A 144,179-nucleotide genomic window follows, 5' to 3' on the forward strand; every position below is an offset into this window, starting at 1 on the left:
GCCAGGAAAGAGTAAAAAACATTAAATGCAGCCAGCTCCCCAGTTTAACTCAGCACACTGGGTTGGGAAATTGCATATGGTTAGATTATCTGATAAACTGAAAACTTTTGATTTCACTAAAGTAGAAAAGATAATTCAAAATAAAATTATTTGTTTCATTTTCAGGATTTTCTTAAATCAGCATCAGGTTCGTATTTATAGGAAAGCAGATACCTTTCACAAACCCACAAATAGGAGGAGGCTGTTTCTGTGATTCTCCTCTTATATCTGGAGGAAAACCTTAAATCCAAACCATGTCTGCTTCAAAGCAGGGACTGGACCCTGGGGGTCCTTCCTGCTGTGAGAGTACTTTCATGTCACAGGTATTTTAGATATTTGGGGGTGTGTAGGTGTGTGATAACTCCTCAGTGAAGTACCCCAACCTATATAAACACATTTAAATTAGAACAGGCAGCAAGAGGTTTGTTGTAAGGCTGCACAGAAAGGGCAGGCACTGAGGCCCTGATTCCCTTGGGGAACAGAAGTATAGAATCATGAAATGGCATGGTTGGAAAGGACCTTAAAAATCATCCAGTTCTAAACCCCCTGCCATGGGCAGGGACACCTTCCACTAGACCAGGTTGCTCAGAGCTTCATCCAGCCTGACCTTGAACCCTGCTATCCACAACCTCCCTGGGCCTCAGCACCCCTACAGTAAAGATTTTTTTCCTAACATCTAATCTAAACCTATTCTCTTTCAGTTTGACATCATTCCCCATTGTCCTGTCACTAAATGTTCTTATAAATAATCTCTCCAGAGAGAGAGAGAAACCTAATGAGAGTGATATATGATTGCTAAAACAATCTCTTCTGTAGTCTTCTGTCAAACCCCCTCTCAAAGTGTCTAAAGGATTTTTAATACTTCCTTAAGGTTGGGGGCAGGGGGTTAATGAATTAAAACAAATTAATGTAAACTTTAAATAATAATTATAAAAATAGTAAATACAGAAAAACTTATTTTAAATCAATTTTTAAAATTACTTATTCAGAAACTTTTGCCACTTTTGACCTATGGTCATGGGACATTTCTGTTTGATTGAAAATCCACTGCTACATCCCTTCAAAAGTCCAATCCTTATACTGAAAATTGAGTGTATGATTTATCTGGATAATTAGGGAGGGAAAATGGCATCTTACTAAGCATATTTCTTATTTTATGTGCTGTAAATTTGGTCCAATGCAAAATTCACCATCTGTGAAGTCCGGGATGTGGGTCACAACTCTATTGGTTTTCCTGCCAACCCCAGCCTACACAAAACAATCATGAAGGTGCTCCAGGAGAGCTTGGCACTTGCATCCATCTTGTCTGGTTTCACTTCTAGGAGCAGAGCATTCATGGCATGTGCTGGAGAAGCTGTTTAAATGCTACTAACATTTTAATAAACCAGAGAATGTTTCCATTGCTGTCAGCTCTCAAAAATGTATGTGCCCATTTTGAAATACTTCACTGATATTTGCTGCAGCAATAGAAACTGCATTTGGAAGATTTGCTTTCTTGCCTTGCCTACACTTGTGGCAGCATTTGCTGGATGACTCCCCATTCCAGTGACACTGAGTCTGATCCCTTTGTGCCACCCAGCTCCTCTCTTGACTTACCCTCTGCTTCCTCCACCCACACAAACCATGAGTCTTTCTGACCATCTCAGATGCTCAGCACATCCTCCCAGCCATCATTCTTGCTCTGCTTCTTTAAGCCACTTCTCTCGAACCTGAATCCAGTATCATGGTAACCATAGGGTGCCTGGTTTTGTGCCTGAACATTATCCTGTAATCCATAAACAAACTAGAAAATAAAGCTTGTTCTTGTTATGGTCTTGGTTTTCAGTGCACACAGCAAGGGAAGAGTTAAAAAAAGCTCTGAGGGACGGATGGAGACATATTAAGAACTTTAAAATTTTATGCAACTATGTGAAAATGTGATGTAGAGCCCAAACTATAAATGTGTACTAAAAATATTGTTTGTTATTAACCCATACAAAAGAAAAAATTGACTCTGTTCTTTTTGTCTCTCTTTTTGTTTAGATATTAAGAAGAGCAGACAAGAATGGTAAGATTTCTTTCATGTCTTGCCCCTTTCCTTTGGAAAAAAGGAATCAATCATTAGTTCAGCATTTTAAGTCATGTTTTAAACATCCTAACAGAAAAAGCAGACATCCCTCATGTCATTTTATGTTTCCTGCAGATTCAGTGCCATGTATTATGTTGTGATCTGATCTTCCCTTCTTTAAGGACATATCTTATGCTTTCACAATTTGACATTTGTGTTTGATTTGCACATTGGGTGCATGCAGGTGTTTTCTAGTGACACTGACTCAAGAGGGTTTGAAATACTTGTTAGAAGCTCCATCTTATCTTTTTAAAAGCACCATAGGCTACATCCAGAAATCAACTTGTTTTTGTATTTGTTTAGTGTGTCAGTAGGAAGAATAAACCCTTGAATCCAACTCACATATAGTACAGAAGTCATAAGGTTTTTATTAACAAGAGAAGCATTGAACAGTGTCAAGCCCACAGATCAGACAGGTTTAACCCTGACAAGTAATTCCCGGTCCGGTCAATCCTCAGAAAACAGATACTGGATGCATTCAGTAAAGAGAAGGCAAATAGATGCTATTGACAAAATCAGTGATAACTTACAAGGAAGAACTCTTCGACAGCAAGAGGCTGCTGTACAGTTTGGTGGTATAACTGAGCATGTTGAATAACTGTGTACTGTGTACTGTTGCTGAGAGAGAAATCTCACCTCCACAGCCCACTTCTCTTTGCTACTCCTGCCCCAGCTCATGTGCAGCCACTGGCACTTCCCACAAGACCATGGTAGGCTCCTTCAGAGTGCTCAGGAGCCACAGAATCCATCACTGTGAGAGTTATTTGGTAGTGTTTTCTTTGTTGTCTCCTTCAGTCAGCTAGCTTGCCAGTGGTTTGCATGGGCAGTGATGGTGCGAGGTGAATTTCACGGTGAGGGCTGGCATGGGGAGGAGGAGGACTCCATGACCTGCAGTGGTGCATGTCTAGCTTCATTACCTGCCTTTACCACAGCAAAGCTCTGCTGGCACCCCCTCAGACCTGCTTGTGGTGTTTGGAATAATGAGTGTGCATCTGCCCTGAAGATTGATGAGGGTCAGAGCACATGGTACAGAGCAGAACTCTCACCCCACGCGGAGTCTAAAAAAGACCCTAGAGCTTTGTGTCCCTGCCCTGGACTTTGGGCTCGTGCTGTCCCAGCCATGGTGGATCAGCAGCACTTTGGTGGTTAGGAGCACTTCAGTCCTCATTTGGGTTTCCCCACAGCTCATTACTATACATTCCTATAAAAACAGGGGGAACAACTCCCAGTATTGGGGACAAACCTGCTTGTTCCAGAACAATACAAAACCATATCAGCCCCAGAGTCACTGGTATTCCTAGCTGTGTAGGTTTCTTTACAACATATTATTGGCAGAAAAGTGGCTAAGTTCAGTTACTTCAGTTCTATTAATGTCCATGAACTTAAAATTATTTCAGCTTTTGGGCTTTAATTGTGTTTGCTCAACCATCAATTGCCCATGGGACTTCTGCTTTGCTAATCTAGCAATGCACGGGTTTGTGCCACATTGATAGGGAGATTTGTTTCCAGGCTGTGAAGTAAAGTATATTTTCAGAAAGGTTATTGGATATGTGACCGCTTACTGAAAATGCTTACACTGTCGTCATCATAAATTATTAGTTTTGGTTAATGACCGGTCTACTTAACACTTTCAGTGTCACCTTTCTGTGCTAGAGGAAATCAGCTATTGGCTTTCAGTAACAAGTACTACATTACTGTCCATGACACAGATCTGTTAAATTCTCCCATATACTTTTAATAGAACCTCCTCTGCTGTATTCATTCACTTTGTGAGATTAAAATACCTTCAGAGAAAATGTCATCAAAAACTTTACTGGATTCTTGCTAGACAGCAAGGAAAAAAATACATCCAAAAAAGTAGATGGAGCTGATAAATAAGAGTATTGTATAAGCATTTTTACTATGAATTTGTGGACTGTGGGACTGCAGGTAAGCCTTCCACAGCAAGGAAAGACAAATATTCTTGCAAAGGCAGTATAAAATGAGAGATTGAGAGATCAAAAGAACCAAGAAATTCCACTGAACTGCTGGTACTCAAAAATGCTACAATAATTTATGGCATCTATGTTCAATTAAGAAAGTCCTTTACCAAAAAGCTGTATGAATGAAGTCATACAAATGGCTTCTTTCTTTGCCAGCCCAGGTACATACATCATTCTGTTACTCTCCTATTTCTGGAAATATCAGCTATGCAGAGATTCCACGAGAGGATCAGCTTCATAAACAATCTGTAGTTCTTATTTCATGGCTGTGCAGCTCTGCTTTTTGTGGAGCAGATCCATACATCTACAATAAATGAAAAGGTCATATGACTTTTTTAAAGGGAGAACAAGGCACAGGGAAGGATTTTTAAGAACTATATGGTTCATAATATTGACAAAAACAACAGAAAATCCTGAGGGGAAAAAAAGCAATTTCATAAAGGTGAGATGCTGCACGTTGACCTTTTTGGAAAGAAGAAGTTTCAGGTCTATATGTCAAAATGAAATTTTGGTGAGGTTTACTTTATTGTAAAATCTTGTCCCTAGCCTGCAACAGAGGGAGTGAAGAAGAATGGGAAACTGGAACTGCCACATGCAATCTTTTCTACCAAAAAAAAAAAAAATTCGCTTCCCTCATCTCACAGGAAACAGTGGTTGCCTCACACACGTGTGAATGCAGCACCTGCAAGTGTCTCTCTGCATAAGGTGTCTCTCTTATCCCCTGATAGGCCAGGAGGGATGTGGAGCACCCCATTAGCCTTGCAGTGACCTGCAGTCAAGTGAAATGATATCAGTTGTTGGTGAATGTCACCCAGGGGCCTCTTCTTACCATGCAGCTGTGACATGTGCCCAATTAGACTTGCCTCCTGCCAGAATTCCCTCCTCTTAGTACAGGAATGGAATTTCAATTACAGACTACATTACAGAAGTCCAATCACAAACAGTCTGACTGTCAAAATAGATGGGAAAAAATATTATTACTGAGAATGCAACCTTTGATCTTGCAAGAGTAACAAGGGGAAGGTGCCTTGACACTGATGGTTCAACACAGACCAAAGGCAACGAGCACCACAAAATAACTAGAGAAAAGTGCCCTGCCTTTGCTGGCATCGTGATGGGGGGTCATTTCTCTTCCCATCCCTCTGGGAAAGAAGAGGACTATTGCCTTTGCCTTTTACCAGAGTGTGTCTATCATCTCCAGCTCTGGATCTCCTCTGCTGCTCTGGGAACATGGCATGCTCTGGCATTTGAGACTCCCCTTGGCACTTTTCAGTGCCCATCCAGTGAAACCTGGAGGGAGTGACTCCTAGCCCTGTCCCCCAGGAGGAGTAGCTCTCAGCTGTCTCTCTCCTCCACAAAATTTAAACTGGTATTTGATTATGGCCTTGTTCCAAACTTAATAACTCCTGCCCCCAAGCTCTTGGATGCCTCTAAGCCCTAAGGAGGGCAACTCTAATACAACAGGTTTGGAAAAGCTGGTTTGTATATGGATGCTTTCATTGATTTGCAGAAGTCAACTGTTAAGAAAAAGCACTGAGTAAAACTGTACCTCAAACATTCTTAAAGCTCCTAAGAGGAAGATATTTGAAAACATCACTGGTAATACCTGCTACAGAAGCAGACGTTTTTGTAAAAACCCAAAAAGCCTGAACCATAAGGAACACTGTAAACAGAATGCTTCAGGCAGTCAGGAATGACTGCAAACAAATGAGGGAAAATTTTAAAAACTGACTAAACAAAAGAAGACTAAATCTCCATAGATTGACAAACCTGAATATCAAACAACCAGCAGACTTGCAACAGAATTTTATTAATGTCAGAATCACTGCATTTGTCTGGTTTAGTTTTTTTTTCTGAAATTTCAAACAAGCACTCACTGAAAACTTTTTCCCCCCTAAAATATATATATCTTTTTTAATGTATTTGAACTAGGATCCATAAAATGAAAAATAGTCAGATGAGATAATCTTTGAATTCTGTCATATTCAGTACCCCTGATGTTCATGATACAGAGCAGGCACGCCAGGCTTTTAAATGTAGAATTCTGAAACTGTATAAAATACTGTGATTATATATGCAGCATATTGCTTCCAATAATCTGGGGATTTCAGCCCAGCTCTAAAACCATGCTAACATTGGCCTAACAAAAAACTGTGAGTCATAAATGAAGGATTCCTTAAAATAAGGCAAGTGCATCAGCCTTATTGCTGTCTGCAATAAGCACTCTGTCCCTTTCACTGGTGTCAGTGACCAAAGGGATTGATTCACAGATCATTTTGAGTGACCAACAAGATTTCCAGAAAATAACCAAAACACCTCTGAAGTGCACCTGTATGATCATCAGGAGGAGATCTTGCAATGCCTACTCCAGAGTCAGCTTTGCAGAGATCAGAATAGGTGTTTTCCTATTCATTATTTAGTGACGGTGCCATTTTAGAATAAACACTGACTTTTCAGGTGAGTCTTCTACCATCTGTGTTGGCTCATGTGTCTGTAGGTGAGCTCTGGCAGGTTGAAAGCTGCCTCACTGCAGCAGTTCTCTGACAGGGACTTCTTAGTGGCTCTAGCTTGTTTACCAGAGTGCTAGTTTATGCCGTGCCTGAGGATTAAGGGAATATGCCTCTGAGAGGCAGAGAAAGCACCTTGGGAAAGGGATCTCTGGAATCTTCCCTGAAGTGAACTGTCAGAGTTGGCCTGCAGGCTCTCAAGATTGCCACTTAGTGGGTTAAATTTTTTTTTCCAAGAAAAATTTTAGACTTATACCAAAGCAAAGAATGCCAAGTCCTTGATTTCAGCATTTTTCATCCAGGCCAGTATCTCCTAACCTGTGGCTATAACATCCTTCATCTCATGAGGTCTTCAGCTAGCCCAGAGACTGCCCCAGCAGCTGCTCAGTGGCAGCTGCATCAGTGCATGGGATCTTCCCTCCATATGGTCTGGCCAGAGAGGTCACAGCATGACAGGGTGGCCCATCTCTTGTGTGACCTCCCTGGAGAAAAACAGCAATGTGCAGGAATTCCTTGGGGAAGCTTGATGCACCGTGAAACCCAGAAGAGCCAGGTCTGAGTGGGACAAAGTGGCCATGTTTGAGCTACAGATTTACTGAATGACTTTGCAGAGCGCATTTTCTAAACAGAAGCCAGAGGACAGAAATTCTCTGAACTGTAGCATCCCTGATTAAGCTCCCAAGTTACTCAGTGAATGGATTAGTAAGACAAAACCCTTGCAGTACATCCCATGAACTCTCGCTGCATTGCTGTTTGCTTCCTGACCATCTGGATCCACTGCAGACATCACCCTGCATCCTGTTCCAGAGCCCAGGCTCAGCCTGGGGTGGGATTCCCCATCCCACCCCTCTGAGTCCTTCAAGTGCTGCATGGCTGGACTCTGTGCTACAGATCCCCAAAAACACTTCTGTAGAAATAACCTAACCCCTCGCCCTGTTAGCCTTGGAATCACTTGGTTACCCGAGTGAAGCTTTTCCAGAATAACAGATGGAATCAAAATCCTTATTTCTGATTTTATCAACATACAGTACAGATCAGAGTCAATAAAAGCTTAGTCCATTTGCCCAGACTCTTTAAATCTTCATCTATGTCTGTGCTTTTTCTGATGCAGCTCCTTTATGACTGGGACCTAGTGGATATTATTAGCATGCTCGCCTTGGCACACTGAAATTTGTTATTTTGGCAGATCTTTCTTGGCCTGATTCCAGCCTGTGTGCCATATATCAATAAATCACACGGGTTTCATCTTTTTGCATCTTCAGTCCATCTATGTCTGTTGTGATGTGCCCCCCCACACTACCTTGTTTTCTCTGTGTATGGGGCAATATCTTGTAGCACTCAAGTAATCTGATCCACACCTTTTACAGCAGGTGTGGAGTGTCAGTGCCTTCCTAAGGACTGGAGCCACAGCAGGTCCCCAGGAGCAGGTGAGCTGTTTTGGCCCTTGGCTTTCCCATGGCAGAAGTGACTTTGAGCAATGTCATTTCCTAGTTCCTGTTGTATCTTCCTGGTGAATAAATACTTTCTGCCACAGGGAGTTTTTCCATTTATTAATATCACTTGTTGTTATCTCTTCTTCCTTTGCTAATTGTTGGCCTACAGGGGCAGAGATCTGATTCTTATTGATCTGTGCTTATTAACAACTTCACTGCCCTGGAAGTGTGTGTGCTACCAGCCTGGAGGCAGGTTTGGCACTGTCTGATTGGGCCAAGACAGCTCTGAGGGCTCAACTATCCAAATCACATCCTTCTAAGGTGAACCCCAGGATGAACTTTAGCCAAGAGTGGTTTTCCCCTCTGATTGCCAGTGTGGCTCTTCAAGTGCCATAGGCCCTAGGGATGCTGTTCAGCCATATGAGCTCCATCTGATGTAGCTCCTGCTGTGAAAAGACTTTTTTAAACTGCTTAGAAAGGCTCAGAATGTAACAGGATGCCCAAAATAGGGGACTGTGCAAGTGGTTTACTTGTCCTCTAGCATTTGCTGGCATCTCTGTGAAACATCCTTTTTCTCTCCATCACTGTAACTTCGTTCACTCACTGTAGTCTCACCATTTGCCATTATCTTTGTGCATACAGGCTCCAAATACATCTGTGCCCTGGTCCATTATTTGCTCAATACCTTTTAGTTTGCTGAAGTCCCTTTCAACTTGGAGACTGTGTGTGATTTTCCTCTGTCAGATATGCTGTTCTCTACTGAAGATATCAGCTATCTAAAGACTATTCTGGAGATTATATTAGCATTTCTGCAGCAGACTGGCTGGAGGATATCCCTTGAGCATATTTTACACAGAAAAACATCTACTCAATAGGCAGGTGAATTTTACTGAAATAAATGTGAGAATGAAATTGTAACCTGGAGGGAGGGTCTTGTAAACCACTGTGTGAATCTATTTCTAAATTTGCAAATCCAATGTGGGGAGATTCATTTTGTTGTTTGTATTTTCATTTCATTTATTTGTCTGCCAGTTGGGAGAATAGGCGACTGTGCCTGTTTATGAAGAAGCCTTTCTTTTGAAAGATGTCAGAGAAGACAGACAAAAGCAAGCAGGTCTTGCAAAACAGCTTCTTAAATAACATTGCCAAGGCAAATACAGCTGAAGGTTGATTTCCCTGATGGATGCATAGCTTTAGAGAAGTTTATTTCATTACTCATCCTTCCCCTGTCACTTTGCCAGTGGCAAGGATTGAAGAATCTCTAATAGAGGTTTCTGCTCAGCACTTAAACCAGATAGCGTTTATCTGGGCACTCCAAGGGCACTGAGGTGTGCCCAGGGCAGTGGTGCTGAGGACACATGACACAGCCTTTAAAATAAAAGCTATTCTTGACACTTGGGGGAAAGAAAAACCCCAAACTGTCTAGGCAAATGCATCTTCAGTTTAACAGCACAGGGAGCACTTGTTCAGCATTGGGTCTGAGCTTCATCTGAGCACTGAGGAAGCACAAGGATGGCCACTGGCAGTGAAGCCCTCCCCAGCTGCTCTGGCAAAACAGTTACACAAAATCAGATAAATACCCTGGATAATCAGAGCCTTTTTTTAGTAAAAGTAACTCTATGAAGTCTGTAAGTACCAAACAGGCTCAAAAGTCCTTGTATTTTGCCAGAAACAATCTCAGTGATTTGTCACTCAATGTCAATAACATTCAGAATGTTATTAAGAATAAACAGCAGTGAACTAAAAGGCAATGTCTGCTTTTGGATGACAAAAAATTAAAGAAAATAGCTGAAGTACCCAGTCTGTTGGTGGATCAGTGATTTTCTGGATTGAGATAAAGCCAATGATCCTGAAGGACTGAAACAGACTTGTTTATTATTTTGTGTCATACCCCAGGCTGTTCTAAGGGTAAACTCATATGTTTATCTCAGGAAAGTTGCCAGAAGTCACTGAGTATTCTCAGTCACAAGTATTCTTGAGTATGTGTATTTCTTGCATGCAAATCAGCCTTCCCAGCAAAGCATAAAGCTGCAGAGGTGTATGATTAAGCAATTGATTGTATCTGTAAGAGCCAAAGGAAGCATATCTGTGAGAACACTCAGCTCAATACACTCAATATTTGATATTCCTTCCCTGTAACCAGAGTCAAATGGCAAATGTATTTAGATTCTCAGCTAGGTAATCATTGCAGTTTTGTGCCATCTTGGTTTCTGGCTGCTGAAGATCTTGACATTTTATTTTGATTTTAATGATGATCATCTCCAGCTACAATCTGTCTTTTCATATTAAACATTTCAAAATGGTTTTGTTGAAGCAGATGTTTAATTTGTACAATTTTGAAACCTCTTCATGATACCTGAAGCCCTGTATTCCAGACAAATTATGAAATAATGGCAAGTAAAAGAAGAAGGAAAATTCTCAGCTCTACTATACAAATCTACCTGCTGTAGTACAGCATGTAGTCACAGGAATTAGATACTGCCTTTATAATAGATTCTTCACCACTAAAATTAAGTCACAATACACTGTAGATTAGTCTGATGCTACAAAATCTTAGTCTTATCCTCTACAGTTTTTTGGTTTTTTAGTGCCTATGAGGGATTCAGTATGTTACTGAGGGAAAGAAACATGTGAACTTACATTTAGTGCTACCCAAAAAAAGTTCTGAAGTGTTAGGCTGTAAAATATTCTTTTTGCTTCATGCACAGGCTCAATCAATTTAGATAAATTATTACTGAAGTACAATTTAATCTTTCAGATTTCTTCTAAATAACAGAAAAAGGTGAATCTTTATTTGACTTTTGTTTGCTGATTATCACCCTTGCATTTAAAATGTAAAGTATCTACATTTAAACTAAAGATCTAGAGGCTTTTAATACTTTCCTCTTCTACTGCATGAAGTAAACAAGAAAAAACAGGAAAGAAATTAAGTCAATTTCCTTTTCTTCTTTGTTTCAGATGATAGAAAACTGTCCTTTGATGAATTCAAAGCTAACTTTGTTGATGGAGTTCTGAGTGGAGAAGAACTGCATGAGCTTTTTTGCACCATGGATACACACAATACTGAGTAAGTGCCCCCTTCTTACAATTCCAGAGCCACTTTCTGTACCTGCAAATGGAAAACAGACCTCAGGCTGATTTTAGGAAACAAGTTTAAGTAGAAAGCTGCTTGAAGGAAGCCAGGCTGTGTCATATGGCTATAAACTGTATAAGTGAAGAGTTTTGAAAATTTGTTGAAATATTTGCATATTTCAACAGATGTGATTTCAGTACTGAGAACACAGAGTGGAAATTGGATGCTTTCTGCATTCCCTCACCATGGAAAGAAAAGGAGCTGGGGCCTCCTTAATGTGAATTCCTAATTCTCAATTCCACTGAGTCATACTGAGATGAATACTTGGAGCAGATGTTGAGAAGGAAATAAAATAAATGAAGCAATTATATGTAGTAAAGAGTTGAAAAAGCCATCTTGTCTGGTGGCATGCTACTTGTGCTGGTGTGGTCCCTTGGAACATTCCCATTATGGTGGGGTTTAACAAGGCAACAGGGAAATAAGCTGACAGGAACTTCATGAAGTTCAGCAAGAAGTGCAGAGTCATGCTTCTAGGGAGAAACAAGCCCCAGCTTTTGTGGGAAATGGAATCAAATTAAATGTAGTAGAATTCACAAAATTTTAGAATTTGTGCCAAAATAATGTCCTGAAGTAAGCAGAAGAAATGGTACTCAATCTGTTGGACTTGTGGAGAATAAAAACTACTACAGGACTTATAAGGTGATTCTATGCTCCAATATATGCTGGGGCCCACTCAGCTGCAAAACAGCTTGGCAGAAAAGGATATTGGGCGGACACCAAGTTGAACATGAGCTAACAATGTGCCCTTAAGGCCAAGAAGGTCAATGAATGGTATGGATGACTGAGACTAAAAAACTCATTTCAGAGCCAGACTCATTCATACAGCTTTGGACTTCCTCATATGTACCACATTTCTGTATAAGTGGTTTTATTTTACCATAATTCCATTTGTCTGCAAGCATCCCAATAAGGGCAGAAATTCTTGATACTAAGCAAGATTTGTAAGAAAAAATATAGATGTTCTACATCTAGTTTTTCCTTCCTTTTTATTTGTAAAGCTTTTTTAATTCATTTATTATTATTATTATTATTATTATTATTATTATTATTATTATACCATTTTCTCCTTAACAGAGAATAGGTAAATCTGAAAAATATGTAGAAAAGTGAGGAAAAAAATATGTTTTTCCTCCTGGTAGATAGGCACACCTGAAGAATTGGTGCAGTTGTTGAATGCTGCTGCTGTTAACTGAAAATAGGTAATTAAACTGCCATAGCAGCCATCTGAGAGAGAGATCATTCTCACTGTCCAGAAAAAGCCTGGCAAGAATCTGGGCACAAAAGTCTCAGAGTACATGCTGTGAAGAGGTCAGTTTTCATGTATTTCAGGGAATGGAGCAGATGGAAGATTAAGACAAGCTACTAAATTACCTTTCTGAACCAGGTAAAGGATGCTCTGTATTGATGGAGGAGGAGAACCTAGATATGGGTAAGAAAATGTACTTGAAACTTGGATTTAAAACAGCAACAAGAAGCTTTTTGGGTGTTTTTTCATGGAGTCTTTAACTGATAAAAGGCTTTAGGTTTACTTTGCAGCTGAAAAGTATTATACTGGCTTGATATATAACAGAGGCAAATACATTTTAAAATCTTTCCCCTACCCCTTTGTAAGCTTTTGAGAAACCTGTCAGCAAGATGTCACAGGCCAAATATCAGATGGATATAGCAAAGAGAGACAGCTTGGCCAGTATAATATAATTTCCTTGTTAACACAGCTTTCAAAAAAAAAATCACATGGAGCAGATATAATGAAGCAAAAACTTTACTCACTGGCATTTCCTGAAAAGGGCAAGTTATGGCAAAATGTCTCAAATTAACTAGCTAGCTAAGAAAAGTAGCAAAATGTTCATTGAACCTGGTGTTTTAATCTAAGCATTAGGAGAATCATGTGCATATCAAACAACCCCCAAACCATCTATTTTAAGCATTATCCAAGGGAATGAAATGAAAATTATGCAACTCAGAAGTATTTTATGGCTGGTTTTCAGGAGGGGAGGGCAAAGAAATCTGCTCAATATTGTAGCTAGTGGGAGGAGATTTGCACAGATTATTTTGTCTCTCTTATCCAGTTAAAATGCAGACACTGTCAAACTCTGGGCAAATCTTTTATCTTCTTTCTGCTTCACTTCACTATTTACAAATTGCAGGCTGTAGCTCCCTATCCCAGGAATATTTTGTAAGCGTTGTGATTATGCAGTGATTTACCCTACACCTAAATGCCTAGGACAGATATCTAGGGAAGCATGTCATGATCCCTTTGTTCATTTCTTGGAGTATCTCAAGATTTCGTAACCATCTTGTCACAAGAGCAGACTTTGGGTTGTTTCTGCCTGCATTAAATCCTCTAGCTTTGCCAGCATTCATAACCTCACTATCTGTGTGCACAAGTCTTTGTACTTTAAAGCCTGAAGATGAAAAAGGAGATGTGGCCTTGGGGTGGTAGCCATGGACCACAAACTCAGGCAATTTGAATTCCCTTCTCAGCTATGCTGCAGCAATTTTCCAATAAAAGATTCAAAGCATGAATGACTTCCACTGGCTTAACACTTCTAAGGGAACTAAATTAAGCAGGTATTAAACCCCACTATTGCACAGGCCCTAATGTCGGTCTGGTTGAAGTGAGATTTAGATTATTAACTTTTATAAAGACCAATCCAAGCTAATGCAACATTCTTGTCACAAAGCAGATAGGCTGTGGAAGACTGGTGAAATGAGTAATTACCATTTCCAATATGATAGCAGGGAAAATACAGAGGGTTTAACTTCCCAGTAATTCAGGTTGTGTCTGCCTGACTGACTAGGATCTCTGCACCTTGGTATTTGAAGCAGTCAGGTGTTCTCTTTTTACAGAGTAAAAGAGTCAATTACTGCCTGATCAGCAGGAAAAACACAGATGAGTAAGAATTAGTTGCTGCCGCACCAAGATTCCAAGACATAGGTTGAATAGAAGTTTATTATGACAGGATGAATTTAAATGTACATTTTTTTCTAGATCCTAAAGTACAGGTTATTCATTCAGAGCAGATAATTGCTGAAAATTTGCATTAGCTGAGGGTATTTCCTCAGTACATAATTTGGACATGTATTTTGCAGTTTATGAAGGTACTTCCATGTATACTAATTTTCTTTCTATTTAAAAATATCTTTTTATAACTTGAAATGTTATAACCTTTTTATAACATTTGAAATATTAAATGAATATCATTAAAGACGCAGTGTAGGAATTGATTGGCTAAGTTTTTTGGCTTCTTTTTTTCCTTTGGACGCAGCCAGAAACAAATGCATAAGACAACCAAATTAGGTGAAGTAGCGTATCCATGCAAAAAGGAATTTTTTTTTTTCCATCTTTTAGTACTGCTTTGATATTTTACCTTTCTTGAAGGTAATTAGTGATTAGTGATTTACCTTTCTTGAAGGTGATTAGGCATACAATGAGCATTCCTGACATGTAATTACAAGGTGACTGTTTTAGGGGGGTAGCAGTTAACCATTCTTCTGTAAGTGCAGTTTCCAGTGTTGTCATTACTTCAGAGTGAAGCTGAAAGCCAATTAGGCATTTGACTGCCCCTGAGAGTCACTTCTATTTGTGCTTTCCAGGATCTCATGAAACCTTTGGGCAATCACATATCATGAAATGGTATAAATCAGCAGCTGTGGAGGGTCCACACTCAGATGCCCTCACACTGCCAGTGGAAAGGAAGGCTTTGCATTGATGCAGAAGGGATCAGGTTGAGGCTGTTACAGCCACATCTCCAGGTTCTTGTTTCCTGCCATGAATTTTCTTCTACTGCAGTGTCTTGTATTTAAAGACCCGTAAAAAAAACCCAACCAAACAAATACAGGCAGGAAATCAAGAGCAGTGACTTAAGCTTCAGCCTGGAGTTTGTACAGTGATTCTCCTCCCCTTTTTCATAATTAAGTGTTTGGAAGGTAGCTCCAATATAAACACACTCTAAGTATCTGAGCAACATCTTAGTCTCTTTTTAAGTTATCAGGAGGCCAAGGTAGTTCCCCACAGTTTCTTGAGTAGGAGCCAGGTCCCCAGAGTAAGAGTTAGACCAACATGAGTGCATATCTGTGAGCAGGCAAGGGGCAAGAGGAAGAGTTTATCTTTCTGTCCTGATTTGACATATATTTGACATGACATCCATGTTATACATCTGTAATGTCAGTTTGGACCTTGGTCAGTGCTTGTCCTAGCACTTCAAAAAATCTCAGTGCACTCTATTTGAAATCTGAGTTAACCTTTTTGGAGGTTTATGAGGGTAAAGGAACCCGTGTGGTTCCTCATCCTCTCTCCTCCCCAGTCTGAGCTCCAAGCTCCACAGTGCTCAGTGAGGCTCTGCAGGGCTGATGGCGACAATGGGAAGGGTGTTGGAGTAAATGTGAGTGCTGCACAGGCACCAGAAGACTTCCTTTGTGCTGACAAGGAGGGTAATGAAGAACATGGTGTGCAGGTTGTAGTAATTTTGGAGCTGAATTTCAGAGCTGAAGACCCAGAGCTGAATACTCTGCTGTCTCAGAGCATTCTGGTTATTAACTGAATGCAAAACATCCTTTATGTAAAACAGTGTTGAAGCACAGTTGAGGAAGCTCTGCAGAAATACAGCTGTTTTGTTTATGTGTTATTGCATGAATAATTGTACTGAAAGTAGAGAAAGATGTCAGAAGCACAGGTCTTTTTATACATGGAGAGAGAAACATATAGGAAAAGTTTGAAATTAGTGGTGTAAGGGGTGAAGGCTGTTATAACTCATTTCTTTGGTAAATCATCTCCTACTTATTTGTAATGCCAAGACAAGATTGTGTTTCACCAGAGCAAGAATCCTTGACATGGTTAATGGTTTAGAGAATAAGTTTTTATGAAAGTCATTGCAAATCTAACCTCCCTTTTACCCATATCCTTTACCCTCCTCCCACTCATGACTTCCGTGGAAATTGTTTTAGCATAATGGCATCCTCTGGGAAAAGGTGTCAGAAGATAATGAGAATATTTGGCCAAGTTACAAACTAGGAGATATACAGAAGGTCTCAAGGGAGCTTAGTCTGCAGCACTGTCAGAGAGATAGTGCAATAAATGCTTCACTGATTACTGACTCACGGGAGTCTGTGGGGAATCAGACTTATTTTTTTCCCTTTATGCATTGATAAAATGAAGTCCTCAGTCATGCCCTAGTTACAAGGTAAGAGGGATGCTAGAACTATTGAGGGCCTGGGGCACAGGCAGCCTCCCAAAGGTAGGGAAGCCCCATTAAACCTTTGTGTGTGTGTAAGTTAAGCTGTGCACAAGCCACAGATGAGTTTGCTGAGGATCTGAGAACCTTGGCCACCTGAAGCACTGACATTTTGCTGGGCATTTGGGGAATGTGTCATGCTGCATGCACAGCAGATAGAGGGATGGGACATGGCACTATGGAGACATCTGCACTTGCGTGCCTATGTGTCAGCAGGGTGTCTAAGGCTCCCTCATGCTCAGGGAAGTCACTGGCACCTAAGATGTGGTACTGTTCACATGGGCTTCAGCTCAGTTGCCCAGGCATTAGGCATTTGAGATGCTCACACTTGAAAATCAGCCCAAGGTGGAAAGTGTAACACAGTAGAGGTAGTTGGGACATGGGTGGTGAGAGAAATGCTAGAGCATTTGAAGCAGCACTAGATGCCCGTGTTATATCAAATTATTTCTGAGTCTCCTCCTAGCTGGTCTGTTAAACCCTCTCACTCTCACTGGGGCTCCTTCACCTGGCAGGGAAGGTGGGACAGCTGGCACCCGTATGGACATCTACATTTGGGACTCATCCCCAAAGTGAATAAACCTTCCTCTCAACTGCTCAAGTCTCCATTAGCAGAGCCCTAGTTCCTCCCTTGCGTCAAAAGAGAAATGCTGAGATGTCTGCCCTAGCAGCAAGCTCCAAAAGGTGACAACTGGATGTTGAGAGGCTGGTTAGCAATCCTTGCAGCCATGGGAACCCATGAGCCTGGAGCCCAGTACTGTGCCCTGGAACTAAAACGAAGGGCACGTTTATATGGAACAGAATGCTTCCTTGAAGGTTCTGCTTGTAAACTCAATAATGACAGGTCCTCAGCAGTTTAAGGGTACTCTAAGTGTACTAATTATCTCTGCCTTGGATGGTTTCCTTTTGTTTTAGTTGGAAGTCATATTTCAGTCTCATGCCATTGCTGATCTTTCACAGTTCAATACAAGAAAAGAATAATTAAAAAATAGCTTCTAAGTAAAACAAGGAAAATAAAAACAATATTAAGAACAATACGACATATAGACAGGATCTTTAATTAGGAGAACTGCAGGTGAGTAATTTTTTTAAAAAGAATTTTTGAATGCAAATTTGCAAGAGGAAAACAATATATTGGAGTTTGACTTTTTTAAAAAAAAACTGGTTCTTTCAGATTAAATTAGAATTTTAGGCACATGGGGCAGCATTTGCATCAGAAGGGTGAGTTTGCTAGTGTTTAAGACATGTAATTGCAGTTTTTGGCTTTAACACAGATTTCTCATGACCATAGCTTTAGAAATCAGTTTGGAAGTGAAGCACATAGACAAAGGCAAGATAATGGTCAGAGTGAGCTGATTATATGTTTTAATATTTCACAACTGATCAAACAAATTCATCAAGAGTGATTTTTAAAATCCTGATGCTAACAGGTCCTCTGGTCAGACAGACAAGCTGCAAATAGAATTTTGCTTGGAAATTTTCCATATGAGTGGTTATTTTTAATGAGAAATTCAGCTTTCTGCAGAAACAACTGGCAATCCCTCTCAGTGAAAAAATCAAACAGTAATGACTATTTTCAGTTGCCTTTAACTAAATGGAGCTGACTTAAAGTGCTTCATTTCAGTTCTGCAGTAGATAACATTGGCTTCCCTGCAGTAAGCTGGTTGCCTAATGGTAGGTGTAGTTTGGAGGTCTGGTCCCTTCCATAATCTGGGATTCCCAGAGAACCACAAGAGTTTTAATACTGCTCAAAAATCACCTAGTGAGGTTTTGCAATGACATCAGAGATCTCTAAGGATTCTTATATGAGTCCCACCAGGCCCCATAGATTTGTAGGGATCCAGCTGAAGCGGCAGATTTCAGAGTCTACTGGGAGTCAAACATTCTCACAGCCGTGGTCCTCCAGCTCCGAGCACTGAGACCCCTTGGCCCATCATCTGTGTTGAAGACAGAGGCAAAGAATGCATTAAACACCTCTGCCTTGTCCACGTCCCTGTTTGTGAGGTGCCCATCCTCATCCTGTAACAAGCTGATGTTATTTCTGTGCTGCCTTTTGCCTTTAATATATTTAAAATAACTTTCTATTTTCTCAGACATTTCTGCGCAGCTTCAGCTCTGTTGATTTTCGGCTGTATGAATTTTCTCCCTGCACTGGCAAGCTGTGTCTCTGTATTCTTCCCATGTCACCTGACCTTGCTTACACTGGGCACACACCTTCCTTTTCCAAAAAAGATGCCTGTTCAGCAAAGCTGACCTTCTGCCTTGTTCGTTTGATTTCTGATATTTTGGAATTGCCTGCTCCTGTGTATTTCCAAGGAGTGTAAGAACCCAAAGTAAACTTTTTTTTTTTTTTTGTCTAAGAATAAATAATTTAGTTTCACTGTTTTTGAGGGGTTTTGGGTTTTTTTGGTTTTTTTTAAAATCATTTTGTGACAAAAGCAGAAATTGAAACATTATCCTCTCCCATAGGGTGAAAACTCTGATATTTGCTCTGTGGCAAAAGAGCCACCGTGATGCTGCATTTCATTTCCTTATTAAGGTTTGTGTCATTCAGACTCTGCAAAAAAATCATAGCTCTGCAGCTCTTGTACAGTGTTCTAAAAATTTTAGCATACACCACAAGTTTTAATAGCATTATTAAACCTCTTTTAGCAACACAAAGGCTGTAATAGCTGGGATGATTAAGGTGACTTGTCAGCTGTGCAGTCATCACATCCCTGTGAGTCACTGCTGAATGCAAAGGACTGGAGGATAGTTTTTTCTGATGCGTTCTTAGTCAGGGGAAAAAAAACACCTTTGTTCTCTCCTTCAGTCCTGCCACAGGCAGAGCAGTAAGTGATGATTCTGAAGTTATCACTTAGCTTGGAGCTAAGCAAACCAGGCAATTATTTAGTGAAGCAAAATGTGGGATAGTAAAAGAGCTGACCCCGCTGCCCATGTCAGAGCCCAGAGAGCCAAGCTGGCTGCTGCCTTTGGGAGCCCAGGGGGTGCACAGTCCAGATGGATCTGGGATTGAAGAGCAGCAGTGTCCTCAGGGCAGCAGGAAGTTTGTCTCCCCAGGGAGAGAAGCTTCAGAAGCTTTGTCCCACTTCTGCCCCCTCCTCCTGCTCTCCCTTTTCTGTGACGAGAGGCCAGTGCCTGAGCTTCCTGCAGCACTGCATCCTACTGGAAGCAGTTTTGTTTCCACTGGTAAGAAACCTTGAACAAACCTGAACAAAAGGTGTTGGTTGCTTTTGCAAAGGAACTGTGAGGTAGGAAATGCTTAAAATGGAAGTGCACACATAAGACTCCTTTGCAAAACACCCTCAGTAGTGTTGGAGCAGTTACCTCATTTTGCTGACTTAAAGTGAGATGGTACACAGGCTTTCTTGTTGCAAAGAACTTACAGCTTTTGGGCTAAGGTTGTCCATGGATTCCTGTTCAATAACCCTTGCAGTTAATTCCTTTCACTCACAAATTTTATGCTTCTACTTAACAATAGGCGATACTAGCTTCAAACTTTCATCCCTAAAACCAAATTTAGCAAAAAGGCATGCACATGGGACTGAAAAGATGGTTAGTTCAAGCTTTTGAGATAAATCTTTCTCATATCTGGGAATGAAGAGAGATCTGAAGAAGAAGGTGTTCTCCTTCTCCAGCTGCAATTCATGGCAATGATTTTCCTAAGTTAGTTCATAGAGTCTTTCATATAGTATTGGATTCTTCAACAAAATAGCTGCTTTATATTTCAGACTCCATGCTCTGTAAGATATTGCCTTTTCTTGTGGTCCAGGGAAAATACATAGATCTTCTGTTGGTTCCCCTGCCTAGAGGTGCCTTTTGTACCGTAGAGCTGCGTGCGTCAGGACAGTGGATGGATCCATGGACCCACAGTGGATGAGTGGAATAGCTTTAACCTTCCCTCTTCCCTGGCTGCCCCCAGTCCACGGCTAACTGTAGTGGGCAGAACAAAAGCACAGCTGCTTTGCAATTCTGCATTTTGGACCACTTCCAGAGGTACCACGAATAAGCCCTTTTGCCATGGCTCATTCGAGTTAATTTGCTTTTTTTTCTGTTGCTGACCAATAGATATGATCAACTTTTCAGTGATCAGAACTGCTCAGTGCATTAGTCCTTTAAAAATAGCTCATATTTTTTAGGTAGAGAACCTTTTAGACACAGACAGGTAGAAGGACTGCATCTAGTAGTCAGAAAGAAAATTGAGAACTGTCATTCTAATGTGATGTGATTGCATTTGCCTCACCCTATGCTTTGGTTGCTTATCATGAGTGGAGGGCTGGTGCCTGGATGTGAGTCATCCAGCAAATATTGTTAATAACATGTTCGGCATTGCCAGATTACGGGTCTAAGCAGAAGCATCCTTGGCATATGTACCCACTGAAATGAGGAACATGTGCTGCTGTAAACCTGAGTACTGTGTTACAGAAACAACCTCTGGAGTGCGCCTCACTCCTCTGCTATTAAATACTTGCCAAACTTCTTTAATTGTTTCTGTAGCATCTTGCAGAGAGCTTAAAATTGTTTGTATGCTGCAAAAGAATTTTGATGTTTATTCACAATTGTTTCTGAAGCGTCATGACATTATTTGAGAGAGAATGAAATAATGACTGACAAAATTATAGCTTCCCTTGAAACAGTATGCCAAGAACAATGAAGTCTCCAGGGGTATTTATAACAGAAGGAAATACTGAGTATACTAGACAGAAATCCATGTTCTTTATGTTTTTTCTGTGTTTTTTCACAGGCTTGCTGCACAAAATGCTTTGGATAATATTTTATGGTTATTCATGTGTCCAGTTCTAACTGAAAATGAATTCAGCACCTGAATACTTTTCCATTTTCACTGGCAGTCCATATGCAGCTGTGCCACTCCTGTCAATAGGACAAAAAGCATGTTGAAAACAGGGATGCTGAAAGCCTCTGAGCCACTCCCTATGTCACTAACAGGGGGCTGAGGATGTTGCAAAAGAACATGGACGAGGAGGGATTTAAATACAAAATTTGAAAAGAGAGCATGAATTTGACTAGTTAATAATGTGAAAGGCTGTTTTAAACACAGTTATCAAGCTGTGCATTAAGAAATGTAGAAATGTCTTTTACATTAAGTCATTAAGGCAGATGATGTGAAGGAGCAGAAAATGCAAGGACAATGAAAAAAGAGTAGGCATTATAACAGCAAACTCCTGTCCTTTGGCCTCATCATATCCTGTCAAGGCTCTTTGACTCAGGCAGTTTTCCAGGTTTCAGGGTTTCAGTTTGCATTTAAGAGGTGAACATCTGGACTGTTCCAAAATCAACTGTTGAACTGCAGAAGAGTTGGCCAGACACATTTGATCATAGATTCCGCAGTGATCTGTGGTTAACAGCCTTAAGGAGTTGCAGACACTTTCCCCCATCACATGGTTTGCTTACCTAAGAGTTGAGTTTCACAGCTTCAGCACCAGTTCTTACAGACTGTGAATTTATACCTACCACCAAGGTCATTGGAGAAATCAGGTGCAAGTCTCATTTGAAGCCATCTCACTTGGCCTGTTCGCATGCAGATAAGAATCACCTTCAATTAATAAATGTTGTGTGAAAATCTCATTTACATTATCAATTAAAAGTGTTCAGAAGTTTTTATAGCCCTGAGTATGCAAGTTTGTGATAACCCAAGATCCTGCAATTTCTATCAGCATCTCTCCCTTGTGAAATAAAAGCCAGATGTATGGAAGTTAGCAGTGGAGAAAGTGATTTTAAGATAGTACTGTGTCATCATTTTATTAAAAGGTCAATTAAAAATTCCATTAAAAAGATAAGTGAAAAAATACTAAGTGCAATCAGCCGTTCCATATTCACCTCTCAGCAAGAGTCAAAGAGGACATTCTTGCTTTTAAGTTTCTTTAATAATCTGTTTATTTTCCTTCTTGACAGAAAAGCAATGTGCTAACTTTCAGTAATGAGCTGTAGGCCAGATGTATTTTTCTTTTAACTAATAAGGCCTTGCTTATGAGAGAAAATATCACTTCAAACTTGATAAAAATGAAATCTGCTTCAAGCAAACAGGTTTGAATTGAATAGAATACTTCCCTGCATTTATGTATTTATATAATGATGGCATAGGAATAAAGCAGTACATCTATATTTTTCAAATTATTAATTTTGCCAAAGTTAGTAGTGGTGAAATGATCTGGCATGGCCAGAAAGTCTTAGGAATTATGTGTGCCCATGGGCTATGTCTGCTTTTATCTTCCTTCTGCAAGGCTGTCCCATAGAACACTATTGCACAGCAAGGATTGCAAACAGGAGAAAGTTTTTGGGTTTCTTCTTCTTTAGCATGGGAGGCCAAGATCTCTGAGCCTTGCTGTCCAGCATGACAGCCACAGAAGAGGAGTACAGGCAGAAAGGTGGAGGAAAAAGCCCTAAACCAATAACTTCTGGTGTTTAGATGGATTTCTGCAAGAACCGGGGCCAAATGTGCAAGGCCTGAGGAGCAGCCACTGCAGCATGATGCACAAAGGCTGAACTTGAGAGTGAGTGTGCAGTGAGTGGAAAAGTGCCAGTGGGAACTCAGGAGTGGAGGCTGAACCTGCAGCCTGCTTCAGAAAGGCTGCAGAAAGCTTTCTGCCCTAACAAAAAAAAAAAAAAAAATTACTAACCTCACTAACCTTCTATACTCTTATCTTTCCAGCAATCTTGAAACAGAAGAGCTCTGTGGTAGGTTCTTTTTTGGGCAAGAACATAATTTATGCCTGCAGCAGCCCTGTGTAAATAAACATGCCATGTGATTATTTTTTTCTGTTTAATCTTTGTAGCTCAAAGAGAAAATAATTTCCACTCAGAGAACTCCTGGGAAAATGCAGATGGCTTATAATCTTTTCAGACTCTGTCATCCCCTATGTGCAGAATTTGCTTTGAAAATATTTTTCCTAATCAGCATTTCACGCTCTCTGAGACTCAAGATCTGTTCTGACATAAAGATAGATAGATAGATAGATAGATAGATAGATAGATAGATAGATAGATAGATAGATGACTTGTATTTTATTTCCCCTTAGTGTGAGATATCTTATCTGGTTAGTTTCTTGCTTTAACACTTGTCATATACCCCCACTAAAAGAAATTCATTACTCTCCTCCTACTTGAGCCAGGGAGAACAGCAAGTTTGACAAGTTCTATCATCCTTTGTCACAATAAAGCTCCTGCAAGGCCTAGATTTTGGCCCAGTTACCCATTTCTGTACCTCATTCTGAGCTGTGAGTCATTTCCCCAACACCCTGGTTGCTCTCCAGCTTATCTAACAGCATCTGATTTAGGAGTGCTTCTTGCAGGAGAAAACAATTTACAAATGTTTTTGCAGGTCCTCCCACAAAATGTCAGAAAAAAAAAATCCTACTTATCAACACCAGACAATTTCTGAGGGAAACATGGCAGATAAGTTTTCCAGTGGTCAGCAATGTTGAAGACCTTTAAAAGATGGACATATTGCCAAGTTGAATACCAGCTCATTTATTCACCCACTGGGTGATATGGCCAAGAAGCCCCTAAAAACCACCTCACCCTGTGGTTTATAATTATGTGACAAGAGGCTCATCTAAAGTGAACTGGGCTGTGACAACTTCTGCTGGTTGAGCATCTGGCCAAAATTGTATAAACCTGGCTGAGGAAGAGAGGTGGCTTTGTTCCACATGGGATTACTGCAGCTGATGTTACACAGGCTTGCTGGCCTGGGGGGTGTCAGTCCAGCACTGACTCTGTTTATTGTCTGTTTTGATTAAATACAGGCTGCTTCAAATGCCTTTTAAATCCTTCAGATGTTGCCACTAGGGTGTTTCTCATCTGTGAATCTGGTCCTGAATTTACTCAATCCATATTTAAGCTTGTGATTATGCAGCTCTTTCTGAGTTATATGAGTTCATCTCAGAAATGAAGCTAAAATAATATCCAGGGCACTAATTCATAATACATTTTAATTCTAAATAATTTCATTCAAAGTCTCAGCAATACCAGGTCACATCACAGTGTTCCTGGTAACTTATGTTTTAATGATTCCCCTGAGAAGCTCATGCTGACCTCTTAAAAGCCCTGAAGGGCTGCTATTTATTATTTCAAAAAGCTCCTATCTAATCTTGTTCTTCCTGTCTGCCACTTAGATGTTGATTTTTGTGTTCTTCCAGGTGATCAAATGTCTAAATGCCTTGTCTAACACAGTCTCTAAGCTTTAACATAATTTTAATTATTTATTTTTCAAACTGCTTCCTTCCCTCTATTGTATTTCACCACATCAACCAAATGGGAACTCGGGTCATAATTTCCCAGGTTTGCTTCCTCCTCTTGCTGTAATCCCTCTGATTTTACATCAGCTCTTTCTGTTAAGAAGTCCTTTGCTTTGAGAAGCTACACAGGGACATCCCGCAACTTGTTATTTCCATGATTTTTCTTAAAATCAATTTTGCATGCATCTTACTTGTTGAAAATATCGCAGCCCCTGGGACTAGAAGCTTATCTGGCCAACTCACAGTCTCTTCATTTCTCAGAGAAAAAGCTGCTCTCAACCAGCCCCGCCTCACAAGAGCCCCCATTCATATTATCTCCTCTAAGGGCTCTACCAGAATTACTCATTTTCCTATCAATATAATCAAATTCACCACATACATATATGAAAACTTCATTTGCTGCTAGTAATTGTAGACTATATAGACTGAAAATTCAGCTTACAAAGAAGATGTAGATATTTTGAAAATAAATTTGCTTCATCTGTCATATTGATATTTACATTTTTTGTGAATTTGACAGCTCATTTATTGAAATAAAATGTTTTGAAATACTGATTTTGGCATTTTAAGTATGCCAAGAATTATTTTACAGAGAAAAAATACACGATTAAAAAATAAAATTATCCTTTTTATTGTAACTCCTTTTCATTCTATATTTAGATATTCAATAATGCTGTAACTTAATTCAGACTTGGTAAAGCTGATATTTAATGAAATACTCACTTTTCAGATTACTTGTTGGTAATGTTGGGTTTTGTCTTCTTTTAGATTATTTTTCAAAGCACTTAGGAGAGTATGAAAATGTCCTATCTGTCTTGGAAGACTTAAACATAACCATACTGAAGGCAATGGACAAAACAAAGAGAGTAAGTAAAAACTGTGAAATTTTCCTTACATTGTATATTGTGTTTGTTTGGAGTATTTCCAGTAGTTTTCTTACCTGAATTTACTAATTCATATTTAAGTTCTTCCAAATATACATGTTTGTCGCACAATCCCGTCAGAAAAGGCTTGTTAAAACGGTTGTATACGAAATCTTTAAAGTCCTGTCTGCAAACTATTAAAGTTTGGGTATAGCCAAAATCTTTGTGAATGGCCTGAAGAGTGTTCTTTGCATTGTTGTATGAAGAGGGTTCTGTGTCCTCTGCCAAACGTGGGGAAGTATCAACACCAACATTTGGAAATAGATCAAATTTGAAAAAATAACCTGGTGGGTTGAGCAAAACCTCCTGGCCAAGAACAAGGTTTCATATCCATTTGAGGCCTTTTAAACAAAAGCAGTGGTCACAGAGCCTGCCAAGAGCAGGTGTTTGGGCTGTTGCCCACCAGCGCAGCAAGGGGACCTTTACCCTGGAGGGAGGAGATGCTTCTCAGGGGGAGAAGGTTGGTTTATCCACCTGCACATCTGACCAGGGATGTGGCAGTGCTGCAGGACATGCCAGGCAGCCAATCCACCTGGCACTCAATTCATTGGGGCTGTACCTGCTCCTGTGTTCAGACCACATCCCAGCTGTGTGGCTGACCAAAAGTGCATCAGTACATTGGGTGAATTGCTCCTCTTCCGTGGCTGAACAGTTAAATGTCCTGTGCAAGGTGAAACAGCTTCAAAAGGTGAGGGAAGCGAACCCAGATCCCCCAAACCCAGCCACAGATCACACCAGACTAGTCATCAAAACCAGAAATTTCAGCCAGAATTATTCAGTGAGATCCCCTGGTGTCAAAAAAAACCTGGGTTTTTTGTTTTTTTTTTTTTTTAGTCAATCAGTGGAAAGATCAATGTGGAGAAAGCTGTGCTTCTTTAGTGAAGCTGTTATCTTTGGAATTCAGGTGTTTGCAGGAGTAAAGTACTCATACATTTCCCATAACCTGCCAAAATAAAAACCCAAAAGTGTAGCTTATTTATTTAGAGCTTGAGCCGGGAAGCTGAATGTCTGTTCATTCATGCTGTGCATCTTCCACTCATAATGAACAGGCACTGACTCACTGTCTAGTTGAGCTGGATATTAAAAAGCAACAGATTGGTTCATTTTAGCTATACATAATTTTTAAAAAATAGCCATGTGTATAAAATACGGCTGCTGAAGGGCAGGGCATCATCTCATAACAACTGGAAATAAATAAAAGACAGCATTTAAGAATTACTTCAGAAGTTAATTACAAGGAGAAGTCCCAGAAAAGTAATGAGATTATAAAAGATGTGCACTGGCCTGACTAGAAATATGGATAAGAAAATCTGGAATATTAATAAGTGTTTAATTTGTCTACTTGAAGAACCCATCTAAAATATAATCAAACCACAATTTCTTTGAATTTTATTTTCTTTACTTAGAATTCAAGCCTAATAGGTTTTCTGTCTGTCAGGAATACTTCAGCTAACTATTTGTTAGAGGTGGCAGAAATAGAGCAAGGCTAAAACTGGAAAAGCACTTTTAATTCCATTTAGTAGAAGCTCTGTGTGAACACAGTCAAACAAAAAGGGTGTCCTCAAATATTTTAAAATAGAACTTTCTGCCAAGGATAGTGCTCAGGCACTACATCTTTGTATGGAAATTAAATTTGCAATTCAAAGTTTGGATTGTTTTCAACAGGAACTCAGTTCTCAGGAAACAGATGGGTTTTGTGACCTCATTACCGATAAATCATTGGACAACAAATATTAAAATTTCTGTCTTAAATAGTTCAAGTTTTACTTAAGTTTATGATATAAAATCTGGACTTCAGACATCTAAAATCAGAGCTGGATGTGCAGCAAAAGTGAGTTAGCACATTGAGATAGCATAATAAATGATGTTCATCACCAGTGACACACAAGATGTGAGGCAGCTCACAAAGCTGATTCCCTGCTCATGCAAACAGGTGCTCAGAAATGGTTTGTATGGTTTTAAATGGCCGTTGACATGCATCCCAGGCAAGACTTGTGTTTCCTCTCCTAGTGCAGCGTAAAACTTTGTCACCACTCTGCCACTGCAGCCACTGGGTCCCTTAAACAGTCACTGAGTAGTAGCAGCATTTATTACTATCTTCTAAGTGATGCCCTAGTTGGAAAATTCATATATAGAAAAGAATTCTGGAATTGAAGACCTGCACTGTGGGACCCACCAGCACACAGTGTATCTACAGTGGCTGAGTCAGTTTCCAATGACCAGCATGATTTCTGTGTACTTTATTGCCCTCTGTAGTTTGAAAGAGCTGTCAGCACATCTTTTATGGACTGAGTTTTTTCTCCAGCCTTCCAGTCCTCTGCTATCTGAAACCATCATCTGTGGCAGAAAACATTCCAGTGTGTTAGCAGGTTCAAGAAGCTTTGAGTTCCCTTCACTGTTCTGGGGCCAGATCTCTCCTGCTGAACGAAACTAAACTGCACCTGGGAAGCTCTCAGGAGTGTAGGAAACATTCATCCTCCATTGCTTCATGGGAGGTGAGAAGCTAAAAATGCAGAGAGTTAGATTTCTCCAGGAACATCTTTCAGCAGGGAAAAGACTGAGTTGCATTTGGAAGCAATATACACCAATACAAACCCCATCTAACCAGAAGATCACTTTCTGTTTCAGTACTGTTTCTTGTGCTATATCCTTGCAGGAAGGAAAGTGATGACCTCTGAGTGCACACTACTCCTGTAAATACTGAGGTACAGCTCTTCTTTTGGAGACAAAAGCACAGCAGGGTGGCGTGGAAAGGAATGGCAGACAACAAGAAAAGAGGGATGGAACATTGCAAATTTTCCTTTTTTCACACTCTGCAAAAGTCTGATTCTTTTCTTTGGAGGGACTTTCTTCCCTCCTTTGCAGGTCTTTTATGAAAGACACCTAATGATCTATTTGTGATAGCAAGGGACCAGACTAGGTGAAGTAGCAAAATGCATTTGAGTAGTAGTGATCAAAACTGATTTATTTAAGACTGGTTTTCATGCAGTATTTACATACACAAAACATAAACATTAATTTTAGGATGAAAACAAGACAATTCTTCAGTGGAGCTAAAAAGTTCTCAACCTTCCAATTCTTTTGGGGGAAAAAAACATAACTGCTTTTAACATGTTGCTTGTAAAAACATAATAAGGGGGGGTGTGTGGTGTGCAACAGCAAGATGCTGGATTCAATGACAAACACAGCATGTCTAATTATCTACTTCAATGAAATCAATAATTTTTCTGCTTTGCTCAGAAAAACCCAAAGCTAAAAGTCAGTGCAGCCTTATCATTACTTGAAAATTTCTTGATTAGTCAAAAAATAGGAGCCAGTAAAGTAAAAGAGAAGATTATAGGAGCTGAGAGAGTAACACAGGGCTTGAAATTTAGTTACTGATAGTGCATTTATGGTAATTGTGTAAATCACTGCAATTTTGAGGGTTGATACCCATTATAAACCAGAATGCCTAGATATCTTTACTTGCATATTTGACTAATAGTAACAGCAGCATTTATGTAAATTTTATCTCAAAACCAATTATCTGGGAAGAAAGTTAGATAAGCATTTGTTGACAATGGTGTTCCACAACTAACATTATATTTGAGCAAAAATGAAGTTTTAAATTGCTTTTTTGTTTTCACAAAAACTGTTAAATTGGCTGGCACCCATTTTTCCATGAGGTTAGAATTTAACATTTTTCACGTAATATAGTCTTGTTCTCTTTGAAATCACACTTTTTACAAATGCACCTTTCTCAGAATTAATGCAATGACTAGCTGCTGCACAAGAAAAACAGGTATTGTTCTGTTTATCCTGAGTATTAAATTTCATGCACTGACTTGGAAAGCAGTTCATTTGTTCCTTTAGATTTATCATTTTTTATTTAATGTCAATAAAAAATCTTATCATCATTAAGGTTTAGAATCATTCAAGTTGGAAAAAATCCTTAAATTCAGCAAGCCCAACCATTAACCTCCTGACACTGCCAAATTCACCACTCAACCATGTCCCCAGGTGCCACATCTACACATCTTTTAAATACCTCCAAGGAGGAAGACTCCACCTCTTCCCTCAGACGCCTGTTCCAGCCAGTAAGTGAACTGACCATCTCTCAACTGAAGAGAGAAATGCTGGTGATAATGCTAAATACATCACCAGTTCCACCCTAGTTCTGCTAAAAGGCAGAGAGGACCAAACAGATAAATGCTATTTTTATCTGGGAACATTGTTAAATTATGTTTTGGATTTTTTATTTTGTTTATTTTTAAGATTGTGACTGTTAGTGCAAGTCAAATCAAACTAAGATAAATTCAAAAAGCTGCAAGCAATTAATTCTGAGGAGTCATGCAAGGAAATTCCAGACATTCACGCCTTTCCTCTTCTAGCTCCTTATCAGAGTAATGAAAACTCTTGGGAACTTCTTTGATCTTTTTTTGTGGAAGTTTTATACCTACTGGGTCAGAAAGATACAATGCTCAAATTTTTGCCAGCAGCAGAGAAGATGTGCTTAGTCAAAAATAAAGATAAAGCAAAACAAAAACTCCCTTAATTTAATATTCATACCTCTAAATAGAAATCATTTCACAGCAGAAAAATAAACATTTAACTAGCCATTCTCCTCTTGATAGCCATCAAAACCACCAGAGTCTTTGATGTTTTATGTGTAGCAGTGCAACCTTCTCCCTGGAGCAAGGGTGTTACACATTTCCCTGCTACCTGCTAATATCAAACACAGCCAAAACAGTTTCTTGTCTCTAAGCTATGTGATGCACTTAATAGCACTTAAATAGGAGTTACTTGTTTTTCATGCATGGATTTTGTACACCCTATTATTGCAACAACAGTGCATTACTCCTTCAGTAATCCCAGCACAGGGAGTGATAGACTCTTCTGAGACATGCTATTACAAATGTGTGACAATCTTTCTAATCAGCCATGGCTGCCTATTTTATTTCATTGCTGCTATGTCAGCACTGCAGATGGGTAGTAGAAATTGTCACTGTTCCAATTCTCTAGGTAGAATTTAAACACCTAATTTATGCTAAATATAATACTTGGATAAACTTGTAAAACTTGTGCCATATTCAAAGTTGAATCTAATAATTGGGCTCATCCTACCTTTGATCAGTTTTACAGTGAGGATTTGTACAAGCAATACATTAAGCATCTCTCATTATGGCTTCTAGTGAAATTGTGATTTTATTCTGATGCTGTTTTGATTTCTTCCTACAGTCTGAAGAATTAGATCTTAGTGATTTCATTTTAGTGAACTTATTATGACTAATTTTACATTCTCAATTTAAAGTTGTAACCCGGGGCATTGTCCCTCTATTATGGGATCTAAACATACAGGGCAGGAGACATTCCATGATAAAGGGAAATTTAAATAGATTATTTCTTACTGAGTTCTACTCAGTGATAACTGCTTTTCAGTTAACTTGAGGGTATTTTCTGTAAAGATGAGCATACATATTTTTGTGAAATTACATTTAATATGACATATAGATAGGAAACAGAAAATTGCTAAGTAATATATCAGTAAGAAATGTCCCTCTCCATCTTAAGGAGCTGCTCTTGTGATAAATGGAACAGCAGGGTCAAGGGGAGAGGACTGAGGCTGGCACCAGAGACTGAGAGGATCAAGAGCTGCTGAACCTTGGTAACCCTGAGATGAGGACTGCACTAGGAGATTCCTAAACCCTGCCTCCTCTGCCTTTGTAAAAGGAGAACCTCTTCTGCACTTTTCAAGATAGCCTTTAGACACTTTTAAAGACCACAGTCACCTTTTCCACAGTGAAATCACTAATTATATGCATTTTCAGTTTCATTAAACAAATCTTTGCTGCTTGCAAAGGTCACAGTTGCCTGTTGATGAGGAAAATGTGGAAAATTGCCCTCAGTCATTCACACTCAGTAAAACTAACAAGCAGAACACAGACTTACTTCATCTGGACTGCCCAGACTGTAGTGCAGTGTAATGTGTATGCTAATGAACAGTAACTTACAGCTAATGAAATTCAAGAAATGGGCCATTTTTCTGGTTTATGTACAGACACCATCCATGGGTCCTATTACTGAATGGTGGCACAATGCACTGCCAGTACAAATGCTGGGCATGCCAGTTGAGCTGGTTCTACCATAAGATAAACTTAATAAATTGATACAAAAATGTTGTGCCAGTGTGCCTCTACTATAACACAAAATAAGGTACTTTTCAAAGAAAATAGAGTGATGAAAAGATACCAAAGCTTGGCTACTAATACCTCAGTGCTGAGAGCTGGGCTTGAGGTTTAAATTGAATTATAATGGACAATCTTTTTCCCCCCATGACTTAAATTACAATTATTCACATCATTTATGTATCCTGAATACCTTCTTCTGTGATCTTTGAAGAACTTTAGAAAGACAGGTAGTAGCTATTTTTCACTGGGCAGGAGTTGAAGCTCCCAACATTGCTGTGACCTCAGAATTTCTTGACTCATAAATTCTTCAAAGAAAACAGTAAATAATTTGTAATTATTTGCTCAACTACATGCATTAAGAGAGTTAAGTAATTCCACATAGAATAGTGGTAAGCACTAATATTTGGGTAAAATATACATAAGGAAAGGATCTTTGATAATTCTAGGCTGCCAAAGATGATGCTAGCATCCTGCCTACCTTTCCCATCTTCAAAAATAGCGCTGTAAATCTGATAAGATAACTCTAAGACATATATAAAGATCACAAGGACCTTTTTCATAGGGAAACCTTAAATATAGAAGTTATGGGACAGGAATATAAAGAAAAAAAGACTAAATCCTGTAGTAGAAACAGGCGATCCCCCAGCCAGGGAATAATGTGCTCTGACTCCATGAATCAGAAGGCTGAACAATTATTTTATTAAGCTATACTATATTACACTAATACTACACTAAATTACATACTAAAGAGATACTATACTAAAAAGATAGTAAAGAAAAATCTGTGACTGTCTGGAGACAGGCAGGACACAGCTTTGACCCAGTTGGCCAAGGAAACAAAACAACCTTCACCAGTGTCCGATTAACAAATCACTTTGGGTAAACAATCTCCATAACACATTCCACATGTGCAAAACAACAGGAGCAGTGAATAGAGATAAGAATTGTTTTCTCTTCTTCTCTGAGCTTCTCACTGCCTTCCCCAGGAAAAATCCTTGGGAAACTTGTGCCTGCTGCTCTCTGTGAAGAGAGCTGCAGACACAAAATCCCAGTGCAATGCACAAACTTGGAGCAGTTCTAATGAAAAAAATCTTACTAATTTTAAGATGGAGGAAAGCTTTTCTAGGTATTTTTTTTCTGAAGTAGTGAAATAGTAGAAGCCCCAGACAGCAGCAAGTATTACACAGCTAGTGTTTGTATGATCCCCATATCTGTGAGAGCCCACCTGAATAGTTTTCAAAATGAAACAATACTGATATACATTTAGGTTGTAATTCAGCATGCCTGTATCAGACTTACCATGAGTATCATCAGGAAGCAATATGGAGATATTTGCAACATTTACTTTTTGGATGCCCAGAATTTATAAACACAATTCAAAAACTTACAAGAAATAGTCAGTTCTGGTATGATTTCTTCACTTATTTCCAAGAGCAATGGCAAAAGCTGAAAAACAAATGAAAGTATACCTTGGATTTCCGCTGAAAGGTTTCAGTTATCTGTCCATGCTGCACAGATTCACACTTGTTGTTCTAATAGGCCAGAAAATAAAAATTTTTTGAAATTAAATGGTCTGTCAGGTTCACTGAAGTTTTAAATCAATTACAATGGAGACAGTTTAGAAGAAGAATAAAATAACAGCTTTCCTATTGCACAAAAACATTAAGTAATCATAGAAAGGTTGCCATAAACATTATTATAGACTGGTGTGAGTCCCTCAGATAGACAATCTCATGAGTATTTATTTTAAAATTGTACCAATGAAAATATTTGTTGGAAAGTTACTCACAGCTGATTAGTCTGAAGACAGAATAATTAAATGTAGAAGACCGTGAAGCTTCTGGCTACATAAGTAACTTCTGATGATTCATGGGTGGTTTAACACCTGAGATTTCTGTAGCAGAAGTCTTCCAACAAGAACTAACTTAATAACAGACACTGTGAAAAGATTGCTCTCATTTGAGAGCAAAATGCTTTTAAAGCATTAAAGCATCTGACAATCTTTCATTTTACATTCAAATTTCCAAACATCTTCTACTTGTGTCCTCATTACAAACACATACATGGAAAAATTCTAACAGAAGTCTAAAAATCAGAAAGGCATTTCAGCTGTAATTCACTTTGGAAAGAATATGGAATACCTTAAAAATACCAAAAATACTCAAATGGGTTCTCAGATAGTGTAGGAGGCAACACCATTGAAGTGACAGGTCTTCTTTAAAGCTTGGAGGTGGGGGACCAGCATCTCTCTTCAGATGTGGTGACTAAAGAAATCTCTTATTGCAGGCACCTCATATTTTATGAAACTGTTTTAGATGGAATTGTGCCCAAAGGTTTTCAAGATCAGCTGAGTGAGGAGCCAACAAATTCATTCAGAGCTTAAGAGATATAAATCTGTTTTCTATCTCTGTTCCTGATGACACCTCAACACAGTAAGCAGAGGCTCTAGGGGTCTCTTCTATACTCTCTGTTACGCTTATCAATGAGAAAAAAAGAAAGAGGGTGTTTATGTTATTGTAAAGGTGCCCCCCCTCACAAGCATTAACCATATTGCTGCAGAACTGCCAAATCACAGAATCACATAATGGGCATGGTTGGAAGGGAACACAGTGGCTTTTTGCAGATATGGCTTTGCCAGAAACATCAAATTTGACCCCAGCCATGGAAATATGATTTATTGGGCCAGGGAGACAATAGACATAAAAATTGACTTCTGAAATTATCTGCACAAAAAAGCATAAATATTTCTGATACATACAATAAATTGGAAATGTCATTATTCAAAAAAACAAATTGCTAAGTATAGGTGCAGACTTTTATAATAACCAAACTCTAGTTAAATCACATTTAGATGCATTTAATGAAATTGTGAAATATACGGATATATGGTTTCAAAAATAATTAAACAATTAAAGGAACAGAAATCAGTCAGAGTGTTAAAATCAGAAGGCAACCTCTCTCACACAGCCCCCCTTCAGCCAGCTAGTAGTGGGATTTTTCAGGGGATTATCTTTAGCATGTGTCGTGCTCAAAGACTATTCCCATAATCAATGTCTGAGACAGGCCATTGGGCTTGAAAAACATCTTTTCACAAGAGTGAATCTGAATTAAAACTTTGAATTCAGTTAAGCAGCTGTCAATCTTATTTTGGCTTTTCCACATTTCAGAAGTAATGTGGTGCTGCCATCAACTGGAGTTAAGGATGTAAAGAAAAGGGTCTTTTTGAGTAGAAACTGTGTTGTGTCACTGTGTACTTGAGCCTCTCAGTTTGAGTGCTAGTTGTGCCTACACCTGGAAATTCAGAGAGCTTTTTGTCCATCAGCAAAGGTTGCTTGCGTGGTTTACATTTATACACATGGAAACATTCAACTTGCTTCCTTCCTGATTGAAGTCTGAACCTTTCCTCATGCATTTCTAACTTAATAAGCAAAGCCTGACCTCTTGGGGTTTTTTTCGTGTAATCCTTAGGACTATCAGGAAGCTTCCAATTCGGAGCAGTTTGTGACTCGCTTTCTTTTGAAGGAGACACTGAACCAGCTGCAGTCCCTCCAGAGCTCCCTGGAGTGTGCCATGGAAAGGACGGAGGAGCAGACCCGGCAGGAGAGGTGAGCAAAGCCCTTTTCAGCTGCAGGGAAGGGAGTGAGGAGTGAGGTCGTGGCAAACCTCCACAACTGCTTTACATTTCACCTGCAAGTCTGATATAGGGAATAACAGGAGAAACAGGGATACACATTTACTCCCTATAGGAACCCATAATAGGAGTTTTCCTGAAATTGAATGCATCTGATCTGCCACTGTTGGTGGGCTGCCTGTAGGACAACATCATTTGGGTACTGCTAGGTTCTGCTGACTTCTTTTTAAATCTTTGGACAGTTTAATATCAAATGTAGAAACCAAACCACTGCAATATAAAGAGCTCCAAAATTACTAAGATGACTGAGTGTTTTGTTTGTTTTTTTCTAGCTTTATGATTTTTTTTTCATGCATAATGATCTCCATGTTAAAAGAAGAAAATAGCCGGGCTTTTGCTTGTCACAGCTTTTTCATAGAATATATGGCCATATTCTTGGTTAACATCAGCTCTATAATCTCTCAATCACCTGGGTAGTCTTTATCCATCCAAGGGTTTTAGCTGAATGTAGTACAATGATCTCCATGATGAGGGTTTGTAGAGTCAAGGATCAAAATATTTCTGAAAATTTACTTGATTATATGGAATTTTTTCCTCAGTATGCTATTGTTAAAGACAATAGGGAAAGCAAAATACAAACTTGTATTTTATGGACAAAGAAGATCTTAAGACCTTTCTGTTAGAAATGTAATTTTCTTGTTTGTTTTGCTGTTGGGTTTGAGATCCCCTGAAGTACAGGAGTAATATCTGGGTTTGTGCCAGCATCTTGACTGTAGGAATCAATCAGGTTTTGAAAGTCTGAGGGTGCACCAAGCATGCACAGTGTCTGTGCACCTCTATTCATGCCAGTTCCTCTGCAGTGATGCTACAAAACTCCTGTGAATGAAAAAACTGTGAATGATTACTTAGGTCAGGTCAGAACCATATCATGCACAGATACTGACCTTGAGATTTGTCTCCCTCAAAGATTGTGGTTTATGCCAGCTTAACCCTCTTCTTTTTTTTTTTTTTTTTTTTTTTGCTTTTAACTTTAATGACCTAATCAAAACTAATGAGTAGTAGTGAAAATCCAGAAAATAATTCAGTGCTCTCAACAAGTATTTCTTTTTTATTTAATTCAGAAGGCACCATATAAGCACATTTTTTGAGAACAGAGAGAGAAGAACTCTCCCACATATTTTTTCTTAAGAAGTCTCCTGTGTTTCTGTGCAGAAAAGATCCAACAAAACCAGAAGTGCTCTCAGTTCAGTGGCCAGGAAAACTCTTATCTCAAAGGCTTCAGAGGAACAACAGCCTGTCATCAAATAACCTTTATTCTAGCCCAGGTAATGTATTTCACATTTTAAAGATATAAACACATATCTTCCTCTCAAGAATTTATTTTAGACATGTAACTAAGATATTTTACTGACAGAAGAGAATTTCCATTTAATATAGAAGATATTAACTGAAAACTGAGGAAAATTAATGCATATCCATAGATATGACATTATAAAAGATAAAAAACTAATTGTGGGCCAAACTGCATGTTTTGGATTGATTCAGCATTTTTTAGGTAATTTGTATTGCCTGCAGATATGAATGAAAAGGTGAAGGCTATGACTTACATGCAGCCAAGTTCTGTGCCATGACTCACATCTCAGCTGAGGGGAATAAATAATAAACAGAAAGGGAAAACACAAAACCAGAATATTTCATTTAAGATAATGCAAAAAAAGGAAAAGAAAAGTCTACAGCAGCATGTCTGGTTTGGAAAATGATGGAGTACTTTGGTAAATGGGATTCTTTGGAAGCAGTGACAATTAAGCATGAGGCTGCAGTGAAGACATTGTCATGCTTAGTGGCATGTCCCAGAATCAAGGCATGAAAAAGACTAAAACACCAGAATATGCAGTGGGTCTAGCTCACTTCTTGACCGGTCACTGCTTGCAGCCATGTGCTGACCTCTTCCTTTCAAACCCTCTGCTGAGGACCTTTCTGTCACTCACATTCATGACTCACTCCCTGCCACTCGCCAAATGATGCTGTTCTTTGAGAGCAGTGATGCAGGATGCTGTTTGGTCTCTTGTGAATTTGTGTTCCTAACAAGGAAGGTCACAGAGCCTTGTAGCTGCACTCCTAATTCAGAAGGAGCCCAAACAAATGCAAGCTCTACCAAATCCACTTACTGTATTGGTGTAATCTTAAAGAGCTAAAATTTTCCTCCACAGCTCTACTAATAGCTGACAGCTGTCTACTTTCCTACATGAGGTTTGTGTTTGTCTTGGCACTTGGTCTTCCTGCTTACTGCCAGCTGCCCACATGCACAGTAGCACTGTGGTGTGTGTATGCACCCGAGGCTCAGGCCAACATTTCTCCAGCCTACGTACCTGTTCAGGCAAAGCCACACCCTGCCTTCTCTACAGACCACAGCTGTGGTGTGTTCTCAGCATTAGGATTTCTTTCTTTGGTCAAAACATATGCAAGTGACACAAGAACTCTCAGCTGGGAAATGAGAAGGTTGATGAATGTGGATAACAAGAGCATTTATTGAAGAATCTTCAATTTCTGATAAGTAACTTTCCTCTCTCCTTAAAGTAATCATTTATGTACACATTTACATGGTGGGTGATGTCAGAAACTTCTTTAATAATGCAAATATATGTTTCCTTGAGTATTGTCCTTTTCATTTGGCAGACAGTTTTCATGAGACTTTAGCAAAGGAAAACTTTCCAGAGACATTAGAGGGACTCATAGAATCACAGAATATCCTGAGTTGGAAGTGACTTATAAGGATCATCAAAGTCCAACTCCAGGCCCTGTATACTGCCATCCCCAAGAATCACACCATGTGCCTGAGAGCATTGTCCAAATGCTTCTTGAACTCTTGGTACTGTGACCACTTTCCTGGGGAGCCTGTTCCAGTGCCCAGCCACCCTCTGGGTGAAGAACCTTTTCTTGATATCCAACTTAATTCTCCCCTGACACAGGTTGATGCCATTCCTTTGGGTCCTGTCACTTGTCACTCTCACCAGAGAGAAGAGATGGGTACCCATCTCTCCTCTTCCCCTCACAAGGAAGTTGCAGACTGCCATGAGGTCTCTCCTCAGTCTCCTCTTCTCCAAACTGAATGAGCTAAGTGACCTCAGCTGCTCCTTGTATGGCTTCCCCTCAAAACCCTTCACTACCTTCATAGCCCTGATGCTTGTGCCTGTCTAGAGCAGTATGGTCTAGCTCCAGCCTTGCTGTATGACATCAGATTGGGTTGGATGGGGCACTAAGCAATCTGATCTAGTGGAAAGTTCCCTGCCTGTGGCAGGGGAGTTAAAATTCATCAATCTTTGTAGTCCCTTCCAACACAAACCATGCTGATTATATGATCAGGTCACTGCACAGAGAGGGAAATACCTGCAGTGAAGATGGAGAACTTTCTTCTGTTACCAGCATGGTTTGAAAAGCACTGGCATTAATCTAGAATGTAGTTTTCTTTCTGTATTGGATTTCTATTGCATCTTAAACAGAAAGAAAATCATTCATAGAGTCAAATCATGCTTTCCTTTAGTTTCACCTCAATGAACATTGAACTAGTTGCAGCACAATCTTTGAAAAGCTAAAAAATTTGCAGGTTAATTTTTTTTTATAAAATACAGGAATACACTATCTACCAGCAACTTAGCAACATTTAATAAATGTTTATTTTTTATCTTTTTCAAAGGTTGGATTGAGGAAGACAGCCAGTGGGTGATCCAGATAAACAGACTCCAGAAGCTAATTGATAGACTAGAAAAGAAGGTGTGTGTGCTTTTTCACCTGTTTCTTCTTTCAATTTCAGTAAAGCAATCCTCAAACCAGAAATGTTTTCAATGCCCTAGTTACAAGATTACCTAAGAGAGCTAACACTCATTAAATGCCTTTATTTTTCTTCTACCTTCCTCTTTCCTATTCATGACATTGTTTTTCCATGCTTCTCTTTCTCCCTCCCATCACCACAGATTGAACTTTTCATAAAGATGTGAAAAATTGTATTATTCTATGATTGGAGGATGTTCATTTATTCAGTAGTGCTTTTTTGGGGGAGCATGCTACAACCTTCCTCTTTCAGGATCTGGTATTTTCCTCTTCCTCTCTAAACTTTCCCATGAAAGCTTGACAGAAAGTTTTGTTTTCTCTTTTCCCATCAGAGAATACTCATTTATAAAGATTAAACCACTTTCCTTGTCAGTACAGTTCAACCAAAGTCTGATGCAAATCTTTTTTGGAGCTGTCTGCAGCAGCCCCCAGAGCCCAGAAACCACCTGTGGTTCCCACACCAAAGCAGAGCCCTCCAGGAGTCTGACAAATCACCCATCTGATCAACTATGCCAGGGCTTCCCAGTGCTTGTAAAATCCTGAACCACATCTATCAGTACAGAAAATGTCTATTCTTCTTCATTATTATTCAGATTTGATTGCTACTCTGGTGTTCAAAAGTTGTCTTATAATCCACGTGTGATGAATTCTTTTCTCTTTTTTTTTTTTTTTTTTTTTTTTTTTTTTTTTTTTTTGTTGTTGTTGTTGTTGTTGTTTGAGAAGAAAGAACAGCAGAGGAAAAAGTAAGGTTATAAATTCCTGACTTGTTCTCTGCATTAAATTTCCCTATTTAAGGACAGACAATGTCAGACACACACTAGGGGAGTGGCTGAATTCAGTGGATTTTGAGACCCCAGGGTGTTTCTTCCTCCTTGTACGCTAGAGATTTTGGGTTGAAGTGCTCTCAGACCCAGAAGTAGGTCCAGTCCCAGTTCAGCTGATGCTGTTCCTCCCCATAGGTCAGTGTTCAGCAGCAGTGAGACTGTGCCTGCACTCCAAAGACATTGGCATGGGTCTCTTCAGCAGCCCACACACAGGCAGCACTCACAGGGACATGAAACAGTCTGATCCTGTTCTTTCTTTCTAGCTGATTGGGATATTCCCCTGTGAATATTGTCACCATAGTATTTGTGGCTGGACCCATACCCCTTACCCAGGCACTGGCTCAGACCTTGGGTCAAGGCAGAAAAATGTCTCCTGTTATTCAACCACTAATCCAGCTTAAGTTCAGTAGCAAGTTACACACACAGAACATAGTTAAGTAAGGGTTTTAACAAAAAAAAAAAAAAAAAATGGTGGTGACTTGGCACAGGCCTCAGCAAGAGAAGCATACTGACCTTTCTCTGCCATTCCTCCCAAATGAAAAACTGCCCCTAATTATCTTTCCCCTTTGGTCCCAGTTTGGTATTTCTGTTATCTCAGCCTAATTACTGATTAGCTGCATGTGGCCACCCCCAGCACTTCTGGCCTTGCTCCAAAAGGAGCCCGGTATTCCCTTTGGTTATCCCTGCAGTCTGACATTCTGTCTCGCATCACTTCTCCTTAACCAGCTGTGAAATGTGGCCATTCCTTGTGGCACTGTCCATGATTTCTGTCAGCTTCTCACTGTGCTCCTTGCCATGCTCTGCAGCTCCTCGTGGTCTGCTCAGTGCAGTCAGCTCTGGCCAGGGAATACCCGTGAGCCTCTGTCCAACCGCTTCCTCCCGGAGGTCATTTCTGCATCTTGGAAAGGCAATTACACAGCAGTTGCCACATTAATGACATTTTAGTAGCAACTTGATCTTTTTCTGAATAGATACAAATTGGATTTTGAAATATCGAAGTCCACCATGAAAGGTAAGTCTGGTTTTTCTCCCCACTCAGCTATGGAAACAGCAGGTCACTGCCCTGCCACAGTTGCCACCTGACATGGACTGATGCCAAAAGAAAACATTTTAAAGAATGTTGCTTAAAAAAAGAAATAAACCTGGCTTTCAGCAATAATGCAGTGCAAATGTTACAGAAAGCAGCCAAACATTTTGTGGTAAATAAAGTTATAACAAGGACATTATAAAATGATCAAATTTCCTACAGACAAATGACAGAGAACCTGAGTCTGGAAAGGAGATCTGTGCCAAAGGGAAGCAGTGGCAGGGCATAGACCTCCCATACTTATCTCCTTGTCAATATAAAACTTGATTAATAAAAGATAGCAATTACATAACTCTAATTTTTCCAGTACATAACCTGTCTATATTCACCTTTGCCTAACTTTGCATCTGCTTGAATTTGTGTCTCACAGCCATGTCTGATTGTGAGATGCATTAAATACCAGCTGCCTGTCAGACTAAAACCCCTCTTTTTGACTTTGCCCTGAAAAAGATAAGAAAGGATTGCACAATCATGTTAAAAGGCAATTTCAGAAGCCACCACTTCTCAGCTGAGGTGAGGTAGGATTGCAAAGGCATTTTAAAGCCTTTGAGCTGCATCCATTTTTATTTCCAGGCTGCGTGGTACTGGGCTGGCAGGACCTCTGTTCTGCACTGGGCTACTTCAATTAGGCTCAAGAGCCAAGCCACCCAGTGCACGAGCCCTCTGTCCACACAGATGGGGACAGTGTGCCACTGCTCACACGCTCAGGTCACCCAGGCTGGCCGTGCACACCCACCCCATCTGTGCAGCCACACTCTGCCTGCTGACGTAACGTTACTGAAAAACTACCAGAGATTATTTCTAATTCCTAGAGGGGGCTAGCACTTTATGAATCAATGTTCCTACTGTAAAGCTACCTGGTGAGGGGTAATTTAGTGTTGTCTAAGTAGTCTTCTGCTGTGTTCTGTCAAAGGGGAATTTGATGACAAATCACTCCTATAATTTGTGTATTTCCACTCAAGTTATAAATTTACACATACTGGCAAAGAAAACAATTATTTTCTTGCTATGTTTAGAGAAACTTTGCAGTACTTCCTTGAGTCATTCCTTTCCTCTCTTTTACCATATGTTTCCTGAGGAAAAAAAAAAAAAAAGGCAGTGAAAGTGAACTTTCACTTCAGGAATACACATTTTTCCCTCAGTTTTTTTTATCCAAAGTGTCTGCGCTGACAATAAAGCTGGCTGTCTTTCCCTTCCCACACACATTTCATGACTTCAACTACACAGCAGCTTCTGAATTCTTCACTCCTGCCTTGCTCTGCCACCTGCTGCTGGTGGAGCTCCTCTGCTCATTTGAATTCTACCTGCACATCTCTTGTTGGCTTTTCAGCGAGTACAGCCTCTGTGCTGGCAGAACAGCTGCTACCTGAGGTTAATCAATCCTCACCCACGCTGGGAGTGGAAGAAGATTTTTCTCTTTGTTGCACAAGAACTGTGTTCAGTGAGATGTGAAGCACCGCTAACAGAGCATGTTTTACTCCAGCTGCTTATTGCAAATCAATCTGCTTTTTTTTTTTTCATCAGGCACATGGATATTGTTCAGAACAACAAAATAACCCAGGCACTGGGTTAGGAGGTACTGCATGTGGTTGGCAAGTAAAGAATGATTTTGTGTGTGCTACTGGTTGGTGTTTGTGTGAATCACTGATTCCTGAAGGGCACATCCATTTTGGGTACCAGGTGTACTCACAGACACATCTCTTTGCTGCTGCCCAGCCCATTCTCACAGCAAGGGCTGAACATAGGTTCAGAGACTTGACTTGGACCATCATGCACATCTCTTTCAATGCTACCACAGATTCCCTGCAAGGAAGTTTCTTCTGTGCAAAGTTTCATGATTGCACAGTAGTAGCAGATAGTTCATTTCAAATCATCATTCTTGCTCATCTCCACAGTCCATGAGACAATTTGAGAGGATGTCTGTCTTTTCTCAATTAAATCCAACATACATTTGGGAACAAGCAGATTTTTTTAAAATGAAAAATCACCTGCCAAGCACCATAAATAAAACTTTACAAGACAGCCTGGGCTGGAATTAACCACTGAGGCATGCAAGATCTTGTAAAACTTGTGTTTGACTTAGAACTAATAAAGAAGGGATTTCACTTCTTGAGGTAGAATAGAATCTATTTATTGAATAGATTGTTAAAGAATGTAAGAGTGGAATACAGCTATAGTATTGACTCTTCTTACAATTTCTATTTTCTTTTTAATTGCCTCAAAGGACCTAAAGCTTGAGCCACTTGAAGAGGAAGTTTTGGAAGAAAATGCAAGATCTGTAAGTACTGTTCAAGATAAAGATTTTGACATTTTATTTTAAACAGCAGGCAGTGAGAACACACCTGGTCTCTTGTTGAAAAATAATTTAAAAAATCTTTATCCTCACTTTTTCCAGTGATAATAATCCATTTTAGTTAGCAGAATACATTGTGCAAAAAACAACAGAACAAAATTTAGAAGATGTGAGCAAAACTTTTATATGAACTTTATTCATTGTTTTTAAAGGATGGAGTGAGCCAAAACCTTAACACACATAAGGAGAGAAATTAATAAGATTTATCAAATTTGGCAGCATTGTTTATGGGGTGGTAGCTTCTCTGCTCCAAATGCTGCATTCATGCTTTAACCATTGTTGTATAGCCTCCCTCCCTCCCAAAACTGCTATAGGAAATCTTATGAGGTAAAATGGAAGAGTATCTTATGCTCATTGCAATCTACAAAACCAAAATTGTGACCAGAAATAAACTTACTGTTAAACAAGTTTATGAATTTAGCATTCCTAAATTCATGAACCTAACTATCATTCATTTGAACCTAGCAAAATGAAAATCAAATACACATAAAAATAATTTTATCACAGGAGTTACATTAATTTTTTTTAAATGAGATTATGCAGTATTGCTACACAGACTGCTTACAATCCATGATATAACAGTATTCATGATCAAGGCAGAAACAAGTCAAAAACCTGCATGAGAAATTACATTGTACTCCTTAAGAAGCACATAGTGCTGCTTTAAATGTTCCATTAGTAAACTTGACAAGCTTCAGTAGATTAATCAATAAATAAACTACTTGAAAGAGCTAAATTATAATTGTTTTAATTCGGGGGTAGATAGGTCTTCTGCACTGCTGACTGCTTCCATAGTCCTGTTTATAAAGACTGTTCATTTTCCTGCAGAGTTACTGAGGGAAGACCCCCTCTCTATTCATCACTTAATGTGGGCTATCTTAGGCATCTCAGTCACGTGAGGGGCAGGGCTCTAAAAGGTGAAAACTATAAAAGCACCTTAACAAAAGCAACAATGCATCCAGTGCAGGTTGTGGGGATATTCTCTTATCCCAAACCTCACACCTGCTGGCACACAGATTCATCCAAGGAAACACATTGACTTTATTACTGAATATCTCGAAGACCAACCTTTGCTATGCCCTCTTCTGAAAAGACTCTCTCCTCCAGAGTTAGAACAACAGTCTGAAGTGGACACTCATGCCTAGACAAAAAAGCCGTGCTTGAGCATTTCTACTTCTCCACTCCAGATCACTAAAACAGGGACTGCAAACTTCAAGGGAACTTTTGTTTGTTTTCTTCTATGATTGTGGTTTTATTGTTTCATGACAGACTTTTCTGAGTTCAAAGTACAAGGAATTCAGAGGAAGCTGTGGCAGTAATATTGTCATGGTTTTGTATCAGCACATAATGATGGTTCAGCACCAAATGGCTGTGAAAGAAGAAAAAGTGGAGGAATTCTGTCTTGCTCTGAAGCAGTACCTGGAATCTGCTTCTGCTCAAGGTGGCTGCTTGCAGTAAGTACAGGGTTTTTGTCCTTGGGCTGAAGGAAGAAGTGTAGGCTTTTTTCTTTAGTAACTCAGATTATTTATGAAGAGAGAATTTATGACACCTTTCTTGGTGGGTTATGTGTGTGTGTAAGACAAAGCTTCTTAAAGACACCTAGAAGGAGATGTGAGAATGTTCAGATTTTAGGTACTATCACAAAATGACTGTACATCATCCCAAAGATGCTAAACAATCTTTTCAGACTTGTTAGCTCTGCAGGTCATCAATTCATGATTTCTGGAAGCTCCTAGGCTGACATTCTTTATTGGAAAACTCATCTGCCATCCTTCATTTATGCTCACCTGGAAAAGGAGCAACTTATCAACTTGTTCACCAGTTCTCTGCTTGGAAGCTTTCAGAATCTTCCCTTTAGGCTGTCATTGTAAAATTTTAATTCGTAATAAAGAATTGGAAAAATTAAAAAGCAAAATGTTCAAAGAAACTGTGTTTTTGCTTTGCACATTTTAGAATTGATAAAACATTAGAGCTGGGTTAAGAATAAATTTTAGTGGCTTACCACTGTACTTAATTTCTGAATGTAACATAGTGGAAAGATGTACTATCATACATACTACAGACTATTATGAAAAAGATTGTTTTGTAATGTGTACACAGCACAGAATCTTCCCATCTAGTCAAGGGCTTCAAAGACTACCTATCACATCCCTAATTTATGAGTCTTGTTGCTATGAGATTATCACAATTAGGATTTTATCAGTAGTGTTCACATAGACCAGAAAAATTAAGCTGGAAGAAGAGTGATCTTTCTGCCATGGTTCACTTGTAAAGGCAGACTTTTTTATGAGGAAAATAAAATTCTCCTGTTGGCCAAGAGATGGAAAAAAACCCCAATAAGAAATCCTCCCTGCCTCCTCCCAGAAATGAACATCCAGCGAAACACTGCAGTGACTGCAGATTTGTCAGGGACGAGAGATGACATGACTTCAGAATGCAAGTTAGCAAATGGTAGCAGAAAGTTCCTTTCTTTCCCAAGTTTACAGGCATTTGTTAAGTCTGTAATGCCACGTAACGGATGGGTTTTGCTGTAGCTAGAATTAACAGTGACTTGTTTTTTCCAACACCTTTTGATATTTTGGCCATTTTACCATGCACTTTCACATGTAGCAGGAGAAAACCAATGAATCACAAAACATCGCTGACTACATTATGAAGCATAAGCTGAGATCAGTTTTCAAGCACATCATTAGGGAGGTCAGCAATCTCACACTTGGGCACATGGAAAAATCTGTGTATATATACTTTCTGTGCTATTTCTCTTAACACCAGTTTGAGTACCCAAATGAATAAGTACCCTACATACTATAAAGCTTTTATGCTCAGGATAATAAGCAGGATGATTCTGTGTAGAGATCAACAGATATCCTGTGGGTCATTTTTCACTCCTGAGAAACTGTTACTTGAATAACTTAAGAAGAAGTAACTAGCACGGAAAATATTATTTTGAAAGCATATCTGTAGCAGAGGTCAGCCTATATGGCTTTTTACTCCATATTATGTATATTTCATTTACTCCATTTGCTTTCAAAGCACCTACATTCTATGACACTTGGATGCATCTCTCATACAAAAGGATAACTTCTGCTTATTAGATGATCTTCCCTGAAGAGCTGTTTGATTAATTTTCTGTTTAGCATTTGTTTAGATAAATTACACTTATGGAGCAATATGAAAAATGAGTTTCATAAAACTATTACATAATAAAAATAAATATACAAGGGTTTTTCTTTTTAAAAGCTCAGATAATTTGAAGTGCATGATCGCTATGATCACTCATTTGTTAAGTTTATTAATTGGGTTGGTATTGGGTTTGGTTTTCTTGTTTTGTTCTGTGGGTTTTTTTTCAAAAATCACTGCATTTGTTCCTACTGATAAGAAATTAGGAATAGAATTTTTATGTCCAATAATTTTGTTTCATTAAATTAGTTCTATTGTGAAATTTTTAGTGTTTCCATACAGAAGCTTCCAAGTGACTTCCACTTCATTGTTTATGAGTTCTGGGAAAACAGCAATGCCTGGAATAGGTAAGTATCAGGACTTTGGTAGCTTTCTTTTTTTTTTTTTGTTTTGAAGGTTAGAAATCAATTGTGTGGAAAGACTGAATATAAATTACTTTAAATACTGCTAACTGATCTTTTGCTAAATACATCACAATTGATACTTCAGAACAATACTTTATTGCTAAAGACCTGAATATACTGAAACATTAATAAAAATTCCAGAAAGACAATGGTGATTATTCAAAGAAGAAAGAGTCTGAAAGTGAGTACATAAAGATATAGCATTAGCTGGATATTAGTTCATCAGAGACAGAAACTAGGAAGACAGCAATAGCACCAGTTTCACAATAAAGAAGAAGAAGAAACAAAAAGACACAATTATTGAAACAGATGATGTGCCAGCCCGCAGCACACATCAGTGGTTATGGGGAGCTCTCCCAAAACTTCCACATCACAGGAACCCATCCAACAGACCCCCAGAGTGTCTGTTTTGGGCCTAAAATAGAAATTATTAAACATCCTAGCAGCTGAATTCTAGCCTCTGGCAGGCAGATGACTAAGGAATTGAGTAGAGACAAAAGGATTGTCCTTATCTGCATTTAGTTACAACACTCAGACACACCAGCCCTATGATCCTAAATCTGTAGAGAGAGACTGTTCTTGGGGAGATGGAGAAGTCTCTTGCAGCTTTGTTGCTTTCCTTTCAAACAAAACCCCAGTTTTACTGGGTTTGCTATCACAAAGACTCGGGAACACTGGTAACACATGTCAACACTGTACTGGGTCACAATCTAGAGATGAGCATCAGACTGACAGCGAGCTGCACAGAAGAAAACCTGGGTTTAATATATCTGCAGGCACTTCATAGCTTATCTGGTCTCCTCTCCCACTATCGCTGTAAGTTTTTAAGCACAGAATCTCTGTACAGCATTAACTGTAAAATTTCTTATGCTCATTTAAAAAATTGAGCCCCTTTAAAAAAACCCGTTACATTTTTATTTTTTACAATTATTTAGCCACCTTCAAATGAATTACAGCAAGGCATTCCAGAGAAGTAATGTGGATTTCTCGGAAACGCCAGAGCTCATCACAACAATGCTAGTCCCTGGTAAATATCAACTCTTCACTTTTTTTTTTGTTTGTTTGTTGTGTGTGAGTGGTTCTATTAGTGTGTTCCATATGCAAGACCCACGCTTAATATCACCCTTTTTCAGATCTTCTTTGATAAAGTATAGAGAAGAAAAGGACTCCAAATGTTTCTGTTTTAACCACATAAATATAAAATGCATCAGCAAGGAGAAGACCCACAGTGCTTTATTTTACATAGTGCGAAGTAACACTGACATACACTATTTAGGAAATATTTAGAATAAACAATACTATTTGTGAATGGTAAAATAGATCCCATTTGAGATTTTCAAGGAAAAAAAATGCTTTGTGATTAAGACTTCAATTTATTCCTACTTACATTGACTGAAGGGAGCTTTATTTACCAATAATTGATATTCCCTAACCAACTTGTTGTACACAATTCCTGCTATGTTAAAAAAAAAAAGCAAGGTGGTAAAGATTGCAAATTATTATTCATAATACAAACCAATGAGCATGTAACATCTTTCTCCTAGAAATAAGAGTTAAAAGACACAGTGCAGGTGCAGGATGAAGCAAAGAAAGCATCAGTCCCATATTTAAAGGGAGAGAACAGTAATTTTTTTTTAATTTTAGGGAACCCAAATCTGTTACAATGAAGCCCTAATTTCCTATATGTCTGAGTACAGACTAAATTTAAAATAATAAAACCCCACTTAGTAGAAAAATAAATGTAGTCCTGTACCTGGGGTTTGTCCTTAAAAGAAACCAGCCAAGACATCTTCAGACCTCATGAGCCTGATGTGGACACAAAATTATATGCCAGGGATTCCTGCAGAATCAGGAAATTGAAATTAATGAACCAAGTATCTCTGTAAATCTTGTATCTTACTGGGATGTTGCTGAATTTAAGACAAACTTGATTGTAGGAAAAAAAGAAGCCTTTTTCCAAAATCCTTTGTGTCTAAGAGACAGCAGTGTTCCAGGGTAGTTTACTCATGGGTAAAGTACAATTAACATAAAACAAAATGTAAACATAATTTTTAAGTGCGTAAATATGGAAGTGTCTGAAATTGGATTCCAAGTACTCATTAAAGCATTTACTCTGCCTGCTAAGAAGGATTTCAGTCTGCAGCACTCTGTCCTGGCAGACAGTTACCATAGAAACAGCATTTCTCACTGTGCACTCCTTGCTGGGGTTGGGGGGTGGGGGGGGGGGGGCAATGGGAATTAATGCTTTCACAGTTCTTTGTACAATTTTAGACATTACCTGTGACTTAGAAATATGTGCAATGATTTGAATTCTGTTTCATGGAAAGAGCTTCCCACAAGTGATCTATACAAATCATGTTTGTGTTTGAAAGACAGCAAATGATCTTGAAGTAAAAAACGATGGCTGCAATCCCACCAGTACACTTTACTAAAGAATTTTAGACACCATAAAGTGATATCACTGCAAAATCAGAAGGAAAAAAACCCTAAACCTGTCTGCAATTAGAACACAGATAGGCTCTGTTCTAAAAACAAATTTACCCTAGCTGAGAAACTTCCAGACTTCTTTTACACATCTGGGTAGATAAGAACTGAATCAATCGCAAATTTTGACCTGAATCTGATTAATTCAAAGTTTACAACCTGTAAGTCTTTACCAATTAACTAAAATTAGTGAGGATGCACTTATGTGGCCAAGAATGATTCAGGGAAGACAAGTTTTCGAGACTGTTTGATCCAGTATTTTCCCGAAGAAAATTAATTTAAGAGGAACCACATGCTATTATAACCACTCATACACCTGTTAACTCACCCAGTTGCTTCAGCCAATCTACCAGGGTGGCATGAGGCACTCCGTTCACATTCAGTGAATGTCTCATTTCTATGCAAGATCTGGACTTGAGTACTCTAGAGACCCTTTGGGCAAAGAAAACAAGGGAAACCATTGAACATTTATAACACTATAACCCATGAAATAAATAGCTAAATTGGCATTTTTGGAGGCTGAAACATCCACTGATGTTTCAAAGACTACTAGATTCATAGCCTGAATTCAGGTAGGACTCTTGAGTATTTTCTCATCATTTTTCTTCATGAATAATAATTTTCATTAAAACAGCATTAATGGGACCATTTATGGATACATACATAAACACTAAGTTCTGCTAATGAATTTGGGTAGTGTGACACCTATGTAGCCTAGAACACCCCTTTATTAAGGGCACTTGGCATCTCAGATACAGTCCCTTTCCTTCCTTCCCATCTCTCTCCATAAATCCTGTGGTTCCTCTCTGCATAAGGTTCCATTTCAAAAGGGCAAAGGCTAGAGATTGTGGGAAAGAAATACAAATTGGTTTCAACCCAGCACTGCCTATAATCTGGTGATTACAGAACTTTTTATGGAAATGACATTTTGCAAGTCCATCAGTTCTCTTGAGGACAAAAAGTTATTAATTCCTAGAGTTGTATAAAAATCCCATCAGATTTGAATAATGCCACCAGGAAAGCAAGTCATTAAAGCTAACAAACACTCACACAGTGCTTGGCTTAAAAACTGACACACACAGCAGCACAGAACTGAGGATTTATTTGGTTTGCTGTCAAGGTGCTCAATTCTATGCAGCTGCACCTATGACACATTAATGTTTCTTTGGATGTTCTCAAAAAGGGATATAACTATTGCGATTAAGCCACCTTCCCACCACTTAAACTCAGCTCTCCCAGTATTCTGAGTATTTTTTCTCACCAGTATTAGCTGCCTATATAAATGAACATTTAATTATATACGTTATAGGTATTTTATTTAGATTTTTTTACCAGAGGTCAGAAGAGAAATGCAATTTATGCTAAAAAATAAATAAACTCTGCTCTCTTTCAGCATCATGGTGGGTCCTCAATAACAACTAGAAGCTGTGGTTCCAAGTAATGTTAATGTTGTATTGTCTTTCATTACACTAGCATTCATATTGCAGTGTACAGGTAAAATTATGATATGATAACATTTGTTATTATGGATGGGATCTTTTCCCATTTATCCATTCTAAAATCTGGAAAACTGTGCATTTATTTCCTTTTCTTCTTGTGACTAGTTCAGTGAAATTATGCATTCTAAAAACTGCAGTAAGACAACTATGATAAACTATTTATTTCTGTGACAGTCCAAACTGTCACAGAAAAGTATGTCTTGAATGTATGACTAAATATTTGTGAAAAGTTCTATTACAGCATTAATAAACAACCATTACTTACTGCTGCTGTGGTCTCCTTTTACAAAAACAAGAAGTATGAACCTGAACACACATTTTCATACATGTCTGCAGAGAAGCCGTAAGTCATTCATGAAAAGAATAAGCATAGGGAAAATGCTTTGTGCTAATACAGAACTTCCCCCAGGATATTTTCTGCTCACCACAAGACAAGGCAGCACTATCTTCTCTTAACAGACTCATAGCCCTTACCGTCCCAAGAGAAAACATATCTGCCTATCTCTTGTCACTACAGATCCCCAGACTGAACACTGCACAACCTCTACGTCCTGACAACTCAGAAAATATTTTCTTTAGATCTCTGGCAGGTCACTGCAAAATCATTAGAGAAACAGCAGTTACAGCATAAATAGCCATATAAACCTCAAGCTTGTTTGGAGGTTGGTTTCAGCAGGGGGCAGGGCTGCTGTATACCCTTGACCGATGCACAGCACCATCTCCATGGGGAAGATCAGCCTCTTCAACCAGAGTGCGGCTTTGGTAGGGATGCACATGGAGCAGTGAGGAGGAAGCGGACACCCACCAGGCCAGCTGGGTCAGCTCAATCAACCTGGTCATCAGTGGGGTGACAGAGGTGGCAGCCAGACTGCCCTCATATCCAGGGGTCTGGGGGTCCTGCTTGACTGAATATGAGCCAGCAGTGCCCTGGCAGCCAGGAGGGCCAACCCTGTCCTGGGGGGTACTAGGCACAGCATCGCCAGCTGGGCAAGGGAGGGGATTGTCCCACTTTGCACTGCGGCAGCCTCTCCTCAAGTGCTGGGAGCAGTTTTGGGCACAACAATATAAAAGAGACATAAAGCTATTTAAGAGTGTTTGAAGGAGGGCCATGAGGATCATAAAGGGCCTACAGGCGTAGCCATACAAGGAATGGCTGAGGTCACTTGGTTGGTTCAGCCTGGAGGAGACTGAGGGGAGACCTCATTGCAGTCTGCAATTTCCTCATGAGGAGAAGAAAAGAAGCAGGCACTGGTCCCTTCTCTCTGGTGACCAGTGACAGGACCCAAGGAAATGCCGTCAAGTTGTATGAGGGGTGACTGAGGTAAGGCATTAAGAAAAGGCTCTTTACCCAGAGGGTGGAGGAACACTGGCAGTGGTCACAGCACCAAGCCTGACAGAGTTCAAGGAGCATTTGAACAATGCTCTCAGGCACATGGTATGAGTCTAAGTGTATCCTGTCCACGGCCAGGAGCTGGACTCAGTGATCCTTGTGGTTTCCTTCCAGCTGAGGATATTCTGTGACGCTGCAAGACCTGGAAGTAGCAATACCTGATTCCCTAGCAAGTCATGGTGTTGTCGCCTGCATCTGAGGTGTGCCCTCGAGCCCAAGAATGGTCAAGCATCCACTGTAACCCCACACGTCCACAGCAGGTTGACAAGTTCTGCATGCTACATGACCACTGTCTCCATCCGTTTAGCAGTCTAAGGTTACTAACAGTACCCAAAAAGAAACTTAAAAGCCATGTTCAATAAAATACCGTCTTGTTTAGTTTTATTTCTTCTCAACAAAAAAGTTACCATATGTAATTGAAAAGGGGGAATTCCAACTACAAACAAGCAGTCTTCATTGCAGTAAGGTCCTGTATTCCAGAAATCACAGCAAGGTCTGAGCTCAAGATTAAGGCATCATGATTAAGTTCCTATTTTATCTGTAGAGTTCTAAGGCGAGTTATTTGCCTCAACAAAGGCATTTAGTGCATGTGAGATACTGTAGAAGACACCAGCTGGTCTCCAGCTCCCAGCTGAGGATGATATGTGTTACCTATAGCTTGTCTGTCATTCATGCCAGGCCCATGCATCATGTGAGCTGGAATTTGAGGTGAGTCTTGGATGACACTAGATGCCTATCTTTAAGCAACTGAATCAAGCCCTTTGCCAATAAAGTTCATGAGGCCTTGGTTCTCCACACAAATGTGGATGTCAGAGAGGATACATGTACATTTGAATTTATGTGCCCAGATTACAGACACATTTCACCTTCATCTCTCTCACTCAGTGAAAGTGAATGCTTTTAACACCAAAGTCCAAGGCTTTCCTGTATTGACGTGATGCAGCTACCAATCTGTCCACTTTTAAAAGGGCACGGAAATTACCCTCACAAATGACATCAGTATAAGTTTAAAGGTTTCTAGTCTTAATCAAAGTAAATCTACTCATACTCCTGAACAACTGGCTGCTGTTTTGCCTATGCCAAGATGTCAGGTTACTGTATAGCATGGGTTTTTTTGTCCTACTGACCTACCAACAAAGGAAATAGTGACATGTGACACATATTCAGGGAAAATCCTTAAAAATGACATGGTTACATCCTTAAAAATGACATTAGGTCATTGTAACACCTTTGTATATATACTAGTAAACAAACACTTTGATGAATCATACACAAGACGTTTGAGAAGTTTCATTTAGGAGTTTTGAGAGCTACACACAGAAACTGTCTTTGACATATCTTGGGAAAAAAGATCCATATGACTCACTCTAAGAAACTCCCAGTGATTAAAAACTAACCAACAAAAATATTTATTTGCATCATTCAGGAAAAGAAATCTAGCGCCGATCCCATGCAACTTGACAGGTTTCTGCATTACTGCAATTGCCATTTAACACACCCTCATTTAGCTTTTGTTATCATTTGTGACAGAAGGTAAAAAATTGCCTGCAGTACCCAAATATTATTATATGTCTAAATACACATTTAGAAGTTAATTCTATTCATACAAGAAATTTATTATTGATGCCTGTCAACTGATAGATGCTTTCAGGAAGTACTTGAACTACTGCTTTTCACTTCAGTATTGGATACCATACTCAATAAGGGAAAAAGAGTTAAGTTTGCATTGGTACACCCATTTACCCATGTAAGACAGGATTAAAATCTGTCTTCTTCCTCATTTTTTCCTACTACTTTCACTTTTCAAAGTCAAGAACACTGGACAATTATTTACAAAGAACTTTAAGGAATGCAATGCATATGCAGGTCTCCTGTTCTGATGCAGTATGAGAGAAAACATCTCTTGTTAGTGAAATTATTAGTAATAAAAGACTTCATACCTTGAAAGAACGTATGTGTATCTAAAAGATATTAAAGAATATCTTGTGCCAAAATGAAGATTTCAAATTAAGAAGAAGCAAGTCAAGTTTTGTCAAAAAAAAACCAACCAAAAAACCCTCTCTACTACTAGAAGAGTAGATACCCTAAGACATCTGAGATTTGACACAGCCAGTACTTGTTGTTCCATCTTTACTTCTGAGGAAGGGAGTTGGGAGCAATCAAAAAGTCCAAGTATTTTAGAATTTATGGTCAGGCAAAATATCTGGCTACATAACACAAACAATTCAATGACAAAATTCTGCCACACCAATATGTAAAATTATTTATTTTCACTTTAATCATATTGCCATTTCAGGCATTACAAATTAAAGGTTTGTCTCTTAAAGCATTCAGGCAATTACAGGAAGAAACAGGCATTTTCAGAGGTTTCACAGGGTCGTACTTCCATCTGCAGGCACCCAAGTACCTTCAAAAATCTTGAAGACCTACATCAAATGTAGCTCCCTCACTGACAGACTTTGGATCTTCCAAACAACATGTCACTTCTTGCAGATGTCAATGAAAGGTTTGTTCTTTACCTGTAAGACAAACCAACCCTCAAATTACTTCCATTATAACACATCACTTAAAGTTTTCATTTCAGTCTGCTTGTAACTCTTTTCTACTCCACACACATTTCACAATTTGGAATTTTTTTTATTATAGCAAACAGTTCTATTTTCATTAATCATAGAGTCTTCATCTAAAATTTTCCTATTGTGTGTCAACACAGTAGTAACATCTGTTCAAATGCTGAACTATGTATTGGTAGCCCTGATCCCCACATCTCCAAAAAAACCCAGTGTCCTTTAGGACAAATGCAGTCCACAGTCCACCAACTGTAACAACTGCATCTCCCTTCTACGAGTCATTCTAGGAAGTTTTCTTCATCTGACAATACAACTTTTACTCATAAATGGGCACATACTTCAGCAATGGCTTTAAAAATTCAGAACTAGGAAAGTCTTAGACAGGCATGAACTGTCTGAATACTCAGTCCAGCAGCAAACTGCTGAAAACCACCTGCTCCAAAATACAAGCTCACTGACACTGTAGGATTGTGTTTGTCATTAGAAATTTATTTGCAGGCCATCTTCTGCCACTTTTAAGCATCATTCATTTGATTTACACATGCATCTCATCAATTCCTCTGGTTTCTGTGCAGAAAAACAGATTACATGCTCAACCAATAGGCTGGAATTTTGGCTGAACAAGGTGATCTCACTGATTTCCATATAGGGACCCTCCTTTTTCCTAGGAATGTAAACATCTACAAGCATACAGATTATCAAAATTTGCCACTCTTAGAAACCCAGGTGGTGGGAGAGGGGGGAAAGTTAGGAAATTAAAGAGCTGTGACTTCCAAATCTGAAAGCAGGTTCTCAAACAAACAAAGCTTTCATCTTGAGGGTAAATAGAAAGATATAAAAAGTAAGATCAGGGAAAGGTGATCATGGTCATATATTAGTTAATTTTTTTTTTCAAAGGACAGAAATTTTTTAAGTTTAAAAATGCCTCCAAATGTGGCCAACACAGTAATCATGTGGACATGCTTTTCCATAATAGGAATCCTATTTCTAGCAGAACTACATCTAAGTGGTCTCAAAAGCAACCTAGTATGTAGCCTAATTTGATATGATGCTTACACAGAAGATTTTCCCACACTTTGGGTCCAGAATGTGATCCAGTAGATGTTTTTTCCAAGCATATGAAGTTTTTGAGGATTATTTCATCACAAACATTGAAGTAGCACACATGGATATCCCTTCACATTCATCATTCATTTCTATTAATTTCTCCCCAAAACCAAAGACCAAAGATAATAATACAAACTGCATTGAGCTCAATAATGGTTTTGTGGTGACACTGATGCATGAACAACTTAAACAGTGGATTAAGATTTTTATCAAGCTGGAAATTTATCAAGATTGTTCTCTTTTATTTTGAAAACATGGAAACATATCTGATATTTTTCCTGAAAACAAATTTAAACCCCCTTTCCTTTATATGGTAATACCCAGGGTAAGATGTCAAGTATCAACTGGAGAAGTTACATATGAAAGTTGTCATGAATTGCTCAATCTGTCCTTTGAAGGTTTAACCAATTTTGCAGGCCATTTTGAAGGAAAACATTTCCTGTCAAATGGTTTATCAAAACTTCCATGAATGATTTTATAACTTCACTTACCACAGAAGAATGCACTTACTGGCTTTTCAAGTACAATTGGGTGATCAGGAAGAAACTCTGGTTTCTTCTGAGAGAGAGAAACATTTGAAAGCTTCAGAAGGAAATCTCTGCTGTATTGGATCCTCTCTGTGAATATACAAAATCACTAAGTTCAACATTCTTGTTTAAGGGATTCAGATTGGAAATTTAGAAAAATTATTTGGTAACTTATAGAACAGTAGAAATGCTACACATGAAATATAAAAATCAAGTTTTTAAAGCAGAAGTAATTTAGGTCTTATCTTGCATCAGGAAATTCTGAAATAAATTACAGAGCATTTCACTTTAACTGTATCAAACTGACACAGTAAATAAACACAAAAGAAGAAAAAAAGTGAATCCAACCTTACAACAGATAGACTCCCTGTATCTTGTCATAATTAGCAGAAACACCACAAACTCATCTTGAAACCCACAAGAAAATCTGTTTATAACTCACTCCAAAGTGGAACCTATTTCTAAGTGACAGATAACAAAAACAGGGTGTCTCTTTTCTTGGAGCTAAGAGTTAATGAGTAAGTTAAATGTCTTTCAACATCTAAAAGTAATGACAAGATCTGCTGCATGTAAAATGGCCATCAGATTAACAGCAGTGAAATACTTTTGAAGGATTATGTTGGATCAACAAGTGTCAGAGCCCTTGTTCAGAACATGTAGGTTTCTCATTCAAGTTTATAGCACTATGTCTACTATAGCATAGCTTTGCATCCAGTATATCTAGCAATGTCTGTACTTAAGCTGATATTATCAAACAAGAGCAGAAACAAGAGGAAAGGAATTAGGCAAACAAGGAAGAAACCTTATCTCTGGTCCTTGATGACAAAGAAGCATATTGCTTTAGAAATTATGGGCTTCCTGCAAGATTGTTACACTGTCACCTGTTGATGGACAACAGCTTTTGCTTCTCAGACTGTAGGATGTTGAAAGAGAGAAGCTGATATCAACAACGACACAAATTTTTTCCTGCCTTTGAGCACAAACAATGCAGTAACTGGTGAACCTAAGGGAGGGCATGTGGGTAACTTCAAAAGAAAACAGTTTAAAGAATATGAGCATGCTTGAAAATTATGTCTTGTTTTTACCTCCCTTTGATTAAAAACCTATGAAGATGATGACTTCTGTAAGGCCTTCAACACAGCCCCCACAACATCCTTCTCTCTAAATTGGAGAGATGTGGATTAGATTGGGGGACTGTTCACTGGATGAGGAACTGGGTGGATAGTTACATCTGATCTCATGTTGGAACAAGTGCAGAGTCCCTAAGATGATCACAGGGTTGGAACACCTCTCCTATAAAGACAGGCTTAGATAGTTGGAGATGTTCAGCCCGGAGAAGTCCCTTGGGATACTTTGGGGCAGCCTTCCAGTACCTAATGTGGGCCTACAAGAAGGCTACAGAGGGACATTTTAGAGGCATGTAGTGAGAGGAAAAGGGAGAATGGCCTTAAGCTGAAGGACAGTAGGTTTAGATTAGATAGGAGAACAAAATTCTTTACTGTGAGGATAATGAGGCACTGGAAAAGGCTTCACAGAGAAGTTATGGATGCCCCATCCCTGGCAGTGTTCATCATCATGCTGGGGCTTTGAGTAACACGGTCTAGTGGCAGGTGTCCCTGCTCATAGCAGGGGGTTCGGACTTGATTGATGACTTTTTAGTCCCCTATAACCCAAACCATCCTATGATCCAAAGAGCAGTGGTCATGTCTGGATGTAGATCAGTGAGTAATGAATGGTATCCCTCGGGGTTTCATATTTGGACCAATACTATTGAGTATCTTCATAAACGACAGACAGTGGGATCAATGGCACCCTCAGCAAATTTGCAGGTAACACCAAGCTGAGTGGTGCAGTTGACACACCTGAGGGACAGGATACCATCCAGGGAGACCTGGAAAAGCTCAAGAAGTGGGCCCATGGAAACCCCATGCTGCACTTAAGAAATGCTGAGACAGATAATTAAAAGCACAGTACCACTGAAGAGATATCAAATGGAAATTATTATCTGGAACTTAAAGTACAGCTGAACATAAAGAGAGCTCTAGAAGAAATTTTACTGTGCTAGGAAAAAAAAAAAGAAGAAAACAAAAGACTTATTTGTTTGTAAGCAGGAGCTGAATAGTAGGACCTCTAAAGTTGTGTAACTTGGAAGGAAAAGATTACAACTATCAGCAAACAAACAAAAGCCCTTTGAAAAATAGTGTGAGAAAAAGTTTGACTGTGGAGAATTGTGGAGTAGACTCAGAGAGGCATCACAGAGCAATTAACCTCTGAAAATGATCCAAAGTGTCGGATTATACAAGAGACCAGGATCTGATGAGAAGCTCTTTAAATCTTGTAGAACAAAACAATCTCTACCCACCACAAGCAGACTCGATGACAAAGGATCAGAAAGAAACCACTGAACAGACAGAACTTGACAAGTCTGTCATCTAACTAGATCTAAAAACTAGAACCCTCTTCTATTTATCAAGATCAAAAATAGAAGAAATGAACCTGAGCTTTAAAGAAGATACATGGAAGACTAATTTTCAAGTCAGTAACACACAACAGAACCAAACTAATGCTCAAGAATCTGAGAGATGGTAACCTCAGGCTGACAAAAATACAAAAGCTTCATTAAAACCTAATAGAATTCTTTCAAATTTTGAGTATAAATAGCAAAAGAACAAACTACATCTTCAGAGATTATTTAAGGATTGGAAATTACAGATGGATGCCTGATTACAGGCAGACACAGACAAACTAAATTGTCTCAATAAACTGGTGACCTAACCTGGGTCACTGATGCAGTTTCTGTGACACATTTAAGAATGAAGAATTAGGTAGGAAGCAGGGCAGGGAAGTACTGTGAGAATGCATTTGAAATCTGAGATTATCCCTTAATGAAAAAAAAAGGAGCAAAATTTTGACTTGGTTAAACTACCATTTCTCTGTGAGTACAGTGGTAGGCAGTACAGAGAGAAATCATAAGGAGCAAACCTTAAGGACAGTACTGACACAGAAACATAGTCCAGGATTATTCATTAAAAAATTAATTCATATCTAACCACCCAAATGCTATTATTTGAGACCCACTGTAGGAAGAGCAGAACAAGGAAGCCAAAATGCTGAGTTCTTAACTTGATTACATTCAACAGTCTGTATGCCACAAGTGAGCCCTGCAACAGGCTAAAGGATGCAACTCAAATCTGTATTTCTACACACACAAGCAATCTATACAAACCCAGGATTTAGTGTGAAGAATTTTTTTTTATGTTTGGGGTCTGTTTTTTTCAGGGGGTTGGCTGCAGTTATTCATTTGTTTGTTTTGTTGGGTTTGTTTGGGTTTTTTTTAAGAGTTATATCCCTATATGCAAGCAGCTCTACCAGTGGAAGTTTTCTACCTCAGTTATGTGGAACTTTTACACCTCTTCTAGAGTGTTATGTGAAAAGCAGAAAAGTTTCATACTGCTCTCCAAACTATCAATTCACTGGCTGATCAGAAAAAAATAAAGTGCGGCCCACGTCACTTCAAAGTTCAGTTGTCCTCCATCCAGAAAATACAATCCTGACACAGCTCCACATGCAGTATTTTACCTTTTTTTTCTCCTGATTCATGTTGTTTTGGTTGACAGAGCATCATAGTTTGAGTTAAGATCTTCACTTCAGTCATTTCAGATGACTAAGACAGGAAGGAAAGTTATGAAGCTTATTTCCTTTAAGCATATTAAAACAAGGATACATGTTTCTTAGTTAAAAGTAACAGTTGTAGCACAGTTTAATTTGAACGTGTAGAATGTTACTCTGATTACATGCAATAAAGGGATAAGACAATACAGATGAACATATTTGAGAAATATTTTTTACACAGAATTTTACAGTGCTATTGCTAGTCTTTAAAAAGAACACATTCATCCCTTCCTTTTCTATTATCCCACCTAGAATGCAGCCACAGGCTGCTACATTTGGAAATAATAAAAGCAGGAAGGACTTTTCTTAAAGACCAAAGGATGGACTTGGATTCTTTCATTTAGCAAAAAGGAGATGGTCAAAAGTATTATTGAAAAGTCTTTTCCATATGCTACATTAAAGAAAAATTTTAAAAAATATATAAAGAATACAGCTATACCAATATCAAACAAAGGCAAAGTGCAGCTACACGTAGCAAAATACTGATGAAACTGAACATTACAGCACAGATGACCAGAGGCGTATTTAAAAGGGAGTAGTTTGTTCTCCTCAGTAATTACTGCTCAAGAGACAAGGGTAAGTGTTAATTTCCCTATGTCAGATCAAAGATAGGCTCCCAAGACCTTTACTTTTTTTTAAAGTTTTTTTGAAGTAAAAGGCAGCTTGCAGAAGCTTAATACAATAAAGGCCTACAGGATTACTAAAACTTATCTAAAATAATAAAAAAATAAAGTAAAAATTAAGGAACAGATATTTGCTCTCACAAAACCCCCCATCTATCAATACTCTGCAAAAACATTCAAATCAGAAACAACAGAAAGTCAAATTCAGACTATGAAACATGGAGCATTCCATTTGGAAACTTCAAACTTCATTTTCCAGCAAACAGCTACAACCAATTTCAAGTTTGAAAAACATATTTGTACCATGCTCAAAGTCAAGCACTTGTAGCAATAAAGCATAAAGTTTTATGATGTTTGCTATCTAAAATGAATTTGTACATGCTAACAACAAAAAAAAAATTCTAATTTTATTATTTACACATAATAAGTGAAGACAGAATACATGTACTCTAAGTTTAAAAGAGCTGACTTAAATTCAATGAAGACTAAAGAAATGCCACACAGATTTTTGTAAGAATCTTAAATTCCTAAGCTGCATTTTTCAGCTCTTAGTGCATGCAAATGCCAGAGAAAGGCATTCCTGAAACTCCTAATTCTTTTCAACAGTTCTGACACTGCTGGTTTAAAACATTCAGAGTCAAGGACACTCCAAGCTGGAAATAGTTTTCATTTGGTTACATAACAGCTCAGCTGACATCCAATTTATAAATAATTATATATTTCCTCAATACTCACCCAGTTAACCTTACTCTGCAAACATACTTCAGTGCTGCTGGGTAATTCAGTCCGAATGTTTAATGCAATGGCTGATGCTGGTGAGCATAAAACATAAAGAAAAAATAATTTCAATAGACACCACAGTATTATTTTGTGATACTTGCCCCAAGAACATTCTTTGCTGCACAGAGATTATACAGTCATTTATTCACATTTATTCACAACTTAGAAGCTCCACATCACCACAGGACCCCTGTTCCATTTCTTCCATAAAGTTTATACAGAGTAAAAATTTTATACAGAGTAAAGTGGCGTATAAAGACGCCACTTAGCTTCAGTCCACATCAGCACAGCCGATGACTTTTTGGCCACCAAAAATTTCTAACTTGACAATAACAACTGTAATACTGCAATATCTAGGCTTTAGTCTACAGAAATTTAAAATTTAAACCAAAATATTAATACCTGACATAAATACTGCATGATTTTTTTTTCTTAAAGTTTTTTGGGGTTTTTTGTTTTTGAATTTGTAGGAAAGCTAGATAAGAACAATGCAGTGCAGTATACTGTACCTGAGGCATCAGTACATCCAATAAAACCTAAATAATCTGTTAAATTATGTGTATTTTATGTTTTCAATAGTAGGATCAGCCACCCCAAGAAATCCAAATTTAGCAGAGAAGCCTGATCTAGCTTTCTGCAGCTACATTTCAGATGCCAAGCTAGAAGAGCAGTACCAAAGAGCTCTGCACAAATCTAACACAGTTTAAATTCAGGTTTCATCACAGAAATGATGTGCTAAGATCAACACAGAGCAAGGTATTTACTCACTGTAGTTTAATGAAGTAATTTAAAAACAAAACAAAACAAGACACCTTACTCATCCTTGTTACTTCCCAAAACATAACCCAAACTTTGGTAAAGTGAACTGCACCTTGGCCATGCTACTCACCTTGTTTAGAAGACAGTTGATGCACAGGTCGTGCTGGCTGAAGGGATTTACCAATAAACTTTTTTGCTTCTGTAACATTTTGAAACATCGCACTTCAAAAAAGCAGCTGAAATCATTAGCATTCAGTTTCACACATGGATGTTAAACAAGAAGAGCAATCTACCTACTCCTTGTTAGTTGCATTTGACAAGGCAATATTACATCTGGGCAGGAAAAAGCAGACAGGTCTGATGCATAAATTTTTTTAGATGCTTGAACAGGCTGGATAAAACTTGCATGAAGACAGAATCAGACACTTCTCTCATTTTTCCTTCCAATTGAGCTACCCTAGCTTCTTCTTAAGAAGATTCTTTCCCTGTATGTCTATGTACATGTTTGGAGAAAGGAGATGGGGACATGATGGAAATAAGGGAGATTCTAACATTTTAGTTCAATGGGTTTTTAATTAATTAGCATCAGCATTCCTCTTATTGATCTGTGGTTTGCACAGGAGCTCCTTACATACCTATGTAAACTTACTTGTTTTTTAATAGCTACTTTAGTTAAATTAGTACAGTTTTGTATCTTCCCACTCAGTTTAGCTACTACAGAAGCACCAAAAACTGCTAAGGTGGTGCTGGGCTGAAAAATCTCACACTTTAAGTAAGCAATCAGTTGGGAAATGTTCATTTGTAGTATCTGTATCTTAATGTATCTCCCTCTTATTCCCATCTCTTCTGTCAACTGGGAGATTTTATGATTTGAATGAATTTCAACTTTTTTTTTTTAGAGAAAAAGAATACCAGAAAGAGCAATCACCACAATACAAATGATACTGATTTTTTTTCCTCTAAGAAAGTTTACAAGACAAGGGAATAATTGTTATAATAAAAAAACCTCAAGAAATAATCATGACTGCAAGAGTTACAACTACATTATCCATTTTCAGTACAAAACACGAAAAGACAAGCTAGGCTATTAATACCATGCACAACTTTAGTTGGTCTTTGTGTTATAGGAAGAAAACTAAAAATCATCTGAGAATTTACTACATTATAATTTTTTGAACCCTTCTAACATAGTCAAATAACAATTTTCCAACATATGAAGTTGGAGCCCACCCAGGTCTAGAAACCAACTGTTTCATGGTTACTCTCTGAATTAGAACAACTTAACTAAAGCTAGGAAAAAAAATCTGGTTTGATTCTCTGATTTTCCGATCCGCTCATCTTAAAAAAGGAAGACTTAAAAGATGTAGTCAAAAGCAGAAATGAAAATTCCTACAGCTGAATTAACTAAGACTACACATATGGCTGACATATTTCATTTTACCCAAATTATGAATGCTTGTATAAATCACATTTATCCTAGACAGTGAATTTCCACAGAAAGCAATGCAGTAATAGTAATGCAGAAGAGTGAAAAAAACCCCACCAAACAGGCAAGTTTTCCTTCACGCCCTGATGACAATGATATGCATGCTTTTTAAAAACAGGAAAGCCTGTTGAAGAGGCTGCCTAGCTTCTATTATGCAGCACACCTCTATTTCTTCATAGTGTTCTGACGACAAAAACAAGTTGTGTGGCGACAGCAAAACAACATATTTTGCCGCTCTTCCCTCACCCTCCCTCAGGAGGACTCTAGAAAAGATCTCAACAAGTTATCTAACCCAACCTCCCCAATTAATAGAGTGTTCTTTCTGACCAGTGTCAAGGAAAGTGGAGAAGGAATCGTTTTAATAGCTGAGAAATAAACTGCTTCCATGAGAGACTACTGCAGTAGGGGCAGCATCCCAAGAATTGCCCCTTCCAAGGCCACACTGCTTCTCTGGGGACATTCCCATGGGAGACCTGCCCAGCAGAAGGGAAGCCTTGCGGCACCAGCAAAGAGGCAAGAAGCGGTCCTGGAGAGCCCGGGATTTTTTTTTAGTATCTTAATAAGCTGGACAGTGACAGCAGCCATCTTCCAAGAGCCCATCTCAAGTGTTCGGAAGGCTCTTTCCTAAACGCGTGAAGGGGATTTGACGCTATTTTCGTGGAAAAATCCCCACGAGTAACCGGAAGCTGACCGTTCCCCTCGCCCGAAATGGCACCGCACTGGGAGCCCCGCAAGGAAACAAACCCTCCTGTCGCCGCCCGGCCCCTCGCCCCCTGCCCAGCCCCCGTGCCCTCCTGTGGGCCGGGGGATGCCTAGCCCACCTCCAGCCGCCGGCAGCGCCCCTGCCCCGCGATGCCGCTGGCCGTGGTGCCGCTGAGCCCGCTCCGTCCCTCAGCGCGGCCGGGCGGGGCGGCCTTCGCGCGGCGGCTCGGCCGCGGCCGCGTGCCGGGCGGGGCCGTTCAACGTCGCGCCGCGGGCCGGGCGCGGCCGGGGCTCCGCGGGGCTGCGGTGCCGCTTCCCGCCGCTCCCCGCCGCTTTCCGCACCCCCTTGGGATTCAGGGCAGCGGGACACACCTCAGAGCTGTCCTTCGAGGCCCTGCCAAGCAGATGGACAGGCGAGCTGAGGTGCTGCTGCCCAGCTCCCTCAGGGGTTAGACCTGAGCGGGACTGGAGATATATAAAGGTGTCTCCTGCTCTGTCCCACAAACGGAATCATGTCCCGTCAGGGCCTTACGGTGGAAACTCGGAGAAATAAGTGACTTTTGAATACAACTGTGAGGCCTCTACAGCTAACCTCACGGAGAAAGAAAAGGGCAGTTTGCAGGCCTTGGAAAGCTGTCAGTGAATTGGAAAGCTGCCCTCATGGCATGGGGCAGGAGGGACAAGAGAACGGCCTCTGGCTTCTCAGTCACAGAAGTGATGGCATTCTGTGCGGTTTGGAAATTCAGAGTTTTTCTAATTTTTTGCTCACAACATATAATCGACAGTAGCAATGAACACACCCTGATAACTCCCAGAGAAGCGCACTAAAGTTCCCTGATGTTCATTTGCTGGACTTCACCTTACTTAGGTTTACAATAGTAGTTAAAAGTCCTTAAGTTTTTGCTGATTTTATTTAACATATGTATTTCATATCAACTACTAAAAACTCCAGAAGTCCAGAATAGGAAGGTAACACCAAGTACATAATCACACAAATAGCAAGTAATTAATAATTAATATCCAATGTTAAGGTTTATAGTCCTGGCTATTTTATAAAGACCGTTTTGTTGTTTCCATCAAGCATATTGGCTCTGCTTTGCTGAAGTCTCTGAATTTTATAAACTTAGGTATTCAGAGATGAAGCTGTCCCTGAAATAGTGGGTATGATATACAGATGTCACGCTCCTACAGTATTCTCTCCTAACACGTCATCTTCCAGTTGGTTTCCTGAACCATTCACGCATGATGTGATATCAGCCTTCTCTTTGCTGGTGCAGCAATCTGCATACTCACTAACTCATTTGCTGCTGTTTAAGGTCTGATTTAAAGTAATTTCTCCCAAGTGAATTAGTTTATACTCAGACATGTCCTGTTTCTTCTGACCCACCATCCATTCTCACAAGATCGTCATGTAAAACAGTTGCTCTCCTATTCTTATCAACCATTCCCTTAGCTACATAAGAACTAATTATAAATTATTAATGCGTAAGTGCCCATAAATATTAAATGTCTCTGGCTGTTACTCCAGAACTGTTACTGATGGGAAAGTCAATGGGGCAACTAAAATAAAGGTATGGTTTTTCATGGGGTTGTTGTGCTTTTTGAAAGAAGCGTGTCGGGTGCTGCAAACCAGATTTACACAAGATCGACGTTACCCTTCTTGACATATTGAAATGGTATCGCCTACACATGTAGCAATACGTATTCGTCCAGTATTTTTGCGTTATTTAAATATGCAAAGGATGAACTAAACAGTAAAAAATCTCCCATGTGTTTTTCATAAGGGCTATAAACTGGGTTGCTTCTGGGTTGTAACGCAAGGAGAAGGGGCAGGAACAAGAATACAGCGGGGGAAAAAAAAAAAAAAAAAAAAGGAGTGTGCCAGGTATTTTGCAAGCTTGTTGCTCTGGACGTGCTGGGAAGCCGGGAATATTCGGGCTGGTAATGGCAGTTTTGCGAGGCGCTGCCCATCCCAGCAGGAGCAGTTCTCACCTCGCCCGCTGCCGCCCGTGAGTTGGCAATGCCGGCGCGGCAGCGGGGCCGCTGGACTGCAGCCATCGCCCGCATCCCAGCAAGCTGCTCTTCTCTGCTGCTTCGCCCCTGCCGAGAGGGAATCGTGCCTCCCACTGCGGAAAGTGCAAAATACATTAGCTTATCAGTTGTCTCCCAGTTTGTCCGGTGCTGGCAATTACACTACTGAAAATTTCTATTCCGTTTGTTTAGTATTGTTTATGCTCTTAAATGATGATAATCTAGTGTCCTCTCAAATAGCTGATATATACAGTAATTAAATTGAAGGGCCAATGACAGGTCTAGCCAAGAGAGACTTATTATACGTTGCAAAATATAAATATTAAAGTTTTTTGTATGAACAAAATGTGTGAACAAAATGCTTATATGTAGGGAAAAAAAAACCACCCCAAAACCAACTGTTTTTTCTATTTCCCGAACCAATCAGGGAAATTATTTCTTTTTAACATACTGATTGTGCTCCGAAACAATCATTAATTTCAATAATTTCCCTGTGTGTAGATTGCAGAAAGTGACACAGTCACTCTTGTTCCCTGTACTAGATATGATTCAGGAAAGCAGAAAACATTTATTAAAGACAGTATCAATATTGCACGTGTAAAAATGAGCAATTGCACATCTAAACGAGCGTGTAATTGTAATTGCATGTGATCTTAGGTTTGTAATGGATGGCACTTAACAGCAAAGTAACGGCTTTGTGCTGAAATGAAAGGACTCTTGGGTCAGCCTGAGGGCACACTTGTAGCTGCAAGTTTAAAAAGCCATTTTCAGTGTAATTTGATACTCAGTTCTGCAGCCAAATGTAATCATATTTGCATATGTAATTGTAATTTATTTAGTAGTACTTTTTTGGGATACTTTTTTTTTTCTTAAAGCCACTTTCAAGATAATTTCATCACAAAGCAAAAAAAAAAAAAAAAAAAAAAAAAAAAAAAAAACCAAATAAAACACCAAACCAACCCTCCCCCCAAACCATTATTTCCAACACTGTATGCTTTATTAAGTCAGTCAACAGAGCAAACACCAAGAGACAAGAATGTGTATGTAAATATATATACGCACACACAGAATATTACAGTACTATTTTTGTGAAGTGGCTACTTTCAGCTAAACTAGTTTTTAAACTAGATTTGCCCTGCGGGGGTAGCCCAGGGAAAGAACAAAAAACTCTTCTACCCCGACTGTTCCTGAAATTGAGATACTTAATATATCGAGGTTCATCTTTCCATAGAGTTGAGAATTCAGAATATTAATCACAAGTGTTAATCTTGTGCTTTTTGACTACAGAAAGTGTTGAATTAAAATTGGGAAGCTATTACTGTATTTAGTAACTAGAGGAATGTTTATGATAAGCATATAGTACTATATACATATAAAATATCAAATATATTTTCTTCACATACAAAAATTCTCTAAAGTCTGTCAACTGTCACACTTCTCAAATTAGGATTCTGTATCTTCCTTTAAAATTAATTTTCTGGTAACATTAATTGTAACAGATTCTCAATATTTTTCTTTAAATTTCTGATTTCCTTAAATGTGCAGGAAAAAAATCTCAAAAACATGGGTCAAAAGCACTAAGTACCAAAGAATCCCTACATGACAGATAAAATTATTTTAGAAATAAAATATATATCTAAACTAAACATTCATTATTTTGGGGGAGGTCTGCCTTGTTCGTCTCTATCGCTGAGGATGGCAGTACTGAATTGCAGAGGTAAATTCCTGCACCTGAACATCCTGCACTCAGGATGCACTGAATATCTCAGTAACTGCAGACACTCAACATCAGCGTTTCAACTGACCTTACTTTGTAGGCTCTGAAAGCACGTCCTGCTTCTTGAAAGGGATCCCAGAAGCCACAGGCAGGAGGATTAAAGGGTAGAAAGGCCCATGAAACGTGTAGGATCTGCTGTGTCACAGAGCAGCTGGGCAGCAGGGTGGGTGCTTACTGCCTGGACCAGCGCTGGCACTGCACCTTTATCAGAGTTGCCCTTTTGTTTTGATACACAGAACGGTGTCTCTGCTGAAGAATTGGAGAGCAAAACTCAGACGCAGAGCTTGAGTTTGCTATGTGATTGCATTGGATAGTGGAAAAAGATGCCATGGGACAGCTGATGCCTAGAGAAGGAAAACTGATAGACTGCAGCTAATAGCTTGACAAACTTACTCTGTATATAAAGGAGGGTACTAGCGAGTATCAAGGTATCTGCTGTTTGCTTTTTTTTTTTTTTCAGTAACAAAATGATAAGGTAAAGAAGCTAGGAAAGATTTGTGGTTCTGCTTAGGATCAACCAATAAAAATTAAACTATCAATCATTATTTATGACAAAGTTTTACCATCTATGTCTGTATGTCTACAACATATGCTAACATTATGCTAACATAATCTACTATACATGCTTAGTTGTAGATACATGAAACAAATAAAACAAAAGACAAAAAAAATCCCCACATACAGTTCTCTTGTGTGGTTTTAGATATTCACAGGGAAAAGAGACTCACACATTTAATAACTAACAATATTACTATCAGAGTTCATTTTGCTTTGGGAGAACAGAAATCACAGATTAATAAATTTAGTGAAAGTTTTGCACTTTTTTCCTGGGCCAGAATTTCACCCATTATTTGTATAGATTCCTTTACTCTGCATTCTTGCACCTGATGCATCAATCATAGCTGAATTACAAGACCTTTTATATGCTGGAGATAGATAGTCTCCAAATTAAAAAAAAATAATCTTCAAGAGAAATCAGCTCATGCTTCAATGCAATGAAGAATTCTGCTTTCCATTATTTCAGTCATGGGACTTGGGTTTAGTTTTTAGACTGAGATTGTTGTCATAGCTTTTAATACCACGAGTGACTATAAAGTCATTAATAAGACATTGTTACCTTTAGATTCAGACTCAATCAGTATGATTCAGCAAATGGCACCAAAACCTGTACTGATAAATAAAGATGCAGTAGAATGTGGACAGAATAATCAGGACCAAGAGTGTAACAGAAAAAAAAAAGACCAAAGTTTGGAATGTGACATAAGGAAACGTATTAACTGCGCAAAAGAGTAGCGATTATAAAAAATACACACATTAAAACTATGCATTCTTGCTTCTTTGGATTGAGATAATTGTTCGTGTCATAGCTGTGACATGGTCATCAAAATTGTTGACAATTTTAGTTTACATGCCAAATAGGAAATATAATTTCAAGTTAATACAACTGTTGTGTGTTCAGATGTATGTTATTTACATGAGATAAAGACTGACCTAACTGAAAATCAATCCTTTGTAAATTAATCCACTTTTATACACCCTGAGAAATAATATTTGCTTTTTCACCTTGAAATATAGTGTAAAATGGCTAAATGCATATTGCTAACTATTGGAGTGGACTAATTATGACCTCATTTAGCTTTTGCTAGATGTGAGGTATGGCTGATTTACAAGGAATCAGAATAAAGTTCCTTACTTCTATCACTATTTAAATTATTTATTTACATGAGAAAGATTAATATTTCTATAGCTTTTAAGTTAGTACCTGCCTTACATCAGTTCACTGTTCTTCTACGCAGTGAATATCTAGTAGCCTGCAAAGATGAACTAATAAGACAGCAGCCAGTGTAACTTCAGTTGCATGTTTGATCTTTCTGCATTATGAAATACATTGTCTCCATTTCAGAAGAGGCAGGGGACGAGCATTAGTCTTGTCCTAAAACAGCTTGGAGCACACACCTACCCCCCGCACAGAGATAATCTGGCTGATGTGTGTGCTGTCTAAGACAGCGAGAATGTAAGAAAGAACAAAATGTTGTGCTTCACTTCACTGTGTGGAACTGTGATCTCTCGCCATGTGAACTAGCATGAAAGAACCAAGATAGAGAACAGAAGCAACATGAGAACTAGCAGCTCAGAGGAGTGCAGAACAAAGTCTAGCAAGTTTTGTCTGTCTGCTTAGCAGCTGCTTTTTCTCTGCCAGAAATGGCAGTTTCATAGACTCAGAGAAGTAACTCCTGCCTGTGCAGGGACTCCTTGTGATAGAAACTAATTGCCAGAAGCAGGAGAGCTCTGGCAACAGAACACTTGCACTGGGGTGCACTAAGGGAAAATGAGTGCATTGTGTGCCTTGGCTTGCCATTGCCTGCTGCAGAACACCCTGCTGAAAGAAGCCAGAAACTGCACACTTTATGCTCCAATGCACCCATCCTTACTCTCAGCTATCTAAGCTTGCCACTTCATTGTGGCAGTGGACCCATCAAATTTTGGCTGTTTGGTATCTCAGGACAGCAGGTTGTTCTGGCCAAGAAGGCGCTTTTTTCTCACCCAAATGCTTTTCGTTGTTTACTGGGTGTCTCTTAAACATTAAGGCAGGGAAAAAGCAAAGGTCACCAAAAAGCAAATGAGAAGAAGGAACAGCATCAAGTCAGAAACAAAAGAGTTGTTGATGTCATTAACCAAACATAGAAATAATTAGAAAAACCCAAGCACACAAACAAAAACACACACAAAAAAGCAAAATTACTACCTAAAATTTCTATTACTACCTAAAATTTTGTAACTGAAGCCCTGTAACTACCCCAGGAATTAAAATTAATTTGATTTTCTGAATATGCAGAAGTTTCTTTTTCTGTATAAGAACTGAAAAAAGTAATTCACTGCTTGTAAAATAAACAGTTGAAATCTTTGATGTTTGTGAGAATAAGCATGCATCATAGCCCCCAACTGGCAAAAACGAAAGGATTTTAACTTCATCTCATTGAAAATAAAAAGGAAATGTCAAAAAAATCAGATCAAGGTCTCATTTTTGTGTAGGAAATACTGTTTGTTGATTAGTCTGTGAGCATGAGCTTGCAGAGACATTTGGCCCCATAAGGCAGTTACAGGTGTTCCTGTGTTTTAATTAACAACTCTTACTTTCTAGGGCTTTAGAAGTATTACATTAATAATATGTCTTGGTCTGGAACAAATTCATACCAGAACATCATGTCTATCTATTTTTTATTATTCTACCACAGCTTATACTAGACCTTTTTTGAAAATATATTTTTATGGAGCTTTAATCTGGATTTAGTGTTTATCATATGAGTGTAGTGAAAGAAATGTGCAAAAAATTGTTTGCTTATATAAACTGTGTAAGTAAAAATACATTTTCCCTCCAACTTTGTAAATATAAAAAACTATTTTTAAACAAGTATTAAACAAGAACTACCAATCAAACCCAGCCTTTATGAAAAAAACCTGTACTTTTCTAGAGTAATCTTTCAAGTAACATTTTATTTGCAACTTAATCAACAAATTTAACCCATTTTGAGATTTAGTTTTTAATCCAAAGGTTTTAATTAGCACAAGAGCATTTAGGAAGTTGAGATTTTGAGGGAGTCTTCTCAGCCATTCTTCAGAGAAGTCTATCACTAGGATATCAGTTTCCATGAGGAATCACCATGTGAGCTGCTGTGACCCTCTCCACCTGTCCCACCTTCTCCACCCAGGAAAGTTAAAGAGGGCTGTTAGAATCCCACTGAACATTAGGCATGTGCTGCCCTGGATCAGGAATTTCTTCAGTCTTACCTCACCTCTGGAAAGTGACTTCAGGGACTCCACTGTGTTATCAGTCTCTCTGTCAGCAATACCTTATTTTGCAGGAGAAGTAATCCAAACTTGATGTCCTGAATCCAAGCAGTTGGCATTGTCGAAACTACATTCTATAGTTGAACTAAAAAGAAAATGTTCTATCACTCTAGTCAGTGTCAGAAAAAGAAATGGTAATATTCAGTGAAGCATATATTCCTCATCAATTTAGAAAGTATTGTAGAATTAAAGAATTACAGAGATTCCATAAATAATAATGGAATAGGAAACTTAGGGTTCAGTCAGCTCACATAAATATCCCATTAAATCAACTCACGCCAAGGCCTTCCTTCAAGCCAAGATTAGGATCTGCTGTTACTTGAAAATTCCATTCAAGTTTTCCAGCTCAGCCAGCCTGGGTGCTTACAAGTGTGAGAGCAAAAGCAGCTAATCCTGGTAGGGAAGTAAATGAAGGTTGGTCTCTTTCGCCAGGCAGCAACTGACAGAACCAGAGGACACAGTCTCAAGCTGCAGCAAGGGAAATATAGGTTGGAGATTAGGAAAAAGTTTTTTTACAGAAAAGGTGATAAAGTTCTAGAATGGTCTGCCTAGGGAGGTGGTGGAGTCACCATCCCTGGATGTGTTTAAGAAAAGACTGGATGTGGCACTGGGTGCCATGGTTTAGTTGAGGTGTTAGGGCATGGGTTGGATTCGATGATCTTGAAGGTCTCTTCCAACCTAGTCATTCTGTGAAATTCTGTGAATTCTGTGGAATTTTACAAATAAAACATTGGAATTGTAAAAAAAAATTATCATTATCTTCTTTCTCTCCCTACTGTCAGGAATCAGATCAGTATTAGCAACACTTAATGCTGTATTAAAATACATGAGCTGCTGTGGGCATAAAAAGATTCTGCATTGTGTGATGGAAGCACTGTCCTGTTCCTGTCACTGTAGCAAGGGCTGGCTGCTGTGACAGCCAGGCTGCTTCCCTGCAGTAGAGAAGGGCAGGGTCCCACCCCAGCAATGCCTCAGTGCCTGGGTGTGACAAAAATTGCTGTCCCCACGTGCAGCCATGCATCAGAGTGAGCTCTCCACACTCCTGACCCGCTCTGTTTTCTTATGCTAAAGCATGGGAAAAGTCAATAGTTTTCAAGCTTTCACTTTGGAGTTCTAAAAACAAACAAACAAATTTTTTCCAATCCAATTGCACTATTTTTTTTAGTTTTAAACTCAATTGAAACAGAAGGGCTACAGAGTGGAGTTGTTCTGTATTAATGACATTAGCTTAAAATCACTGTATTTAACAGATTTTGTTTTCTGGTTTCTACTTTAAAACAAAGATGAAGAAAAAAGGTTTATTCTCACACACAGGTGAAAATTTTCCTGAGTCTTATAACCTAGCCATATTTCAGAGATCACTTTGCAGGAGAGTTAAAATCACCAACTGATCCTACCAAACTGCTCCAAAGCAGGGTGCAGGCGTAGCTGGAATTGTATAGAGCTATGTGGTTTTATTTAAGCATAAAGTTTTTCCCTGTTCACATTCCTGGCAAAACAGTACTATTTGAACAGAAACTGCACAGAAAAATATGTGAAACTTTTGGGATGGAAAATTTTTGATCTAAAAGATTAATATTTGACATTATAAACATTAAAGCACAGCTATAGCTCAGGTTTTAAAGCACCCTTCCTAGTTCATTGACCTGTCCATCAAAATAACTATAGTGTGCATTTATGCTAAAAGGAATACAAAGTATTGTTTTCTTAGTCCTAAATAAGAAAGGTGCACAAACTACAAATAACACTATAGATTTTTTTAGCCCACTTCCACACTGATTAGAGTGAGCTCAGTAATTTTTGATGGGGAAAAAAAAAATAAACAGTGAATGCCAGTTTGTCAGACTCAGATTTCTGAAGGGGAGACTCCTTGGGTGCCTGCATTTTCAATGAAATACAGCCAGAGGAATCCTGTGAAAATTTCTTCTGTCTGCTGGTTCATGTGGTTGGTGGCTGTTTGGGGCTCCTTGCCCTACAGCTTGCTCAGGGCATAGGGCTCCAAGCTTGCAGAGCTTCTTGGAAGTTGTGTTATACCTTTCAAATTACTGTTGATCAGAAATTCTGTATTGAAGATTAACATCTTCAAGGTACTCTATGTTTTATCTCTCTAATATAGTTGGAAATGATATTCAGTATGTTGTTAAAGCATTCCTTAAACAGGCAAGAATTTGGTATACTTCATAAGTTTAACTTGAGTAACTGGCAGATAAAACACAGTGGTATCAGTTACAGATAGAAAATTTTAAAATATACAAATAAAAATATCATAAACAAAATTTACATTTACAAAATTGAAGAAGACCCAATATACTCCAATAACACTACACAGACAAATAATATAAAATTCTCCACCTACTTCCTATCTAGGCAACTTTGCTAATTTTCTTAACAAATTGAAAGCATGGCAAGAAAGATATTACTCATGGGTAAGAGACTTCATGAATAGACAATGAAAATGTAAAGATTGCTTTGGAAATACTGACAATTGACTCTGATCCTTCTGTGAACACAATATGCTGTATGCCATTTGGCCTGTCCACCAAATTTGAAAAATTGAAGAAAAAAAAAAAAAAAGCAGCATGCCCTCAGAGGTGTTTCCATACCTCAGTCTCCAATTCCCTTCTCCAAATATTTGGGGTGGTTTTAGACATTAAGCAATGCATATAAATCTAAGGAAGCTGGAACTATAACCATGTCATTACAAATTTATATAAATTCATGCAAAAGAGCTCCTATTAAATTTACTTTGAAATAAACGGTTGTTTCCCCATTACACAATATGTTGTTACTGGATAAAATACTAATATGCAACTGTCTTTGTGACCCTATGCATCTCATCCAGCTTTATCTTTTAGCCACTGCTTACAAGTGTTCCCTGAGCCACTTGACAATCAATTTAATAAGTCATTGCAATGACATACAGCTTGTCATCTGGATTAATTTCCAATCCATAGTCATATCTGTTGCTTTTGCTCACAAGATTTAGATGAGCACACTTCTTTCAAATGAGCTGTTAAAAAGAACCATAAAATCCACTACACAGGTCTGTTAATGTCATGTCCTCTTTCTTTTTTTCCCCCAAAAAGCAGCCAACATGAACAACTACAAATGAATATTAAAGCAGAGGAGGTGATACAGGGATACCTCTCTGGTAGACTCCCCCAGATTCCAATGAAGTGTAACACGATGAGTTGCTAGCTAATCAAGCTAACAAGTACCTTTATTGTTCTAAAATAAAAACCCTTTTGTGGCTAAAGCTGTAGGAAACTGAGCCTAGAGATATTCCTCTCTTGTTGGCTCAAATATCCATAACAAAAATCTTGCAAATAACTTTAATCAGATTAAGTTCCTCTCTCCTCTCTCCTTCAAGACTTTCATCTAGCCTTTTGCTCCTCCACCTTCATGCAATATGCTGCAGGTCGACAGCATCAGTGAAATCACAGAAAAAAATCTGAATTAAGGAGGCACTTTCAAAGTTATTTTCAAGCAGGATATTGTCCTACAGCAATGTGTGTACAGTGCAGTTGCTCATACTCCTCCAGTACAACTCTGCTGCTAAATCCTGGGATTGGGATAGGCACAGCTGGAAGGCTGAGGAATGGGGACAATTTCATCTGGCTACTGAGACAAACATTGTAACTCCTCTGTAAAGAGTCTAATTTTATGTATGAAGGGGAATTTAATACAATGAGAGTCCAGCTTTCAAATACTATACATTCTATGAAATATTATGGTTAGAATTTTTTATTTCAAGTAATTTAGTGATACTTATTTCTCCAACACTGATCTATTTTTCCACAACAGATTTTTTGAAAGGGAAAGTTCAGTTCCTGGCACTGTTAATCCAAGTCACACAGGGAATTAAGTAGGAAAACAGGATGAATTAATATAATGCAGTCACTCAACTTGCTTTCAGTTTCTAACAGCTGGAATTATAACAGATAAACAGCATACAAACTTGACAAAGTATTAAGTATTTCCAAAAAGCTGGTATACGTGGCTTGCCACATCTTTGCAGTTTGATAATCACTATATCTGAATAATTTTACTGATGGGTTTCTCAAGGTTGCTCAGAACAACATTTCCAAGATATTTTCAGAGTGCATACTTCATTCAGTGTGGAATTTTCTTCCTGTTGCAAAAGGCAGTGAGACAGATCTAGCATGATAAATCATCTTGCTGCTACTCACCTATTTATTATTCAAGGCCTTAAAGTTAGTTACAAAGATTTTCTAGAACTTCATATGAGGCTGCTGCCCTGGCATTCCCTCTGTTTATAAAGACATACAATGAAAGACAATATCCATTTCTCAGCAGTAACCACTAATGACTCCACAGCTGCTCCAGCATCTTCTCCAAGCACTTCATGCTGAATTTCTTATAAGACTGGTCTGAAAGATTTAGCTTCTTTCAACATGCTTGTGACAAAGATCTCCTAATAACCAAATTTTCAGAAACATTACCCTCTTGGCCTCATAAGACAACATATTGACATGTATGGTGGGTATAAATAAAATCAGTAAAAGACTTATTAATCAGTAGGTTTATAATTAAAAAAATAAACACAGTTTAAGATCTGAAGTATTTCCTAGCCAAGGACTGACAGTTTGTATAAAAGCTCTGGTGGAAAGGAGTGGAAGAAGAGCAGGGAAGGGGGGAACTAAAACCTCAAAGGACATAAGTACTTCATCCTGAATTTGAATAAGTCCTTCCCATATCTAACAAAAAAACATTACCTTAAGGAAAAGATTATGAACAAAAACAATGAGTGATTATAAACCCTGAAACCTGCTCTAGTGGTCTGTATGCACAGGATAGGATTTTTTTTTTTTAATTTTAAGTTCAGAGAAGTTTATTGGATTGATATGTAGCTCGAAGATCACGACTCTCTACAAACAAGTCCGCTTCACAAATAGCCACATCCATTGGAGTCCCTCCAAGTCCCATCGGATTCTACCATTACATTTCTTAGCTGGTAAGAGTATCACAATTCTATGTACCAGCAGTGGTTGAAATGTAATGACATTTTACAGGAATAACTACCCTGTTTTACTTTGCAAAAGGAAGTAGCAGCAAACATTGCGCTAGTACCCTGATCCAGACAAAAGTAAGTTGCTTTGTCCATCCCTTCTGCTGAAAAAGGTTGATAAGAAAAAGAAGAAACACAAGACGGGAAATAAAGTACAGCTTAACACAAGGGAAAAAAGTACTAATTACTTTGATTCATTAAAGTAACTCATAGCCAGCCCCCTCCCATTCCCACTGCCACCCTCACTGAAGTTACAAAAGCAGTGGATGATTTTCTGTGAAATAAACTAGGTTAGGGCTGTACAATGTGGAGTGCAGGCAGTATTTTGAAACACCAAGTACCAGGAAAGAGTATTCATAGAAAATAGAATCCAAACAGTGAAACAGTGGTTTCATCCCTTATTTACGTCCTCACTCTTCCTAAAACATCAGGATAATTGCAATTTATTATTGCTACCTTATATTCCTGAGGTTACCATTTGGCAAAAATGCAGAGCTCACCTTCCGCACACAATACCTTTGTGGTTCCTGTATCATATTAGCCAATTCATCCACTTACACATTTTATATACATATAAATAACAAAATACTTTTAAGTTTGAATAATAATCTTTATTTCTTTATTAGTTTATTTGTAAAAGGTACATTGTAATCCTGAGCTACTGCTTTTATACATTTAGCGTCATACAAAGACAGATCATTTACAGTTCGATCATTTACATTTATTGTGCTCCAAAATCCTTATCCGAATATCATTTTGACTTAGCAGGAACATAGATAATTTAAATTACATGTATCCCTGAAACATCCATATTAATTTACCCATCTGACCCCATTAGCTAAATTACTAGTTGTCTAAATCACTCAGGACATTCCTTCTGAATTTAGCAAAAACTTGTTCAAAATTATAAAGATGGGCAGTGCAAGAACTGGTCCCTCAATCCTCTGTGAATACATCATTAGAAAAAGCTTTCCGTTTCCGTATTCTCTTGGCAAGTCAGTGCTAAATTGATTAGATGTACTTTGATGGAATGGTCCAAGTAATAGTTTACTAATTTCCTTATTACAGCAGTTAATGAGAATTTACAGTGTCTCCCTTTGCAGTGACCAGTGTCATAACTCTCCCAAGCAGGGAAAATCTGATGTGATCAAAGGAAAGTAAGAGGCAGCCCATCACCGTCTTATTGTCATCTACATGACACTGAAGTATTACAAACCAAGTCATATGAAATGCTTCCCTTAGACCCTGTAAAGGAACTTGTATGAATAACCAGAGTTAAGTTCCATAATCCGAGCATGGCTTTTAGGATTTGCCAGTTAAAAAAAAAAAAAAAAAAAAAACAAAAAACAAAACCAACAAAAACCCAAAACAAAAAAACAGCCACAACAAACCAAAACCAAAATCTCAGTCCCAGGATCCTTGAGGAAAAAGCATTTATCCTAACTAAAATCCAACCCTGGATAAATGGAAATTTAATTGGACTACCAAAATAGCATCTCTCTACCTGAAAAATCTCCAAGCATACAGTGTTTACAAATGTCTCTCTAGCAACAGTGTCAGTCTTTTAACACTCACAACTTTCATTTCCTGAATAAGGTCACTATGATCTTAGGCAAAAGATGCAGTAAAGCAGTTCAAGCAAAATGCTTATTGCTTAGGTTTTAAAGCAAGCCACTTGAATATAATTTTAGTTAAAATGTTAAGTACAAATGTGAAGCTACAGTAGAAACACTTATAAACACTCTTGCTTTTGAATTCTTACTGATAACCTAGAAAAATGGCAGACAGATTTTAACATAACAAAGGAAATGTAAAACTTAATACTGTCTGTTGAAATAAAATTCAACACCTATAAAGACAGAGTTATGAACATGTAAACACAGCTTTAGTATTCAGAGCTAGGGAATCTAGCAGCAAAACAAACTATTTGCATATTATGTAGTGCAATGAACTTTTGTTCTTAGAGACCCCCAGTCTTTAAACTACATTGAACAGAATGGAATCCTTACAGGAAAGGTTTTAAAAGTGTCCAAGATGTAATATCCAGAACTACTAGATGTTCATCTATAACCTAACAATTTCTCTATGCAAAACTGTGCTCTGGATAGCTGACTTTAATGGCCCCCCAGTAGCAGGCTCGAATGAGGCAGATTAAACCTAAGAGATAAGCAACAGCCCAAGAAACATATGTTGCGTGAAATCGCCTGGCGAAATCTTGTGTACCAACCTAAAAAGAGAAAACAGTGTCAAACATACAGCACTATCTGTTCTTCAGGGAAGAGCAAGTTATATTAAGGAGAAGCATTTCAGCACCTTTTCAACTCTGGTAAGGGTAAATTAGGTGTTTTATTAGCATGATTTTACATAACCATAGGACAACTGAGCTTGAAAAGGAGATCAGGAGACCTCTAGTGCCAACTCCCCAGTCAAAGTAGGGTCAACCCCAAGGTCAGATCAAGTTGTTCGTGGTTTTAATCCAGCTAGGTCCGAAATAACTCCAAGGATGGAGGCTACACAAGCCTTTAGACAAGCTTCATAGAAAAATCTTTTCACATAATTTTTCAATTCAGTAAGGTTATTAAAAAAAAGGAAAAGAAATTTGTCTCTCACTGTTTTTATTTCTGGCTTTGTTTCTATTAGGGAACCTGGAAAATCCTCCATAGTTCATTTAAGACAACATATAACTAACTATTCAAGTTAAAATGCAAGTTAGAGGCATAATGAGAATTACACATATGAATTCACTGGAGATATTTAGATATTTCCTCACGTGAACTTTTCTGGGATTCCCAGGTAGAAAGTTGGCTCTAGTAACCTGTATGAGATACTGGTAACCCAGATACCACTGGTTCCCTGTTACAGAGTAACAAACAGACTGAGCCTTCTCATTTGTAAATAGCTTATGAGCTGGTTTTACTCTTTACAGCTTTTACAAATTACAAGGACTCATACATATTTCTAGTGCTTGAAATCCCATTCACCTCTACTGCACTGGAACTTATATTTCTGTCTATACAGCGACATGTATTTCTGGAAACACGGAAGTTTTGGGAGCTCTAGCAAGAGCAAGATGTTCCAGTATTTCTACAGTGAAGTGAACCATTTTTCATAAAACTGAAGTTTTTAGAGATGAAGAGTCAAATTTAACATCAGAAAAAAGAGATTATCAAAGTGCCAGAATACCTTTTTTTAAAAAATCTTTTTTTTGGCCTACTCATATGATTAAGTCCACAGTTTTAATAGAGACGACAAAAACCACACCAATTTAGGAAGTTTTTCTCAAGTGCTGGGAAAAGAAGAGCTGGTCAACTAAGAGAACTCCTTTGAACACACACACGCACACATCCCTGCACACCGCTGCAAATTTATCATGGGACATCACTCACAGTTAATCCAACACCAATGAAGATGCATATCATTCCAATTGTGATATACGCACAGCAGCGCCTCCGTGGCAGTGCACTTCCCACAGAAGAACTGTTAGAAAATAAATGGTATTGTAAATTAAAAGCAAACAAAAAATCCCAAACCCAACCAACCAAATAACCACCCCTACCATCAACAGTAACTGTTCAGTCTCAATGAGGAATGGAAAGAGAATGGTAATACACCATCTTCAGTCTATAGAGTAGAAAGGAAAGTCTACAGTTATACTGCAAAGTACAGGACAGAGTCCTTATTTTTATTTTAAAGAACTGGTGATTATCTAGTACCTAAAAATCTAGGTACTTACAAGAAAGGGAATGGTGCCACACCCACAGTTGGAGTGTGTCTACCTTCTGCACCTACAGTGCATCTCAGTAATTGTATTGGATAGCCTTTGGATGGCAAAACTCAACTTTGCTTTTCAGCTTCCGTGCTGGTTGCAAGACACCCTTCAGACTTTTAGTACATCGGCATATGGCTTCAATACTTCACTGCATCTAAGTAACTGAAAATAACTTCTACCACCCCTACATGTCATTAATAACAACCTTCACTATCCATTTCTTGCATACTCAATACTGTTCAGTGACTGAACTGCTCTCAAGATAAATACAAATCATTTTAGTCACAGACATGTAATTTTTTTCCATGCTCAACATCTCCAAATACTGAAATTCTTTAGGCCATTAAGTCAACTTGAAGAACATGACAAGTTCTTACTTTGTAATAACTTTCAGAGTTACACGACAATTTATATGAGCAGCATAAATAACTTCTGACAACCCAGGTAAATAAATCCCCTGGAAGTTCTGTCACTCATCATCTAGACTATGAACTCCAGGACAGACAGCTCTGTCTGTACCTGCTGCATCAAGACAGTGCTTCACTCTAACAGACTATAAATGCAAATAAAACATATCATCTATTACAGGTTAGAAAAATTATTCTAGAAGCTCAGCATTGTTTAGCAAATACATCTTGAGTCACATATTTGCAATCACACACAGCTTACTAAAGAGGAAAATAGGAATATGATTTAAGTCCACTGAAGCACAGTTAAAGGGACTAGAGAGGCAGAAGTGCGTTTATAAAATATGCATTATCTATCTCAGAGGTGTTTTGAAGCATCCTGAAGCATGCTATCATTAGTTAAGTACTTCATGGTATTCTGGGAGATCAAGACACCTTTGGAAATAGCGTAATGCTTTTACTCATCTCATGATAGTTCAACTTATTCAAGATAAATGCATAACAGAAAAAAACACTGCTAAGCAAATGAAGCAGTACACATATCATATGACTGACCAAATTTCTGGCTCCAGTTAATTAACCACATAGCAAGGCCTCATATGCTTAGCATGTGACTAAAATTTTTTAAGCATTTGTCTTAGAAAGCCTTCAAATAGATTGCTTTAAGCAGCTTTACTTCAACGTTATTTCTTTACAAGGAATTTCTGAAATGCTCCAATAGAAAAAAACAAACAAACAAACACCACCACAGTCCTCAAGCTAACACAATGAGTTTCATCTTTCAAGGCAAGAATTGAATAAAGTGACTACTCACAAGCCATTTTCAGAGGCACTGGAAAAGTCCCTAAAGAGCATTGCTCATGAGCTTCCATGGGGAAACTACTTCCTTAGCAAAACCTCACAATACATAGTGAAATGGGACACTGGAGGGTGCCTGCAGTAGGATTAGGGTAAGAGAAATCCCAGTTGGGCAAATAATGGTATCTTACCCTGTCACACACACACCTCCACACACTCCCCCAAAAGCCACTCCACAGCCATTCTAGAAAAGGGATATGTTGTTCAATTCCAAGTTACATGAGTTAAAAATAATAAAACCAAACTGTAGTTTTGTAAAAGGGAACAAGGGAAAAGACCGAGTTTGCCAAACTGACCTTAGGTTCCCTCCTTTACGGGATTTTGTGGCTCTGTTCTCAGAGTTAATTCTATTACAGAGCTGGATACCATAGGATAAGCTGCTAAAAATGTCATGTTCAATACACCTAAAACATACATGATATTTATTGTACCATGTACTGCACGCAGAGTCGAAGTTCATTCTGGGAAAGAGACTTTCAATTTCAGAGCTGACTTACAGCCTAATTTTTGTAATCATAATATTGCAGGTGCTGTGTGTATTTTCCATCCATATTTCTCATGTGTCTCCTCCTATCCAGTAAGAAAGGCTGAGGGAGAAACCATCAACTCAAATACCACAAAATGGAAAGATAAATGATGTCTCAATTTAGCTGCTTTTCTTTTTCCACAGAAAGCAATGATTAAATAAATATACTAAAGTTTTTACAGTTGTGTAACAGACCTAAGAGTCCAAATAAACTGTTATTCATTTTTCACCTCCCAACAGTTAAGTTAGCCTCTGGCCTCCTCTAGATAGTGAGGCTTCCGCTACCTACCCCAAATTACACATAAAAACCCCAAATTAACTTAGAATAAAGAATGTTGAAACTCTATCCCAAAAACCTACCAAATGTGAAAACTTTGACAAGCACATCTGGCAATATTAAAAATAGGATCAAAAGAACTTTCTTCATATCACAGAAGCAACAAATTACTTCCATTGTGGGAATATGAGGAACTCTCTAGAAAGCAGCAGTTCCTTCTTTCTGAGCTGCTGCTGAGGAAGCAAAGGCACTGCCAGAACTCTGGGCAGCAGCAGCAGATATAAAAGATGCCAAATCCAATATTGCATCACGGAGTAATTAGAAGAAGGGAAAACTGCCACATGTGACAAAGGCTATAAAATAAGTACCACAGGAAGGAATGCTGGGTCTCTTGTGCTTCAAGTAATAGGAATTATGACCAGGATTTCAAACATGCTTTTAAGAAGAAAATTAAAATGCCGATATTTTGAAGGTGAATAGTACTGCTGAAATTAGCCTCCACAGTAGTGATGGGGTTCCAACATCTCTCTCTTTCCTAAAAGTCCTTTATGGGGCAAAGGTGCTATAAATTCATTAGGGTTCATAGTTCTGGCAGACCTGAAAAAAGTAGAAGAGATAGATTCTACAGGGAAAAAAAAATAGATTTGACATTCTGTAATAATAACCTGTACCATTCAATTCCCTTTCTAGTAACCGAATTAATGAACTGAATTTTCTAGATGATTTAATATGCATCTTGAGAAAGAGAACAGCAATCAAAAAACCAGTTCCTTCTTCTTCATCTCTTCTTCAAATGAGAAAAATACCAGAAGCCTTCCCTGAATCTCTCACTCTTGGAAAACAAGCTGATAAACATCTGGTATTTAAAAACACAGAAGAACACTAAATCAGCAGAAAATCAGTTTATCAGTTTTTCCCCCATTCCCAGGTGTCACTATAAAATACAACTGTATCATGATAATTCCCTCATTAGCTACATTTATTTTCCCAAAGCAAGTGTCGGGCAGAGCCATGACACATCAGAAGGCTTCTGCAAACACCTGACCTGTACTAACATGACAGGTTTACAGTCCACTTCCAAAGAGATTTGGTCATTTACCCCATAAGATATTATTCTCTACAGCCCAATAATTTCCTATGTTTCCCAAGTCATTTTGCAAGACAAAGCAAGTGCATCACAAAACAAAGTTGTATCACAATGGTAGCACGTAGATGGGATTAAAAACTGACAAGAAGATCCTACTTGCCCCTACTCTCAGATATGAGAGGTTCCTTTGTTTAAGTACTATGAGGCATGATGGCTTTATTTCTCCCTGAACACTTTCATTATTAACTTTTTCATGTAATAACTTCTGATCTCCCCTGCAGTTTTAGAAGACATTCATAATATAAAGATCTAATATGCATCAACCAAATGGAAGGACACAAACATACTACTTGCAGAGATTTATTACACTTTTAAAAACATTTGAAACAAAATTATGAATCTAAAAGTGTCAGCCGATGTCTCCTTGAAAAACTTACTGTTGCAATGATTCAAGGTGCCTTTTGCCTTGGTCTACACTATCCTTTTTTCAGTGACAATTATCAACTTAATCAACAGAAGGAATGAACACTTCTACATCTTGCTACTCAGCTATTAATGAAAGAAGTTTTGCATTACTAAGATGAAACCATACAGTCCCTTCTAACTACTTGGCTATGCTGACCTCTGACAAAGACCTGACAGAAAGCAGGTCACTGCAGTTATTTATTCCATCATCATGACTCAAAGCTGTGTCTCACCTATGCTGTGCCCTAAATCCATGTATCAGAAATGTTTATGCTACTGGAAGCGCAGAACTCCCAACCACTGCATCCCAAATGCGGGAAAACACCGAGCAACTCATTCAAAGCTAAATTACAATATTCCACAGTTTGCATCCTCAGCCCAAGGACAGATGTGCCCACTTGTTAAAATTTGTTTTGCATTCTGCAATACAGTTGCCATGCAAGCTGTAATTATCACAAATTGCACTGCAGAGAGGCTCCCACTTTCCTACTTATGGATAGCAGGCTTTGCACTTCACGGAGGAGAACACTACAAAAAATTTGAGTTTGGCTGGAATTTAAAACAGAAGCAACATTAATCAACAGAGGACAGACCAAAAGATCACATGCTGTGACTTTTGACTGTTGTTTGGAGCATTGTTGTTTGCTGCTGTTATTGTTAGGCTTGGGTTTTTTGTTTCATTGGCTTTTGTCTTTAAGGTTAAACAACAAATAACACTGACCTAAGGAGAGTCAAGAGAAAAGCAAGGTCAGCCAACAAGGGTGACAAAATATAAAACATAATTGCAATTAGTTTTTACAACAAATCAAACAGCAAAACTCCAACCCCTCCTCAAGGACTGAACAGACTTAATGTGTCAGTACACACACCCCTGCAAAGCAGCATCTCATCAAGACTGAGTTTATTTAACCTAAGCAAATTAGAACATACCCACAACTCCACACTGGGTTGGTTACACCCCTGAGGTAAAACACAGCACTAGACTGACTTCTCTATCAAATACTCCAACAAAAAGACTTCAGTCAGTATTGAAGACCAGGCTATGCCACATCTACAGTATATTTATCCTAAGCTTTTTCCTTCCTAAGGGACCTGCTAGTTTTCCTACAACACGCAACACAGCTGGGGTTCTCCATTCCCAGTGGAAAACACATTTGTTCCTTTAACTGGAGGTCACACTTGCCTGTCAAAGGAAGACAAATATTTAAATAAATCAGCAGGACATGAAGGTCTCTGAAGTAATATTTATGTCTTATTTCACACCATGTGGCTGAGATCCCATACAACTGAAAGTATGTTACTAGTGCAAGAATTCAAATTAAGAATTCCTGAGCTCAGATAAGAAAGGCCAAACAAATACTCAAAAAGAGAAGCCAAAAAAAATCTAAATCTCAAACCAAAGCAAAAAGCTTACAGCTCTTGTATTTTAATTTTTCTCGTTCTTCTTGAAGTAATAGCAAATCAGTATCCATGTTATTCCACAGTTATTCATAAACATTAAACAAGATAACGCATTAAGATGCTTAACACAAGTTGGGTGTTGAGTTTATAGTATCAGTAAACCTTTTTTCAAATTAAGACAAGATTATTTCCTTTCCTCCCTTTACAACAGAGCGATTCAAGTTCTACCTTTAAAGATATCTGACTACTACTGTATGAAGAGGTAAAATTTCAAAGACATAAAGTGTTAATTTTAGCAACCTATTCCTGTCTATTGTAAGCAGCTTATTTTTGCCTCTCTCAATTCAATCAGAGCATTTTCATAAATGCAGGTGGATATGTCAAAGCTACTGATTTCTGCATAAAAATTGGAGAATTCACATGCACACAATATCTGCTCTAGCCTTGACGTTGAGGTGAGCACAGCAAAATAATCAGCACAGCCAACACATTTTACCCCAAAGGCTTACAGAAGAAACACTGGCTACTTCACAGTAATTTACATAACCTTGCTTTCAGAGAACTTACATTTTTTTGCAGTGTGGGCATTTTGCTAGTGTGTTAAACCTCAGTTCCATCCACTGTAAAAAAAAAAAAAAAAAGAAAAAGTTTGAAAAGCAGACCTGAGAAAATGGTTGTTGCACTTAATGTTAAATGTCACTAAGAAAACATCTTGCTTCTCAGACTCCTTGACTTGTTTTTTATTTTCTTCTATAAATGGGATGCCCTTTTGTCAGTGGCAAAATTGGATTTGGATTTCCATGTGAACGTTTCCCATGACTTGCCTTAGTGTTACAAAATTTCCTTGACGTAATATGGTTGCATCCACACGCATAGTATGGGCAACATTATAATATTAATAGGTTTTCTTCTCTTACTTAATATACCCTGAATCAAAATAAGTGTGTTTTCTTTGGCACAATTACAGACAGAAGTATTTTCCAATCTTTTTCCAACCCTTGCATCATTTATGAAAACTAAGTTATGGGTATACAGAAAAATGTGGTAAAGAATATTTAAGAAAGCAGATATCAGGTTTTACATCAATGAAATAGAGAACACTACTGGCTACTTTACTGTTAAAAAGATGATATGTAAAACTGTACATGGTAAGGTCACCACCTTCCATGCTCAGACTAAAACCTATGTGGGAAACAGCCTTAGTGAAAGTAATGCCTAGAACTAACTCAACCAGGGGATACACCATGACATACTCACTTAAAAACAGCAGGTTCTGTTCTATTTCATTCTGTGATAACAGTACTAAGCAAGCATTTCAAACATGTTTGCCTTGATCAAGGGAAGAAGGCTCTTTTTCTTCTCCCTGTAAGCAGTTATTTTGTAACTGCAGCTCTCTTCCCCTGCCTTTCTCAAGTGGAAGGTAGTTGGAAGTTTTCTGGGTGATGCAAAAAGTCACGCTGCAAGTTAAAAGCAGGAGAAGAAGCCACAGTGCAGATCCCCAGTGCCTCCGCGAGGCCGTGCCTTATCTCCGTGAGAAATCTGAAGCTGTCCTACTGAAGTGTGTCATAACTCCTACAGCCACAAATCAAAATCAGAGCCCATCCTCGTATGGAAAACAGCACCAACCTACAGCAGGCACCATTTAAATGCTGAGAAGAAATTTATGATTTTTATGAGCAAAGAAAGGCATGTATCTTCTCATGCCTTGTCAGTATGAAGAGATTTTGCTGTAAGCAAAGTTTTGAACTGGGGTATTTACCGTGCATTTTCCTACCTCTTGAATATCTCCCTCAGTTTTTGTTGTTGTTTTTTTTTTTTTAGCTGGGGATAAATCTCCACTAAAAAGAAATCCATATTTTATTCTCTTTTTCTGAAGTAAACACTTACAGGACAACTATGTAACCGGTATTACTTGTTTACAAAACTTGACCAAACTGATATAGCAGTTTTATTTTACTCCTTAATAAAACTTCTGTAATGCTCCCCACCCAAGCAAAGCTTTTTAACAGCATTAATTCTACTTCTACATTCCTGGCAGAGGAGCAAGTTAAGTATTTTTCTGCATCCCTTTCAAAAGCCTACTCAATTTCCCTTAATTCTACACAGTGTAAGTGGATAAAATGCAATTGTCAGTATTGGGGATGGAGAGAGGCCTCACCAGAGCAGTTATTTCAGTTTTTTTAAATTGCAGTTCCAGAAATAAAATGAAGTCTAATTCCAGGATCTATATTTTACCTAATTGTAATTCAACTTCACTTCTATACACCAGTTTCAATTTTATATCACAGTGTAGGCAACTCCATTTCCTCGGTTACTCATTAATGATCCTTCCAGAGTTTTAAGATTTCTAATTATTAGTCCCAATTATTAATGGCTACAAACTCAAATGCATTTGGGCTCCAATTACCGATGGAAAAAGGAGTCAACAATAACCTGTTTTCATTGAGAGTTACCTGGAAATAACAGAAGCAGTAGCTGCTACGATGACTTTTACACAGACCAGAAGTATTTGTAGGAAAAGAGTAAAATTGTGACAAGACTTTCCAAGTACAAGAACTCAAATCATATTAGCACAGTGGGAAAAGGTTATGTTCGTGTACATTCTAAATCATGCTTAAGCTGGCATTTTTTACCCATACTCCAGAGTGCTTTAAAGTACCAAATATTGATTCATGTTGTTAAGAAGTTACAGTTACATGAAATTTAGCTCTCTGCTGAGAATACAATGATTTTTTTAATTGGAGCAATACAATATACAGCCCAAATCCCTGGTTAAATGTACTGAAACACAGATGAAGAGATGAGGAATACGAAACTCATCAATATGTCAACTGTGGACAAAACCAGACATCCATCAAAGGAATTACTAAAGAATAGTCAAACATTTTCCTTCTAAGCCTACAATAGTTCTCAGTGCATTCAACACAAGACAGTGAAAAAAAAAAGAGGCCCAAAACAAAACAAAAAGACATAGGTACATAAATACATACACAGTCCTACATAGAGCTGCTGCTGCAAAAGAAGTTTCCTCTCCATTCCCCTCTGGTCCTTTGGGAAAGCAAAATACTTTCACAAACTAAAACACATCTTATTTTTCTGAAAAGTTTAATGGGTTTTCTATTCAATTATTTCAGAAGTAATTTTCATATTTGATTACTTTAAAAAAACAAAATTGACAAAGCACAGCTGACAAAGCATAGTGCTTCGCCTGCAGCCTGTGGTTTCCATAGCTTACTTTCCATGACTTCTTGTCCCTGAGGTCCCTCCAATAAGAGGACAGTAGCAGGAAGATGGCAGAGAGGGAGAGGACACAGGGACAGCCCTCCCTTGTCCCCCATTTCCTCAATTTCAGTCTCTGACAGCCACAGATCACAGCAGGCAGAGGTCCCTCAGGGAGAAGTAGCAGGGAATGATTTACTGCTGGCAGAAACAGTAACTGCACAGCCCAAGTCCAAAAGTTCCCAAAACAGCCCAAACCAGATTAAACTGATATTTAGCAACACAGTTAAACCCTCATCCTGACCTCCTTTTCTATACTATCCCTTTTTTCACTTGTCGAGTCCAAACCGGCCAGAAACAGTAGAAACCTTAACACAGAAAGAACTTCTATCAGGTTACCAAGTGAAAAAAAAAATCTGATTAACAAGATGTGAAGTATCGATAGTTTGGCTACAATTTCACTTCAGTACTAAGCCATTCTTCCAGCTAAGACACAGAAATTTTAAGGCACATCATAGCAAGGAGTGTGGTTTTTGTAATTTGTAAAAAACGCCCCCCATGTGCAGAGGCAAGCAAAACACAGTCATGTTTTCAAATGGAAAAAAAATCTTGGAAAGGTGGTGAACAAGCTCATACTCTTAAAAGAACACAGAACATGACAATCTGACTTTTCCATCCCAGGGATTCTAGCTTTGCTTGTCTATTTTATTTATTTTTTAACTGCCAAGTAAAGTAAAAGGGATAGTCTAGTGAGTTGCTGTGATGCATCTAGCACTATGTATTTTCTTCACAACACGGAGAGATCAAAAGGCAGAAATACTAACTCAGAAACTGAGCTTCCAGGCTGGCGAAAACACTTTTTTGTTGCTTCTCTGCTCCTTCTCAAATCCAAGCAATTGCCTGATTTCTGATTTCCTTTCCACTGATTTTTCTTAACTAGAAATTTTATTTTCAGAATCTCAGACTTAATTACAGAAAAAAAGTGGAAGTAAAAGACTGATGGGAAAACTGTGTAACATGAAGTAAAAAAGGATTTGTTTCTTGATAACTCAGCATAAAAAAATAGCAAGCTTCCAATTTCTAATGGTTCAGGGAGTTTCTTTTCAACATATCATGAAGTGACAAATTGGTCTTATCCTGGCAGACAGGACTATGAAGTTCAAAATGTTGCAGTTCCCTAAAGCAGCCAGAAGATAAGAAGTTGCATGCACAAATCCCGAACTAGAAAACTTAGCCTTTTAAGGCATAATCCAGTAGTTATGGGTAAAACCAGACTTTATGGATTTGGTTTTTTTCCCTTATGCTCACCTGAAGTAGTTCATAGTGTAAACTGCAAAGTTAATCTGGACTGTACTTATACAAAGTAAATAAGAGATCAAGACAGGTAAAACTCCCATGCCTGTGAAAGTCCCTAAATATAGGCCAAAAAAAAAGGCAAACAGAAAATCCACTTCAGCTATCTTCAGTTTCAGACTACTGTTCTTTAGCAAGGGTTATAAGAAATTATGTATTTTTTAATATATAGGCTGAATTAGTAGACATAACACTTCTAGAGCATCTCTCTAATTACTTTCCAGTTAGCAGGTTACTTGTAAACTCATCATATTCCTATTTCTTTTCAGAAAAACAAACAAAAAACCAAAACAAACCAAAAAAAACCAAACAAAAAAAAAAAAAAAAAAGAAAGAATCATAAGGGCCATCTCCAGCTCCCTGCACTCATCACTTACTATAATAGTTAAGACATTACAGCACACCTGTCCTGGATTCAGCTGGGACTACTAATTTTCTTCTTAATAGCTGGTGCAGTGATCTCTTTTGGATTCAGTAACAATGTAGGTAAAAAGCTCAGGCTTTAGTTGTTGCTAAGTAGTGTTTACCCTAAGTCAAGAACTTTTCAGTTTCCCATGCGCTGCCAGCAAAGAGGTGCACAAGAAGCTGAGAGAGAGCACTGCCAAGACAGCTGAGCTGGCCAAAGGGATTCCATACCACAGAACATCATGTTTGGTGCATAAACTGGGGGGACTTGGCTGGGAGATGCTGATCACTGCCGGGGCACTGGTTGGGTCAGCAGGTGGTGAGCAATCCTATTAATCACCACTTATTCCTCTCTGTCTTTTCATTACTATTATTATTGTTATTATCATTAGCAGTATTCTTTTTCCGTTTCAATCATTAAATTGTTTTTATCTCAACCCACAAGTTTTATCTTTTTCCCAGTTCTCTTCCTCACCAGGGCAGGGGGGCTGGGTGGTGTTTGCAGTGAGCAAGCAGCTGCATGGTACTTCAGCTGCTGGCTGGGGTTAAGCCACGAAAGCACCTCACTGATCCATAAACCTGAAGTGAAGACTTGAAGGCACAAGCCATTATAGAGCCTACCACAAGCCAGCCCTTCTTTCTGCTGGTACAAGCTGACGTGGAGTGGCATCCCCTAAGCTTCCTTTTTTCCTGCACAACACGAACTTGAGTATTCTCTGATCTTTATGTATCTTACAATCCTTTGTTTCAGGAATGTGCCACCTCTCTCATGACTGTTTTCTTTAACTGTACCCCTTATCTAGTAATTTCCTACAACTCACAGACCTGAAAGGGATTCAGTCACTGCTGGATGATGAAACCAAAGACAGCTTACTTGTGTACTGCAATCAAAATTCAAGTGTGGCAGCACCTTGTCCATTTAAAAGGCTACAGAGAGTTCAACAGCAGAAGAGCATTTGGGCATCCTTCCACCCCAAAAATGGGATCAACTGGCACTCTCACATATAAACCAAAACCTCTAGTTCTCCAACAACCTACAGATATGCCAATGGCAAGTGCCATACCCAACAGCTTTCCAGGGCTCATACAGCAATGACAGAACTGCTCCCTTGGCCACTGCAGAACACAGCCACCACTGCAAGCCTAAACAGAACCTGGAAAACCAACTTCCTCTTCCAGCACTGCCCACTCTCACATCATGAAACAGTAAGACATGGGCTTTATCTATCCACATACAGAAAGAGTGTTAAAAGTTTTCTTGAAACACATAAAAATAACCAAATACAGACCATACACTCATATTAATGAGTAAAGAAGTTTTAGTTCCTCAATGATGCCAGAAGATTGAGGCAATATGCTCTTAAAACTGCTTACAACAAACAGCTTGAGGGATAGCATGGTGAGGCAAGAAGGAGAATCTGATGCTTTACTTACAAGGAATGTATTTCCACAGTGCCCACACACCACTCTAGTTCCATCTGCTTGAACTGGCAAGGCAGGTTGAGCAGGCTGCTCCTCTGGAATCAGCATTACTGGACCAAGAGTAATGATGCGCCTGCTGTGTTAAGAACATTAGATACACATGTAATTAAGCTAGCAAAAGAGAAGGATGATGTGTTCAAGCAATTAACTCAGTCACTACCAAATATTTTTACACATTTAAACTATAATCTACTTGTTAAAGAGCTGATGCACCCAGTTTTGGTCACTCTCCAAAGTATTTTCAGTTTTAAAAATATTCTCTTTCCCTGTAAGATCAGCCATACAAGCCTAAACCCTGTATCAGAATTGCAAGCATATGACAGACATGCTCCTCAGAAAAATGAAAACTTAATACCAGGCTGAGCAAGCCTGAGAATTGAAATGTACATACCCATGTGAAACATATGGAAAGAGTAAGGATCTTCCATAACCTAGTTCTCCTTCCCACTGACAACCATCAATATAAGAAGCATATCCATATTTGCACAGTAAAAACTCCTTTCAAATTGAGTAAACTAAAAAGGAAAACCACCCTAGGTTGACTAAATAAAATCAATTTACTTTAAAGTAAGTATTTACTTTTATGTTCAACATGTTTCCAGTTTAGTTACACAATTTGTCAGTCCAAAATGACAGTACCCAAATTAACCAACTCAGAATGAGGATGAGACCTCTTAGAAGGTCTTAGAGAAAAAGTGAAGGGGAAAATTAAAGCAATATTTAATTTGCATTGCATCTCTTCCATCTACAACGAAAATTGTATTCTGAATGGCTTTCCTTCAATCTGGAGTCTTCCATTTAGGTCACACTCTCAACTCTCTCCTTCAAAGTACACTACACCAGTTTTGCTCAGTTTCTAGCACGACAAATACATAGGCTATCCTTTGTGCACCTGCTTACATGTATGCTTTTGAGATAATTTTAATAAAATTGAGGAATTTCTAATTTAGTTTAGATACCGACCATGTGATATATTATAACTGAACTATCCCATGAACATTTTTGCACTCTGAGAAAATGTTTGGAATGTTTTGAAGTCCTAGCCAACCAAGCATTACTGAAAAAGAGTTAATTCCCACAAGTCTCAAACGATGTTTGAAAACCAGAACAGCCAAGAGACTGGTGACTAACTAGGGCACTTGGTGGGGTAGAACTCCCCTCCACATATCTGCAGACTCAGCCTTCCTCTCCCTTTCTCCTGTTAGAGCTGCATCACTTCCAATCAAACTCCTCCTACCTCAGTGTAATCTTTACCACCTTAGGCTCGACGGTAAGAGCAATCACTATGGCAAACACGATTGCTTCTTTTATAACAAGTGTGTACATTAACGTTGAGAGCCGAGAGGAGAATGAAAACTCAGCATAACTAAGGAAACTGAAGTCAAGGTGCTACTCCATCTCCCAGCTCACTCCAAATCCCTACTCCGAGCTTAGCAAAGTGAGTATTCTCTGTGGTTACAATAACTAAGTCTGCAAGAAATTATGAATGTTAAGTCCCAGAAATGAGAAGTGGATTTTCTTCTGTTGTTCTTTACGTTATTTTTGACTTACAAAGTGGTTATATAATGGGACACACACATCTGAGACTTAAAGAAAAGGAAGAAACTTTTTTTCTTCTTTAATATTAGAAAAGTATATTCAAAATGGACACTAGCACTACCTGTGTCTGCAGCAATTCAGTAATGCTCTGTAAGTGTCCATGTAAAGAGATCAAGGCTTTGAACCTCATTTAGTTTTAAATACTGAACACAAAGACAACAGTTGCTTTACAGAAAACCATCTCAAGGCACTGAAAGTGTTTTATTCTTACCAGTTTGGTCTTGGACAGCCTATTTTCCGAGATGTATCCTTACAGATAAGGAGACAGTTACATTGACATCTAACATACTTCTTCCCTGAAGGAGGGTTTTTGATTGGCTAAAAAAAAAAAAAAAGAAAACCACAACCACCAGAGAACACACATCAGAAGTCATAGCAATTCACTTTTTTCTACATAACAGGAAGACAAAGCAGAACAACTTCAGTAAAAAGTTCTTGTTAACAGAAATACACTTCCTCTTATGGAGGAAACTTCAGAGTCAACACAAAATTAGAAAACATTTTCTTTCTTAAGAAATGAAAATTTCCTTATTAGAACAAACAAATTCTGCAAACTCATGGAAAAAACATTCACACTTTAGCAATGACCATTCAAGGCTTCAGTTCAGTTATTATTTTTTTATGCGAGTTTAAATAGTGATGTATTTCAAAAGAAACCATCAAAAAACAACCATCCAAAACCAGTCAAAACATCAAACAACCCTTCTTGCCTCTGGTACAATGGCTGTATTCAACACTGAAAGGATCACAGTCTGTTTCTTGGTCACTAAGAGACTATGAAGACACCACCGAACTGTAATCCTATTTTAAACTGTACTGACATTATCTTTCTACAACCTGGGAGTCAAGTTTCAATGCCCCTTTCATGCAGCAAATCAAAAGGTGCACAATACTTTGTTTGGCTTGAAACATTATATATTGGACAGGAAAGTGACTATCAATGGCAGGTTCTCTACCCCCTCTTCTAAGTGGAAAAAAAAAATTTCCTGCAGTTTTAAGGCTTCCTTTTTTCAGGGCATAATTTAATGTTCTTTTTATATAACAAATATATAATAAATCCATGTAATAAATCTAATCCAGTGTTTTTTCACACAAATGCTTGCAGAAGCTGCGAAGCACTGCAGTATCGCATCCCGAAACTAAAACTGGCAGGAGGAAAAAAATAAAAGCAGGAGGCCAAATACTGAAGACTTGAGTTAAGAGAAGAAACAAATAGGTCTGTGATCACTGGAAAAGAACCTAGGACTTAAACACTTCAAAGTTGTTTTATTGTAGTCTTTTACAAGCTAACCAAGTGACTGAATAGTATTCCAGGAGAAATGCATTTATCCAGGGAAAGGTGTGAGTTCATTACTTTGTTTCTCCCACTCTTAGAATAACTCAATTCTACACGGTTCTTCATCCCATCAAAACCAATTTTATCCTTCTTTACAGAAGAGTAATTATTTAAATGACATCTTTGCTTTTCGTCCTCCTCAGGAGGAGACATCCTGCACAGCCAGCTCAACCACATGAAGATTTACTCTAACTGCTTGTGACCACCCTCGTGCCAGCATGCCTCCAGCTTGCACGCCAGCCACACTGGCAGTCAGCTGGGCTGGCTCGTCCTTTTCCTGGGGTGGCAGGAATGGACCCACCTGTCCAGGTGAGGACATGAGTGCTACCCTCAGTGCCCCCCACAAAACACCAAAAATCCATTTTACCGTGGCTTCATTGCAGACTGTGCATTTAACCACGTGTTGGTGTAGCTTGCCATCCAAATTGATTAGTGACTGGCACACACGGCAGTTTATCACAGGAACACCGCTGGCATCTGGGCTTGCAATGGCAGTGTATGGAGGGGGAAGCTCTGCTGCAAGAGACAAGGAAATCTCAGCTGAAAAAACAAGAGGATCCTAAAATGCTTCCAGCAAGTATCCTTTCCAGCAGTCACAGGCTCAAAAAAGAAAAAAAAAACCCCACACCTCAAGCTCAGTGTTTAGTATAACCACAAAACAAAACTAAGTTTCTTTTTCCCTTCTCCACAACTTCTGTGTACATAAACACCATCCATAGTTGTACGTAAAGCAAGCCAGCAACACAAACACAGAGTAAATCACCCCAGAAATCTGGATCAAATAAAACTCCCCTATGTAACTTTATTTCAAACCAACTTTGTGCAGTCCATTTAAAATGCAAGTAGAAAAAACACTAAAAAACCCCAAACCTACTAGAGATTAGTAGAGTCTGGCTTCTGAAGAAAAAGACACAGAAAATAAAACAAGACACAGGTAGGAAGAGTCATAAACAGCATTCACAAATATCTACAAAGACTGAAATACAGACAAGCGTTTATCACATATTAGAAGATATTACAGGTAAAACACAAAAGGTCCTGTTAAGAAAACAGGTCTTAGGATAGGAAGTGGCATGAAATGCTTCTTTTTTGAGTACAACAGCAAATGTATGCTGTCTTGGAGAAAAAACCCTGAAGTCTCAGTTTCTGATTTTAAGGGTTCCAGATATTTTCTTGTCCAGGAGCCAAAGGACCAATGCACAAGAAGGTCTTCAGTCACTCTGGAGAGGCTGACACTAGGAAGACTTTAATGGCCTCAGGCCTCCAGGGAAGAGCAGACTTTAAGCTCCAGATTTGTCAGTCTTGAGCCCACAACAAAACATGGAGGAAACACTGAAGATTATTTGAGGCTTAAGAATGCATAGAATGAAAATAATTCAACACAGTGATCTCTCGCAAGCTTATCACCACCACTCTTTGGCATATAATAGCACTGACTTTTGTTTCATCAAGAAGTTCAGGAGTTTTCAGGAAAGCAAATTCAGAACAGGCATATTCAGTAGTTCATATTTAGCTTTTTTAAATACTAGTAGCTCAAAATGCTCTGCAGCCTTGGGCTTCAATAAGTTTTTTTCAAAAATTACATCCAAGCAGCTAACAAAATCTTCAGAGAAGCAATGAGAGATCAGCCTACTTCCCATTTACCAACAGCATTGAACAGAGCAGTATCTGCTGGAGGGTGGTGAGGGAAATCACAGGCTGCTATCAAAGCTGACAAGCCCAAGTATTAAATTTAAGCCTGTAAGAATGCACTCATCACTCTTTCACAGTCTTGAAGTGAATGTCATAAGCTGGAGGGATACAAGAAACCCTGTCTGCCCTTCAGATCCAAAAGTCACCACACACCTTTGAAATGCTTGCTGAACCTGAGTCCATGCTGTTATCTCTCTTTGCTGCTATCTCTCTTTGCTACTTGGTCTATATATGACCCAGACCTGTGCTTGATTTTAACCCTTAGAGGCAGCAGGAAAAAGATGGATACCTTGAGAGCCTCAAGAATCACATCCAATATACACGAATTATTTCAGATGATAAACAAAATTAACTTCTATGCAGCAATACAATACTGAATTCATGACACTAACTGATGCTCTATTTCTTGAGGAAGTGAACTTTGCACCTTCAGCTATGATACACTGGTTACAGAAACAACACCCTTTAGAAATATCAGGTAACAGTACCATTATTTCTTCTGTTTGTGAGGAAATACATTCTGAAAAAAATGCATCATACAGAAAAATAAATATTAAATATCAGTATTTTGCAGTACTGTGATACCCTATTTTAAGTAAGGCTGCCACACGCAGGACATGAGACATTACAAGACATTAAAAAACAAACACACACAAGACAAAACCCCAACCCACACACTTTGGCAAGCAGAAACAAGCTCAAGCCTACCAGAGCACTCCAGAAATCAGGTTAGAGTAACCACCGTGGCAAAGTCAAGGCTGCTCCAGTGGGTTTTGGCAGTCAGCAGGCTGCTTAACTGCTCCTGCAGTGAGCAGCTGACACTTTCTGGCTAGGGGAACAGGCAGCCAGAAAACAAAAGACATGTTCCAAAGACTAAATACCAGACTCTCTGTCAAGACACCTCTGCAGTTCACTCCCAGCTTTAAGGCTGCTTTTCTGAAAAGCAACAATTGTTTCACAGAAGTTCTTGACTTTGTCCTCTCCATTTGAATTCAGTGTGACAGGTCAATTCTGTGAGCTGGGAACAGAGTGGCTGTACTGAGGCAAGCAGTATCTTTAAGGGTACCAGAAAGCGAAGAGACACACAGCCACCAACATTTCAGCTTTCCACGATCGTGGAATACTTTAAAAATTGACAACCATACATTCTCAACATTTATAATTTTCTATAACCATTTCCAAGTGATAACTCTTATGAGGCTGGTAAACTGAGGTGTGTGAGCCCCTACACACAGTGCCAGCCACTTCAGCCTCATACTGGAGCTGCTTGGTTTCCAGGTAAGCAGCCTCGCCGTTCCTGTCCTGCTGGCTCAGCAAATATCAGATAGCAAGTGAATAATGGCTGCTTTTCAGAGCCGTGCTGCAGCAAATAGCATTTGCTATGGAGCAGAAAGCATGAGGTATCTTGGCACTGCAACCTTCATGCTCAAAGAAAATAAGTATTTTGAAGAGGTCCAAAAAACAAGCCAGCAGAAGCCACCAAAATTATATATAAAGAAGAGTATATCTGGGGAGGGTAAGTGGGAGTGGGATGGTGAAAAGGAAAATAAAGACATTGTCTCAGAGTTAGCTGCTCATTACCCTTTAATAAAAAGGTTTCAAAGCACATTAGCATACTTCGGTATGACCTTTTTTTTTTCCTTGACATCTTGAATTTCAGGCTAACTGTAATATCTAAAACCAGTTTATAAAGGTCTGTCTGTCAGTCTGTCATGCTGGACGTGACTGGGTGGTAGGCAAGCTTCACATACACGCTAGGAGACGTAATTAGATAGTGAAGTCCCTGCTGCTGACATACCAGTTTACAGTTGATCCATTTTTCTTAAAAAAAAAAAAAAGAAAACAAACAAATAACCCCCCACACACACAAAAAACCCAAACAAACAAAAAAACAAAAACAAAAATTTTAAAAAACCCACAACTGTAATTAGTTCAGCAAGATTAGCAAAGTGTCCTACCATGCAGTACCTCTGACTCCCTCTTCACCCCTACAGAACAGCGATGCAATGGAAGATATCCCATTTGCAACCTGAGAAATTCCTTGTGGTGCTTGTGCACTTTCCTCCCCTGGTAGCTGAAGGGTGGAAATAACAGAGAACCACTTGAAGCCTACCAGGGTCAAATAGAAAATAGTTTTATTTGATTAAAAACAAAACAAACAAACAAAAAAAAACCCCGAAAAACAAAAAAAACCCAGTTCTTTTTCATGACCTGTTAGGGGATGGTAAGGGAAAAAGTTTAATGATTGATGTCAGAGATATGTTGTTAAAAACTAAGAAATCCTGGAAAAGGCCCTAAAAGAAACAAACAAAAAAGCACTGACCAACCATCGTACAGGGAACAGAACTGATAGTTTCACCCTTTGTCAATGTTGTGAAAAATTTCTTAAATACTGTGGCCTGCATCCACACTGAAAAGATTTTTCTTGCTTGCATCATTAAGAACACTGAGCCATTACCAGGATTCAACCATCCACAGGGAAGGGTCAGCTGGGTCTCAGCTGCAGCTCAGCAAGGGAAGAGAAGGCTACCTTCAAAACATGGTCTCTCTAATTTAAAGTTCAGGATGATATATTTGGCACAGTAGATAATTACAGGGATAAACCCATTAATGTACATTCAGAGGGTAGTTTTGACACAAAGGGCTTCTTCCTCCTTCCTCTGCCACTCCACACTATCCAGGTGATGTTAATAAAGGAAGCTTTGCAGAAGGAGTTTGCTTTGGAAGCAAAGCCAATTCTTCCACAGGAATGATTCTTCCCTCTAAGTCTAGCCTTGTGCTAGGGAGAGAGAGAAATGAAGTCTGCCAGTCAGCTGGAAAGGCGGTTTAGCTTGCATGGATCCTTTCACTAAGGAAAGCTGACAGAGAAGGGAAGTAGAGCTATGGGCCCGTGCCACAGCTCTGCACAATTCTGTTCCACAGCTGTCTGAGAGCTCTGCAGAGCAGCTCTCAAGTGCTACCTAGTATGTTTGCTCATGGACTGATCAAACAAGATATTCGACATTCAAGAAAGCTCTATGTTGGTTCCTCCTCATTTTTGGGAAGAAACCATTTATCTCAGGTACCACATCCCACCACAGGTGCCCAAGCAGATATCTCCAGCAACAGATGCCCACTAAAGGCACAGAAGGACATGGCTACCAACTGAAATAAGCATTTCGAATCCAGCTTATTTCCAGGTCATGAGTTTTACCCTGAGGTCAAACAAGAGTCACTAATCTAATGCATTTTCATTACTTTTTAAATTTATAAATACTTTAAAAAAAAACACCAAAAAACCCCAAAACAAACAAAAAAAAAACCCAAAACAAAAACCAAAAAAACAAACAAACAAAAAAAACCCCACCCCCGAAACCAGATTGAAATGTATGCAAAAGTCCTTACAGGATAAGGAACTCTATGAATAAAAATATCAAACCCCAGAATGTAAACGAAGGTAAATATATGGATTTTTTTTTTACTTGATGGCAAATAAACCCCAACTAAAAAGCCAAAGCATTCAACCTCTGCTGTTTTTTAAGCCAATACTCCTTTGTCCAGTTCAAATCAAAGTAAACAGTCAACACCAGCTTCAGCCCTAACTGAAATACATTTTCATATCAAGACAAGAGGACTAGCTTTCCACGAGATTAAATATAATTCAAAACAGACAAATGCTCACCCATTCTAGTTGCATGGATGTCATGAATCTATACAGTTAATAAAAATCGTTAAGAAAGGGCCAACACACTCGACCTACTGAGATAAGAATTGTAATCTTACAGTTTAAAGGATACTGCTAGCAAAGCTACCCTAATCTTATTTAGTCTTCATTCCTTCAGCTTTCTCCACACCTCAATTTCTGCTCTAAAACGTTTAACTGAAAAAACCCTACTAATGTACTTTGATAACATCCTGATTCATATTTTCTAAGTGATTTTTTCCACCTACTAATTAAATAGTCAGTATTGATCAACAAGACGATTTTTCCTAAGTCTCTGCAAGAGAGATAATACCATATAATTATGCCACGACTACAGATTTGTAACCGCAGTATCGGACTTGCTTTAAAAATAAAGCCATAACCAGCTATGGCCTTGAAACGTGTTTGCAAGGACATCCTGGTGGTTTCGGGCTTCAACTACCACACTGCACCGAGTCCCCTCGGTATTCCTCTGCGACTGCCAGGCCGGGCGCTGGCCACACCTGGGCACGCCGGGCCGAGGCAGGCGATGCTGCCCGGCCATGGCGCCCTGCGCGCCCGGCCCCGCGCTGCGCCCCTCCCGCAGCCGCCTGTGCCAGCTGAGCCGCGCTCAGCTCCGGATCTTCCACTTAATCCTGCTCCTAATTAATGGGGAAACCCAAGTCCAACAATTACCACGCAAGCTGCGGCATGCGAGCGAGTTATAATAAGCAGACCGGTTCGGGCTTGTTCTGCCCCTGCAAACAATTATTTTAATTTCTTTTATTTTTCCCTCTGAGCCGCTCAGGCCGGAGCGCGGCGGGGAGCACGGCCTGTGCCGGGCACGGAGCGGCGTTACCTGTTGTTCCCCACCGGCGAGGGCGGGGCGGGGGCTCCCCCGCCGCCGGCCCGGCCAGGGCGGGGGATGCTCCGCACCGCCGCACCCGGGCGGAGGCGCCGCGTCCCCCGCCAGCCACAAACACAGCCACAGCCACAGCGCCAGGGCCGCCCCCAAGCCCGGCGCAGCGCCTTACCTCGGGGACTGCTGTCCGGCAGATAGGGCGGCGCGGTCGGGGTGACATTGCCGGAGCCGGGCGCGGAGAGCAGCGGGGAGCGCTCGTCCACCCCCTCGGCGGCCATGGCTGCGGCGCGGAGGGCCCTGCCCGCTGCCGGGCGCGGGGCGGGGAGGCGGCCGGGCCGGCGGCGCCGGGGAAGGGGAAGGAGCGCAGAGGAAGGGGCTGGGAATGAATGAGAGCGGGGCGGGGAGGAGGGACGGCGGGGCGGGGAGGAGGGACGGCGGGGCGGGCGCTGGGCCGGGCGGCCTCCCGGCACGGGGTAACGAGCGGGCCAGGCCGGGGGCGGTGTCTGAAAGAGAAATACAGCAACCCTCTGTCGTAAATAAATTTTTCCCGAAAAAACAGTGCATTTGTTGAGATGTGTGGGTTTTTCAGTTTTTGTTTGTTTGGGTGGTTTTTTTTGTTTTGTTAAGGTTGTTTTAAGCTCTGTGTTTGGATGCTGACATCAGTACCAGGGAAGTGCTAGAGTCGATTTAGCTGGAACCAGTCGCCTTTTCCAGGACTCTGGGGATGCAGACGGAGTGAGGCGGCACTCTCCGAGGTGACAGCGGTGGTAACCTTCAAGGGGGCTCTAAACGTGAGGAGATAAATCGGCGTGTTATCAAATCTGCTGCTCAGCGGGGAAGTCAGTCCCCTGGTGCCATTGAGCTCTTAGGACGGAAGGACTAAATTTCCTTCTGCAACTCGGGCACCATCTGGAAGTCTCTGGCAAAGAGGGAAAATAGCCTTCCCTGATTAATTTTTCAGACCATACTGAGATAAAACTGATGTTTGTCCCCCATCGTGTCGTGTCCTTCTGCTGTCCGTCGGTCAGATTGCAACGGCTGCCCGGCGGCACCGGCACCCGAGCGATGCGATTAACCAGAACCGAGGCACTCCCCGGAACGACTAGCATGGAAGGTAGACGTTTTTGGGTAAAGGTGAGATCAAGGCCTGAGAGTTCACAAGCTGGCCATATTCCTTCTCTAATAATACAATTTATAAAATAAAATAGGATTTCTTGCATGGTGTAGAAAATTTTCTGCTGGACTTTTTTTCATATTTGAATCTAGAAAATCAAACTGTTGTACAAAAACAGATTAATGTATATGAGAGTCTATGAGAAATAGTCAAAACATTAAATTAAATGAAGGCTGATATGGTTTATTTTTAGAAGATTTCAATCATTATTACTTTAATAACTGTAATATGGACTTAATTAACTAATCATTTGGTGCAAAATTGTGGTTTTGAACATTATTATCCTGCAGAGATAAACTCTGAGTAAGAGTAAGCTCTGATGTAAGGGATAACATGCTACAAGGCAGCTGGTTGTGTTATTCCAGCTGTCTTCACCACGCATGAAATACAGTAATGCTCCGGCAAACCGCTTTTCTGTCAGAAAATGTGGTAACTAACCTGCAAGATGCCTTTTGTAGTATAAATGATATTGAACTTTCAGTGGTCAGTCAGCTTCAAAATAACTCTCAAGCTCAAATCAATTAACAGCTGTGCCTTTTTTTTTTTTTTTTTTTTTTGGTGAGGATTTCTAAGGCTCAAGGTATTTTGTGCCCCAAACTCTTTCTTGGTCAGGTACCATGAGGCCAACCTTGGCAAGTCAAATGTAGGTCATAAAAATCACCAGTAAGGTTGTGTTTTAGCGCATGATTTTGCTATCACATGCCCAGGTTTGAACAAGAACAGAGCCAAAGGCCTTCTGGTGTCCTATTGCAGGAACTGGCAGTTGCAATCAGATTTCTTTACTATTTTTCTTTTATGGAAAAAGACAGAGAAGATTTCTTCTGTTAAAGCTGCCAACTAGGCTGCACTGAGTTCCCCCAGTGCCTGGTTCATCCTGCAGAAATTACAGCAAATTGTCTGTGTGGGACCTTCTTCTCCTCTGAACTGTTCTTCTGACTTGTAAACTTCAAATTCCCTCCCAGGGACTTGCAGGGAAAGCTATGCCACAACTCAGTCTGACTGCTCAAGCCTGCACGTGCAGCTGAGAATTATTGTTGTTAAGCAAAGCATCGCAGCATGCTGACCTATTCTTGGAAATATGACTGTCATCTAAATAAGGACCCATTTGTGATTAAAAAAAAAACAAACCAGCATTCTTATAGCTCCTTGAGAGTTCTTTAAACCCTAGTCACCTGAGCTGCTATAGTCTTAATAGCAGAAATTAGGTAATAGTTCAGTCACCTGCCTCTGCTGTTCAGTGTTTCATGTCCATGTGTTTAAAGGTAGTCAAAGGTCTACAGGACTCTCCAAGCCAAATGTTGCAGCCCGATGTGTAGAGCCGCTAACATTGTCTGCTGTATCCATGGGAAGCTAGATGGTACCTAAATGTGGACCAGGAAACTGGGGGATGCACTTGGCTGGTAATAAGCCTTCCTTGGATGCTAGTCAGGCTCTAGAGGAAGAATTCAAGCATCAGATAATGCCAGACTGCAGACAGCCTAGACAGTGAGAACTTGCTGCTTTCTTTCGCTCTTCTTCCTCTGGACACAACTGCCCTATTATATATGTTCAATTAAACTGCTGTGCAGTTTTCTTTCTATGAAAATCCTGCCTTCTCTGGTGGATGGAATGCTCTGCTCTGAGCAGCCCTGCTTGTGCCTGAGCCACCCAGAAGACACATCATGACTCGAGTTCAGTGTTGTAGCACAAGCACAGGTGCTTTTCTGCACTACTTGCCCCTGAGCTTCTTCGACTGGCGAGTCACAGCACAGCCTGCATAAGCCTCAGCCTTTGCTTTGGTACCTGGTTGTGCTGCCAAGGCATCTCGTGGGTTGCCAGCACTGAAGGCTGAATGATACAGACTACAAATCCAAGCACATGCCTCCATGGGACATGCCTCCTACTGAAAACACGCTACTATGTGTTGTTCTGATTTTTTAAGATTTTTCTAACTCTTCTGATGTTTGCATTCTTGTAACAAACTTTCTCACACAATTCTATAAATAACTTATTGTTTTGCATTCTTTCATGGAGGAAAAGAGATTTAATGGACTGTTGGTTTGTTCAGTGCCATTAAAAAAGCGGCACTGTCACCCTCCAATCCACTGTCACTTTTAGAAAACTATAAATGTTAGAGTCAAAAAAATAAACTTCCCTTTTTTCTTCACCTTGAGAACAGCAGTGTGCGTGTCATCATTTTGTGTCCTATAGTGACAACTATGCAGCTTTGAACATGACCCAGGCAAATGAACCAACTACACCTCTGAAAAGAGCCCTAGAGAAGGTTCCTCAAGGTGTCTTCACCTGTGTCACAGAACAGAATCATACATGTACCACTCTGTCCTGCCCCAGTCCTGTTGTTTCATATAAACTTCTGTACCCAATAAATGAGGGCTGAGCAAGGCAGCTCATTGGTTACTGACAAGGCTTACATTTAGCAGAGAGATGAAATGAAAAGGGTACAACATATTTTCTTCCTCTACTCTTATTAATGTCCCATGCTTAGAGAGACATTTTGAGAAGCTTGGTAATGCTCAAGTTTAATTTTTCTTCATTCTAAAATGATCATTCTCATTGATTTTTTAAATTACTTTTCCTAGATAAAAGAATCTTAACTTTTGCATGAGACCAACCACTGAAAATGTTGAAGCTCATTGTCAAGTGCAAAAGTATCTGTGTATCAATATTATAAACAACTACAACTCTGTTAATCTTGCCTCTTTACTAAGTAGTAAGTGTGAAAATATATCTCAGGGAGTCTGTTTGTATTGTGCAGACTTTTTCAGGTACCATTGTAATTTTCTGTGTTAGATTTAAGAACAAATAACCTCCAATAATAATCTTTTATCTGTCTGTTATTTTTAGTTTCATAATGCTTAGAGTCAGCAAGCCTAAAACCACTGCAACAGCAGCAGTTCAAAGACACAGAGAAATACACTGATTGCTTAAAAGACAAAAAGATAAAAATAAAAAAATTAGACATAATACAGGTTATGCAAATTCCCATAACTTCTCACAGTGTAAGAATTGGAGTACGGTCAAGGGACTTTTGCTAAACCATGTTTCTTCCTCATGGCAAGTACATGGAATAAAAATAGCATGAAAAGAGCTTATTTTTACATTTTCCCAGATTCATTACATTGTGAGAGGCCCAGTAAGCTAACACAAGACCTGGCTTTTTTTTATTTTTTAAACTGTAATATTATACTATTTTATTATTATTTAAATATAATAATATTACAAATTTTTAAAACTGTAATACTATTTTTTTAAATTGTAATACAGAGAGGTGCAGAGGAGCAGCATATACAATGCACACAAAATTCTTTCAAGATTTTCCTTTGCAAAGCTATCCTGTGCTGCAGGATCAAGTCTATGACAAGATAAAATTTCATACTATGGATAGTCTGAGAAATATAATTACATTTCTGTGTATAGCATGAGATGCAGGATATAACAATCCTGTACTAAAGATTTGAATATGTGGTTTCGGGTAAGGTAATGCAATGCAAACTAATATAATAACTATGATACAGCATCCAGAATAGTATTTCAGAGCATATTTTGAAAGATAGGCAAGGCTTTTGAAAATACTTCTCAGTTCTGTCCTTTGTACCATGCCACAACCTAGTGAAGGCTTCCAGCTCCAGATGGGATTGGGACATGACATTGATATGCACAACCATGTGATTATCTCTGGAACAGTCAGTATGCTGAAATGTTTAACTTTCTTTTCTTTTTTTTCTTTTAATGTATGTGTCTGTAATTTATTCACATGCAAGAGTGTACAAGCACCATGAAAATGGGAATGTCATACAATTCCATGTATATTTTTACTTGGGAAAGGGCTTTTTTCTCTGCAGAAACTAGACAGCAGATCTACAGAGCACAGGAATTAATTATGAACCTCTTATCTGCAGAAGAATTTTACCTTTAGTCTCATCAACACTGCTCATCCCGTTGCAGTTGTGTGACAAGTCACCCTCCCACTGGCGAAACACAGACAAGGAACATTATGTTATTCAGTGACGGCTTAGGAGGCTGACAGCACCTAATGTTGCAGAAAGGGGTTGTTCCTCCAACCCACTCCTTCCCACCTGCAGGGCTATGGAGACAGGAGAACAGCACACCAGAGCTGCGGGAAGGGTCATGCTGGCTGCACTGACAGCCTCTCCTGTCGACACTGTCCGTTCCCAAAAGCAACGGGGAGCATTTGGCCAGTGACTAGACAAGTCTATTTTTAGTAACTTTTTATGCCACATATTCTATTCCTGTCACTACAGAGTACTCATGCAAATTTATGTAGGGCTGCTGCTGTTACAAAGCTGCAATTTCCTGGTCTGCATTAATTTTGCTACAGTAGATTATGACAGACAAAAATTATAATGGTAAAGAAGTCTTCATTTACACAAAGGGAGGCGTCTTCTGTTATTTGTAACTGGAATTGCAGTTCTTGTAAAGCTTATTCATGTTATCTTTTTTTCCTGATTGCACGTGTCATTTCTTTTACAGTATTGGTGCTATTTAACCTTATTTTTAGAATAATGGAGGAATTTTCAGTCTCAATTAAGAAGCAGTTCACCCTGGAAAATATAATCCTTATTGGCAGGAAAATTGTTTATGGGTTTTAAATATCTTTACATTCCAGCTCCATCTCTATGTGTTACTATAACCATTAAGCACTTTCTTGGTCATCTTGAAGACACCAGCTGCTTTCAAAAATCTTTATTTAATATATTAATCTCCTCTTAATCACATTACATATACTCAAGATTCTTGCCTTTGTTATTTGTCAGAGATTGCTACCCAATAAGTACTACATTATTATTAAATATCTATATCATGTCTATATATGTAGATCTCTTTCTTCTGTAAGATCATTCAATTTGTTTACTAATGTCAGTAAAATGGTATTTGAATAAACTTTTAATTCCTTTTTATTACTTTTATTTTCTATTATTGAATGGATTAATATTACAGAGATAGGTAGTTTTAAATTTTTTAGACAATTCTATATGTTGGCATCATATACATTTTTAATTTGATCTCTGATTTTCAGTTCTGAGGGGCAGTTTGAAGGGAATGAGGAAAATATTGTCCTATGTTTTTATTTGAGCTCTTTTTTTTCAGTTTCCAATGGAGTTACTTTTTAGCCAGAAGCACCTCTGAATCTTGGTCATGAAACCAAGCAATATCCAGCTCAGTCCGTACCTGGATAAGATACATTGAAGAAAAGCTGGTAAAGATCTGAAGAAACTTACGGTGCTTCACTAGACAGCACCTTTTGCTTTGAGGGAGAACAGAGCTGCTGTACCCTCCTGGCACCTGGTGGACACTAAGTATAAAGAAGGAAGCTCCAAATTCAAGTGAAGGTTACAGCAGCTTTTGATCACGAGCTATCCCATGACACATATCACAAGAATAGCAGAATCTTGGTCAAACTCCAGTTCGGATAATTAAGCATCTGACTTGAATTCCCTTTGCCATTTCAGTCTCAATGAGAAGCCTTCTTTGGTTTCAACTCATGAACTCATTTCATGCAACATGTTCATTAAAGTGTTGCTCCATTTCAGGAATGGATGAAGTGATGATACAGTTCATGATTTTTCCAGGACAATAAGAAAGAGTAAGAAGGCCTGTCACTCTAGTTACTTTATGCGAGCACCAATCTCTACTTCAGCTAAGTAGCATCCTTGATGCTAAGTAGATTTATGACAGCACTGTAAACAGTGTAAATGCAAAAACTGTTCCACACAGATATGGATGGTGTGGATTGAAGTGGCACAGTGCTCCTTTTTAAACATAGCTGCATTTGTTAACATAGTACATAGAGTGTTTGGAAGAGGGACACAAAGATGGTGAGAGGCCAAGAGGGGAAGCTGCATGAGGTCTCTTGGTCTGTTCAGCCTGGAGAATGGGAGACCTCATTGCAGTCTGCAACTTCCTTGTGAGGGGAAGAGGAGGGCAGACAATGATCTTTTCTCCCTGGTGACCAGTACCCAAGGGAACAGCCTCAACATGTCTCATGGAACATTTAGGTTACATATTAGGAAAAAGTTCTTCACCCAGAGGGTGGTTGGTCACTGGAGCAGGCTCCCCATGGAGGTGGTCCCATGGGGGACCCATGGGTCCCCATAGCACCAAACCTGATGGAGTTCAAGGAGCATTTAAACACTGCTCTCAGGCACATGGTGTGACTCTTGATGCTGTCCTGTTCAGGTCCAGGAGCTGGACTTCAATGGTTCTTGCGTATCTCTTCTAACTCAGCATATTCTGAGATGCTATGATTTTATTAAATGTGATCAAGAGCAGCCATACTGAACTGATGATCTTTGAATCACCAGCACTTTTGGAAGTAAACATTTGAGATCAGACCAGGGGAGTGAAAATGCTGGTGAGGGCCTGTCTTCAAGGTAAACTTTTCTACTGGGAGCTGCCAAGGAAGATGTTGCTTTAGAAAGAATGTGCAGATGTCAGAAGTCTGAATGAAATTCTTTAAGTCCCTTGAACTCATCTCCACTATGGCTTGGGGTTCTGCAAGGCTTCTGTGAGTTAGAAAAGCTCCACATAACCAGATGGGAAAGAAAAGAGTTTGAAGCAGAATGAGTTTACTCTAAATACCCAGAAATTAAACTGTTTGCATGTTTGCATCTAAATATTGGCTGTACCTGCAGAATGGATGCTCTCTTCAATGGATGCTTTTCATAAAGAAATAATGTAGTTTTACAGATATGGATCGTTATTGTATGCCTCTCAGCATGGAATGCAAGGGTGGCAACAGCTAGTCTAATCACAGCCACCAATAATGAAGAATTTGTAATTAAACACAAAACATTGTAGCAATGAGAAACTAGACAAATTAGGGGCCTGGAGGGTATTCAGCTACTGGAAAGGTGAATTTTCTGCTATAAGAATAGAAATAAGAGAACTTTTTTTTTTTTTTGCCTGTATCTTGCCTTTAAGTAGATTTTATTAGTACATAGATTGTAAAGGGAAAAGCAGAAACAAATATTATTCTCTCATTGATGGAAAAGATGTGGGAATCATACCAATAGTTATTGTGAGCTTCATCAGAAGAGTATTACAGCTTCTTGATACAAAGCCCAGTATCCTTCTGGGAAAGATTAAAACAGAACTATGATTTTCTTATCCTTATCAACTGATCAATCTTAAGACTGTCAGGAAAACATGCAGGTCCCGTAATGAGGAGAAAGAATGCAAAATAGTGCAATTAAGGTAGCAAATTAATAGAAAAAAATGCCTTTACCAGTACTACAAACAAGTTTCAAGACCCATGGAGTTGAAAAAGGTGCAATGAAATGAGTGTATTTTGTGCCATTGCAGTATCTTTATAAGTAGATCTCCTAATGAAGAGCAAATAAATATGGATTCTTCACACTGTTTGCACATAATGCTTGAAATAGGATTCCTGTGATCCTTTTATCTGGGGAAAAGAAATGAGACTTATTTGCTCCACTGTATCTCTGCAAATTCTATTTTGATGTGCACCAGCTTTGTAAGCCAATGACAAATTATTTTTTCTGATCTTGCTATCAAGTTACTCACTTAAGTTATAATATTTTGCTCTCTCCTTGTAGAGCTGGAAGACCTTTCACCGTGCTCATAATTCAACGTGCATATAGCAGTTTGGATACATTCTACTTCCCTTATTTCCTGCAGGCAGCTGTTACAATTCCAGCTCTGCCTTCCTTCCACAACCCCTCCCAGATGACCTCCTGTGCCATTTGAGGTCCCTAGTATGATCATAAAAAGTGATCCCTAATATGGTCCCGATATAGATCCCAAAAAACCCACATAGCTTCTGTAAGAAATGTATCACATCTATGTTCTTTGATATGCCCTCGTCATTTAACAGCAATTAAAATCCCTGGGCACATTACTGTAACAGATGACAAAGCAAGAATTAATACAATTCTTCAACACATTTTTGAGAAATACATATTGGAAATTGAAGAGTTGGGAGTACAAAGGCATTGGTTTAGGATTTCCAAGGAAATGGAAAATTCAGTTCTGCCACATAGTCAAGCTCTAAAAGCAGCTTTCTTTCCTGCCGAAAAAAAGAAAAAAACAAAACAAAATAACAACTGAAAAAATGGACTCAGAAGAAATAATACCATTTGTTTCTTTAAGCATCACTTGCTGGTAAGTATGGAAAATTATTTTTGTGAACTGCTTAATAAGGTGAATGGAAATACACATCAGCTTTGGGGGTTTGTTGCTTTGGATTTGAAGAAACTCTTGGATTTTCTCTTTTCTTCTAGATGATACACTGCAAAGGTATAGAAAGCCCTGGCTGGTTGCTTATTAATAGGTTCTATCAATCTGGAGATAAAAAGGCATGAAGCACTTTGAGAGAAGGATGGAATGATGGCTGATGTTAAGAACCAACGCTGGTTTGAAATGTTAGAAGTAGTGCTTTTGTACCTACAGCCCTGTAGTTATAATGTACAGCTTATTCTTTCTTCATTTACCAAGGGCTGTATCCATTACATGTTCTGCACCTTTTCAAATAATTCAGTTTTCTCATTTCAAATCCATTGTTGTCCTACTCCATCTCATCCTTTGTCATAATTCATTTGTAAATCACTCCATGTGAGGAAAGTCTGTTGTCAAACTCTACTTAATCTGCTCTTAGTTTGTAAAGGTAGGAGCTAGTGCGATAATTTTCTTTGGAGTGTATGCAGCAATATCTCTGTTAATCAGAATATTTGTGGGCCCCACTCACTTTGGGATTGCACTGCAGAATTTTGGAGTCTGTCCACCTATTTTGTTAATCACTTTTAACCATTTCATTACCCCAGTACTCAAATTTACAACACCAAGTCCTTACCCTGGTTTACCTCTTGCTTTGTCCTCCTCTCTGGTTTCTCACTCAGCTCACCCCAGTTTTCTCTTGCAGTCTTGCTTCTTGCCAGAGATATCTCCTAACTCCACCTATCTATGATAGGGATCAGTGATTCTTCGCCTCCTTCTCTGACTACTCCCAGTTCCATTGTTCATCCCCCAATTTTAGAATTCATGGGATCATAGAATAGTTTGGGTTGAAAAGGACCTTTAAAAGTCATATAGTCCAACCCCCTGCAATGACAGGGACAGATTCCACTAGAACAGGTTGCTCAGGGCCTTGTCCAACCTGACCTTGAATGTTTCCAGGGACTGGCCATCTACCACCTCTCTGGGCAACTTGTTTCAGTGTTTTGCCACCCTCAAATTTCTCTCCCTTTGTCAAACCAGCTTTCTCCAATTATCTCTACAATTTTCTCTATTGGGTCCAGACATTCCTTCCTCTTGTCAAAGCTGTGATATCTCTCACCAACAATCACCTCTACAGTTACTTTCAGAACTCCCAGTCAGTTTTCCCTTTCCTTTCCCTGTGCCAGGTCACCAAACTCCTCTTCTGAATCTTCTGCTTGTCTTTTCCTAGTCCTTAGGACACTCAGTCAGATTCCTTTCTTCCCCTGCCCCAGGGTATCTGGAGATGAGAGTACTAGAGGTAGGCTCCAGTACCCAGCCCTATGGAGAGTACTGGCAGTCCAGGGTTGGGATTAGAGGATAGGCCTAGGTTGATACTTCATCCCTGACCAGAGGGTTATCTGATACAGACAAATACTTTTGGTTGAGCTGTGACAGTGATTATGTATGCTAGAAATTATGGAGAGACTTCTGGATGCTGAAAAATTATACAAAGGTATAGCTGTATTTTATTGATATAAGAATTTATAGTGCACAAATCACAGTGCAAATACTTAGTCATATATTTGTCTTGAAGTCTATGTACAAGTAAAATGCAATTTTAGCTGGAATGCTTACTATTGAATGCTACTTTGAGAGTCTCAGAGATTGCAGTAACTGACCCGTTACTCATTTTAGCAGTTTAAGGAGTACCTAGGGTTCCTCTTGTTTGGTTTTTTTTTTTTTAATTTTCATGAGATATGGGAAGGTTATCTGGCAAAAAAAAAAAAAAAAAAAAGTCTGTTTAACATGTGACACTCTCTTTCCTTGTTTTACAACAATAAGATGAGCTATAGTTGGCAATTCCACAGTGTAGAAAGTAAGTAAAGAGCATAGTGAAAATAAAAGAGCATAGTGAAAATGACAGCAGCTTCAAGGGGTTTAGCAGAGCCTGAATTATTGGCCAAGATTCTTTCCAGGACTACACCAGCAAAATGTGATGATATCCAGTGCTAACCCTGTGAAAACCAACTGACAGTGTCTGCTGAATGCATTAAGGAACGGTACTCATGTACTGAAAATCCCAAAGGTCCAATTTTAAATATTTTTTCTTCCTGAAAAGCAGTGTGAAGAGCTGCAGCTGAGCTTTTCCTCTTTGCTTCTTGTTTCTGAGCATCTAGAATGCAGTCAAGTCACCTCTTGTCAAGCAAAGATCACTTCTCAGTCATATAGCCAAGACAACTGCTTAAAAATCCAGACTAGTGGGTTTTTATGAAATGTCACCATTCTACCTTGCTAAAATTTAAAAAAGCAAAACACTGCAAATTTCACAATACATCTGCTGAGGTTGGCAAAAAGGTGCCAGCACTAACAGACACAGTTCTCAAAAGCAATCTTCACAGAAACCAAGGATATCTCCAGGTAACACAATTTTTCTGTACCCCAGCATCAGTAAGACAACTGTGAGTGACCCTGAATCTATTTGCATTAACAAAAACCTAAGATTTTTTTACAACTTCTGATTTTACAAATAGAAAAGATAAATATATTGGTCTTTGTAAGCTCAAAAATATCAAATCCAGAAATAAGCCCCACTATTTTGTTTAACTGATAAATGACTCATTACAGATTTTGTTAAGTGATTTTAAATACATTAGGTCCTGACTCTTGTCAGATTTGCGTTGAAAAAATATTAGAAAAATTTCACAGATGAGGGATCTCAGCTGCAGATGTCCTGCTGCAAAAATCTGATAGCACTGTTTCCAGCAAACAAACAAACCATAGGAAAATCTCAGCTAGTTCATTTACTGATATAAGTGAACTTTTGGAAAGTTTTTGGTACATATACTGGGAGATTTTAGGAGCCTAACAGCACTGCCATATTGAGCTTTATGTTCTGTGGAGGCTTCATTGAAAGGTCATGTATAGTCCTTCATTCATGTAGACTAATTGCAAAGCTAACTGCCAGCCAATTTTAGGGCATAAAGAAAAGGAGAGTTTAACTACTTTTCCTTCAGTATCTGGGCTCAGGTGACCCAGATTCACTGTTTATATAGCACATAAATCAGAAAACTCTCAACAAAACCTTAGCAAAACAACAGAGCCATTTCAACAGTTTCATATATAGCTGTAACCAGCATATAATTCACTTTAATGCTCTGCAAGAAACATCTTGGGGGGATTGAGGGTACATGCTGATGTAAAAGCAGTAAAATAGCTTCTTTGCTTGACCAATGTTTTACATCATTTAGCTGAGTAAGATTTGGGTAGTCTTTACTGCTGTCATGAATACTGTCTGCCAAACAGCTTATTGGTTTTGCAACTGAAGAAATAAAATCAACATTTTTGGAGAGTAACAGAAGTCACAGGGGTCCCACCTCAGCTTACTTATCAATTAACAACCAACCTTCCTGAAGTTCAGATGTTACTAAATACTGTGACACTACTGGGAGAACAATACTAAAAAGGATGTCAAAGTGCAGTACTTTAAATAGCCATGCATGCTTTCCTCCCCAGAAAACAAATATGAAAGAAAGCAAACACCGCAGCTGGTTAATTCACTGTCCAAATCAGCTGGTATCACAGGGGTGAAGTTATTGACTTCAGTGACTAACTTGACAATATTGAGTCACATTGCAAAAGAACCCCTTAATTCAGAAAATTTCAATTGTGTCAGTGTATAAGACAGACTGTGTTTAGTACAGAGCCTCTTAAGCTATCATTGATTTCAATGGCAGGCTCAAATTCCTACAGAATGGATTAATGAAGTCATACATTTTAATACCAAAAAGGGCCATTATGGCAATCCACTCAGACTGCTTTGGATTCGGAAAGTCAGTAAATGCTGCTTGCATGAAGTCTGTAACTTAGATCTGAGCTAACACATATACACAGAAGTATTTCAGTCTTGATTTAAAGACCTGTGTGACAGTAAACCTATCGGATCCCAGATAAAGTGCTTCACAGTTGGTTACCTCAGATTCCAGTTCTCTTTTTTTCTTCTCCTTTCAGCTTCTAACCATTATGTTTCATTATGACTTTATCTGTTAAACCACCCTTTCTACTCAGGAATTAGATAAGCTGAGCTTACATGCAGGAAGGCTCAAGCTAGGTGCTGTAAGTCTATCAGAGAGGAAAACCAGAATATCTGGAGGGGAAAATGTTGATGAAGTGATGAGCTGGCGGACCAAGAGGCCCTGAGGAACGAGAGATCCTGGTGCAAGCAGGCAAGGAGCAGGCAGGAACAGGGAAGGTCCTTGGAGCAGGGGCAGCCACAGGCAGAGAGAGAAGGTGCCCATGCTGTCCTGGCAGTCCCACAGAGACATCTTGACTGCAGGTCCCCGTGATGGCAGTTTCCCCAATTTCCCCAAATTTTTTCCTTTTATAAGAGGATTTCTGATCAGCCAGCTGCCTTTGGTCCCCACTCCCTAGGCTATACTCACACTTGGCGATACCAGAGAGTGTCATTTTCTCAGGTCTCAGCAAATGCCTCCTCCTGCTGCTTGGTTGATCCTCTCTAGCTCAGCTGCTGCTTCCCTTTGATAGGCTCAAAGCAGTTGTCTTCATAACTTGTGATGTGGTTTTCTTCAAGCAGTAATTTGGTATCAGTTAGTTTATAATGCTGGGTCTGCTGTTTTCAGTATTTTCAAGGCCTTTGCTGTTATCCCACATTAAACTCCAGTTCATAACTGCCTTTTTGGCACAAAGCTCCAGTTCCCAGGACAGGCTCTCACCACAGACTGATAACAAGCACCCCAGGCCAGAACTGGGGCATTGAGCCTGTGGCCTGCTGCTAACGATGGAAGTGCTCTCCTCAATAGCTTTCATTTATTCCAGGTTTCATGGCAGCAGAGGAAACTCATTCTTAGCTGGCTGTGCAGCATGACCTGCCCAGCATTTATGGTATCACTGCTCTCAAACATGTACTCCCTCATAGATTGTGTGCACTAAAATCTCCACTCCTGTGTCAATTTGAGTTCAGTTACATTAAGTGTTGCTCAAATGAGGCTAGCTTTAATCAATTCAGCACTGTCCATTTGGTTACCTGGGGTATTTATTTGGTTGTTGGTATTTATTCTATATTCTTTTGGGTTACTCCTCAAGATATGGTAGAAGCCTGGACTAAAATCAGTGGTCACCGTAGAGACTTCACTGGATTCCTGTAGTGACTACCCTTTGACTGTGGATAGTTCTGCTGGAGGGAAAGAACCTCAGCTACCTTTTTTTTTTTGAAAGATTTAAGGCTGTAGTCTCCTAAAACACAGGAGAGCACAGCCTGCTTGAACGACAGACAGAGTGTGTCATATGTCTGAACATCTAATTATAGTGTCTTGTATGGTAAAACGAGGAATTTTTTTTACTTTGCTGTAATTTCTAACATTCTGAAAGGAACCCCAGAAATGCAGAAGGTTATATGTTAAAGAAACTCTCCCATCTGACCATTCTGATGGCAATCTGGGAGTCCCACTTGCATCACTCCAAATTTTAATGCTGGGACAGGAGCCCCTTTGCAGCAAGTAAATCCAGTGATGTAACAGGTTTGACTTCCTGCACACCCCACACTCAGACCTAAGTTCCCCACATCAGCTTGACCCCAGGTTTCCCATAGCAGAGTTCAAGATGTCCTGTACCTTTAAAGTAATTTAATTGTAATTCAGCAACTTAGAGAGCCTCTAGGGCCTCTGGGAGCCTCTGGGGAAGAGCCCCCAATGAAAAAGATCACTGGGTTTTTATACCCTCACAGTCTGTGCACCTGTGCTTCAAGCACCTCTTGATCCAATGGTGATTTTGGTCTGGGGTCTTCTCGTTGTTCACTGGGTCCTGCAGAGTCTCTGTGTGACTAACCATCCCTGTCTGGCTGGTGTCTCAGGTCCACATGCCCTTTGTCAGGCAAAAGGTAACTAACATAACAAAATTAAGGCTACCAAGATTACCATAGGGCAGAATACAACTGATTGATCGCCCACTCTTTATTTGATGTGAGAATTGTGCATCCAGTTTTCCTTACCTAAAACTTAAACAGCAAAACTTGAAATAGCAAAATAAGGACATAGTAGGAAAGTATATGGCCTTCTCATTTTGGTGCTAACTTGGATTTTCTAGAAAATACCTGAATTAAAACTTCATCTCCAGGCTATATAATATACACCTGTATTTCAGATGGCATGTGTTGATAAAACTGAGCATACTCTTTTCTGCTCTTACATGCTCTTTTTGCATCTACAAAATAATACTCTGACAACAGTACAGTTTGAAGGCAAACAAAGGTTGACTTCCTTCATCTATTGGGACGCTGAAAAAGCCAGCTGTTAAATTATTTACAATAAAATAGCAATTTTTAAGTGGTATTTGCAAAAGTATAGTCAAGGGGCCTGGCACCACTGGGTGAGGGGTCACTGCATGTTGGTTAATCACCCACAAATCGTGAACAAGTACTCAGGGTCTAACCTATTCTGGTTTACAGGCAATATAGGAATGTTATATGGACACACACATGCTTTAAAATTCCTTTATCTAAGTATTGGTCTATCTGGTTTTGGATACTTTTCCCAGCTTCCAGAGGAGTAGGATATCCTGGGACAGTATCCTACTGTCTCCCAGGGGTGGCATACTTGCCTTAGTTTTAATGCATATGGGTGGTTCCCTACCTGTAGTGGTCTTACTCCAGAACTCTGATAATACAGCTTTCAATATTTCTAGTATCTTCTGTTCATTTTTGAAGCTCTCAGGAATCACACCCAGTGCCATTATTGAATCCATTCCTTCTGGTGACACATGCAATTCTGCATCTAAGACCTGTAGAAGGTCTCTTCCTAACAAGTACACTGAGGTATCTTCTACTGATACAAACCTGCCCAACACACTCTTATGTCCTATCATTGCTAATACAGATTTACTTAATTTTTTCCCTGCCCAATGGCTCCATGTATGAATACTTTGTCTGTTATTGACTCTCTTGGGACAAATTTTAAGAGGGATAATGTGGCTCCTCTATCTACCAGAAATTCATCAATGACACCCAATCCTTACATATTATTTGTCCCTGTTGATCTGGGTGTCCTCCACAAATTGTTTATTTATAATTGTATGGCTCCTCAAATTCAGTAAAATTGCTGGCTTCTAGTCGTTGTGACAATCTATCCTTGCACAATTACTTCCCCACTTGGTTGGAAAGGCCATTCTCTTCACCTATGTCCTAAATTTCCACAATAGTAATACTCTATTTCCACATTCCTTTTCTGTCTCTTTCTGCTTTCTGGTTTAGGTCCACTAATTGTATTTGGTCTTCCTCTCTTTCATTTTCTCCCCTGAGGATTTCCTGTCATGGCAACAGCCATCAGATTTTCCACTTTCTCCAATTTCCCTTTTCTCCTCTACTTGCTTTGCCCTCTCTTTTTTCTTTCTCCCATCACACATGAATACTGAAACATATGAATTTTCTGTAGTTTTACTCCCTGCTACCCTGGCACATGCTCCTTAAATTACTTTTGGCTGTCTGGTGCTGCCTGACCTACAAAGACACTAATTGCAAGTGCACCATTAAAGTTTTATGAAGCCATGGCCCCATATTCTAGCAAAACCTGTTGGAGGCAGCCCCAAAAATCTCTAGGGTTGCTGTCCATTCTCTGTCTGCATTCCATTATTTTAGTCCAGTTAACCTTTCATTCCCCATGATCATATTGCTTCAGACAGGTTTTGAACTCTTGTCTGACATGCAGGCCCGTCCTCCGTGGTATTATCATTCCAATTCGGGTCATTCACTGGCCAGAGGTTCCTGTTTCCTTCTGTTTGCAGTGCCAGTTCTGCTTTGCTATTAATTACTTTTTCCCTTTCACCTGGCCAGAACAGTTCATTCAAAAGCACCTGCATGTCCCCCCAGCTTGGGTCATGTCCAGTACACATATTACAGCTGAGCACACTTCTTGCTACCTTCCCTCAGCCTTGGCATCTCACTTCCCTATAATGCCAAATCACATGGTGTTTGGTAAACACTTGGAGTAGCCCCACAGGAGAAAAGTTAGATGGTGTTGAAGGAGTATTTAAAGGACAGGGCAGTGCCGAGGCAGAAAGAGTCCCGGCATTCCTGCTTTGGAGATGAATCCCCGCGATCAGCAGGGCGGTGCCGATGCAGGCAGAACGCCAGGGTTCCTGCTTTGAGGCTCAGCCCCTGCCACCGCCAGTGTCACCGTCGGTTCGGCTTCCCTCTGCTGACTTCTCATCCGTGCACAGCTGTTCCAACTGTTACGTATGAAATTGCCAATCAAATCGAATCAAAAATTTGCGAGAGCCAAATTATGAAAAAATACAAAGTATAAATTTTATTTCACGATCGAATGACAAAATCTGGGTCAGCCACGAATCGGACAGTCTAGCCCGGGACTAGGCTCTGTGTGACACGCTACACAGCTCTGGACCCCTGTTGCCTCAGAGCGGAGCGGCACGATTTTGCAAGCGAGTCCCAAAGACTTCTCCGGTCCAGGATAATGCTATCAGATGAAAGATGGTCCAGCTCTCGATGTCTTGGGAATAATTCATCGACTCCTTGTTTTGTGCTAGACAGAACTCGAAAATCCCTCGTTTGCAATACACAAACCCCATGTCTGGGGAGATATACAAGTCAAACAGTCTCTGACTGGAAATCTCTTACATGCTAAGGAATTTCCCAGAAACAGATTACAAGCCTGAATGGATTTTCATCGGATGTATTGTCCCCCCTCTCCAGCCGTCAACCGCCAGGTGTGCTGCTGATGGCGTAATTCTTTACTCAGCTAAAACCTCCGAAACTCTGTGCCGCTGTTCTCCTTCACATGTAAATGTAGTCCTACTATGTGGTATGTGTGTGTGTCAGCCGGTTTCCCAATCTTGTGAGCTGCTTTTCTTAGCTTCTGAAAACATGCCTGGACAAGCTTCCTCGTGCTAAAACATAACTTCCTAATTCTTGTAACTATTTCTAACTTATTTATATTATTCCCCACATTTATAACTATATTACATTCACCATATAATTTATTTTCTTATGAATTTTGACTTCATTCATAACACAAACATAACAATAATCCATGTGACCTGGGAATCCATTTTCCAGATATTGCCGCGGGAAAGTTAATTTGTGTAGATCAAAAAGTGCCTTGTGATGGCCATTCTACTGAGCTACCACTACAGGTTACAGCCGGCCAATGCTCCTGGCACAATGTCACTGCCTGCTCTTCGAATAACAGCGGAGTGCCAGAGGCGCTGTTAACCTTCGAGTGATTTAATCGTGGTTCAGCCGTGCGCCTCTGGGGATGGGCCCTCCCCAAAATAATCACTGGAGTTTTATCCCCTCACAGTCTGTGCACCCGCACATCTCACAGCTCTTGGTCTAGCGGTGAGTTTTGGTCTGGGGTCTCCTCGTCCGCAGAGCCGGCCACCCCCTGGCTGGTGTTGCCGGTCCGCAAAGGACCCTTGCCCATTCACAGCTCATTGCCTGGCTCCCCAGCCACTTTCCCCAGCCAAGCCACACCGAGTCATCTACAAGGGGTGTTTTTCAAACAGTATAAACTGGTATTCTATTTTTTAATATGCAGTATATTCAAGAATATGTACTAAATGTAATAATATTCATATATAGATACATATGTAGACACATATAGGCCATATACAAACTGATACAGAGAACATATATGCTAGTTAAACCAAATCCAACAAGGATTTGTCCCTATTCTGGATCAGCAGAATATTTACAAGGCTGCCCTAGTACTTTCCAGTGCTACACTGTTTTCCTAGCTAAAAGCCAACTGTCCCCTTCTCTTTTCCTAGCAGATCTGTGATGTCTTTTATTCTAACAAGATGTGAATAGCAGGTGGAAGTAAAATAAAATTATGCTTTCAGGTATGGACATATGAATCTGAAAATCATTTAAATTTCAACATAATTCTAAAGGGAATCTAAAAAAAACAAGTGGTTCTGTACAGCAAAAGAGTTTGATATATCACATTATGATTCTGTTTTAGCCTTGTGTCCTTTCTTCACACTTGACACTGTACTTCATAAAATCTCAGGACTGTCTAGGTTGGGAAAGATGTGTATGATGTCCAGCTCTTAACCCAGCACTGCTGAGTCCAGCACCAAATCATGTCTCTAAGAAACATATTTAATGTTTTTAAAATATCTCCAGGGAGGTATTCTTGTAGACATTCTGTTCATAAAAATGTAAAATGAGTAGCAGCAATGACCTTAAGAGTTAAGGACAAATGCAGTTCCATTACCAGTTTTTGCTCAGTTTAAGTAACTTTAAGCACCATTAAAACATTAACTTTTATAGGCTATATTTTGTCTATATCAACTGAATGTTCCAGTGTTGGTGCCTGCACTGAAGAGAAGAGCATCTCACTACGCAACAATTTGTAGTTCCCAATTTGAGGTGCTGATTTCACCCCAAACACTAAGTCTGGCTTTTTACTGTAACAAAAATGTTTCACTTTCTGAGGAGAAATTTCACAATGATGAGGACATACAAACACCACTACTTAGAAAATCGTGGGCCTTTCTAGTGTTTTCGAGCTTTGTCAGAAAAACTAGCACATGCAGGACACTGTGTATTTTGCACAGATATGAAGAGGTTAAATAATATTTTTCCTTAATGTGATAAGTGCTTAAAAACCCTAACCAATTCCCTTCTCACCTCCCTGTTAAACAGGATCTACCTCTAGTTGAACTAAAACTATGGCTTTTGCCTAGTGCAGACTTGTCCACGAGAGTCCTTTACCAGGACATTACGGCAGGAGCGAGTAGCCCGCAGAGATCAGCGGACAGAAACGCTCACAGCCCCTGAATAAACCAAGAGCTGCCTTTCCATTCCCCGAGCCGACAGCCCAGGTCCCCGAGCCCCGGACCCCGAGGCCAGGCGCGGAGGGCGGGCCGCTCCGGCCCCTCACGCCGCGGCTGGGGCGGCGCTGGCGGAAGCGCGGCGAGCTCCCGCCTCCCGCCGGGGTCGGGGGTCAGCCGCGCCCGCCGGCTGCGGGCGCCCATGGAGGGCTCGGAGGACGAAGAGCCGGGGTCCGAGGGGCCGCTGCAGCAGCTGGTGAAGCGGCAGCGCAAGGAGAAGCGAGAGCTCCAGGGTGAGGGGCGCCATGCCCGGCGCAGGGCGGGCGGGGAGAAGGCTGGGGAGCGGCGGCGGAGACACGCGGGGCCGGCTGGGCTCGGCGTCCCCTCCGCCTTCCCTCGCAGGAAGCCCCGCTGGGCAGCGCGAGTAGCTCGGAGGGGCGGGAGGGACGGCGGCGGCCGTGGAGAAGGAAGGAGCAGCCCTGGCCGTGCCCTGGCAGGGGGACGAGGAGGGCGGTAGCAAATGGTGCGAGCGGGCAGCGGTGTGGCAGCCGGGCTGCTGCCGGGAGCAGCGCTGGTCGTGCGGCGGCCTGCGGAGCTCGCCTTGCCCTGCCCTCGGGAGCCGGGCGATGCGCGGGAGCTGTGACTTAATTGGCGTGATGTTCGCGGTTTGGTGCTTTGGATTCAAGTTGAAGGCGGTGTGGTTTTTTTTAAGGCATTTTAGATTGAAAAGCCTGCATAGGGGATCTTCTTGCCCAGCTTGTTACGTTTCTTCATTCCAAGTGCAGATGACCTGAACTGAATTTTCATGTCCTGTGCAGCCATAATAAAGTATCTGTACTAAAAGATCTGAATGGTCTTACAGTGCTTCAGTATGAACTTGTAACACTTTGCGTCATTTGGCGTCCCTTATTACAATATATTAGTATAATTAAGGAGGTCTCATAGATGGATTCTGTTCAGTTTCATAGTTGTTATAACAAGCCTTTCTCATTGCTAGCATATTGATTCGGCCTTTTCCTTGATTAATTTTTTTGTGTGTAATGAAATAGGCCCATTTGCCACCTCTTATCAGAGGGTTAAAGCAGAAAGGAGTCAGGTTGCATACTGTCACTAAATCTATAGAAACTTACTGTTTTGACAGGCCTGTTCCTCCCTCAGATTTGCTTGAAATTGATGAAGCGTGGGAATCAAGCACTGTCAGAGGTGGTTGGGGTGCATGGCACCTTCATTGGGAATGGCTGAGGAGCAGAGGGTTTTTACACCTAGAGAACGTGATAATGGCAGTTCTCCACTACCAAATGGTGGGAGGGGTATACACAACGCAGAGTCCCTTTCTTCCCAGTTGGGAGAGGCAGGTGACGTGTTTGCCTACTAAAATACATCCATTCCTGGTATGTGCATTGATAACTGATTACTAGAGAGCAAAACTGTTTGTGAAAATTAACACAAAGTGCATCTCAGCCTCTGAAAATCCAACACCTTCTCTGGTTGATGGTACTTGTCTCCACAACCCCTTCCCCCCTTTCCACCATCCATACTCTCTCCTGTGTATTTGTGTGTGCCTTTTATGTTCTCGATTCCTTTCTCCTCTGTTATGGTAATTTTAATGAACAAAGGTGCTTTTCCGTCATACTCAGCTTATTCATGTGTGGGGCTGAATGCTTAACATAAATCTTTCAGTATGAACATTCTTCCTCTCTCCCTTTAAAAAGTTTCATTATCATTGCCATCATCTTCAGCTCAGTTGGGTCAGTCAAGGATGAAGGACAGGAGAATATACAGGTGATGAATAGCAAGCAGTAATTGCTGCTGTAGCTCTAAAACAGTGAATTCAGAAGTGACAGAGGTAGCGGGAGTGTTCATTTAGGGATACATTAGAAGACTGTGGGGGAATGTGGTTGTAGTTTCTACTGAGTAATGGATGGAGCCAGACTCATCAAAGTGTAAAGGATGGAATAGAGACACGGGCTGAAGGACAAGAAAAATCTTCATGGGATGCATAAGGGAAAATATTTTCATAGCAGGAATGATTAAAAAAGTTTCCCAGAAGTATTGCAGAGTGCCCATCCCTGAAGACTGCACAGTCACCTGTATTAATTTCAGGTGCATCTGAGTTAGTATAACTTGATGATGCAGCTTTGAATTCAGCCACACTTTGAGCAGGAGGTAGAACTAGGTAACCACTCAACACCATTTCTAACCAAACTATTCTGTAATTTTAGAAATGAAGCATTGGCTTACAGCCTAGAAATACTTAGGGGCTTTAATCAAGTTAAGATTTTTTTGTTTTTGAATACCCATTTTGCTTTTAGAAATTTGTCTTAAGGATGGTTAAACTCAGTTTTTAATTTTAGTCTTCTGCTTCTGTGATTAAAAAATTACACATCTGTCCTGTGAGATTTGATATTTTGATGCCTACATAATCTTTCTCAAGGCAACAGGCCAAAGTCTGCTGCAGTGATGAAGCTCATATGTATTTTTATTAGTAACCTGGCATAAATTTTTCTCTTCTTCAGAGAAAGAAAGAAAAGAAAAGGCAGTTTGCTTCTTTTAAGAAAAAATGTGGTGATTTGGAAAATATGAGGATTAGAACCAGCAGTCTCACAGCTAAACTATTATACTGATTTGTTGATGTTTGTAAATCAGTTTTTCTGTGTGACTTGCAGTCATTTTCTGCAATGGTCATAGAGTATATATTAAGAAATAATGTTTTATGACACTGCTTCTCTAACAGCAAAAATTCAAGGCATGAAAAATGCTGTTCCTAAGAATGATAAGAAGAGACGAAAACAGCTGGCAGATGAAGTTGCCAAACTAGAGGCAGAACTTGAACAGAAGCACAAGGAGGAATTGAAGCAGCTGAAGGAAGCTTCACCTGAACAGAATAAGGTAGGTGCCCTAACTTCAGCTGAAGTTGTACATGTACAATTTGTGTTAGGGTTTTTTTAACTTTTAAAAATTATGGTGAAATAATACTTCAAAGCAGTTATCCTGTTCTTCACAGTATTAGTGACTCTTTTCAACTTAGGAAGGCTCTAGCTGCTCCAGTAAATGGGCAGTGCTAGAAGGGGCACGTAACAGTGGGGGATTTTTTTTGTTGAGCTCTTTTGAGAGAGTGGCTTGGTTGCTTAAAGAATCACTGTAAAAGATACTTCAAAAGCAGGTTTAATATAAATTTGCAAAAGCATGACAAAATTTGGTGGCAAGATTTACTCTGAGAACCATGGATGAGGCATGCAAGGCAAATCATTACACAAATGCCAAGCTGTACCAGAAATTAAATATAGAGTAGGAGGAAAGGTGCACCACCACAAGTAGTATTGTGTATTGCTTTTAAGGCTACATGGATAACTCAGTTATGTTAGAGAATTATTTTTTTAAGGTATTGTTATATTGCCACTCTGGTTATCTTCTGTAGACTACTCAAGTATTGTTAACCTTCAGCAGGTGTTTGACTCATCCAGTGTGTTTTGTCTTGCAATTTTGTCAGCAGTGTGACTGCTCTTTTTGTGTAGCTTATACAGTTACTGGGTTAGGTTTGTAATTTTTCTTGAGAAGTTTCAACTCTCAGTCTTTTTCAACTGCTGGTTACACTTTGATATAGAGGATGGACCTTTCTGCTTTAATTTTCATAGAATTTGCTAATGGCTGTTTGGATACCTCATAGGCTGGCATGGTGAGGAAAGCTTTTCCTTTCAGCCAGTAAGCAGTGTTCACCTGTATGTTAGAGAACATACAGCTTAAATTTGAGATGCACATCACTCTGTTGGGACTGCAGAAAAGTAACAAAATGCCAGACAGTAGTTTGGGATGTGAAATGCTTTTGATGGCTATACATGGATCTTTGTGGTTAAACTTCATAAAAATACCCTGGAAGAGAACTTAAAATTGTTTCAGAAGATGCATATCTTCGTTATTGTTTATACTAATAAGAACGTTTAACTTTTTTTTTTTTTCCTTTTAGACAGAGTCCATAACTGATGGGGTTGCAAATATAGAGCTTGAAGGAGTAGAGCAGCACATTCAGCATCATCGAATATCAAAAGCACAGAAGAGGCGGGTATGTCTTTATGGTAAACATTTTGCAAATAACTGATTGATTATCTTCAGCTTAACTGTAATAGCCAAAGGTAAACAATTTTGCTGGGGACATTACCTGGGTAATTCTGTATTGATGCTGTACCTACTGAGCACCTTGAAAATCTGTTAAACTGCTGCCCTAGAGATATGTAAGAATTTTGTAAATAATTGTGCTTTTCTACCCTGAGCTGTGAGCTGGGTATCAGAATAGGTCAGAAAATGGAAGCCATAAAAAAGAAATTATGTAAAGCAAATTATTTTTAGAAGACTTTCACTAAAAATATTATTAAAGAAGTAAAGTAATTGAATTAAAGTCCTATGTGGAAATTTTGCAAGTAGTAGTACTTTAACATTTAATGAAAGAATATCAATACTGAAGAAATTCTGTAAAATATCAAGTTGTTAAGGAACACTACCTAGTGTCCTGTTCTGTTAGGCTTAGATCTGGTTAAATGTCACATGTTGTGAAGGATTAACATTGTCATTGTGCTTGCATGAGTATTGGGTCATGGCCAGGGGAACACTGCTTTATTGCATATTTCATCCCCTGTTACATGATCACTACGGACATGTTAAAAGGGTGTTTATAATTCATGGCACCATGTCTAGGCAAACCAGGAACTCTGGTCTAGTTTTCCCATATTCTTACTGCCTAAACCAATCTGGTCTTGATTTGTGGTGAATTTTAAGTATGAAAATGGAAAGATCATCCTTCGTACTGCTTTTTTATTTGCTTATTTACTTTGGTTCTTGTTCCCTTGTTAACATCAGTATGAATTTACAAAACATTCTAGGAAAGTAATTTTTTTGGTATCGTAACATCCCTACTAATATTCTCTACATGCATTCTTGTCCATCCTTTAGGTTAGGAGCAGTCTTTTATGATGTAGAATACCTGTCCTGAGGGAGTTTCAGTTTCATGGCATGAGTTCCATTATGCAGTCATATACTTAATTGGTAAATCTCACACTTCTTATGAAAGAGCAATATTTTTTGATGTTTAATTAGAATTCCCATACTTGAGTGTTGAAATAGTTGATCCTGCAGAAAGCACTATGATTAATAGACTTTCCATGAGTGTTGTAAAGTGTTATTTTGCATGTTGATATAATTAAGATTTCTCTTGTCATATAATTTCAGATGTGGTTAACTGTGGAGGCAGTTAGGATATATTGGTCACTTAGCATTTGCTAAAGTTTGGATTTAGGAGGTCCCCAAGATCAGTTTGAATCAGGTAGTACTGATTCAGACAAATATTTTACAGATAAGAATGTACTGAGGAAACATTGGAAGAGCCTGAAGCAAGCACAAAGCCAAGAACCGTACGGGCATATTCTAAATTTTAACATTTGATGTAATTTTTTTGTGTTTTTAATCTAAGGAGAAAAAAGCTGCTTTGGAGAAAGAAAGAGAAGAAAGAATAGCTGAAGCTGAGATACAAAATTTAACTGGTGCTAGACATCTTGAAAGTCAGAAACTTGCCTGCCTATTGGCAGCAAGGCACCTAGAGATTAAACAAATCCCTTCAGATGGCCATTGCATGTACAGAGCTATTGAAGATCAGCTCAAGGATCACCAAAATTCCTGGACTGTTGCAACTCTGAGGAACCAAACAGCAAAGTATATGCAAAGTCACTGTGATGACTTCTTGCCTTTTCTTACAAACCCTAATACTGGAGATATGTATAGCAGAGGTAAGACTTGTAGCATATGAGATTTTAAAAACTATTATAACTGTTTCTGATGAATCTCAGTCTCAGTTACAGCTTAATTGGGACTTCTATGGTGTTTATTGTGTTCCATGGAACACAAAATTATGATCTGCTATGAAACTTGGTACACCTGGATCTCTAATTAAATATATACTTTATATTAATCTAGGAAATATTATTCCCCACTGGAAAAAAAAAGAAAAAAAAACCAAAACAAAACAGAACTTGCTGGTTACTAGATGATGTGAAATCATTCCAGGATGTGATTTGTTATTATAAACAGCTTGTCTAGCAGGTTGGAATGATTTTCTTGTCAAGTTTTATGTTGGTGTTTTCAATGTACACAGGAAAGCTGTTAAAAATGGTGTGAAATTCAATCAAATCTGGTTTATAATAGTTTGAATAGATGGATTTTCTTATTCTAGCTTGTTTTTTCACTGCAAAGTATTTTGGGACCATTTTTTACAAATAGACCAAATTAAAAATAAAAAGAGCTTTAGTGTGAAGCGACGGTGTAGGCTGACTAACAACGGAGTTTATGTACCTCTTATTTGAGCAATACATGATTTATTCATTATACCTGGAGCACCACAAAAATGACTGCATAGATTTCATTAACTTACTGCTATGTTTGTTTAGGAGGCATTGCTGTGGATTTCATGTGGTCACTGCATGCTGTCTTTCCCATGCTGACAGAGATTTTTGTCACAGGTTAAATGTGTCCCAGGAGAATACTGAATAAAATTCTGCACAGCAAGAGGGAATTGTGCTTTTCTGTTTTAAAGGAAATTAATGAAAAGTCATTCTGAGCAGTCTTCAGAAAATCTGAAGATTCTTTCTTAAAATCTGTTTTGTAAGATTCAAAAGCTTGAGGGTTTGTAATTTACAAACTTTAAAACTTGGTTTCTGTTTGAAACAACATGATCTGAAAAGATGAGCTATTTACAGAGGAACTATTGAGAAATAAATACTTCATAGTATTTTACTTCATAAAAGCGAGGTAGCTAATCTGGAAATATAAAAAAAATCTAGCCAACTGTTTACCTACATGCAGTTGCAAGATTTTTAGAACATACCTGACACCTGGTGAACAAGATACACTACTCGCTGTCTCATTCTTTTCTGAAGTTTCTAAACGTCCTCTGAAACTAACATGAAGGAAACTGTATACAATTTCATATGTGTTGTTACCTGTTCTTCTCTGAATAAAACAATTAAAGTATTAGCTGTACTTCTTTTTATACTCTTTTTTTATCCCTCTCTTCAGTCTGATTTTTTTTTCAAAACAGAGTAAGTTTGGGGTTTTTTTGACAACTGTTTTTCTCTGCTTTTCTTCAGTGAACATACATATTTTCCTTTATAATGTGTTTGTACTTTTCTGGCTTTATTTGCACAATTAGTGTTTTTCCTCAGTTGCTTGTTCTCAACCAAGATAAGTACTAAATGTTGTCTTTTCTTTCCCTGCAGAGGAATTTGAGAAATACTGTGATGATATAGCTAATACAGCTGCATGGGGAGGTCAGCTGGAAGTAAGTATTGTATTGATAATTTTTATTTGTGAAATTCTGAAGTGGGTGAATGTATCTTAAAAAAGGGCTTCTTTAGAAAGAATACCTGAAGGCATAAGGGAACATAGTCATAACTAGCTTATTAAGAACTTTCTCTTGTGGTTATAGTTTGTTTTCCCACCATCTTTTCTGATGGTGCATCACTGTTCTGATGTATTTGACAACATGCAAGTTAGTGAATTAATTTGGTGTAAATATCATTACAAAGACTGACTCAATGAGTGGGGTGTATTTTTAGGTTGTTATCATGTAAACGAGAACTTGAACTTCAAAAAATATGTATTTATTTTAGTTAGTCTTATTTTTTATGAAAGAACAATTAGCAGACTAATGAAACTAGCCCAATGTTGTATCCTCTAAACAATGATTAGTTTAAGGTAAGCTGTTTTCAATTAAAGTTTTTAATTTAAAATAATTTTGCTTATTTTAATAATTTCTGAAAATATTTCTAATGTTGTGCTTGAACTGTCTGCTAAAATTAAATGCCTAGTCTTCCTGTCTTCTGCCTACATTGTCTTTAATCCTGTTACTAAATTTTTTTTGCCTTGAAGCTAAGGGCTTTGTCTCACATTTTACAAACACCTATTGAAGTAGTTCAGATGGATTCTCCTCCCATTGTTGTTGGTGAAGAATATTCAGGCAAACCAATAACTCTTGTGTAAGTATGCAATTTTATCACTTAAATTTAGTGCACTTATTTCTGTAACAGAGGGCTCAGCTTTGATTCTCATCTGCTCTTTTATTTTCTGTTACGCATCTGATGTTGAAACACTGCTTGAGTAATGGTTGTGCAGGTCAGAAATTGTTTGTGATTGACACACTTACTTTGGAGAAATTGTAATTAGACCGTGTCTGATGTGTATCAGTCACTGATTTAGAGAATGCTGCAAGGTCATTTTACCTGGTAAATAATTACAAAATAATAATGACATTGATACAAGATGGAGGAAACTTTTTTCCTTCTTCAGAGTATTTGTCAAACTGTGCCTGGAAGTCACCAGAATTAAAAATTGTCTTTATTAATTCTCTTCTGTGTAGTGATCCTATATATTTTTGTTGCTAAAACTTGGCTTTACTTCAATTGTCTTCCAGTGCTGTTACTGTTTGGCATGATGTATACTTCTTGTTAAACTGAACACTATTTATGTAACTTTTTTTTTTAGGTATATGAGGCATGCCTATGGATTAGGAGAACATTACAATTCTGTGAAAGTTCTAACAGACACTGCTACAGAGAACAGCAGCTAGCATACAGAAGTTGTACATTCACATGGATAACAGTTGCATCATGATGTGTCGGGCTCCAGGAAATTCCCAGTAAGACTGGAAAGTAAATGGCATGGATTATAAATTTAAAAAAAAAACCAACAAAATAAAAGACCTGCAAGGTTTGACTATAAACCAGGCATGGCTCTTGATTTATAACAAAACGGAACCAAAACCACACAACAATATTTTGAACTTAATGGTATTAATTATGTTTAGAAGATCTTCTGTAAAATGGTGGCTGTATAGATCAGGTTTTTTTCAATAGATCTTCCTCCCAATGCTGCAGAGAAAATATCAAGTAGTAAAAATTTGTTTTGGTTAATCTGCATTTCTGCTGAAGATTTAAGGTTACCTGAAGGTCCCCTGTTCCATTATTTCTGTCAGATTTTCACGATAATGGAAGAGTTCAGGCATTTGAAATAACTGATTGTATTTTGCTTGTGGAATGTTATCTGCAGAGTTTCTGTAGTCCTATCAGGATCTAATTTCAACAGTGTAGTGTTGATTCCCTTCTTTATTTGGGCAGAGAAGCTGAGGAGGTAAATCCAGCAGGAGAATATCTTGGCTTGGCTGAAAGAATTGCACAATATTTTTAAAGACTTTCATGTAAGAGTTTTACCAAGGGTCGATGTAGGGGTTTTTTTGGAGTTTGCAGTAGGAATTCAACTCTTGTGCATTGTTATTTATGACTGTACATTATACTGTCAATGCAAGTCAACTGCACAAGACTCCATAGTCTTTCAGCTGTGCATTTCGGTGAATCCAAAATCTTACAGAGCTCCTCAGTGTCCTCACTTGAGGTAGTGAAACTCATCTGAACTTACAATTTCTGGATCTGCAGATCTAAGCACTTTGTCATCTAAAGTGTAATGTTTTATAATGCTTAAAACAGCTGGTTGCACACAAGCTGTAGTCACCTTGGGTTTTGTCAGGAACTAAAGGTGATCTGGAAAAGAATTAAGTTTCTTTTAATTGCTTCTTATGATGCACAGAGACTTGAAAGGTTTTAATGTGGCTTGACTTTTTACATTAGAAATACAGATTGTTGTCTGTAAATGTGACTTCAAAATTAGGAACATACTGAAACCAACATTTTAATGCAATTGTTTTTTAACAAATTATTTTGTTAATTTTTAAAAAGCCTTAGTCAATAAAAGTATTGCCTGTATTTTACTGCTGCTGAGTTGGTTTGGAAAAAAAGTGGTTCATGAAAAGATTAAACACCTTTGCCGTGGTTTGAGGATTATGACCTAACAGTATGTATCTTGTAGTCCTTCAGTAAATCTAGCCTGCAGACTTACATTCCTGGAATTAGAAAAATCTGCTCTTAAGAGGGAGATAAGTGATCACTTTATGGGTCAGATTATGTCTGATTTAAAGCACTTTGAGAGAGAGGGGGTAAAATATACCAGATAATTACAGCAGGAGTTTTTGGGCAAGCAGTTATTTAGGCTGGTGCCTGACAGGAAAACAAAGTATTAACCAGATCAGGAATTTTTACATTCTTATTTATCTGTTATAGTATAATAAATATAGCTGGTTTATATACCAAACCAGCTGACTTACTGTAAAATTTGGTTTACTGTAAAATTTGGTTTACTGCCTTGATTGTATAAAATGATGGTTTTAATTTCAAACAAAAAGTAGGATACAACAGCATGGAAAAATGTTTCTATTCATAATGCCATTACAAATTTCACTAAAAATAATAAAAAGTACTCTTCTCTGCATTACATAGAATTGATGTGATATAAAATGTACATGCTGCATTTTATAGATACACACTTCTTTGGTTTATTTGGGTTTCAGTTTTGTTTGATTAACTCAGAAAGAAAAGATGCCAGAATAAGGGAACACTTGTACCAAGAGTTTGTCATGTTGAAGATGTTTACAGTTTGTATAAAGTTAAATAATTTAATATAGTGAGTGAAAGATCCTTGCTCATGCTGTATGGGACTTGCCAAAAAGTAATAAATAGGTTTATTTGTGGCAAATCTTGTTTGGGTCAGTTTTATTTTGTATTCAAATAGTTCACTTATTTCTTAGTATGAATAAACTTATCCATTTAAGTTTTAGGATCCTACTGTAATATGAATTCTAAAACAACTGATTGTATTCAGGCAGACAAAGCTTCACTCCATATGAAATTGTTTCTGAACTGAATTTATCCTTTGTGTTTTAGCAGTTAAACTTGAGCTCTTCTGAAAACCTGTGTTTGAAAATAGTGTTGAACTTCCCCATGCATTAAAAGGATGAAGTGAAACTGAGAAGGGGTCTTCTCACAATTAAGCTTTTAACTTCTTTGTCAGATTACATTTTTCTCTGCAGAATGACACTCTTTACTTTGAGTGTGTTTCAGTAGCTTTCCTTGCTTTTATCTGTAATTCAGTTTCTTCAGCCGCTATTTCTTTTAAAAAAAACCCAGTGCTGAAATTTTGGGTGTATGCAGAACACATCCCTTCTGCTCCTGTGACTCAAGGAGTAAGATGTGCTGGCAGCAGTGTGACTGGGTACATCTGCTGCTTGTGGGATGGTGGCTGCCCCTTGGCTGAGTTATGCTTGAGTGTAACATGAATTACAAGAGTGAGAATTCCTGGAGCTAAATTGACAGGTGGCAGTAGAGTCGATGGGGTCTGGAGGGGCGCTGACTGGCAGTTTGGGCTGTGCATTTTGCCCGGTTCCTCCCCCAGCAGCTCTGATGGCCTTGCAGTTGGCAGACAGTGATGGAGTGAGGACAGGCAGTGTCCCTTTTGTGGGCAGCGTGGGTGGTGCCAGTACACACACATGGAGCTGTGCCCAGGGCAGCCCTGCTCTGACCCTGCAGAGGTGTGCTGCATTAGTGGCATCTGCAGGGCTGCAGCTGCATTCCTGCCAAAGGAGCCAATGATCAATGTCCCAGAGATGGCCTGAAAGCTTTGGTGAGAGTGGACCTCAGAATGTCCCATCTGCATCATCTGGGTGCTTTGGGCTGTCATGTGTCACAGGCCATGGAATTGTTGCAAGTACAACTTTCTATTTCTAGCTCTTGAAACACAGCCTGCCTCCCTCTGTCTGCCAGCGGATCTCCTGGGATGTATTTATTTATGCCTGTGTTTATTACTTAATCCATAAGAAGTTAAGCAGACTTAAAAATAGGATCTGAAACACAGAAGGCATTTTCTGTACTTTCCTTGGCTCCAGTGAGAATGCTAACCCACCATTTCCTTTGTTTTGAGCAACTAATAAAAGCAACAGATGTTGCTTTTATTGATTGATCACTAGAGGCATATGATAGATGTACTTTTGAATACAACTAAAATCCTTAGCAATTGCCTCTGTATGTTAGAAACAGTTATAAAATGAATTATTCATGCACAAAAATATTTGGTAAAATTAAGAATAAACTGATGTAGTCTCTGTGTTGAAGATTAAATAAATACATGAAGGTGTTAATTGAAAAGCTTTATACTATTTACAAATTAGAAAAATTGGAGTGCACAAACTTATATAGTAAGCAGATTAAAAAATATTCCCAGGAGCTGTATTTTCTGCAAAGGCTCCCTGAACTTCGTCAGTTCTGCAAATATTTTGTCCTGATATATGAAGGAGTTAGATACATTAAGAATCTGACGTGCTGTGTTTGTCCAGAAATGAAAACTTTCCAGATGTGAGTTATGCTGTTTTACTTTTTATTGCTCTTTTTTTTCTTTTCTTTTGAAGGATAGCATTATGAAAACATTTGAGCAGGATCTCTTCTTTGAAATTATTTTGTAAATCATGAAGATGCACATTGGCAATTGCATTCTGGAAGGTATATGAATATTTTTTTGAGAGAGCTAAGGATGTGGAGATTTTTAACTAATAATTCTTACACACACACACACACGCACGCACATATATATATATATACACACACACACACAATATCCTCTAAAATCAAAATATGAATAAAACTTCAATAGTATAAATATGCAATAATTTGTCATTAAATCCTAATAAGGCTCCACTGAGTGGGGAGGGAGGGACATCTAATGAGGAACCATTTTTCTTTTAGCTGTTTGCAGAGTGTTGGCGCACAAACCAAAAAGACACAGAATAGGGAAAGTAGTTGTGAACTGGGAATGCCTGTATGAAATGCACAAAATTATTCAGGGTTGAGGAATATTCCAGGTGCTGGTGGCTGGGTGTGCTGCACGTTGTGCCCTGGCTGGGGGGAAGTGGCTGGAGCCCCAGGCAGACGGCAGTGAGTGTCCTTTTACACTTCAGTGCTTTTCAACAGTTACACCATATTTATCAGCAGCCTCCAACATTCAGAGCTTGGTGAGCTCCTTGTGAGAGTGTTCTGTAGGTTCACTGGAAGCTACATTGCATCTTCTTCACTGCCTGGTGGAACTGCAGATTGCATCAATGGATTTTAAAAACTTGATTTTGATAACTGGTATATTTATCAGTATTAGACATACTGTGGTTAATGTTGCTGATTCCATTGTAGTGCTTGCTGTCTGATCTGCTGCTTGCTTGTGTTATCCATCTGCTTCTGAACATTTTATCCCAAACTTTTGCAAACAACTGAAGAATTAGAGTCAACTTGGAGGTTTTTGAGAAAAACTACAGGGGGCAAGGAGCTGGAGAATGTAATGCAAGAATGCTTTAAATCCAAGTTGAAAAACTGCTGTTCAGGAAAAAGCAATTAAGATACTATTAAGGAAAATTATTCTCCTGATCTTCCAAACGTTTACATTTTAGATTGTACATTTTAGTTGTGACAATCAAGTGAAAATTTCGTTTGTCTTAAATAGAGAAGAAGGTGGATGTCGCACCTCTGATAGAATCTGCAAAACCTGAGTACATGCTGTCACTTCTAAAAGAACCTTAGCTTTCCTTGTCTTAAGTGATATTCCCCCTCTTGTGGAAGGACACTTTACAAAAACTATGATAAGGGTCTTTTTCTAGTTAGACCATTTGGGAATTCTGTTATTTTTCATGAAACATTTTTGATGCTGTCATAATTATCCACATAATCGCTATGTCCTACTTGTGCCTGGCTGAGAGTCTTCTGTCTACTACTCTTGCCACAGACATCACTGGAAATGAAAAGAAATGTGAAATAGCTTGTGTGGATACAGACTTCTCAAAAAGGACAGGCTGGGAAGGTGAGGAAGAGAGGGATAGCTTAGTGCTCCTCTGTGGGACTGGTGATGGGGTCTGTTCATAGCTCATGGGTCACGATCAGAGACAGTGGCCTAAGTGGGCTTGTAGAGGGTCCCTGTTACACACCAACAAGCATATTTCATATTTTCATTGTTTGCTAGTAGTGTGGGCATTTTGCACATTTTGAGCTCCTTGGCCAACTCCAATGCCTTAATCTAAAAATAGGGCAAGGCAGACTAAATTTGAACATTTCTGCTCCGTAAATACAATTGACAATGAAATGTCAGTAAATCTTGTGTCTGAAATTCTGTATCTTTTCTCTGCAAGACTTCTTTATGCATTTGAAGACAAGCACACAAGACAGGTTATTTGTACAATGTAAGAAAGCAAGTAGAGGATTTCTGCTAGTCTCACTTCACACAATATATGGTAGGCATCACAATGATGCATGTACCATCAAAGTTTATCTGATGCACAAACTAGGCTATTATTACTTTCACAGACTGGTCTTTCCAAAACTTATTAAAAATGTTACATGAGCATTGAAATAGTCTTTATAAATTTCAAATGCATTGGTATGCAACAGTTTGCAGTCAGAAAATGTCAGAACTCAGAATGTCCCACAGACATTCTCGGATGTTCCAGACCCAGGTCAAAAGCATCTGAGACCCTGGCATGCAGCCAAAGACACACGTGGGGTTTTGATCTTAGCCTATGGAGCAAGTTACTAACTCTGTATGAAGAATTACAAGCCACACACAAAAGTTTAGATATTGTAGTAGAAGTAGTCACGAAGTGAAGGGTAGGATTTTTGAGTGCTGTACAGGGGGGTTTTAAGCCTTGTACGCAGGGGTCCAAGGTTTGTACATGGGGGTCAGGAGTTTTAAGATGGAGGGATTTGGGTGTGCCCTGTCCTCTTTCTTTCTCCTTCCTAGCCTCCATGTCTTTGGTGATATTGGCACTCACAGATTGGTTTAGAGTAGAAAGTCACCATTCAATATAGATAGTAGGTATTGGGGAAAAAGTATAAACATATAGTAGGTAATATATGATATAAAAGATGGCACCAGCCCCCTGGGAGGGCAGTGTGCCTTTGTCTGACCTGCTGAACGGGCCACAGCAGTTCAGGAGAAGAATCTTTTAGATAACCAACAATAAACTACCTTGAGACCAGACAACAGAAGACTACTGAGTCTTTCTTTGAAGGCACGGGTTGGAGGAGAGACTTTTCCATCTTTTGGGGTCACCACAATCCGAGGGCTGGAAACCCAACATCTGGCATCCCTGGGTGGGCAGGAGACCCGACAAGAAAACATAAAAATGTCATTTTCCTTAGCCCCATCCCTGGTAGTGTTCAAGACCAGGCTGGATGGAGCTCTGAGCAACCTGGTCTGGTGCAACCCCCTGTTGGGGGGATTGGAACAAAGTAAACTTTAAGGTCCCTTCCAATCCAGACCATTCTGTGATTCTGTGATCATTTCAAGGACTGAAATCAAATACCCATTTTAATAAGGGGTGAAAAAAATCCAATCCTGTACTGCACACTGTAAAAATAGATGAGGACTACTGACTATTATATTAGAATCTAAGTAAACAGGCCAAGAAGAGAATGAACTGGTAAAGGCATAAAGCTTAATTTTTGTTTATTAAAGCACTGTACATGTTAACTATATATTGTTCAGAGTAAAGTCAGTAAATTTTAATTGGAGAGCCTTAAAAATTATAAAAGTAACTTCACTTCTAAATTTTGCACATAGTACATCTCACAAATATTTCCTTTAGAAGTATTGAAGTGAGGGAATAGATAATCCATAACTATACTGAGTAACTCACATTATATTTTAAATTTTGGAACTAAGATTCTGCATGTTGCTCATGTGCACATGGACATACAAAAATATATGGACACAAAACAAATGCTCTACATATCTGGTACTTCAGTTTGTTTTCTAAAGTAATGCCATAGTTAAACAAATTTCTGATGTCAGGGCTGAATGTTTCACTGGCACACAATGCACATGACATTCTGTTCATTCAGTTAATGGCTTCAAGGATAGTTTACCAAGTATTACTGGCACACAGTGCATGTGACATTCTCTTAATTCAGTTAATGGCATCAAGGATGGTTTAACCAAGTATTTGAAGAACTATGCACCAAGATTAAAGATTTGTATTGAATAACTATCTCTTAAATATAGTCACCTGTTTTTATAATAGCATAAATCAAAAAGCAAGGTGGTGGAATTGGGGTGGGAATATGGATCTCAAAGCTGGGAAAAAATAGTTGAGGAAGTTATTAGTGGCCTCAATAACACATTTTAAAACTGAGCAAGTACCTTCTAACAGTTGGTTGGCAAAATATCAAATTTGATCACATTTTTCTAAAGGCAGTGTAAAACAAATGAGTAAACATGAAACATGATTTTCAAAGAATATTTTAGTTTGAAAGGGATCTCTGGTGGTCCTCCAGACTGACATGCAGGTCACAGCAGCACTAGTTTCAGATAGAGCAAATTATTCTGCCTTTCGTTTCATGAGCATCATCTTGTATGTGGAAAAAGGGGAGGGAAGGCAATGGAGAACTCCATAGACACAGTCAGAGGAGAAATGCATGTTTGTTTCAGGCTGCAGGTCCCTTGTTTCTGTGTCCATGCCAGTCAAAGGGGCCACCTCAGAAATTTTATATCCGAAGGTTTCCCTAGTTTGAGCTGACTTTTCCAGTTTCTTCAGGCTCAGTCTCCTAGGTCACAGTGAAGGAGATGTTTGCTTGGGGTTTTCTGATCACTTGGATTGATAGAGCCAGCTGACAGACTAGAACAGCTTTGAAGGTATTTCTGCTTATTCAGCCTATTTATAATACTGGTGTGTTGTATTCAGTGGAATTAACTCACCTTATTCCCTTAGACAAGTCTTTCATTCCATCCTTATTGTTAACTCTGCCTTTCTTATATGAGCTCTCATGCTTAGTGCTTTACAGATAAATCATTTTATTGGAAAATAGCTGAAGAGTTACAGAGACTGTAATCTCCTTCTACTAGGGATTGTTTGAGTTACTGAAGAATTGGTTATCAGTTGTTTCTTGAGACTCCCAGAGCTCTCAGCTGTGTACCCTGGTGGTTGTGAGCACATTCCTTGGCAAAGAAATCTGCTTACCATGTTTGGGCAGATGGGGAGCAACTCACTCTTCATTTTCTACTTGAATTTTAGTTCGTCATTTTTTGTTTGTAATTTTCCATTTCCAATGATCTTTTTTTTTCATGATCACGCCTCCCTCTAGTTTAGCAGCAGCTCCACATCTCATGAAACCAGTTTCTATTTCTTGCACCTCTTTAATAACAGTGTTACAAGACTGAACTGGACATTACTAATGAACTTAATCACACAGCATTAGCCCTCTCAGCAGATGCCTTGAACTTTTATAATTCTCCCTGAGCCTTTATACATGATGGAACCAGTCCCAATGAGCATGGAGTGTTTCTGACACACTTTGTTATGTGGTACCAAATACTTTGCTAGTTGGATGTAAACTACACAAGTTATTGCACAGAAATTGTTCATTTCATAGGCCTTTCACCTCTTTCAAAAAGACTTCTCCATCTCAGAGTAGGTAATCATTTCTTTGCATGTGCAATTCTTGCTGTGACTGCCAGTAAGAGTTCCACCCATACAATGATTTTTTTCAAAATCTGGATTTCATCCATGAGTATCTGGTCTCAGGCCAGGGAGTTAATATCAAATAGTTTGCAGCAGAAACCCTCTGTTATAACTCATAGAGTACGTAATGAAAAGAGTGACTTGGAAATGGAATGTCCTAAATTCTTTGGCCATTTCCCTCAGCCATCCAGTCCTCAAGACACATTTGGATTTTTATTTACTTTCTGAAGCTCTGATAGCCCTAATTTTTCCCGAGATCCTCTTAAAGTTATAGAGTTTTGGGAGTAAAAGATTTGTGTGTTGGATAATGAACTTTCAACCCCATATGAAATGATGTAATGCTCTTGAAAGTGACTGGGGTGGATATGCCTCATTCCAAATGAGGGTGACTTAAAGGGTCCCATTATGGAAAACTAAATGGAGCTTCATACTCATAATTACTTTAGCTGACATGTTTAGCTGAGCAGCAATAAAACATACATCGTATTAATATATATTGTTAATCTTGCCAATGATTTATACCATGCAAGCTGAAATTACCTCACCCAGTTAGACAGAATGAAGTCAGTGAAAAGCAGCTAAGGATAATTAAGCTAGACAAAGTGGCAAGTAGGTTTTTCACTGCTTAAAAGATGATATTATGAATTATTTAAATACTAAAAGACAACATGAAATTCCTTTCTTTTAACCATAATTGGTCCTGCTGTGTTCAAACAAAAAAGATATTTCAGATATTTCGTAAACATGATTTTATTTCATTTGGAGAACTGTATTAGAATGTGCAGATTTTAGATCTCCAGCCTTGACATTCTTCTGATAAATCATGGGTGCAAAGCAACAAACAAGAGAACTTTGCTGTTTGGGTGGGTGTGTCTGAATACACTTCTGCTTGGGAGAGAACATTTTTGTTTAGGTGTGTTTCTTGCAGTCTTTTCTAATCTGAGAGAAGCCAGCCTGGTGATGACAGGAACAGGGAATCTTTGTAATAAGAGAAAATAAAATGGTGTACTCCTCTACCTTTTCTCCTTTTCTGTTTTAAACGGTTATTCTTTATATAAAACATGCAGAATTTATACTTCTTAGGATATTTTCAAGCACTTTAGCATAAAAGGAGATAATTATATTTTATTGTCTGGCAATATCCTTCTTTTCAATTTGGCCCTCAGGGCAGTTTTTGTAGCATCATTGTGCATGATGGGCTTGTAAGGTTCATATACTTTTTAAGTACTCCATAATGAAAATCAGATGAGCAATTTCACAAAAAAAAAAAGAAAAAAAAGTAGTAGTGCAAGTCTAAGATTTAGAGAAAAAGAAAATCCATGGTTTTAAATATTTTGTCATTGTTTGTCATTTTGTAACAATTTATAATAACTTAGTCCAAGATTTCAAAGGGAACATGGTTGGCTCTTCAGTCATGTTTAGGCAGTCGCTTAAGGCCACCATCACTTATGTTCTGTATGCCAGTGAACACAGGAAAACACAAATTTCTTCAAGGCAAAGGCCTGATTTAATAAGCTGGTTTCTTAAAGTTTCTGGTTACGCCTAGCTTTTGTTTATGGCTGAGTTCTAAAGGACATGCTCCTATGCAAACCTAATTTTTGTGAAGTGTTGTGAACTAAATTTCTATGCTGCCAGTGGAACAGAGGTTCATCTTTGTGCTTGTTATACAGGCCACCGATTTGCTGTGGTAGATAAGGCCATAGAGGTTAAAGTTTTGTCTGCAATATGATGAGTTCTCAGGAAAGAGAATTGCATCACACAAGGATGTGGGATGAGAAACTGAGATGGAATTGCAAATCTCTAGGAAATGTTTGGATGCACAGTTTCCAGAGAAACAGGAAATCCTGAACCTGTTCAGCATGAACATGAATATCTATGGAAGTAAATTTATTTTAAAGTGGCCAAAGTATTTGGATTTTAAAACTGTTATTTTTCTGGTTCTGGATGATCTTAGAGAAGAGGATTTACAGTACTATTCATTGAATGAATATTTGATTGATTTCTTTTCTAGCTGCTTAACTAAAAGCTTTATTCTGGTTTATAATTTACAGTTTTATAAAGCATTTTAAAGACATCAAATATGAATGCATTTTGGGTCCCAGTGTAGGCAATGGAAAGGAAGATTGAAGACGGTCAACACCTCGGAAATCCAAATCTCTTAAGAGCCATTTGAATGTGGAGCTGCTCCCAGCCAACAGTAAAGTAACATCTGGATTTCACAACAGCTTAAATAACTTTCCAGATGGATGTTGCTTATGTTCCCATTTCCGTAGACACAGTTGACATTGTGAAAAAAGAGTGAGAAGCTTGAGGATCTGTTTACAGCATCTGTATAGTGCTTAACTTGTTCTTACTGGCAAGTCATCCATTTCATGGAGCTTGAGAGTCATGGAATTGTCATGGTTGGAAGGAATCTCCTGAGAGCGTCCAGCATAACCCCCTGCTCAGGCAATTTAAATCTCTTGGCAGGTGTCCTGGTTCTGGCCCAGAGCAGCAGGAGGCAGAATGGCCAAGACTGTAATGTTACTCGACACCAACTTATGTCATTGCCAGGAGTGAGGGAAAGGGATTCTCTCGTTTCCAAGATGAAGGATATTCTTTTCCAGTGGGAAAAATCATGGTGTGGTGGGGAAGAGTCAGACGCCATTTGTTGTGTTTTTCTGTGTAAATAGTTTCTTTATTTTATACCTTTTGTTGCTGTTACTGTTTGTTTTCTTATCTCATTGCTGTTTCCAGTAAATTGTTCTTATCTCTACCCATGATTTTCACCTTTTATGCCTCCAATTCCCAGCTCCATCCCTGGAGCAGAAGGGGGGAAGGGAAGGAGGGAAGGGTGAACAATCAAGTGGTATCTGGTTTGGGAGAGCCCTGCTGGGGGCACTGAAGTGGGAAGTACCATTTTTAAACCACAACAGTATGTTAGCTATGGAATAATAATAATGGAATGGACAGGAATAATAAATATGGAATAATAATAATAATAATAATAATAATAATAATAATAATAATAAATGGATAGGAATCACATTTGGTTTCTGAAGATGTTGCACTGAATGTTGAATAGAGAGTAATATGAACAGTGGCATGAATTCTGAAGTGAGACATTACTAATCTGCTGGACGCATCACATGGACCTTGCCAGGGAAAGCAGGCAGAAGGCTCCTGCAGCCCGCTGCCAGGCTCTCTGCTGGACCCTTTATCCTTCATGTGCTCCTTTCATTTTAAAGTTTCTGAAGCAAGCTGAGGGCAGTTTTTCCAGCTCAGGAGGGCTGTACGTTTGTACAGAATGGAAGTGAAGGTATGTATAAGTATTTAAGAGTACAGCATGAGGATTTTTAGGGGTTTGTGGGGATGGAAAAACTTCTGGGATAGCACTGAAGGGCTGAGTATGCAGAAAAAGGCAGAGCAGATGTAACCTTATCCATATTGACTTTTGGCTCTGGTTTTTGAAGTGCAACCTCCTCCAAACTTTGCTCAGTTTGCAGCCTAAAAGATGAAGAGAGTAAGTGGAAAATGAAGCAGTGTGGACACTGAAGGGCCTGATGTCCATTTTCTGGCCCCCAGTTATTTATCAGCGTGGATGTGTTCTATGAAGTTCAATCCTCGTTATAATATAATTTATACTGCAGTATAAATAATAAATAAATAATAAATTAATTTCTTCTTCCTAAAGTAAAAATAATCTAAGTAATTCTTTTGATTTCAGAAAACTTATGTTTTCTTCAGCAACATTACTGTTCGCTCCTCGCTCAGGGTTGCATATGACATGACAGAATAACAATGGCCCTGTCCTAAAGATCTCTACATTTAGATATTAATCTTGAAGACAAAATTTGAGTGTAAATTGTGCCTTTGTAAGCCTTTGTGCCTTTGAAGCCATTTAGAAAGAACCAACACTGTACAGAACATGAGACAGAAAAAGAATTCAGCAGTATAGATTTGTGAAAAGTAATGTTGAAACGTTGGTGTTGCGCTGGTGTTTCTTCAGAAAAAATGTGCAGCACCTCTTATTTTCAGAAGAAAAAGAAACTAAGCTGAGCTGTACACCGGCTAGAATAGAGACAATGCTGTGCTCCTAGCCAGTGTAGTCATGGATTGGATGCTGTTGCTGTGCCATAGAGCAAGCAGGGAATGCACTCACTAGATCAATCAGATTGCTCTCTTTGGTATTGTTTACAATAATTGTTAATTAGTTTCCTAGGATAGTACCTCATTTGCGGTCAAAATAAAACGTACACCAGATGGAGAGAAAATGAATTCCAAAGCAGTAATCTATTCATATACATAATTATTCCTTGGAACTCTAATAGTGGAGGTTTTGGCTGTTTAAACTCCAGCAACAGATAGATCAAGCAGATGACATTGCTTAAACATTATTCAGGATTTTATTGGATAAACCATAAACAATTAATATATGATTGCTTTTTGACTGGCTTCTTTCATGTGCTTTAATTTGATATAGTGATTAACAATTCTTCATTTAGAGACTTTGAGTTCAAATTTTAAAGTTACAGAAAATTTTTGGATGTGTTAAATTGTTATTTCTAATATGTTTCAGCATTTTTGCTATAAGTCTTGCCCTTCCTTAGTTTTGAAATTGGCTTTTAAAATGTGATGTATGGATGTCTTGATTTAGAAACAAATACATTATTAAAAATGAAGATAAAATACTAGGTTTGGAATGTTTGTAGATTTTGTGTTTTGGTTTTTTTTCTGGAACAACTTTAAACTTAAAGAATCTCTTAGACCTCATGGGAAATAGTAAGAAAGCATGAATTACTTTATCTTTAGAAATTATATATTTATATTCTGCCCATGTTTTTATTCCTGTGGGCTATTTCATTTGG

General features: G+C 39.0%; 4 protein-coding genes across 4 annotated transcripts; 2 read left to right on the plus strand and 2 right to left on the minus strand.

Annotated features, from left to right (window-relative positions):
• Positions 1–12,396: 12,396 nt before the first annotated feature.
• On the plus strand, positions 12,397–51,328 carry NECAB1 (N-terminal EF-hand calcium binding protein 1). The gene is made up of 11 exons (XM_038129003.1): positions 12,397–12,630; positions 23,103–23,128; positions 25,456–25,553; positions 35,246–35,382; positions 36,621–36,733; positions 39,103–39,179; positions 43,372–43,425; positions 44,842–44,954; positions 46,950–47,027; positions 48,020–48,111; positions 50,962–51,328. Exons 1-11 carry the CDS (start codon positions 12,593–12,595, stop codon positions 50,988–50,990), a joined length of 855 nt encoding a protein of 284 aa, XP_037984931.1. The 5' UTR covers positions 12,397–12,592; the 3' UTR covers positions 50,991–51,328.
• Positions 51,329–54,426: 3,098 nt separating this feature from the next.
• On the minus strand, positions 54,427–77,832 carry C2H8orf88 (chromosome 2 C8orf88 homolog). The gene is made up of 6 exons (XM_038128047.1): positions 68,520–77,832; positions 62,626–66,809; positions 61,692–61,768; positions 60,241–60,325; positions 56,645–56,751; positions 54,427–54,976 (listed from the first exon to the last, which is right to left on the minus strand). Exons 2-6 carry the CDS (start codon positions 62,711–62,713, stop codon positions 54,938–54,940), a joined length of 396 nt encoding a protein of 131 aa, XP_037983975.1. The 5' UTR covers positions 62,714–66,809; positions 68,520–77,832; the 3' UTR covers positions 54,427–54,937.
• Positions 77,833–77,964: 132 nt separating this feature from the next.
• On the minus strand, positions 77,965–102,157 carry PIP4P2 (phosphatidylinositol-4,5-bisphosphate 4-phosphatase 2). Its single transcript, XM_038128046.1, has 7 exons — positions 101,940–102,157; positions 95,920–96,068; positions 94,428–94,534; positions 92,570–92,693; positions 86,727–86,779; positions 80,756–80,846; positions 77,965–79,596 (listed from the first exon to the last, which is right to left on the minus strand). Exons 1-7 carry the CDS (start codon positions 102,043–102,045, stop codon positions 79,453–79,455), a joined length of 774 nt encoding a protein of 257 aa, XP_037983974.1. The 5' UTR covers positions 102,046–102,157; the 3' UTR covers positions 77,965–79,452.
• Positions 102,158–122,038: 19,881 nt separating this feature from the next.
• Positions 122,039–132,542, plus strand: OTUD6B (OTU deubiquitinase 6B). The gene is made up of 7 exons (XM_038129345.1): positions 122,039–122,212; positions 124,654–124,808; positions 125,884–125,979; positions 127,381–127,693; positions 129,179–129,240; positions 129,831–129,937; positions 130,443–132,542. Exons 1-7 carry the CDS (start codon positions 122,122–122,124, stop codon positions 130,525–130,527), a joined length of 909 nt encoding a protein of 302 aa, XP_037985273.1. The 5' UTR covers positions 122,039–122,121; the 3' UTR covers positions 130,528–132,542.
• Positions 132,543–144,179: the final 11,637 nt, after the last annotated feature.

This window comes from Motacilla alba, chromosome 2, assembly GCF_015832195.1.
Source record: "Motacilla alba alba isolate MOTALB_02 chromosome 2, Motacilla_alba_V1.0_pri, whole genome shotgun sequence".
Taxonomy (NCBI): domain Eukaryota; kingdom Metazoa; phylum Chordata; class Aves; order Passeriformes; family Motacillidae; genus Motacilla; species Motacilla alba.

Bases quoted from the DNA above. Each gene is read 5' to 3' on its own strand.
- NECAB1 (XM_038129003.1), top strand. From the start codon at position 12,593: ATGCTCTGTATTGATGGAGGAGGAGAACCTAGATATGG. The intron at 35,383-36,620 runs GTGAGCAAAGCC...GTTTCTGTGCAG, and splicing joins GAGCAGACCCGGCAGGAGAG to AAAAGATCCAACAAAACCAG. The intron at 39,180-43,371 runs GTGTGTGTGCTT...ATTGCCTCAAAG, and splicing joins TTGATAGACTAGAAAAGAAG to GACCTAAAGCTTGAGCCACT.
- C2H8orf88 (XM_038128047.1), bottom strand. From the start codon at position 62,713: ATGTTTCAAAATGTTACAGAAGCAAAAAAGTTTATTGGTAAATCCCTT. The intron at 60,326-61,691 runs GTGAGTATTGAG...TTCCTGTCTTAG, and splicing joins TGCAGAGTAAGGTTAACTGG to TCATCTGAAATGACTGAAGT. The intron at 54,977-56,644 runs GTAAGTGCATTC...TTTGTCTTACAG, and splicing joins CAATTGTACTTGAAAAGCCA to GTAAAGAACAAACCTTTCAT.
- PIP4P2 (XM_038128046.1), bottom strand. From the start codon at position 102,045: ATGGCCGCCGAGGGGGTGGACGAGCGCTCCCCGCTGCTCTCCGCGCCC. The intron at 92,694-94,427 runs GTAAGAATAAAA...TTCTTAACACAG, and splicing joins GGCTGTCCAAGACCAAACTG to CAGGCGCATCATTACTCTTG. The intron at 80,847-86,726 runs GTAAGTTCTCTG...ATTTTCTAACAG, and splicing joins TGCCCACACTGCAAAAAAAT to TTCTTCTGTGGGAAGTGCAC.
- OTUD6B (XM_038129345.1), top strand. From the start codon at position 122,122: ATGGAGGGCTCGGAGGACGAAGAGCCGGGGTCCGAGGGGCCGCTGCAG. The intron at 127,694-129,178 runs GTAAGACTTGTA...CTTTCCCTGCAG, and splicing joins TGGAGATATGTATAGCAGAG to AGGAATTTGAGAAATACTGT. The intron at 129,241-129,830 runs GTAAGTATTGTA...TTTGCCTTGAAG, and splicing joins CATGGGGAGGTCAGCTGGAA to CTAAGGGCTTTGTCTCACAT.